This window comes from Mesoplodon densirostris, chromosome 13 (genome assembly GCF_025265405.1).
Source record: "Mesoplodon densirostris isolate mMesDen1 chromosome 13, mMesDen1 primary haplotype, whole genome shotgun sequence".
NCBI lineage: Eukaryota > Metazoa > Chordata > Mammalia > Artiodactyla > Ziphiidae > Mesoplodon > Mesoplodon densirostris.
In genome coordinates this window covers 11,656,952-11,801,130 of record NC_082673.1, presented here as the reverse complement: position 1 = coordinate 11,801,130, position 144,179 = coordinate 11,656,952, and the positions used below count along the sequence as shown (strand labels likewise).

The 144,179-nt window shown below is 40.2% G+C and overlaps 1 protein-coding gene, 1 non-coding gene and 1 pseudogene across 2 annotated transcripts; 2 read left to right on the top strand and 1 right to left on the bottom strand.

Moving 5' to 3' along the window:
* Nucleotides 1-33,157: 33,157 nt before the first annotated feature.
* PDE7A (phosphodiesterase 7A) lies at nt 33,158-141,178 on the top strand. The gene is made up of 13 exons (XM_060115660.1): nt 33,158-33,310; nt 94,010-94,070; nt 97,259-97,342; nt 116,744-116,895; nt 118,687-118,750; nt 123,944-124,039; nt 125,872-125,972; nt 131,019-131,150; nt 131,345-131,436; nt 133,920-134,064; nt 134,504-134,600; nt 135,272-135,352; nt 139,404-141,178. Exons 1-13 carry the CDS (start codon nt 33,173-33,175, stop codon nt 139,610-139,612), a joined length of 1,452 nt encoding a protein of 483 aa, XP_059971643.1. The 5' UTR covers nt 33,158-33,172; the 3' UTR covers nt 139,613-141,178.
* LOC132501007 (large ribosomal subunit protein eL39-like) lies at nt 81,908-82,065 on the bottom strand (annotated as a pseudogene).
* Nucleotides 113,644-113,716, top strand: TRNAV-CAC (transfer RNA valine (anticodon CAC)). The gene has a single exon. It is a non-coding gene; the product is annotated as a tRNA-Val (tRNA).
* Nucleotides 141,179-144,179: the final 3,001 nt, after the last annotated feature.

Below are 144,179 nucleotides of genomic sequence, written 5' to 3'. Positions count from 1 at the left end.
GCTTCACTTACCAGAATGTCAGTTGCTGACAACATTCAGAAATATGTGTTTCTATGAGGGTGGATAAATACCAGAGTCTGTGCATTCTCAGTACACACTAAGTGTGAACCTTGGAAAGTCCTATCCCAGCATATTTATATAGATGAACCATGTATGAAAGTAACGCATGACATTTATCATCCAGCATGTGAAGAAAGTATTGCCTTAGCATAATGCAACAAAAATTAGATTGTCAGTCACAGATTTTTTAAATGATAACATATTTAGCTGTTTTCAATAATCACCTCATTAACAACCCGTTGCATTTGAACATTAACATTGCATAAGCCATTACATCATTAAATAAACACTGAAAATAATTATAGCAAGATTATTATTTTCTATAGCCGCATGTTCCCTGAAGCTCCAAGAATTCATTTGAACATAATTATGGCATCTCAACTCTACAAATACCAGCATGAACTTAAAAGACTTTAATTAGAGAACACCTTTAGCTTTCATTGGGTAAACAGTTACCTTCCAACATCAATAACAGCAATTTACATAATTACATATTTGTGTACAGGGTTTAGTTGGTCTAAATTATTTAACAGTTTGAATCAATTTTACTGCCTTATAGAGGTTCAAACTCAGACTATCACAGTGCCACCAAAAAAGAAAATAACATCAGCTAAATGTAACATGACATATATGTGAAGGAAGTTGCAGATCTTTAAGAAGTGGTCACTAATGATCTAAGGCTCCATAAAAATCAGTCACCCTCTGCTTACCCTGAGTTGTACTGATTAGAAAATTAATCCATTTTCCAAGAAGCTCCAAGAAGCTAGTGATTTTCTCAAGGTCACCCAGCTCCCAAAATCAGATCTAAGACCAAGTCTCAGGTCTTCCAATTCCAAGCTACTTAAAATAACAGATCACATCTTCCTCATTCCTGTTCCACCCTGAGGGGCTTGCTTAGTGTCTGGAACAGAGTCAGGTATCTGCTGGATTGAATTCTCAGTCTAATACTCCATTTACTCACCACACAAATGTCTTGTTTTATGTTCAGAGCTGATATTCAGCTAAATTCCCAGGCTATTGATCCCACCTCTGGACTGGCCAGTAATCCAAGAACTAAATGGAATTTATTGACCTTCTGGACCCTGCAGGGTTACAGTCTGTATCCATTCTGATTGTCAGGTGTCCCTGCCATAACTACTGTTAAAAGCTGTGAACATCACCCTGGTTTATATCTAACAAACTTCAAACTTGACTTTAAGTAAGTTACCTAACCTCTCCTCTCATCTTAAAATGTGGATGAAAATAATAATGGCTCTATTCTTAGGCTCGTAAGGATTATATGAGATCATTTGCTTAAGGTACTTAACACAGTGCTTGGCATATAATAAATTCTTAATAAATGTTAGCTGTCATTAGCTTGCTAGCAAAAAATTAGTTTCTTAAAATGAAAGAAGCCAGTGCACAGCTATTTAAGATGCTCAAAATGCCCAGATTCAATATTCAAGGTTCAATACATTTAACATTTTAAGTGATTTTTTATGTAATAAGAGTAAGAATAATTATAACTGTAGAATTACACTTGGGTAGAACCTTTACTAAATAACGTTTACAAAGTGCTTTCTTACACATTATTGAATTTATACCATGAACTCAAAATAGTGGCTAGCCTTAGAGATCCTGTTAAAGATAACTTCATCTTAGTCAAAAGGGGAGTTATATATGATTTTAATTTGAGGAACACTAAAGAAAGCTTAATGCACCATATATTTCTCCAATCCAAATGCCACAGTGTCTGAATTCCATGACTGTAGTAAAGATACTAGCTTTCTTTTTGCCAGCTCCTCCTTTCAAATGCCATTACTTCTTGAACTGCTGATAGCCCAGTCCATATAAATATATATATATATTTCTTTAGGTTTTTATCATATATATAGATTTTTTTTTAAGGTTTGTATCATGCCTACTGCCCAAAATGACTCTGGACTTTTTTTTTTTTTTTTTTTTGCGGTACGCGGGCCTCTCACTGCCGTGGCCCCTCCCGTCGCGGAGCACAGGCTCCGGACGCGCAGGCTCAGCGGCCACGGCCCACGGGCCCAGCCACTCCGCGGCATATGGGATCCTCCCGGACCGGGGCACGAACCCGTATCCCCTGCATCGGCAGGCGGACTCTCAACCACTGCGCCACCAGGGAGGCCTGACTCTGGACTTTTTAATACAATGTAAGACAGGACAATTAGGAATAAGAACAGAAGTCATTTAAAAAGAGCAGAAAAGTATGGAATGACAAACTTTGAAGAGTTAAAGTTGGGCACTGAATTTATTTTAATATCTTGGAAACTGTGGCAGAAGTTGGAAGCATCTTGTGTAACATGATCTACATTTTCTGACCCAAAAAACAAACAAACAAACAAAACACCAAACACATTTGTCTGCAAACACGAGTAGTACCAGAAAGATGGCCACAACTCCTCTAGTGTGAGTGTGAATCTCTTAGAATTGACTCCTCATCTTAAGGGCAAGAGGTCAAGTGTGGAATTTAGACCCTTCTCGTCTAGTTAGGATTCTCCTGTCACAGCTGAATGAAAATCTGCCTGCCTTTGTCTGGTTAACTTTTGCCCTTCCTATGCATGTCATATAAAACCACAAGATTGACCAAAGTTAGTCTCAGCTATTAAAATAAAAGAAAATGTATTACAGTTAATTTAACATGTATAAATTTATTATTATCAATCACACTAAAATATAAGATAAATTCTAAGTAGAGTACAAATAATGATTATAGCAATACCACGTGTATAAAACTTTACAGTGTACAAAAATGTTTTCACAGACATTATTGATATGCATTGATTAACTCAACAAATATTTATTGAAAATTAATTATGTGTTAGGTATTTGTGCCCAGAGAGAATAGTATAAAAAATAAACATGGTTCTTGCCTTCTCAGAACTCACAGTTTAGTGGAGGAAGTTATACCTTGAAGAAATTACTAACCAAGTAATTAATAAATTACATTTGTGGTAAGTACCATGATGGAGAGTCTCCAACAGGGGAGCCAGACCTAGACTAGGGCATTGGGGAGAGTTTCCCTGAGGAAGTGAAAGGAAGGTTGAGACCTGAAGAATGCATGAATCATCGTTAGAAAAGAGGAGTGTGAGCGCGAGAAGCCAAGGAAATAGCTGTGCAACAGGCCTGAGTTTGGAAGGGGTGCAGCCTGTTCTAGGCAGTGAGGAGAGAACACCTGGGTGGCTGGGCATCCAGATCCCAGAGACAAGTCACATGAGAAGAGAGAGAATAGGCAGGGAGACTCGGGCTCACATCATGCTGAGTTTTGACGACTACCATCTTCTGAGAATCTGATCACAGGACCTCATAAATTAATACATACTGGTGGATAGTGCGGGGCAAAGCCAGGCAGTAATGCATGGGTGGGTTCCACGTGGCTTCATTTCGTCACATCAAGGAAGGTTGAATGCCCCGTATCAATCCAGCTGGCTACAAACTACAGTAGCTAACAGCTGTAGAAGAGTTACCTTGGCTCTCTAAGTATCTAAATGACTTCAGAGAGTCAGGGTATTGGCAGTTAACAGTCAAGCTTTCTCACCTTAATTCCAATTCTGACTCATGGCTTTATGACTGTGGGCAAACCTTTAGCTACTCTGAGCTTCAGCGTTTTTGTTTACAGAATGGAGATAATTTTTGCCTCACCTGGTTATTGTGAGGATTAACAAAGGAAAGGACTTTGCAATGATAAAAATAAATGCTCGATGTTTATAGTTTTATGATTCTGACTCATGCCATGTTTTCCTTAGTGAAAGTCTTGAGTAATATTTTATTCTAGAAGATTTTAGAATGCCCTCTTTCATATGCTTAAAAGATAGCTTGGTGTAATAGAAAAAGCTTTGGCGTTGGAAACACCTGCAGTCAAATGCCAGTCCTGGCACTTCCTAGCTGGATGACAATGGGAAGATTGAGCCTCAGTTTTTTCATCTGCTAATTGGGAGCAATAGATGATACCTCTGTTGTTACTGTAGGTATTAAATGATATAGCATTGGTGATTCTCATACTATAGTGCCTATTACATAGCAAATCTGCAGTAAATGTCTGTGCCCTACTTCTAGCTCTCTTTCTCCAAGGAGAAAAAAATTTCTGTGTTGCATTTAAGAAAGCAGGGTAGACTAGTGCTTCACAGACATCAAATATGCATAGGAAACACTTGGGGATTTGCTAAAATGCAGATTCTGATTTGGTAGGTCTAGGATGATGCCCAAGGTTAGGCATTTCTAACAAGCTCCCAGGCGATGCTGTCCCGGCTGGTCCACACATCACAGTTTAAGTATCAAGGGTCTGGATGATCTTCCTAGTTTACTAATATCATCAAACTGCTCTCCACATCAGAATAAGTTAGCTAATATTGGGATGTATCTTAGTAGCCTTCCATGCTTCCTGGAAAAAAATTTAGGACTTCTCATTGTTTGATTTCATTTACATTTCTTGATCCAGAAATAAGAAACATATGCCTAGAAAATCTAGGTGAGATAGAAAAATCTAATAAGAATCATTTTTAATATAGAGGTTTGATGATCAGTCATTTGAGGGTCTCTCAGGCATGCTAAGAAAAACTAAAGATGAGCAAAAGCATGCCCATTGCAAGGAAAAACAAAGTTTGTCTTGCTTTTCAACTAAAACAGTGATTATGGAAGCCAAGAAATTACATTACTAAATATGGCAGAGGAGGCAACAAAGGATAAAATTCTTCTTTTGTTTTTATTGTGGTAAAATATACGTAACCTAGGGCTTCCCTGGTGGCACAGTGGTTGAGAGTCCGCCTGCCGATGCAGGGGACGCGGGTTCGTGCCCCCGTCCGAGAAGATCCCACATGCCGCGGAGCAGCTGGGCCCGTGAGCCATGGCCGCTGAGCCTGCACGTCCGGAGCCTGTGCTCCGCAACGGGAGAGGCCACAGCGGTGAGAGGCCCGTGTACCGCCAAAAAAAAATATATATATATATGTAACCTAAAATTTACCATTTCGATCATTTTTAAGTATAAATTCACTGGCGTTAAGTACATTCACATTGTTGTGCAACCATTCACCACTATTTATCTCCAGAACTTTTTCATCATCCCAAACAGAAACTCAGTACTCATTAAAAAATAATTCCCCGTGCTCCCTCTCTTAGCCCCGATAACCACTATTTTACTTTCTGACTCCATAGTTTTGACTCTCTGGGGCTCCTCACACAAGTGGAGGCACACTCTATTTATCCTTTTGTGTCTGGCTTCTTTCACTCAGCATAAAGTCTGTAAGGTCCATCCATGTTGTAGCATATGTATCACAGTTTTATTTCTTTTTAAAGCTGAACAACATCCCATTTGCCTGTATGTATTTGCCACATTTTGTGTATTGCATTCACCTATTGATGTACTTTGGAGTTGTTTCTACCTTTTGGCTATTGTGTATAATGTTGCTATGAGTACTGATGTACAAATATATTTTTAAGTCCCAGCTTTCAATTCTTATGGGTATATGCTCAGAATGGGATTTCTGGGTCATACAGTAATTCTATTTCTAATTTTTTGAGGAACCACCATACTGTTTTCCACAGAGGCTGCGCCATTTTACATTTCCATCAGGAATGCCTGTCTCTTCTGAAAAGAAGAAAAATCATGTTTTTCAATAAGGGATCATTTTTTAAAAGATGCCATGGGGGGACTTTCCTGGTGGTGCAGTGGCTAAGAATCCACCTGCCAATGCAGGGGACACGGGTTCGAGCCCTGGTTCGGGAAGATCCCACATGCCACGGGGCAACTAAGCCCGTGCACCATAACTACTGAGCCTGTGCTCTAGAGCCCACAAGCCACAACTACTGAGCCCGCATGCCACAACTACTGAAGCCTGCGCACCTAGAGCCCATGTTCTGCAACAAGAGAAGCCACCACAATGAGAAGCCCATGCACCATGATGAAGAGTAGCTCCCTCTCGCCACAACTAGAGAAAGCCCGTGTGCAGGAACAAAAACCCAACGCAGCCAAAAATAAAGAAGATGCCATGTGACGGCAACTTCCTCCTAAAATGCACTACCTTTTAGGGCCTCTGATGAGACAAATGAGCCGACTTTGCTGACTTTATTTACTTATTATTTACCACATATTTTCCCCAGAACTTTATTTTCTTTTTGTTTCTCCTGGTTCTTCAAAGGATCTCCTTTAGACAGGGAAGATAGTGTGCTGTAGCAGAAAGAACAAGGCGTTTTTGAGTGATGTATCAGAAAGAACAGGGATTTAGGGCTGTAGTATCTGGGTTCTAATCCTGACTCTGCCCCATACTGGGTATGTGACTTTAAATAAGTCACTAAGCCACTCTAAATCATTTTTCTCAAGTGTAAACTAGGAACAATGGAAATGCCTTCCCCATTGATGTGGAGGCCAAATGAGGCATGTCATTGATTTTCATGGAAGAAAGTGAACCCCAAGGCAACACCTCCCAACCAAAACACACACACACATACACACACACACACACACACAGAGTAAATTTCATCAGAGCAACTCCACTTTTATTTTACATATTAGTTTTCCCTGTGAGACTGATTTGAAGAAACAGCTGTAACAGAAACCGAAAACCGTTGAAATATGTGGACCTTTCTCTCTCATTTTTTTCTTTTTAAGTAGTTTGAACTGTTTTTGCTCTCTCCTGGCCATCTTCATACATGCAGGTCTCTTCTCCAGTGGAGAGAAAGTGGAACAAGGCAACTCTTCTTTTAACCCCTTCCACTCCTCCCAGATAATTTACTATTTTTCTACTTTGTTCATTGCTAAATTCTTATAAGGAGTGACCCTACTTTCTGCTTCTATTTTCTCTCCACTACTCTCCCTTTACTCCCTTATTATATGAATTCCGGCCGGAGGATTCCATTGCAACTATGTACTTAAGCTCAACTTCTCACTAAATTCCATCCCCATTCTCTTAGCAGCTTTTGAAATAGTTTACTCCCGGCTCTCTTCCTCGAACCCCCTTTCTTCCTGGTGTGCAGAGATGCAGTGAAATTCTGGCATACCCCCTGTTTTCCCTGGCAGCTGCTTCCTAGACTCCTCCTGTCCAAGGACAGTGGTGGGTCCCCGAGGATCAGCCCTCCCTCAGAAATCTTGTCCAGCTTCACAGCGTCAGCTGTCACACTGTGAAGACCCGAGGTGTAACTAGGACCACTTCTCAGCTCCAGTTCCCTGGCTTCAGTGACCTGCTGGACTTTTCATTTCACATGTCTGGCCCTGACAACTGCTGATTAAACCATTTACCTAGACCCCAAATGCCTCCCCCTCCAGACTTCCTGTTTATGCTACGGCATCGGCAGTCTCACTGTTCTGAGATTTAACGTCACCCTCATGCTTGCTAATTCCTGTCCTCATCCCTCTACTCCCGTATCTGATCCGCCACAAACTTCCACTGACTCTTACCCCTCAGTGCTTCAGAAACCTCTTCCCCCTTCTTCGCCCCTTTTTCCTCTGGCGTTCTAGTCCAGACCCTTTAACAGGACCATGGCAGTCGTCTGCAAAGACTTATCTTCAGAGTCCGCCTTCCCTCAGCTTCTCCCGTGCACCATTTCTTTACTTTTGCCAATCTCCTATTCAAAACCTTTCATTTCTCCCTTTCACCTCTAAGACACAATTCAAACTCCTTAATCTGGCACGCTGTGCCTTCTACAACCCGACCTCAACTTACTTTTCTGAACCTATTTTCTGTCTCCCTTACTTTAAGTTGTATCTTACTTTAGTCAAATATATGACCTCACTGACTTCAGTTCCAAGAAGTGAGAGTTCTAAGAAGAGAGAGTGCTATAAGTTTATTTTATTAGTAGTAGTAGTATTTTTTTTTTTTTTTGCGGTACGCGGGCCTCTCACTGTTGTGGCCTCTCCCGTTGCGGAGCACAGGCTCCGGACGCGCAGGCTCAGCGGCCGTGGCTCACGGGCCCAGCCGCTCCACGGCACGTGGGATCCTCCCAGACCGGGGCACGAACCCGTGTCCCCTGCATCAGCAGGCGGACTCTCAACCACTGCGCCACCAGGGAAGCCCTATAAGTTTATTTTAAATAAAAGGCCCAACGCTGGTCTAGTTGGCTACCGTCTAGGAGTCAGGGTCATGCTCAGGTTTGCCTTCTCTGAGTATGGATAGAGGAGCTTTCTACCTTGGAAGTACAGGCAAGGAGAAAATTATTGCTAGTACTGAGAAAATGCTAAGCCAGTGCCAGCACCAAGAAAAGGGTGGGGGCAGGCTTTACCCGCTCCCCCTGACCCACCCTAATTGTCATACATCTTCCTGTAATGTGTGTGGACGTAAATGATCACTAGGAGCTTCCTCAATCTTTTGCAAATGTAGTCTCTGGTCCCCTCCCCCACTGCGACAGGCTGCAGCCCAGAAGCCCTTGCCTTCTGAGATACCTGAGACCAGTCACTGAAGGTCTGTCTGTAGAGGGGTGGTTCCTTTGTTGGACATTTGACTTGGCCAAAATGACAGCTAAATTAACTTTATTTGCATATTTTGTTTTGAGGCTACAAAATATGATAATTGTACTAAAAATATTAGAAACTAAAATTTGATATCCCATACATACAGGATTGGTCCAATATTTTGCTCTCTTGACTCTCTGATCAATTATTAGGACGAATAACAGACCCTACTGCGTATATGAAGCCAGAAGGACACTAGTTATGACAACTCACTTTTATTTACCTCTTTGCCAAGATATTTTAGATTCTATGTTGCCCTAAATAAAAGCTCATGTCAAGTTTATTCATGTCGTAGAATAAATATTAAACTTTAGCATAACTATGAAGAACTATTTTAAGAGAATGGAGGAAATGTAGTGACTCCAATGAACAGGTGAAGAATTTGATACTGAAATGAATTTGTCAACAAAGTAAGAAAGAACATGTTAGTGTCTTCACATTGTGTAAGAGATAGAAATTCTGTTATCTAAAGAGATGTTGTAGAGCAACTAAGTTAAACAGTCTTATTTTTCTTTTTTATAGCTTTATTGAGATATACTTCATATACCATAAAATTTACCCATTTAAAGTTTATAGTTCAGTGGTTTTTAGTATATTCACAGAGTTGTGCAACCATTACAAGAATCTAATTATAAAACATTTTTGTGGATTAAAAGACGCCTGACAACCTAGCCCCTGACAACCATTAATCTACTTTCTGTCTCTGATTTGCCTATTCCGGACATTTCACATGCATGGAATCATACAATATCTTTTCAAGGTTCATCCATGTTATAGCTCATGTCAGTATCTTGTTTCTTTTTATGGTTGAATAATACTCTGTTGTGTGGATGTGCCACATTCTGTTTGTCCAGTTGAGGGATATTTAGGTTGTTTCTACTTCTTGGCAATAATTAACAATGCTGCTAAGAACATTTATTTTGGTGTGGACATATGTTTTCATTTCTCTTGTATGTATACCTAGTTGTAGAATTGCTAGGTCATATTCTAACACATTATATGCTATATGATATACATACATATATATAAAGAATATATTAAACACTATATGTAAAATATATTAACTTTGTGTTTAATATTTTTAGGTACTGCTAAACTGTTTTTCATAGTGGCTGCACTGTATTACATTCCCATCAGCAGTGTACTAGGTTTCCAATTTCTCTTCATTCTTGCCAGCACTTGTTACTGCCTGTATTTTTTGTTTTAACTATCCGAATGAGTTTAAAGTAGTATCTTATTGTGGTTTTGAATCATTCTTATTTTTAGCAAGAGGAAGCAAGTCTTGAGTCTCGTGCTTTGTTTCCCAGCTAGTCATGGGCAAAATCTGATCTATAGAGCTGTGTTGTCTTAGAGAAAGGTATGAGAAAATACCTAACTAATTGTGAGTTTTAGTTACTAGAAGGTAGCGATTTAGGAAAGGAAGCGGGGAAAGACTATTAACTTTTTTCTTTATGTTCATCTATTGTTAAAATGAGCATTTTACGTATATTTTGTTTGTTTGTTTGTTTTGTTTTTTATTTATTTATTTATTTATTTATGGCTGTGTTGGGTCTTCGTTTCTGTGCGAGGGCTTTCTCTAGCTGTGGCAAGTGGGGGCCACTCTTCATCGCGGTGTGCGGGCCTCTCACTATCGTGGCCTCTCTCGTTGCGGAGCACAGGCTCCAGACGCGCAGGCTCAGTAATTGTGGCTCACGGGCCTAGTCGCTCTGCGGCATGCGGGATTTTCCCAGACCAGGGCTCGAACCCGTGTCCCTTGCATTGGCAGGCAGACTCTCAACCACTGCGCCACCAGGGAAGCCCTATGTTTTGTTTTAATAATTAAAACAAAACTATAAGAAAACAAAATGAGAAAATCCATGTCTTCTGATTTCCAGTTCTGTAGTTAATCCTTTGGGGGTTTGGGTTGAAATCTTTTTGTGTATAAGGATTACCTATAAATGTATATAAGTTATATAATATAGTTATTAGATAATACATTTAATAATAGACGTATATAAAAACTTACTTAAAATACTGGCAGGCTCAAACTTGGCCAAATAGAATCTGAGTATTCTGTGGCAAGTGTTACACAATGGCTAATGATTTGCTGGAATGTTTGAATAAAAGTGTTACACTATCAGTATTTTCAGATTATGGAGCATTTGCCTGGAAGAAATTTGTTTTTTTGTGAGTAAAATGCAGTAGAGGTATAATGGTTCATATTCTCCTCACAATCCTTGAACAGTTTAATAAACAGAAAAGGCTTTTGACTTGATAAGCACCAAGTTGTGCCATTTGGCAGATTTGCTGCCATGCTTCTGGGGACTGATTTTTCTGATCTGGTATAGCAGTCTACAGAAAGTCATTCATACTGGCTTAGCAGTTCACAAACCTCTATTGAGTCATTCTTCCAACCCAAAGAACACAATAGATTTAACTAATTGCAAATACTTAATGACAATAAAACCAACATGTAGATTAAATGTAGTTCCTCAAGTGGATAAAATTTATGAAATTTTTTTAAATGAAGCTTAATGCAACTTCTGTATATCTTCTCAAAACTTTTTTGATAAAATTTTTTTTTTCCTGAAGTCTTGGCCCAGAGGCCAGTGACCTTGGTAACTGTTTTGTTTTGTTTTTTTAATATGTATTTATTTATTTGGTTGCACCTGGTCTTAGTTGTGGCTTGCAAACTCTTAGTTGTGGCATGCATGTGGGATCTAGTTCCCTGACCCCGGATCAATCCTGGACTCCCTGCATTGGGAGCGCGGAGTCCCATCCACTGCACCACCAGGGAAGTCCCTGATATAATATTTTCTGTACATCCATGTTGCATTAGGATGTGTGGAAAACATGATAGATGCAATCTGTTTCCCATAATTGGATTTTCTAAATGCTTTGTTGTGCTCCATCGCAGTTTGAGCAAAACTGTCTAGTAGTTCTTTTAGCAGAGCTCAAGCACAAGAGAGAGAAAAGCAGACAGAGCAGGATCTTAACAGTCTCAATCCAGTTATTATCATTAATCAACTACATACTGCCTGTAAGATTTATACTGGAGAATGAAAACCTGATAATAAATACTCCAGAAAAAGGGATCTAACTCCAGAATGAAAAGATAAAAATTCAAGCAGCAGCAGAAGTAGAAGACAGTTTCTTTGTGCTTTTCCTGCAATACCATTACCCTTCATTATGAAGCTCGGTCAATTGGAAACCAAGAGTGAATAGCACTTTTGAGGGCTTTGGGAACATGTTTGGGGTAGATAAGATCAGAAACTCCCAGATCTCACAAAGATAACAAGGAATGCAAATTCCAGACACAAGAATCTACCACCAACAATGTGCCTTTGCTTGCCCCGGAAATTCAGACCTTTGGAATGAAGAGCAAGAATTAACTAATCATCCTAACAAGAATTTATAGAAGCAGCACCAAGAAAACTGGTTCTAAGACGCTGTAATAATCTATAGCCTGACATGTCACTGACACTTAGTTACCCTTTCTAAGGAGCTGAATTTGTACATACGCTTGAAAGGAAAAGTAGGCTCCCCTGGACAGAACCCTGCGTAAGTAGGTAGGAAAGACAATTCAATTCAGTAATCCACTGAGTACCTTACGTATATGTTTTGGGCTTATGTTGTTTAGAGAAAATTCCTCTAATATAAATGGAAGAATTCATAAAAAATTCTGGTGACAAAAACACCCTCAAAAGTAAGTTTTTTAAAAAATGTTTAACATTAATATTCCTCCAGTGCTAAGCAACTAATAGTATATTTTGGAATAGGAGAGAAGAAGTGGAGCTCAAAAAATACAGTAAAAATTTAAATATAGAAGCAAGTCACATACTTTCCCTTATGTAATCTCATCTAAACCTATGACCATCATACCCACCAAGAAAAAATATGTTTTTATTTTTAAAAACAGATACGTCTTGCTCCTTGCCTAGCTTATAGCACCTTGACTATTTTTATTTTTACTATTTTTCTTACTAACTTCATTTCTTATTTGATTAGCTCATTGTGTCAGATGCCAGGGATCAGCTTGACTTAGATCATCTCATTTCATTCAGAGGCAGATTCAGGTTTTGTACAGATTCAAGCTTACATAACTGGGGGCCCTTCTTTATATAAAAGAATACACAATTATGGGGCTTCCCTGGTGGTCCAGCAGTTAAGACTCCACACTCCCAATGCAGGGGGCCCAGGTTTGATACCTGGTCAGGGAACTAGATCCCGCGTGCCGCATCTAAAGATCACGTGTGCCACAACTAAGACCTGGCGCAGTCAAATAAATAAATAAATATTTTTTAAAAAATAAAGTTATCTGTTAAAAAAAAACAAAGAATACAAAAATGTGAATGCAAAATGAGGTTAAAAATTAGAAAGATAATATAAATTACAATAAGTTAAAAACATTCTAATGCTGACAAATAGCCATTACTGACAAATAACCATTAATAATAAAAACTCCAGGAAAATTACATGATATTTTTATTAATTAACTTCCTGACATACCATTATATTACTTTTCTTATACATTTTTTTTGGTTTAATGCACTTCGGTAGCTTCTTTATACAACAGCTATTTTGTAATATCATCTTCTATGAAGAGAATAGAAAAATAATTCAGTCTTTCTTGTGGTATAGTTGATCAAAATTTGTTTTACATATTGACACTTGGGATGCATAAATCATCACAACCTCATACACAGACATACTTGCTGTTTTTAGTACTGCTGCAAGTTTGTGCCCTAAAATCAAAAGAATTTTGATCAATTCTATTTCACACAATTCTCATCACAAAAGAAAGACATATATGGTGCGTTGATAATTGTACATTACATCATCATATATATTCCAACTGGAAAGTCATGGTTATGCCTAGGCTTCTATGCAAACTGAATCCTGTACTCACAGTTTTATACATCTGATGATTGGAAGAATTTTCCACACACTAGCTTAGGACATTTCAAACACGTTTCTCCACCACTTGCCTACACAATCCTGGTAAGAGGTGTGATGGGACCCATTCATGTTGTATAAACCCGGCTTGGCCCCTTTATGTCATGGCGCCAGGTAGCTCAGCATAATGGGAGTTACAAATTTTCCTGGAAGCTATTCCTTCACCAGGACACCTAGCTGTAGCTTAACTTACCACAGAAATGACTGCAAACCACATAAAGATACCCTATGAGACCTAAACTAACAGTATCACCAACTTAACTTCCACTTACCAGGATCCTATAATGTCCACAGCCACTCCAGCACACCTAACACAAGGACAAACACTACAGGGGGCAAGTCAAAGGGGCGAGAGAGTACTGTTAACTGAGAGTGGCTTAAATATCTTCATTTTACAAATTTTGCAAAAACATATGGCACGTGAACACATTGCTTAGGTCTTTCCCAAAGCCTTGGAAATACCTATGTAAAAAGAGGACCTGAAGCTTCAGCATCCCCTACTTTAATCCATCTGCTCCTGATCCCATCTTTTTTTTTTTTTAAATAGTTTTATTTATTTATTTATTTTTGGCTGTGTTGGGTCTTCGTTGCTGCACGCAGTCTTTCTCTAGTTGCAGTGAGTGGGGCCACTCTTCATTGTGGTGCGTGGGCTTCTCATTGCGGTGGCTTCTCTTGTTGCGGAGCACGGGCTCTAGGCGTGCGGGCTCAGTAGTTGTGGCTCGTGGGCTCAGTAGTTGTGACTCGCGGGCTCTAGAGCGCAGGCTCAGTAGTTGTGGTGCACGGGCTTAGTTGCTCCGCAGCATGTGGGACCTTCCCAGACCAGGGCTCGAACCCATGTCCCCTGCATTGGCAGGTGGATTCTTAACCACTGCACCACCAGGGAAGCCCTCCTGATCCCATCTTATCTCACTTCTGGAATGCTCACCCGGCGAGCCACACATGGAGAAGCCTGTACATCTCTACACAGAAATAAATCATGATTTAAAAGAAGTTAGTCTGCTTCTCCAGAAGAAAGAAGTTCACTTCCTATTATAGCGAATAAACTTGACAACTAACTGAAGCCATATTTCTCTGAGACTTCAGGAATTTTCAGTAGAATTTTCTAGGGACGATGAAGGGAAATTACCTAGTTGAGAGAATAAGGAACAAATACCGTGGAAATGAAGCCCAGGCTCAATCAGGGAGAATCCTCTGAGTGCCCACCCAGCCAGCCTGCCTAGACCGCTAGCCCATGGCTGTCCTCACGGGTGTGAGCCAGGCAGGGCACCAGGTAGGGCCTGGAAGAAAAGAGGCCCCACAGGGGAAATGGGAAACATCAAAGAGGAACTGGGCTATCTCCAGAGTTAATGCCTGGGGCAGATTTTACCAGGCGCCCTAAAAGAAATCTAGATGCAGAATCCGAGGCCATCCCAGCAGGTCGGCACAACCGGAAGGAAAACCAACAGTGTTGAGAAAAGCGTTTTAGCTCCCTACAGAAAACTTTCCTTCCAGATTAGATCAAGACTTATTTGTACCTGAAAGCAGGAGTGATTAGATGATTTCTTACAGCATTCGTCATCAATCTATGATATCATGTGAAAAAAGGATGAAAATTTATTCTCAGGGGAGGATGAATGACAAACGTGTGGATTTGAAAACTATTCTTTTAATGCTCTATAAATCTTATAGGCTCATTAAGCCTTTCAGTATTCAAGATGTTATAATTTTCCCACTTGAGAAAACAGAAAAGAAGCAGTGAGATGATTTTAAATGTGCCTTGAAAATACCATAGAAAAATCACCGAAATGTTATTCTCTAATGGATTTTCTTTAAGTTCTTCTCAATTAATTTTTCCATTTCTATTTGAATAGGAATATAACAGAATTTTCACAATTATGATTAAGTAATATGTAAAATCTGAATTCATAACAGACCATTAAGCTAGGAAAACCAACACTTCTTTTGCAGTAGTCTCTCTAGATAAATAGTACAGCTTTAATGATCCTTAGAACACTAAATTAGAAAAAATCACGGACCTTCAACTGTCCCTAATATTTTCATTTCCTAGGAGATTCGACCTCCTGACAAGTTAAAGCTTTCCTTTCCTTTTATTTCTCCTTTGTAATTGTGACACTCTCGGCAATTTTCTCACGTTCATTGTCCTGGTGATGTCACGTCTTCCATGGCAACGCTTTGTCAGTCTATTGTAAATAAGCTACAAAATTCTTGGTTGTATATAAAAAAAAATTATATAGTTCCTTAAAATGTCAGATATTATATCTGTTTATTTTCCCCCCAAACTGAATGAAATCTTGGGGGTGGGATACTTTAAAATATGAGCAGAAAATGAAATTTAGGCCAAACTGGGGAGGTCAGATAACATGCTAGAGATGTGAGTAATCAGTGCTAAGATTATGTAACGACAACGCTTTTCTCTCTGGCCCTTCACACTTGATGTTCATGAAGCCAGGCTTAGTTAAATGTCACCCAAGGAGGTAAACGGCAACAAAGACTTTTGAAAAATGAGCTTTTGAATAATGCCATTATTTTAAGAAAGAGGATCTGAAATTGCAACCACCCAAATATATATTTACCTATCAACAGGACTGGAAGGAAATATGCAAAAATGAAAAGAATTTGAGCGTCAGGGGTGAGAGAGTAATTTTTTCTTTTCAAAGTTTTTGATCTCATTGTTCTCTCAGCGTCTCCGTGACAATGATTTGAATCATGGGTGCATCGTTTGGTTTAAAAAAAGAGAATCATGTAGTCTGGCTTTGCTGCCTACGACCTCTCAACCCGGTGCATCTGGAAGCCAACAAGACAGTAGCTGTGCTCTCCAAGGAAAGACTAAATCTGGGAATTTATTTCCATACCTCACTGCGAGGGAAGCAATAACAGAAATCATTTTATAAGCTTAACACCTCTCAGGACAAAGGGCTAGACAATAAACAGCTGAATCCTCTCCCCCAACCTGCTCCAGAGGTTTCTTTTTATTTCTTAGCTCTGAAAGAGAAAGCTTGTCCCACTCCTAGCGACAGCTATCTATGACAGAAGCCATGTGGGCCTTAATTCCAAGTTTTAGAGAGTCATCTACAAATTCAAGGATTCTGTGAGACTTTGGTAAAATAATAAATGATCAATTTCATTCTTTAATGGTTAGAAAACAGAGGACAGCACTGAAGTAAAAATGGCATCATACCACCTTAATAAAGCAGTTGTCTAATTCTGAATTTAAAAACAGCATTCATCTAAGTGCTTAATTGTTACAATGAAGAGTAAGACTTGAGACAGGGGAATGATATCTGTGTTTAAAACATATTTAATGGGGCTTCCCTGGTGGCGCAGTGGTTGAGAGTCCGCCTGCCGATGCAGGGGACACGGGTTCGTGCCCCGGTCTGGGAGGATCCCACATGCCACGGAGAGGCTGGGCCCATGAGCCATGGCCGCTGAGCCTGTGCATCCGGAGCCTGTGCTCTGCAACGGGAGAGGCCACAACAGTGAGAGGCCCGCGTATCGCAAAAAACAAAAAAAACCAAAAAAAAGTATTTAATGAATTAATAGAACCTTGACATCACAAAAGATTCAGAGTCGGGTGTATAGTTTGCCTTTCAAGTCTTGTCTGTTTCTGGAACACTTCTGATGATTTTATCTCTTGTTAAGATGATGTACTTAGAGCAGCCGTGCTTTTGAGTTTCCTTTCTCTCATTCTTTCCGTCTTCTCTCCTTTTTCTGTCCCACTGTCTTCCTTCCTTCCTTCCTTTCTATCTTTGTATCTATCTATCTATCTACCTACCTATTTATCATGGTTTTCCCAAGTATCTCTTCTCTATCTGTTTTCCTAAGGGACCAGAAAATTGGATTCATGCTATGGCTTTGTTAGCAGTTAAAGTCTGTGACAGGGGGAAATTTTCATTAAAGCTGGGACTTGTCAGATCTGACTTTATCCTGTATAGATTCTTTTTTTGTAATTGAGATATAATTGACATGTAACATTGTATTAGTTTCAGGTGTACAACATAGTCGTTCAATATTTGTATACGTTGCAAAATGATCACAATGAGTCTGGTTAATACTGGTCACCGTAAATAGTTACATTTTTTTCTTGTGATAAGAACTTTCAAGGTCTACTCTCGGGAGTTCCCTGGCGGTCCAATGGTTAGGACTCTGCCCTTCCACTGCAGGGGGCATGAGTTCGATCCCTGGTTGGGGAACTAAGATCCTGCATGCGGCACAATGTGGCCACCCCCCCCAAAAAAATCTACTCTCTTAGCTACTGTCAAGTGTGCAGTACAGTATCATTAGCTGTAATACTGTAGCCCCCACGCTGTACGTTACATTCCCATGACTTATTTATTTTATAACTGGAAATGTGTACCTTTCAACCTGTTCACCTAGTTCATCTGCCTTCCACCCCCTGCCTCTGGCAACCACCAGTCTGTTCTCTTTATCTATGATCTATGACCCCCCCTTTTTTTTTTCAGATTTCACATATAAGTGAGATCATATGGTGTTTGTCTTTATCTGACATTTTCACTTAGCATAATGCCCTCTACGTCCATCCGTGTTGTCACAGATGGAAAGATTTCCTTCTTTTTATGGCTGAGTAATATTCCGTTGTGTGTATACACCCATGCACGTGCACACACACGCACACACCCCACATCTTCTTTATCCATTTATACATTGGTAGACACTTACGTTGTTTCCATGTCTTGGCTATTGTAAGTAATATTGCAGTGAACATGGGGGTGCAGATATCTTTTTGAATTAGTGTTTTTACTTTCTTTGGATAAGCACCCAGAAGTGGAATTGCTGGGTCATATGGTAGTTCTACTTTTAATTTTTTGAGGAACCTGCATACTGTTTTCCATAGTAATTACTCTTGTAGAGACTAGATCTCCCAAAGATCTTCTAAGGTAGGATGCCAGGCCAGAACTTCTTTGCAAAACCATATATAAGGACAATACACAAAAGAGTTTTGAGTTCCATGTAAGAAAAATATCACATAAATAATAGACTGAAATTTCTCTGAGCAGCCTTTGATACTCAGTATTCCAGTCTAAGCCATCTATTTCCTTTCTCTTTTACTTTAATAAGTAACAAAATGAAAGCTAAATAGTCCTAAGATCTCTATCATTATTCTACATGCTCTAATGTTTGAGTTGATATAAACCAGTAAGAAAACTGTAAGCTTTTTTAAATTGATAAACAGAAGATATGGAAGAAAACTTGGGGGAGGGTCTGTAGGAAAGTGCCTCAGGAAAAGAAAAAAATAGAGAAAATTAGATGAGGAAATAAATCATCTACAGAGTAAGGAAAAGGAAATTTTCTAAAAGGGAGAAATAATGAGCAGCTGATGAGAGAACAATTGAAGGCTGATGACCCCTTACAGGAAAGAAGCTGCTTCTGGCACGATGCTGAGAAAGCAGTAACTATGCTCGTAAGAGTCAACAGATACTCTTTCATAGAATTATAGCCGACCCTCAGTATCTGCAAGGGTTTAGTTCCAGGACCCGCCTGATACCAAAATCCTCAGGTGCTCAAGTCCCTTATATCAAATGGCTGTATTATAGTCAGCCCTCATATCTGCTGGCTTCTCATCCAGGGATTCCAGATATGGAGGGCCAACTGTATCTTGTTGTAACTCGAAATATCCTAACTTTTTTTTTTTTTTTTTTTTTTTTTTTTTTTTTGCGGTACGCGAGCTTCTCACTGTTGTGGTCTCTCCCGTTGTGGAGCACAGGCTCCGGACACGCAGTCTCAGTGGCCATGGCTCACGGGCCCAGCCGCTCCGCGGCATGTGGGATCTTCCCGAACCGGGGCACGAACCTGTGTCCCCTGCATCGGCAGGCGGACTCTCAACCACTGCGCCACCAGGGAAGCCCGAAATATCCTAACTTTTGATGAGTGAGAATTTGCTTTTCCTCGGGATAATAACTTCTTCAAAGCTGATTAATAGAGTGGACAGTTTCAATGGCTTTTCATTTTCTACTAAAATAATCAATTTTATGACACTGAATTCTATTTCAAAAGCAATAAGCCCAAATGATTGAAATACCATATTCAATGCGTAATAATTTTTTCATGGAATTTCTGCCAAAAATACTCAACTAGCTAAAATGTAAATGAAATCAGGAAAGTAAAACTCACAAAATCAAAACAAAGTGCATTCTGGAAGTAGAGACAGAAATAATAACCTTTCCCACCAAACCAAACCAAAACAAAACCCTCTTTGAAAGAAACTTTATGTTGAAGGCCACCAAAACATGGATCTGGCAAATCAGCAGTTGGAATGGAATCCCCAGGGTTGAAAGGAGATTATTCTTGAGAATTTTGCTGTGCCATTTCTAGAAGGTTTCATTTGGAAAGATAGTGTCTAAAGTACACCAATCTTCACTGCTTTGCTCGAATTTAGAGTTAAAGGCAGTCTGATGAAAACAGATGCCTTGATCTGCCACAATAATCTTAATGACTGTTATCAGCAATGCCACAACTCTCTCCTTGAGGCAAAAGGGAAACCAGTTTGGCTTGCAATGTAGGTCTTATGGATATCTTCGGGTCAGAACTGGACACTGCAAGGTCACAATGTGGTAGCCAGACATGTGTTTCTAAGCAGCATAGCTTAGAAAGACAACCAGTATTGTTAAGAGTGTTTTATGTCTAATTTTTAAAATGTTAGAGAATGCACTGTGTGGTCTTGGGCAGTTCACTAACCCTCTTTGAGGCTTGTTTTCTCATCTGTAAAATGTGAGTAAAAATATCTACTTCATTGGGTGGTTGTGAGAATAAATGAGATAGTATTTACGAAGCACTTAACAAAGTGCCGAGTACATAGAAGTGACTTCAGTAAATGGGTAACTTCATTATGTAATGATCAAACTTGACCTATCCAGCCTTGCAGAGACTGTCCTCTGATAATAGTTTTTGAGCAGATGACCGCTGTACGTCAGGAAGGGAATTCCAGAGAGCAGAACCAGGGTTTTGCTGGGAAAGCAAAAGATCTGATGGGAATAACATAGCAGAGGCAGCCATACCTGGGCAAGAGCAAGAAAAAGATGGAAGGAAAAACTCATCATGAGTTTTCAGAACTCATAATTCGTTTTTGCTAAGAGACGCTGGAGATACTCTGGATTTTGATTATAGATTTCGGGGAATTCTTAAAGCTGGAGGGGAACTTAAAGAGATCATTTCTCCAAACTTATTTTACAGATGAGGAAACTGAGGGCTAGAAAGATGAAAAACTCTTCTGAAACTACATGATCAGTTAATGACCACAGTGGGTTTCAGAACTGTCAACTTTGATTCTAGTGTTTTTTCCATGACTTAATACCCTTTGTCACATAAAAGTGAGCAAGGCTTCACGAGAGGTTTGGACAGGTGCATCTGGGTCGTTTGCACCCAAAGGCAGTGGTGTTATTAGCATAAGGAGAAACAGAGGAAGAAATTTGGGCAGGGAAGATGATCATTTCCACTGTAGATTTAGTGAGTTTAAGGTTTAAAGAGGCAGCTCGGTGCAGAAATCTCACAGGCAGTCAGAAATAAGGGGCTGAAACTTGAGAGAACCATAGGACTGAAGATGGGAATGGAGATTTTGGAGTCACATTTATAGAGATGAGAGAGAGTTGAGCAGTGGAGAGATGGCCGTGGTGGAGGGATATGCGTATCTGAGTGTGTGAATCTACACTCTTGTCAGCAGTGTAGACTGACAAGAGAATAGGGTCCAGGAGAGATCTTTGGAGAACACCTGTATTTAGGGGTCCGGAGAGATCATTTATGTACACAATAAAGAAAATCATACCATGCAGAAATGGGAGTGCCTTAAGAGAAGTACAGATGGTCTTACAGGACCTCCTAAGAGAGAGATTGCTTCCAGCTGAGAATTCAGGAAAGGCTTCATTGAAGATGGATATTTAAACTGCATCAGATGATGTATGGGATTCGAACTTGGGGAACCTGGGTGGGCTGGGTGGGAAGGAATGGGCCCTCAATTCAGAGAGAATAGCATGAGCAAAGACGTGTAGACAAAAGGGCAAGGCCCTCGTGGGAACAGAAGTTTAGAAATGCTAGAGTGAGGGCTGTGAGGATACCAGTAACTCCAAAGACTCCGAGTCATGTGAGCTGTGCAGAAGCCAGAGCATTCTCTCCCCTCACTGCCATTTCTGGCCACTTGTTTTCCAGAACAGTGGGCATGTTTTTTCACTGATAACTTTTATTCACGCCTGTGCAAACATTTTTATTTCTACTTCTCTGAGAATTTTTGTCATTGCTGCATTTGTTAATAAGTCTGAACAGCGTGATTTCACTTGAACGTGATAGAGTGTGGGAGGGGCGGCTGTGGGTTATTTGTCAGGTGAAACTCTACACAGATTAAGGAAAACATTTAGTCCAGTTATCTCTTTCATGAGACTGAACTTTGTCTAAAGTAAAAGCAACTTGTTTCTTGTGGTTCCAAAGGTATTTTTATTTAGTTATTTAATTTATTCATTTTTGGCTGCGTTGGGCCTGCGTGGCTGCGCGTGGGCTTTCTCTAGTTGCGGCGAGCGGGGGCTACTCTTCGTTGCAGTGTGCGGGCTTCTCATTGCAGTGGCTTCTCTTGTTGCGGAGCACGGGCTCTAGGCTCGCGGGCTTCAGTAGTTGTGGCACGTGGGCTCAGTAGCTGTGGCTCGCGGGCTATAGAGCGCAGGCTCAGTAGTTGTGGCCCACGGGCTTAGTTGCTCCGTGGCATGTGGGATCTTCCTGGACCAGGGCTCAAATCCTTGTCCCCTGAATTGGCAGGCGGATTCTTAACCACTGTGCCACCAGGGAGGTCCTGTTGCCCATTTTTAAACTGAGTTGTTTGTCCTGAGAAAATTTTTTTAAAGTTTTGACCTTGGATCATTTCATTTTCTAGAGTCATGACCACTATTACTAATTATATTCACTTATTTCCAAATGAACAAATTTCACTTTAAATTTAACTGAATTTTGAATACTGACTCCTTTCACTCTAAGAATTGTGAAGTTTTACTAATTCTTAGACAATGTGATATTTCTAAATACTGTAAGTAGAAGAATTATTTTGGTTGCATTTAAAAATTGATTCGATACTGCTAATATATACATAATAGTTTGCTATACCTTGTAAATTTTTAATTAAAAAAGTTGTTTACCTAAAAAAATTAATGCTGAGATTTTTCAATAGCAATTTCATTTTTATTCTTCAACTTTACAGTTATTTTGTTTTTGAGCTGTGAATAAGATGTTCTAAATGGATGTTAACTGGTTTATTCAGAAACTCTGGCTAGCATCTGCTCTAAAGAAGTTCACGGGAGGACTTTCCTGGTGGTCCAGTGGTTAGGACTCTGCACTTTCACTGCCGAGGGCCCAGGTTCAATCCCTGGTCAGCGAGCTAAGATCACACAAGCTGCATGGCGTGGCCAAAAGAAAGGAAGTTCAGTGGATGTGGAAGAACCCCATGATTCTGTGATTTTTAGCTTGAAAAGGGGATGATGTTTGTTGGCTTAGATGGTTATCTATAAATAACCACCATCTCTCTTTCAGGCTATTTAAAAGCTGTTCACCTGATCTCCTTGCTTCCACTTTTTATCTAGAAACCATTGTCTACAGAGCATCCAGAGAGATCTTTAAAACATATAAATCAGAGAATGTCACTTCTCTGATTAAACAAAACAAAACAATAAAACATTCCAGTGGCTTCCCGTCACACTTAGAATAATATCCAAGTCCTTAACCAGGCCTATCAGAGCCTGCGTTGATTTGGTCTCATCTCCCTTCCCTGCGTCTCAATCACTGGATTCCCTCGACATCGGCCTTACTCATGTGCCAGGTGTTTGTACTGTTTCCCTCTATCAAGAAAGTTCTTCTGTACCCACTGATCCTTGCCTAGCTTACTTCCTTACTTCATTCAGGACTCAGATGCCATCTTCTCAATGATACCTTCCATAAGCTTCTAAATACCACTTTCTCATGCACTTCCCTGTTTTATATTTCTTCACAGCACCTAAAACTAGCTTGTTGCGTGATGCTATGTGTTTATCTGTTTACCGCTCTTCTCCATTAGAGTTTTCACTTCATTCAGACAGGGACCTTTCTCTGTCTTACTTTATCTCTAGTGACTAGAGGAGGGCTTAACACATAGTAGTCACTCAACGACTATTGAATGAAAAAAATGGAATTGAAAAAATTTTAAAGGACTCTTTCCCTCACCCCAGGTATTATAATTTTGATAAAAGCCCTGAATATTTATTTTTTTGGACATCTTGCTTTATTTATTTATTTATTTACTTATTTATTTATTTGGCTGCATCAGGTCTTAGTTGCAGCGCACGGGCTCTTTGTTGCAGCGTGTGGGCTTCTCTCTAGTTGTGGCATGCAGGCTCAGTAGCTGCAGCACGCGGGCTGTAGAGCACACGGGCATAGTTGTCCCACGGCATGTGGAATCTTAGTTTCCCCCACCAGGGATTGAACCTGTGTCCCCTGCACTGGAAGGTGGATTCTTAACCACTGGACCACCAGGGAACTCCTAGCCCTGAATATTTGTTTCCCAGGACTGCTGTTCAAAGTTTCACAAACTGGGTGGCTAATGGTAAATTTTATGTTATGCTGTATAATCTGGGTGGCTTAAAACAAGAGAAATTTATTCTCTCACCGTTCTGGAGACCAGAAGTTCAAAATCAAGGTGTCTGCAGGGTTAGTTCCTTCTCAGTGCTCTGAGGGAGACTCTGTTCCATGTCTCCCTGCTAGTCTCTGGTGACAGCCAGTGATCCTTGGCTTGTAGATGCATCTGTCCAGTCTCTGCCTCCACCTTCACATGGCTGTCTTCTTATGAAAACACCCGTCATAATGGATTATGGGCCCATCCTAATTCACTATGACCTCATCTTAATTCAACTAACTATATCTCTAATGACCTTATTTCCAAATAAGGTCACATTCTGAGATACTGCGGGTTAGGATCTCAATGTATCTTTTTTTGAGGGGGTGAAGAGGGTGAAGAGGTGGGGAGGAGCTGAACATAATTTAACCCATAACACCCTGTAACCAACTGCTTTAAGACCTTCAATATCTCTTTTTTTTTTTTTTTGAGGAACGCGGGCCTCTCAGTGCTGTGGCCTCTCCCGTAGTGGAGCACAGGTTCCGGACGCGCAGGCTCAGCAGCCATGGCTCACGGGCCTGGCCGCTCCACGGCATGTAGGATCTTCCCAGACCAGGGCACGAACCCGTGTCCCCTGCATCGGCAGGCGGACTCTCAACCACTGCGCCACCAGGGAAGCCCAATATCTCATTATTTTTAAGAAGATATTGGACCCTAAGACAAGACACTGGAATTAAAAGTGTAGGAAACGTAAATAACACCAGTGGTTTCTTTAAATCTGTTACTATTTCATACAAAAATGGCAGTTAACAAGTTCAGAGATACTTATTAGTTGGATAAAATGTTTAGCAATCAATGTTCAGGTCCACTTTAAAAGAGTTTGCTGTTTTGGGGACTTCCCTGGTGGCACAGTGGTTAAGAATCTGCCTGCCAATGCAGGGGACACGGGTTCGGGCCCTGGTCCGGGATGATCCCACATGCTGCGGAGCAACTAAGCCCATGCACCACAACTACTGAGCTTGCACTTTAGAGCCACAGCTACTGAGCCTGCGTGCCACAACTACTGAAGCCTGCACACCTAGAGCCTATGCTCTGCAACAAGAGAAGCCACCACAATGAGAAGCCCGTGCACCGCAACGAACAGTAGCCCCCGCTCACCGCAACTAGAGAAAAGCCCATGCACAGCCATGAAGACCCAATGCAGCCAAAAATTAAAAAAAAAATTTTTTAATTAAAAAAAGAAAGAGTTTGCTGTTTTGAATAATGTTCGCTCTGTTCAACATTTTACCTTATTATTATTGTGCAGGGTGTGAAGGAAGAGGGCCCTATCCTTTATAACTATTCTTCTCCAGAGATAGCAGGAGAGAAGGGTATCTTAAAAAACAGAAAGTAAATCTCAGGCAGGCGTACACTTAAATATTTATAACTAGAGACCAAAATTCGTGCTTCACATTTGCCAGTTCTCCCACGTCCCTTAATTGAACAGATGGGTTTTATACTGTGCCCTAAAAAAACAAACAAAAAAAACCCCCAGCTAACTTGATTAGTTTTTTTTTAACCTCAAGTGTGGAAATGTACTTAGAAGAATTGACCCACTGTCAAACATCTCCTGCTCCAATTCGGATACACAGAAGTTGAGTAACACGATTGTATTAGTTTCCTTAGTTCCTGCGGTAACAAATTACCATAAACTGGGTGACTTAGAAAGACAGAAACGTATTCTCTCATAGTTCTGGAGGCTTGAAGTCCAAAATCAAGATGTTGGCAACGCCATGCTCCCTCTGAAGGCTCTAGGAGAGAATTTGTTTCATTCCTTTCTCTTAGCTTCTCGTGGTCGCTGGCAGTCCTTGACGTTCCTTGGCTTGTAGACTTAACACTCCAATCTCAGTCTCTGTCTTCACATGGCTTTCTTCCCTGTGTGGGCCTCCAAATCCCCCTCTTCTTACAAGGACACCAGTTGTCGGTGTCAGGCCCACCCTAATCCCATATGACCTTACCTTAACTTGATTACATCTGCAAAGACCCTATTTCCAAATAAGTTCATAAGTACCAGAAGTTAGGACTTAAACATATCTTTTGGGGAACACAGTTGAACTCACGATAATTATTTTAATTTTTTTAAAATAAATTTATTTATTTTTGGCTGCATTGGGTCTTTGTTGCTGCGCACGGGCTTTCTCTAGTTGAGGCGAGCAGGGGCTACTCTTCCTTGCGGAGCACAGGCTTCTCATTGCAGTGGCTTCTCTTGTTGCAGAGCATGGGCTCTAGGCATGTGGGCTTTAGAAGTTGTGGCATGTGGGCTCAGTAGTTGTGGCTCACGGGCCTAGTTGCTCAGTGGCACATGGGATCTTCCCGGACCAGGGCTCGAACCCGTGTCCCCTGCATCGGCAGGCAGATTCTTAACCACTGGGTACCAGGGAAGCCCTATTTTAATTTTTTAATGAGAAAAATAATACATAGCTTTTAGAGTTCAATAGTTCTACTATATTATAATAAACCTAGGAGGGTCTTGTTCCATCTCAGTATTCTACCAGTTCCTGCTCTGCTGAGGCAAGAATGTTCACTGTTTTAAATTGCTCCTAACAATATTTAGCTCCATATTATTAACTCACACCCCAATTTTAGATATTATCTATTAATAGATATTATTGGGTGTTTTTTTTTGGAGGGAGGATTCTGTCTATTGTTTCTGTTTCTTCTTGTTTGTTTTTCTGTTTTTTCTATTGTCTCATTTTATGATATCTGTTCAAATTCTGGTAATGCTTGATTGTTCTTTCACATTTAAGAATGAGACACTGATAAATGCTATTTGTAACTCCATGTATATGGGTAGGACTTACCTTAGATTTATGTGTGGACCCACTTATTTGGTTGGAAGACTCCAAACTGATAGAACCTGTAAAACTTTTGCCTTCGATAGGTTCACTTTCTAAAAGAGAAATCTTCCAACCCCTTGCCTCAAGGATATTAACTTGGCTGTCAACAAGTAGACAGATTCTCATTTATTCCACTGCTTTCCATATGGTACTCTCACCCCACTCTCAGTTCTGCCTGGTGAACCCATGTCCAGAGCTTGTTTAGTTCAATCTATCCAGTCTTCTGCTGAGGTGAAGGAAAGCACAAGGTTGTGGAGGAGATCTGGGGTTCTAACCACTTGTTTTAAAGAACTTCAATTGATCTGTCTCTTTTTCAGCCCACTTACATCCTTGGCTTCCAAAACAGCTAGGGCCTCTAATTTCTGCAATTATTCTGGTCGTTGCAGCAGGAATTGGGTGGATATAGACCTCCCCAGTTGTAAGCTTAGGTTTTAGCTTCCTGTTCTGCCAAGACATGTACAACTTGTCCATTCCCTTTCAGTTTCTAGAAGACAAACTTGTCAGTTTTCATTTCCCCTTCTTTTCTCTCTGTCTTTCTGGGTTTATGCCTTATTTTCTTCCTTCAGTGTCATTTACTTAGGGTTTGGGGAGGGAACAATGATGGATGCATGTATGTAATCTGCTGTGTTTAGCCAGATGTCCTCTGACTGATTATTCATCAGTGTACCACCAAGAAAGGTGCTTGTCAATTAGTGTTGAGCTACTAAATAGTCTAGAGCAACCAACCCTCAGGTGAAAATTTCCTTCAATTGTCTTTTATTTCATTAAACATTCATCATTGCATTTTAAACATTTTATTTTTATTCATAGTTTATATTTTTAACAAATTAATTTTTGTTACAAAATAACATTTATCTTAAAAAACTTGGCAAATAGACTTGATCAAGAAAACATTTTAAAAGAAAAGGAAAAACCATAATCCGACCACTTCTAACATTTGGGGGATGTACCTTGGGGACTATTTGGAGGGAAAGTACAGAGCTTACTTTATAAGCATTATTAAGTAGAGAAACTGAATTAATAATTTTAAATCCTCCATAAAGAAAAATCCAGGTCCAGATAGTTTCACTGGTGAATCCTATCAGATATTTATGTAAAAATACAGTCAGCCTTTTCCTCCATCAACCCCTGGCCTTGCCCAACAGACTCATGAACAACATGGCCATGGTGGCAGGATGAGGGTTAGATGTGACTTTAGCAGGATTGATTTTCACTCAACAAGGCCAATCTGGCTACAGCTATTGCTTAAGTGCTCAAGTTGCCTACAGCTGAGTGTCAGACTAAGCTTCCATTTCCTGGAGGTATCACTTAGCCATCAGGTACATTGCATTAAGCCTCTTCCATTATGCAGAAGCAGCCCTTTTTTTCTCCCTGAATAGATACTTATTCTGGAAATGAGTTTCCTTCCCCGATTGCCATGCTTCTATCAAAACCACCATGCATGGACTTAACACCATCACACTATTCCACCCAGTGTTACTTCTAACCAAGAAACTCATTCTACAGCAAATAAAGCAATGGGTTCCTGCTCATAGAATTTACTGGTCTTATTATGTTGCCTATTACCCTGAAGTAGCTGGCTTAATAGGATGATCAAATGGCCTTTCTCTTCATTGTGATAAAATTACAATTTTAACCATTTAAAAATGTACAATTCAGTGGCATTAAGGACATTCACAATGCTGTGCAACCATCACCTCTATCTAGCTCCAGAACTTTTTCATTACTCCAAAAGGAAACCCCATACCCATTAAGCAGTCTCCCCATTCCTCCCTCTCCCCAGCCCCTGGCAAGCACTAATTAGCTTTCTGTCTCTATGGCTTGCCTATTCTGGATATTTCATATAAATGGAGTCATACAATATTTAGCATTTTGTATCTGGCTTCTTTCATTTAGCATGTTTTAAGGTTCATTGGAATGGCCTTTTGAAGACTCAATAATCAATCATACCAACTGGGTGGCAATACCTCATGTAGCTAGGATAATATTCTCTGTGTTTTGGCATATGTTCTAAATCTAAATGTATATCCATGATCCAGGAATCAAGGAGTGGGACTGGGAGTAGATCCTCTTACTCTTACCCCTAGTGCAAAATTTTGCTTCCCATTCCTGCAACTTTGGGCTCTCCTGGTCCAGAGCCCAAAGAGGTCTTTGTTCTCAAAGAAGAATGTTTCCACCAGGGTACACAGCAAGAGTTCAATTAAACTGGAAGTTGAGACTGCCACTTGGCCATTTGTCGAGCCTTGTGCTAGTTAACCAACATGCAAAGAAAGGGGTTACTCTACTGCCTGGGATGATTGACCCTGGCTACTAAGCAGATTTTGAGCTGTTGCTACACAATGGGAAAAGGGAGGAATATGGCTGGAATGCAGGTGATTCTCTGGGGGTGCCTCTTAGTACTCCAATGCTCCGTGTTATGACAGTGGAGAACTACAACCAAGAATACGTCTACCGATAGCAGTAGAACCTCTGCTGGCCCAGATCCTTTAGGAATGAAGGTTTGGGTCACTCCACAAGGCAAGTGGAGTGACCCACATCATTTTCAGCGGAGATGCTTGCTGAAGGCAAATGGGATATGAGACAGGTAATGGGAGCAAGAAAATAGTTATAAATAGTAATTATGATCATGTTGTCAGTTGCAGATACAAGGACTATAACAGTTCTGAGCATTTTTCCTAATTTTGATATGAATTTATCTGTGTATTTATTAACCAATTATTTTCTTTTACTCCTCTCTCATTCCCCTATGATGTGTTAATAGTAGGTAAACTTATATCTTAGTATATAAGTTACAGGATAGCCAAGGTATATACTGTGACTCGTCAAGAAGAGGAATTAACATCACTCAAAGACTCTATCCTCTTGGGGAAGGAGGGAGCTGTTTTGGGTTATATGAAAGAGAGTTGCATCATATGGACAGAGGCATGATTTTGCTATCCTCTTTATTTGAAAATTAAATACGATTAGAAGAGTGTATGGATGGATGTCAAGTTGGCAAGTGTTGGACTGGGGTGGCTATGTTCTGACAGCTTAGCTAAGTTGGAACTACATTTCCCAGAATTCTCTTCCTTTTACAGTTTTGGTTATGGTTGGCCACGATAGAAATTTGCAGAAGAATTAAAAAGTGGAAGTGAAGCACCAGCCATTACACTTGAAAGGTCCCTGCAGGGTCGCAGGCACCACTGTGATTTTGCACATGATCCAATAGCTCTCCTCACTGGCAAGGGGGCAGCTCCTCCAGCTTCTCTACCCTCTGGAGGAGGAACATGGGTGGCAAATCAATCTTGCTCTCTCTCTCTCTCTCTCTCTCTCTCTCTCTCACTCTCACTCTCCCTAGCTCTCTTTCACTGGCTCTGTATTTACTCTATAGGTTCTGCTTTTCTGAAGAACCCTAATACACTCTCCAATACAGTAAAGAACACTGAAAACAGCTGAAGTTCTGGTCTTGAGCAACCACACGGTGTGGTGGAAATGCATGGCTCTGAAATCATACAGATCAGAGTTCAGTGGCACAAATGATTTATGGCCTCGAAACCTGATTCCCCATCTGTAGAGTTGGGATCAAGTTTTTACTTTTGCAGCTGTTGCATAGGGCTAAGTTAAACACTATATAGAATACCTATCACAGTTCACAGTGGGTGCATAGTAAATGTTAGCTCCCCTCTCTGCTGAGGGAGATCTGTCTTGTTAAATGATTTCATCAAGTCTCTTAGATGTTATTAAATATGACAGAGTTACTTGGCATATACTGTCTGATATCACACCAATACAGCTTTCTGGGTGTTTAGATGAACACAGAATTCAGACATTATTTGAGGTAAGTTCTGCCATTTATCTGTGGAAGATCTAAGGCAAGTCATGTTTCCCTGAGCCTCCTTTCAATTTAGAAACTATTACCTCATGGGGTTTTTGTCAGATGTAAATACGAGGGAGAACTCAGCTTAATCACAAGTATACAGAGGATGCTCAAATCTGCTAGACGTCGTGGGAGTAATTAGGGTTTCAAAGATGACTTGGGTCAGTTGTTGGGAGACAGGCTGGGACCTGAGACCCTCTGCTGCAGTGCTTACACCTGGACCAACAGCTCCTCAAGCAAGAGAATACAAAAACAATAAGGAACTAAAAATAAATGCATGCATACACAGCTGGGGCAAATTATGAACAAGATACAAAAAGACCAAAAACCCACCTGCCACTTCTGAAGTGTCCAGAGCAAAAGCAGGGTACTGTGCAGGATCCCTGCACACAACACCGTCAAAGGGGTGGGTAGACTACCTAAGCCACCCCCCCAGCACGACCCCAGGATCCTCCCCTCCCTCACCCCATCTAAGGGACCAGCTCAGGACCTCCCCCTCCCCCTGCCCGCCCAGTTAGCAAGGGAACCTGTTATTTGTTTTCACTCCCTCCTGCAGTAGCAAGAGGCCCAATAAAGCCTTGCTTGAGCTTCCCGTCTGGCCTCTTAGTAATGAGTACAAGAACCCCGGTTGGTAACAGTTGCGCTGAAGGGAAGCTTACCATCTAGTGAAGACAAAAACCACATTGGAAGTGATATCCTTTTAATAGTAGAAAGCAGACAAGTAGAAAAATGCCCACGAGAAGGTAGAAAGTTTTAAGTGATATAAAAGAAACAGATGTCATGGAAAGACGATAAAAGGTCTTGTAGACGTCTGCTGATTTATGGGATCAAGAGCACATGTTACCTGATCTTATCGGTACTGGCTATGCAGTACTTTCAGAGACCTGCCACCTTGCCAGTGGCTGGTCATAGCACAGAAGTGGAATCTTGGGTGACCTGAAAGCAGAGCCAAATCAACAATTTTGCCAGCAGGGGAAAGCTGGTTCAGGCTGACGTCCCAGAGGCTGGAATGCACTTGAAACAAAGGGTTGCAGCTGAAAAGCTTTGATGGTTTGGGAAGAAATGTGACAAAATGAACCTGCAGTTTACAAACCATGTCAAGAGTTATTTTCTCCTGCCTTCTACAAAATCAAAGCCAAGAAGCGAAAACACTTTTGGTAAAAGGGCATGCAGTCTCCTTTCCCCCTCTGGCTTCTCATTTTCATCCTTCCCTTATATTCTCCAGTGCATACTCTCACTTCTTTCTCAGTCTCGGTGTTCCCTCCCCACCCCTCGCCCCCTCCCTACGCCCGCGCTCTCGGCTCAGCTCTTGGCCCCTCCGCCTGGGACGGCCCCGGGGCCGCACCTGCCAGGGGAGCGCCCAGCCCGACCCCGCCGGGGGACTGGCAGTGACGTAGCGGGGAGGACGGTGCCCGCGCGGCCCGCTGACGTCACTGCCGCAGCGGTCCCGAGCGAAGCCCAAGAATGGGAATTCGAGGAGGGAAACCCGGCGGTGACCCCGCGATCGCGGCTGAGCGCAGCGAGTGGGCCGCGTGCTTTGGGTTTTTGGAGCCGAAAAGCCGGAACCGCGCCTCTAGTGTAGGCTGAGCCCACCCCACACTCTCAGCGCGCCCGAACGCCAGAGTTTAGCGATAAGGGGAATGTCCCCAAACGGTGGGGCCTCGTGCGCACGCGCCTTGGCTGGGGGGCCTGCAGGACGAGGATTGGTGGGGGAGGAGGGCAGCGTGAAGCGAGTGAGGACGGTGACTGAGCTCCAAGGTGCGGCACAGGAGGAGGGCGGCGCAACCCCTCCGCTGCTAGCCGGTCTCCCTGGACGCTGCGGCGGCGCGGGGCCTGCGGCGCAGCGTCGTGACGTCACGGTGGCGGCGGCGGTGGTTGGCCCAGGGTCCGCGGCTGCAAAGTGTGAATTACGCCGGGCTCGCGCTGGCGGCGGAGTGAAGTCAGGCTCCGGGGGAGGGGAGGGGAGGGGCAGGACCGCGGCGGCGGCGGCCGGAGCTGGTGGCTGCACCCGAGCCCCGCACGCTCTGGGGTCTCGCTGCTGGCTCCAGCAGTCTTTTCTTGCACCGCTTTGCTCTGTCCTTGCTCCGCTCCTGCGCCGCTGGCCCCGGACCCTCTCCTCTCGGCCGAAGAGCCTGGCGGCGCCGGGGTTCCCCCTCCCACTTGGCTCGTGCTGCCCCAGCTTGCACCCCGGAGCCGGGCGCGTGCTGCTCTTCGTAACCGTCGCCGCCGCAGCGCCTTGCCGCCGGCAACCCGGGTGGAGTGTTGGGGTGGGGGAGGCGTGAGCGCGGCTTCCCCGCCCGGGGTCGACGCCCGCCCGCCCTGCCCCCGCCTCGGCCCGGCGCCCCCGAGCCGCGGCCCCTTCCCAGTGCAGGGGCCGGCGGCCGCGGCAGGGCGGGCGCCGCGCGGGGGCAGGGCGGGCGTATTCAATGGAAGTATGTTACCAGCTGCCGGTGCTGCCCCTGGACAGGCCGGTCCCCCAGCACGTCCTCAGCCGCCGAGGGGCCATCAGCTTCAGCTCCAGCTCCGCGCTCTTCGGCTGCCCCAATCCCCGGCAGCTCTCACAGGTAAGCGCCGCCGCCGCCGCCGCCGGGGGCCCACGCCTGGGGGCTTCTCTGTTGTTTCCCCCCTCCCACCTGGCTTCACCTCCGCGACCCCTACTCCCCAGTCCTCGCCGTTCACCCCAGGTCCACTACTGCCCATTGTTCGGGGATTCCTAGTCTGGCCCCTCGATTCGAGAGCCTTTTCCTTGACCCTCGGGGCTTCAGCCCCCCGGCCTGCTCAAGCTTGGACCCGGGTGGGCTCTGGGAGCCCTGCAGACCCTTCCCAGGCCCGCCCCCCTCCGTGCTCAGCGGCTTAAGACTCAGGAATGACTTCGTCTTCTTCCCTTTCTCGACGTCTCGGTCTGGAAGTTGGGACTCTCTTCGTCGGCGGTGGTCCTGGGCACACCTGGCCACCCTCACGCCCACACACCTGTGCTGGGTGCGCGCCTCGCCTCCCGCAGCTCCCGCGCGCCCTGCGGTGCTCGGACGGTCCTGCGGTCCTCCGAACAATAGGCCGATTCCCAGTTGCTCTTTCCCCCGACTCCTTCGATGATGTGGATGGACCCTAAGTGGTATCGGTCTCTAGAGTGCTTCCTCGAAGCTTCGGTTTTCGTAAAGTTGATAGCCAGGAATCAGTTTTGTTTTTAATTTGATAAGGAGGTTTTAAGAGAAAAACTACTGATGGAGCACTCCCAGGAAGACTTTGTTTTGAATGGGCCAATGCCGGTTGCCCCTGAGAATTTCGTGTTTTGTTTTTTCTATGGTGATGTTGTTGGCCCAGCTTCTACTTCTGGCTGATTTTGATTGCCGGATTTAAAATAAGGAGGTTAGAAGAATTTTGTTCTGTTTACATTTGAACTGAGTGAGTGCCCTCCATTTCTGCTACCAGAACGTCACATGTTCACGATCACTTTTTAAATCACGTATATTTATTTTTCCTGTTGATTAATATTCGCTTCTTTTATGGGGGTATATGTTTTTCTCTCCTATTATATTGTAAATATCTTGAGCCAGGTCTGTATTTCTTTTGGTTTTTACTGGTAATGTGGATAGCACCCGATAGAGATTTACTTACAGTAGGAGTGTCCAGTAAATATTTGCCATTTGCTTCTTTGCCTAAATTGTTTGTAGAGAGAGAGCAGTAGCCTATATTTGGGTTTCTCTGTGAATTGGTTTTATTTAAAATCAGACTTCTTTCGCAGGACAAGGTGGTATGCTAATGAGGTCAGAGCCAACTTGTAAAGATTACTATAATATTAAGTGACATCTAAAAATAATGCTACATAGTTACTTTTAAAGTTAGGTCCGTGATCTGCCTTTACAGTACTGCTTAAAGCATTTTCAGGTTCCAAATTTAATACTGAAGAGATACTAATGCATTAAAAAGGTTTTTAATGGTAGTAACTTTTTCATTTCTTATATCAGCAGCACATGACTTAATACCCATTTCCGGTTCAGTCTAAATAATCAAGGCAATCAGCACTCATTTGTAAAATTATCAAATGTGAATAAAGTTACTTGTGCATCCCAAGGAGAAAATGAGATGGGAGATTCCAAGGTAGTTAAAACAAGTTACGGCTGATGCCAGGGAGTTTACCTGATGTCTTAATTAATCCACAGAGACCAGCTTTAAGCTCCATTCCTTCTTGACTCATTTCCTAGCCTTAGAGTTAAATGGGTAATGGAATTTAAAAAATATGATTGGCAGATAAAGCAAATATTGTATAGTCACACCATACTTACTATTAAAACTTAAAAGAAATTGTACCCCAAAGTGAAGTGTATAGAAACTTCTGAAAACTTGGACAGCAGTTTTCCTGAACTAACACTTTTTTCAAATTAGCGATGCACAATATTAAAATGACAGTAAACTTACCATGATGCTGAATGGGTATATTTATCATTATCAAGACTTTGATTATCATTTAATACTAAAACATATGTCACAGTGATTTCTTTAGGGCCAGATGGGAATTTGTAATAGACTGAAAAAGAGGTAGAAAATCTTGGAATCTTACTCAGAGCTGTATAAAGTAAATATTTGGTTAAATCAAAAGCTTTCTTTACCCTTGAATCTTCAGTTTCTAAGTCTTAAGTTACAGGAATTATAAAAAGTTTGGGTGGTTTTATAGTTTCATTTAAAAGACTTCAAGAAATCTGTTTTTCTTTTTCTTTTTTTTCCCTTAGGCACTAAGTAGAACAGTTATTTATATTAGAGTACTTGTATTTTAAAATATGTTCACAACTAGCAGTCTTTTCAATTTTCATTGTAATATGGGAGGCCAGTTCTTAGTAGGGACTTAGTAATGTTGGTTGAATGAGCAAATGGCTAATGAAGTTATCTCTGACTGAGCATCCGTTGAAAATAGGACATCAACGAAAGGACTTTGATCCAGGTATAGCAGTAACTCTTTTATCCAAAACTTGGCTCTCCAGACTTTAACAGATTCAGGAAGTAAGCGAAGACTCTGAGCAACCAAAGTAGATTTGGAGATCCTCTCAAAGCCCGTGTGTTTTAGGCAAAATTCTGACGAACTCGTTTTCCAAGTAGCAGCAGACTTGAAGGGGGGTGGGAGGCTGCTAGAGTCAGGTTCACACTGATAGCAGCAAAAGTTGACAGCTGACGCACCAAAAGCTCGGGGTCAAAAGAAACGCCCTTCAAAGCCAAAAACTTTCTAAAAGGACATAAAGTTTGGCATCTTGAGTGTTATACAACACAGTCATGTTTTTGACATTAGTCAAAATAGCATTTAATGGAGTCTGTTTTTAAAAGTTGAAAGATTTGTGCTGTTTAAAAAAAACCTCCATGCCGAACAGTTTAAGTGTTGATGTTTAAATGGACAAGCCCGAGTTATCTGGAAAATTCATTTATGTGGAGCACCAACTCTCCCAAGGATGCCAAGTAAATGAAGCATTAACTTTTTGTTTTAAATCAGGTCATGTACTACTTTCTCAAATGGTTAATACAAATTTTTTAATTATTTGAAAAATAAGGATAACAGAAGATGATTGATGATTGTTTTCACCATTTTGGGGATATCTGTTGTTGATAGTTGAGTATAAAAACATTTATCTGGCAAAATACGTTTCTTATTTGGAAAAACAATACTGTGAGAGCAGAAATTATCTTGTTCACTGCTGTGGTCACAGTGCTTTGCATAGGTAGGTGCTTATTAAGCATGGAAGTTGAGTTAGTGTATTGATAGCATGCCAAAACACCGCACCTGGGCTTATTTCAGTCAGATTTCCTATGCACTGGAAACAAATCTTATTTGGGTTAGAAATCTGAGGTTTAATTTTTAAAATTTAACATAAATCTATGATATGTATTATTACTGAACAAAATTTTGGGATCTAACATGTAAACATATGCTTTTAATACCATAATAAGCTAAATTTGATTTCTAATTTAGCACCTGTATCTTTTTTCTTAAATAGACTTGATTTTTTAGAGCAGTTTTAGATTCACAGCACTGTTGAGTGGAACCCGCAGAGATTTCCCTCACCTGGAACATGCGTAGCTTCCCCATCATCAGTGTCCCCAACGTGAGCAGTACATGAACCTCCCTAACACATCAGTATCACCCAGAGTCCATAGTTTACCACAGCGTTCATTCTTGGTGTCTTTTTTTTAAATCCAGAAACTATTCCACAAATATTTACTGAACACCTCTGTGAACGAGGCTCCTTGTGTTAGGTGCTGAGAAAATGAAAAGAATTAGTAGTTTTAAAAAAAAAATCACTTGGGAGCCTGCCAGCCTAACCAAGGTTTTCTTTGAAGCATTGCCTTCCTGATTCATAAACAGTTTTCACCTGTAGTCACAGTCCACACTTCTGTTGTCTTTGGTAATGTTCTAAGTATATGACAAATTATCAAGGTCCTGTATGTGCCAGAACAGTTCAGAGCCCCTTGGATAAAAGTTGGTTTCTCCTTGACAAAGCTCACAGGATTGTGGTGGGGGAAATGGTATGCTTATGTGTGATGTAATTTTTGTACTGGGGTTATCAAGCTGTAATGAGGCTACAAGAAGGTATACCTGAATTTCCTGGGTAAATCAGGGGAAGCCTCACGTGGTAGTTGAGCCTTAGGGTAAGGCCTGCAGGTTAAGAAGATGTTTCTGGGTAAATGGGTGCATGTAGGGGAGGAGGAGAGAGGAGGCGCAGGTAGCTATGTAGATCAGCACCATCAAAAGAAGTTTTTGTGATGATGGAAATGTTCTCTGCAGTACCTAAGATAATAGTCACTGGCCACATAGCTAGGTGAGCCCTTGAAATATGACTAGTTTTGACTGAGGGATTGAATTTTAAATACAGTTTTGTTTAACTAGCTCCATATGGCTAGCGGCTACTGTATTGGCAGAGCAGGTGTGTGGTGTGCTTAATGATGGGTAGTAGTGATGTCATGTTGATCTGTCCGTAGCACATTCTCCGGATGCGGAACATGAGAGCTACTTTCAGGTTGTTGCTGTTGGCTGCAAAACTTCATTTAATACCTTCATGCAAGTTTGATAAAGTCCTTAGAGTGGAAGCACTAGATTGGGTCGAGAGGTAGGAACACTTTTTGGCTTTCTAGAATTCTCTCTTCTTTTACAGTGCAAAGATGAATGAGCATATCGCTTTCATCTCCAGTCACATAGTATTAAATTGTAATACTTATATGTTAAATAACCATTTTATAAATATTTTATAAACATTTATACAAACGTTTTACTGCTTCAGTAGATGTGCTGTGGTACACCGAGTTTGTTTTCACTCGCAGTAAGCAAGGGTGTACAGTTTCTCAACTGTTTTTTGTACATTTGCGTTACCTCTTTTGTGACATTTCATTTGCATATCCTGTGCTTATTTATGGAGGCTGTTATATATCTAATATCAGTTTGTAAATTGCATCTTTTCAAATATTGTTAGCACAGTTGTTGCCTTTTCACAAGCCTGCGTTTAGAAGCCAGTACATGGGTCGTGTGAACAGTGGTGAACGGGGGAGTGATTCTGTTCCTGACACCTTCCTCCCTGCCCACTCGCAAGACACTCCTTTGGTTGGGACCTTGGTTTCATTTTTCTGTTTTCAGAAATACTTCGTATTTTGATTTAAATTCAGTACTACCATATTTTGGGTTATTCTTCAGAACAAATATGTATTTATACTATACTTCAAATAACATGCTCAAACATAATATTAATGTAAATTTATAGTGTATTTGGACTGCAGATTTGATTGTGGAGTAGGGTGTTCAAATGACTGGTTTATAAGTTGTCATCAGGAATACGTGTAGTCTGTGGGATGTGGATTGAGAGGTTTTAGACCTGTGTCCAGATTTTGGTGCTTTGTTGCAACGCCTAGAGTTCTGTCAGTTGTACATACTGTCTACTCAAAAAAATTTTTTTAAACACATGTCCTGCGAGAGGTAAAATATTAAGCTCTTTGCAGGAGTTAGGAAGATTAGGGCGCCCACTTTGGGTGGAAAGAGGGAGAGGGAGGTACCGTCCATTCTCTTGGAGGCAGTTTGATAAGCCTTCTGCGAACACTTCAGTGTAAATTTCAACTCTTCCTTTCCCCTTCCCTCCTTCCCTCCTTCCCTCCCCTCACTCCCCTCACTCCTTTTTTCCTTTTTCAGAAAGGATTACAGCAGTTTTAGAGAATTGACTTCTTTTCTGGGGATGGCTATAGAGACAGGCTTGGAAGAAGAGAGCTGAAGAAAGGGAAACGGACAGAGTTTAGCTTAACTCAGTTTTTGTCTGGGATCATTAATAGTCATAAAGACACCTAGGAAATTTAGATGATAAAGAACCCTCATTGCATGCAGATCCTCTTAATGAATTTAATTTTTTTCTTTTTCTGTACTAAAGACTGTGTGTCTCACGTTTGTTGTGTGGCTATAAAATCTTTCTAATTTTGTTAGAAGTCTCTTGACTCAATATCTTTAGTGGAAGTTTTCTGGACATTCTTACATTCCCTTTGGCCACTCCAGAAAACTTCAACAATTAATTTTTAATCTTCTAATTTAAAAACAATTCAAAATATTTTTTTCTGGCTACAAATTGCTCATATTTTATGATTATTTTGAATTGGGAGACTATTAAGTGTATATTCTCTTCCACATTTAAATGGCCTGTTCTTGCCTGAAAATAAGGTAGACCATTAATTTTTACATTGTTGCCAAATATGCCTTTCAAAAGGTTATTCACAAGTAAATGATACTTTGTGCATGGTTGCATTCAGGTGTAAGTGTTCACGCGATCAGTATGCGAGGAAAGGAATAAAAACTACATTTGTAGATGAGCCTTCTAATCTTGCGGGGCTTCATTTTGGCTGCTGGCAGGAAGCCTTCTGAAGGGATCTCTGCCACTGATCCTGTGGTTGACATCAGAGTCTCTCTTGCTTATAATTTTGGATTATTGCTCCATGCCTCCACCTGCTGGTAGGAATGGCTCTTCGTTTTCTGAAGATGATGGCTAGAGGGAGGAGAGGGCAAAGGCAGGGCATAATTTGGGGAAGAAAAATTATTAATCAGATAACTAAATTTCGGCAAAACCTACTCTGTTTCTCGAAGTTTTGAGTAGACCAAACTCTAGCTCAGGACCATGTAAAGTACTTGGTAAACAGTGCTTAATAAAGATGCCGTAGTCTTGCTTCAGTGTTAATTATAATTATTTGTTTCCATTTATTGAGGACCTCCTACATGCCAGATACTGTAATTGATGTTTTTAATCTTCACAAAAGATTGCTTTATGAGTTAATTGACAGTACTCTCATTTTCACCAAGGAGTGAGTAAACTGAGCTTAGAGACATTAAATCCCAGTTTTACCAAGAAGTAAGTAAACTGAGCTTACAGGCAAGTTAACTCGCTTGTCTGAGGCATCAGGCACGATCTTGGAGAAGAGCCTGTCGTGTTCCACACCCTTAGCTTCAAACTGGTCTCCCTCATTGGTGAAGGTGAGTGGAATATAGTTAGACTTTTAGGTTTACGGATTATAGATTTTGTTGGTTCATGGATCTTGATAAAGAAAACAAATTTGACGATTTGAGACGATTATTTGAAATGATAACCTTTGCTCTGGTCTTTTCAAACCATATCTGGACTATTTTGTTCTAGATGCCATGTTCTAGGAGGAGATGATTCAGCTAAATTAGACTCTGAAGATAGTGACCAGGGTGGTGAGGTGATTTGAAAACTGTATTGTTTGACAGGTGACTGAAGAAATTGGAGACATTTAGTCTGGAGAGAAAAGACTCAGGTTTTGGGCCAGGAGGGGTGGGAATGGAGGTGGGGAATGCTTGGTGAGAGATGGTGGAGCATTGCTGTCTTCCAGTGTTTGAGGGATTGCCATGTGAGTGAGAGGGAGGAGGAGAGGATTAACTTAGATTTTGATTGGTTGTGTGTTCTTGATTGCTGTAGCCTTTTCCTACTCTGTGAGGTCAGTTGCTCATATACAGGAAGAGATCCAAGCTTAAAGTTGTCACTTGTCCAAGGCCACACAACTAGGTACTGGAAATGGATTAAACTCTGGGTCATTCTGACCCTAAAGCCCATGCATTCTCTTCTACTTCCTCTTACTGCATGGAAAAAGGATGTTATCTCAGAGGGTAGATAAGTACCAATAGGTAGAAACAATAGAAATAGAAAGGGAGATCTTGTGTTTAAGCACACTAGTAATAAAAGAAATGCAGGTTAAAAGAATGATACTGATTTTTGCTTTCAGATTGACAAATTAAAAAAAAATAAGTGTATAGCTTGAAGATTATACTCATGTAATGCTAGTAGGAGTCTAATTGTTTTACGTTTTCTGAAAAGTAATTTAGCAATTGAATAAAAAAATTAATACTTAGAAAATTAATACTTTTGCCTGATAATTTACTTTTGGGTATCTGTCCTGAGCAAATAACTAGAAATGTAGATAAAGATTAATGATCTTCAAGGACATTCATCATGTATTTATCACTGAAAAATTGAAAACAAATAATTTATAAATGGTTAAATTAACTATAGTATTTCTTATTGTGAGTATATGGTATTTATTTTTATATTGTGTGACCAGTAAAATGCATTGAAGAATTTAAAGTATGTATAGCGTAAATAGTTTACAAATGGCTAAATAAATTTTAGTATTTTCTACTGTTTCTGTATTGTGTACCCACTAAAATACTTGGAAGAATTTGAAGAATATTTAATTGCATGAAGAATTGCTTACAACATTAAGCTAGCAAACAAACAAACAAAAAAACCTCAGGGTATTTACAGATTTATCCTGATTTTGTTTAAAAATAAATCATAAAATATATACATATTCACATACTGTGCATGATTGCAGAAGGAAAAAAAAACCAATATATATCCCAAAATGCTAACTGAAGCCATCTGTGGATGCTGAAATTATAAGTAATTTTTAACTTTTTGTTTAGAATTTTGTGTAATTTTACGTGTTCTTCTTTTAACATGAATCTCTGTTTTAACTACAATAATCCTAGAAATACAAGTTGTATTTGGGCCCAGATCTCTGATAGAGATGTCCAGAGAGGAAGTACACTGCCTCATGAGATTAAAAATTCCCAAAAGATACTTGGATGAGGTTCCTGTCAAGGGGTTTGACTTTTCTGGTTCTGTCTGACTTCATGATTCTATAATTCTTTGCGTAACTCAGCTGTATGCATGACAGGTATTTTTGTATAGCTCTGATAATGATAAAGTAGCTTCACTCTCCATGGGAGATGTTGGGAAGTAAATTTAAGTGCAGTTATTGTTTTAAAGAAGAGTTGTTTGATGACAGCACGTGAAGAGATCTTGAACAATGGCAGTGGTGGAAGGAATAGAGTTAGGAAGGCAGGAGTTAGGTCCTCGGAACTGATTTGATTTGAGAGGCTAAAAACAAACAAACAAAAAACTTCACCTTTTAAATTTGGGAGACCAGGTAGATCATGAAGCTAGTAATAAAAATACAAAAGGAAGAAAAGGCAGGTTTTATTTTTCTTCTTTTCCTCTTTTGTGTGTGTGTGTGGAGGATCGGGGGAGGGTGGTAGAGTACATTATAAGTTTACTTTTTAAATATGTTGAGTTCAGGTGTCTGGGAGCCCTCCAGGTTGGGGTGTCCAGTAGGCAGTATCTTAGGACGAAGGTTAAGACTAATGACATATTTTGATTTCTACTACAGGGTTTTCGAACATTTTTTGCTCACATATCTCTTTGAAAAACTAGGGGAAAAACCCACAAAAAACTGGATACCTTCTTACATATCTAGAATTTTTCTTCCAAGTGTATTTGTAAATGATGTAGATTTTGGTGTATTATTTAAATTACAGTTTTAAATACATCCAGGGGAATTTTTAAAATTTGATATCCCCATCATCTGTTTTAATAAAACATGAACAAGCTCTTAATTTTAACAGAATCTTTACATCCCTTATTTTTCTCTTTGAACTCATTTCTGTTTGACAGTCTCTGCATATTCTTATCCTAATGTATTCTTTTATACTTGAAAGCATTTTATCAATCACAGTGTCATACTTTTCTACAAAAGTAAATTCATTCATTAACTTAGTAGATGGAAATAGAAAGTACTTAAGCAGTGTCACCCAGTTCTTCTGAGTTCTGTGCAAAAACAGTTATAATTTAAAACATTTGAAATTTCCTGTGTCTGTAAGGCTGTATCAGGTTTATTTTGGATTGAGTTACCAATACAGTCATAACCAGTAGACAATCAAAACAACATGTGAGTTATTAAATTTAATAAGTATTAAATAGTAAAAATTTAATTGGAAATGCATTTTGTTTATTTTAAATCATTTAGAAATCTATTTTATCCATTTATAAGTATTATTAGAAAAGATGAGGTTCTGCACCGATTCTCTTCCTTTTTTACTTTAAAGTATTGAGAAATCTTGTCCACAAATTTAGTAGATGATAATAAAAAGTGCTTTATTTTAGCAGTATCACCCATTCTTTTGGGTTGACAGCAAAGTGATCCACAATCAAAAATACTTTTAAGGGCCTCCCTGGTGGCGCAGTGGTTAAGAGTCCGCCTGCCGATGCAGGGGATACGGGTTCGTGCCCCGGTCCGGGAAGATCCCATATGCCGCGGAGCAGCTGGGCCCGTGAGCCATGGCTGCTGAGCCTGTGCGTCCGGAGCCTGTGCTCCGCAACGGGAGAGGCCACAACAGTGAGAGGCCCGCATACCGCAAAAAGAAAAAAAAAAAAAAAAAAAAAACTTTTAAGGCTTTCTCAAGTAGCAAATGGATTTGGTTCTCCTTCCATTTTCGTGGAAATAGGAGCTGGTGACCACTTGATTTGAAAAAAATTTGATACCCAGTCTGGAGAGCAATTAACTTTTTCAGCATTAATATTTGAAACTCTCCTTTTGGCTCCTCAGCTGTTGTTAGGCCCCAGCTCCACAGTAAGTTTCAGGACTTGTAGAGATTTATGTAGGGCAGAAGAGGAGAGGTGAAAGGGGAGAGGAGGTAAATGAAAACTGACGTGTCAGTAGAATAGTTCTAGAAAATTGTACATATGGAAGTTGAAGACCTAGAAATCAATTCCCTTGAAACTCTCCATGCCCAAGTGCTCCTCAGGGTATGTATGCATGACCCAGTGTGTAGACCACTGTTTACTGTATTTCACCGTATTACCTTGTTGCTGTATTTTACTGTTCTCCATAGGCATACAGAAATAATACCTTACACATCAGGTTTTTTTTTCTTTTCCTGGTTTTGATTGCTCATAATCCTGGATCTCCATACTTAATCATTCTAGGCCTTCTTTAGGAATGGAATCAGAATATTAATGCTTGAAAGAGACCTTATAAGTAATTTAATTTATCTTCAACAGTTTGAAGATTTGGTTGTCGAGACTCAGAAAGGTCAGGATTTCTCCAAGATCACACAATTAGAAAGTGGAAAAATTAAAGCTGTAAACTTAGTTCTTCCAACTTTTAATCTGTTGCTTTTCTCACTATACCCCTACTTCCTTATAAAAGGATTGATATATAGGATTTCCGTAAGTAGCAGTCTTTCTTTACTGAACATTATTCCTTTGAGTAGCATTTGCTGATAGACCAGTGATTATTTGAAAAAGTTAAAGGACAAACACACTCAATTTTTAAAATGTCTGTGTTACTTCTACTTAAAGTATAGTCAGATAAAGCAAAACCACTACTGAAAGTGTATTGGGCCTGTTACGAAGATATTTGTTAAAATGTGATTTATGTGTAACTCAGCAGGAATAACCTTTTGAAAAGGAACACATATTTCACCTGTATTTTAAAAATTAACAAGAATAAAACTTTTTTTTTCCACTTTAGGGAATAAAAGAATTTTAGCAAGTAAAAGAATATTCTTGATATACAAAGAGCTCCCTCTCTAAACCATTTATGTGTGTACTGTGTATGAAAGGATGAGTGGTAGAATTTTTTTTTTACTTCATTTTACTTTTTGCTTGAATTCTTCATAGTGCATATATATTTTAAGAAAAACAATGAAGTTATTGTGAAAAGTGAACTTTTTTTAAGAGCAGTTTTAGTTTCACAGTAAAATTAAGAGGAATGTCAGAGATTTTCCATTATCTCCTGTCCCTACACATGCTTAGCCTCCCCCATGATCAACTTCCCCCCAACAATGTGGTACGCTTGTTACAATTGATGAACCTAAATTGATATATCATAATCATGCAAATTCCATACTATGTATATACATTAGGGTTCACTCTTGGTGTTGTACAGTCTGTGAGCTTGGACAAATGTATAATGAAATGTATCCATCAGTACAGTATCATACAGAGAATTTTCACTACCCTAAAAATCCTCTGTGCTCCACCTAATTATCCCTACCCCTCAATTCCCAACAACCACTGAATGTTTTTACTCTCTCTCTAGTTTTCCCTTTTCCAGAATGTCACATAATTGGATTCATATAGTCCTCTGCCTTCAGGATGGTGTCTTTCACTTTGTAATGTGCATTTAAGGTTCCTCCTTGTTTTTTCATGGCTTGGTAACTCATTTCTTTTTAGCACTGAATACTATTTCATTGTCTGGATGTATCACAGTTTATTTATCCATTCATCTACTGAAGGACATCTTAATTGGCTTCCAGGTTTTGGCACCATGAATAATGCTGCTACAAACATCTGCTGGTTTTTTGTGTGGACATAAGTTTTCAACTCCTTTGGGTAAATACCAAAGGAGTGTGATTGTAGGATCATATGGGTAAAAGTATATTTAGTTTTGTAAGAAAATGCCAAACTATCTTCAAAGTGGCTGTACCTCTTTGCATTCCCACCAGCAGTGAATGAGAATTCCTGTTGTTCCACATCATCACCAACATCTAGTATTGTCAGTGGTCTGGATTTTAGCCATTCTAATAGGTGTGTAGTGATAGCTCATTGTTTTAATTTGCATTTCCCTGATGACATCTTTTCACATGCTTTTTGCTATCTGTATACCTTCTTCAGTGAAATGTCTCTTAAAGGTCTTTGGCCCATTTTTAACTGAGTTGTTTTCTTATTGTTGAATTTTAAGAGTTCTTTATATATTTTGGATAATAGGCCTTTATCAGATGTCTTCTTTGCAAATATTTTCTCCCAGTGCATGGCTTGTCTTCTCATTCTCTTGACATTGTCTTTTGTAGAGCAGAAGTTTCAACTTATCAGTTTTGATTTTTTTTTTTTTTGGTGGACTGTGTCTTTGGTGCTTTATCTAAAAAGTCATCACCATACCCAAGGTCATCTAGATTTTTTCCTGTGTTTTCTTCTAAGAGTTCTATAGTTTTGTATTTTATATTTAGGTCTATGATTTGTTTTGGGTTAATTTTTTTTAATTTATTGGAGTATAGTTGCTTTCCAGTGTTGTGTTAGTTTCTACTGTAAACCAAAGTGAATCAGCTATACGAGTACATATATCTCCTCTTTTTTGGGTTTCCTTCCCATTTAGGTCACCACAGAGCAACAAGTAGAGTTCCCTGAGCTATACAGCAGGTTCTCATTAGTTAGCTACGTTTTGGGTTAATTTTTGTGAAGAGTGTAAAGTCTGTATCTAGGTTCATTTTTGCATGAGGATGTCCTGTTGTTCCAGCACCATTTGTTGAAGAGACTATCTTTGCTTCAGACTATCTTTGTTCTGTTGTCAAAGATCAATTAACTGTACTTCTGTGGCTCTATTTCTGGGCTCTCCATTCTGTTCCATTGATCTATTTGTCTATTCTTTCATCAGTACCACACTCTGTAGATTATTGTAGCTTCATAGTAAGTCTGGAAGTCGGGTAGTGTCAGTCCTCTGACTTTGGTCTTCTTCTTCAATATTGAGTTGGCTATTCTCAGATTTTTGCCTCTCCATATAAACTTTAGGATCTGTTTGTCAATATCCCCCAAGATAACTTGCTAGGGGAATTTCCTGGCAGTCCAGTGGTTAGGACTCTGTGTTCTCACTGCTGAGGGCCTGGGTTCGATTCCTGGTCGGGGAACTAAGATCCCACATGCCTCATGGTGCAGCACCCCCCCCCCCAAAAAAAAGATAACTTGCTGGGATTTTTGATTGGGATTCCATTGAATCTGTAGATCATGTTGTGAAGAACTGACATTTTGACAATATTGAGTCATCCTATCCATGAACGTGGAATGTCTCTCCATTTATTTAGTTGTTTGATTTGGTTCATCCAAGTTTTATAGTTTTCCTCCTATAGATCTTGTACACATTTATACCTAAATATTTCATTTTGCGGGGTGCTAATGTAAATGGAATTGTGTTTTTAATTTTAAATTGTAGTTGTTCAGTGCTGGTATATAGGAAAGCGATTGACTTTGTATATTACCCTTGCACCCAGCAACCTAGCTGTAATAACTCATTAGTTCCAGGAGTTTTTTTGTCTATTTTTTTCCAATTTTTCTACATAAATGATCATGTGATCTGTGAACAAAGAGAGTTTTACGTCTTCCTTTCTAATCAATATACCTTTTATTTCCTTTTATTGTCTTATTGCATTAGCAAGGATTTCCAGTATGATGTTGAAAAGGAGTGGTGAGTGGCCTTAGTCCTTGAAGGATTCTTTACTTTTAACAGGGCAATATAATAAGATCTATAGGAAAAAAATTAAGACTACTCAGCAGAAGGTTAGCAGAAGACTCACTCAGTTCCAGGAAGAAATACAAATGTAGGAAAACAGGTTCAGCCTTGCTAGTAATAAAGGAAATGCAAAATAAAATAAATTTTTAAAATTTGGGAGGTGGGGGAAACATTTTCTTACTGGCAAAGACTGGCAAAACCCAATCTTAGGGCTTCCCTGGTGGCGCAGTGGTTGAGAGTCCACCTGCTGATGCAGGGGACATGGGTTTGTGCCCCGGTCTGGGAAGATCCCACATGCCGCGGAGCGGCTAGGCCCATGAGCCATGGACGCTGAGCCTGCGCATCCGGAGCCTGTTGCTCCGCAACGGGAGAGGCCACAACAGTGAGAGGCGCGCGTACCGCAAAAACAAACAAACAAACAAACAAACAAAACACCAATCTTAGCAGGGTGTGAGGAAACAGGGTCTTTTTTTGTTTGTTTTTTAAAATTTATTTATTTATTTATTTAATTTTGGCTGTGTTGGGTCTTCCTTGCTGCACGCTGGCTTTCTCTAATTGCAGTGAGCGGGGGCTACTCTTTGTTGTGGTGCACGGGCTTCTTGCAGTGGCTTCTCTTGTTGTGGAGCACAGGCTCTAGGCACGTGGGCTTCAGTAGTTGTGGCACGCAGGCTCTAGAGCGCAGGCTCAGTAGTTGTGGCGCATGGGCTTATTAGCTCCACAGCATGTGGGATCTTCCCGGACCAGGGCTAGAACTCGTGTCTTCTGCATTGGCAGGCAGATTCCCAACCACTGTGCCACCAGGGAAGTCCCGAAAATAGGTATTTTTATAAATGGAGCTGAGAGCATCATTTGATTCAGTCTTTTGGGAATACAGTAGGTCTTTACAAATCAAAATTTTAAATGTGAATACTATCCTTTCTGCAGTCCTATAATTTATCCAAAGGGACAGTTAGAACAATTTGCTAAGATACATGTGCATAGATTTTTGGCAACAATTTGCAATATTGATAACGATGGATGTTTAGGTTATTTCAGTGCTCATCATTGGATATTGTTAAAATACGGTGTTTTAATTCAGCGTAAAACTCTATATCCAGTAAAATGATGCCAGAGATCCATATTTGTCTTGGAAAGGTATACATAACAGTTTGAATGGGGAAAATTTTAGCTGAAAAGTGGCATGTATGTATTAGCCTGTTGATTTAACTTTCTATGTAATATCTGTATTTGTCAATTTGCCAAATTTTTTTCCAGAAAGGTGACCCCAATTTACATTTCCATGAGCAGCACATGAGTGCCTTTTCATGGCTTTTCAATATTTTTGGTTTCCACTTCTTGGATTTTTCTTGATATTAAACTTGGAATATATGTTTATTAGTTACCTAGTAACTGTCTTGGAATTGTCTATATCCATTGTTTATTTTTCTATTGGCAGCTTAGTATATTTTAAATCAGTTTTTAAATTTTATATTGATAATGAAAATTTTGTCATATTTGTGGCAAAGTTCCACCTTTTTGACTTATTTTTATTTTTTTAATTAATTTATTTATTTTTGGCTGCATTGGGTCTTCATTGCTGTGCGTGGGCTTTCTCTAGTTGCGGTGAGCAGGGGCTACTCTTTGTTGTGGTGTGCGGACTTCTCATTGCAGTGGCTTCTCCTGTTGCGGAGCACGGGCTCTAGGCGCGCGGGCTTCAGTAGTTGTGGCACGTAGGCTCAGTAGTTTTGGCTTAGCTGCTCTGCGGCATGTGGGATTCTCCTGGACCAGGGCTCGAACCCATGTCCTCTGCATTGGCAGGTGGATTCCTAACCTCTGTGCCATCAGGAAAGTCCCTTGACCTATTTTTAATAAAATGATGTTCTACCTGTACTGCTAAGCCTTTATCTAGTAAGTCTTATCTCTTTAATGATGTAGTCATCAGAGGGAATTTTTGTTAATAAAAGTTTTCAGCATTTTAGATTCTTCCACACAAACTTTTTGTCTTCAGCGTACTAATTTGATAAAGATCTTTTTCATTTTAATAAGTTGTATGGATTGTCAATAACAAATTATAGCGAATTATCTCTTTGTATTTTAAATATATTGTAAAAGGAAGGTGACATAAGTACTTTTCCAGAATAGAACCAAGAATGTGAAATTGAAGGAAAACTTTTATGCTTGGAAAATATATTGAAAATGAATGACTTGAGAACTTCTGAATGTACTTTCTAAGCATTCTTACCACTAAAGCAATTGGCATGTAACCTCTCACCCTCCTGCAGACATTTTTAATTTTGTGATAGTAACTCAAATTTTGTAGTAAGAAAAATGGAAAGTAGGACCCATTTTACATGGCTTTTCTAAAATCTCTAAAATTTTAGAGAGAATTTATGTCTTACAAACATTTAAGAGGATTTTTAATGGCTTATAATATTAACATAAAAGAGGACAATTTGAAGATAAAAGCAAAAACATAGATTACCTGCAGTGTGTAGAGCGAACATTTTCATTTTTCTTTCATCCCAGTGAAAATCTCCAAATTCATTTTCAGAGAAAAACTTTCCAGAAGTAACTTCAAGAATTTTTTGTGGTTGGCCTCAGTTCATTTCCATTTGAGGTGTAGTTTTAGTAACTTTTTCAAGGCTTTCCACATTTATTTCCCCATCAGTGGTGGTTTTTAATTTCCTTTTTGTCATGTTTTTGTTTGGTTAAGTCCCTTAGAGCAGTATTCAAGAGGGCTGTGCAAGAGAAGCCATTGAAGATGTAAAAATAAAATTTTAGAATGTTTATTTATGTTTATTTTTAACCTTATTGTTTCAGATCCTAATTTTATTTATGTTACATGGAGTACATAAAATTATATGTATCTAATTCATAAATAAATGCATTGCAAGTTTGGAGACTACTATCAGAGAATCTATTGATTGTAATGTATTTCTCACATGCACGTGTGTGCATGCACACACACACGCATACACACACACAGGTCATGCAGGAACATACACATTTCAAAGGGTTCTTGGAGTCCGTCCATCATACCTCTAGAATACTCGCGTTCCTGTTTAACCATAACCTGCCTTGCCTCCTGAGTGCACTTAGCCGCAGCTCTTTGTCTACTGAGTTATTTAATTTTATTAACCAACTCTGATTTCCATCCTTAAGGTTCCAGCCGAGGGTTAACTCTTAGAAGAGCCACCTTGTGTACCTATCTGTCCTGATTTCAGTTTGGTTAAACTATGAGCTCCTTAAGAGTGGTCACTGTTTATTTAGCTCTCTTCAGCCCAGTGCTTCATACAAAGTAGATATTTAGCAAATGAAGAGCGTGCGTCAAACCTTTATGAAGTCCTGTCAGTGACCCATCCTACAGAGTCCAGCTTCCTGCTCTCCCCACACTCCCTCCTATTTCCCCCTTCCCGCGATGCCACCTCATACGCTGCTGCGGCAACAGTCATTTCTGTCTTAAGGGATCTTATGCCATCTCAAGGTGGCCACTCTTAATTCTTTGACAACTGAAGGATTTCTGGAGGGCCTCAAAGTGGTAGTAGTGTTCAGATCCCCTCATGTAAAGCTGGTAAATGACATGGTCAGGATCAGGGCTGGGCTTTCAACCTTGAGGACTTTATAAAAGGTCTCTAGGGCTTCCCTGGTGGTGCAGTGGTTAAGAATCCGCCTACCAATGCAGGGGACACGGGTTCGAGCCCTGGTCCGGGAAGATCCCACATGCCACGGAGCAACTAAGCCCGTGTGCCACAACTACTGAGTCTGTGCTCTAGAGCCCGTGAGCCACAACTACTGAGCCCCCGTGCTACAACTACTGAAGCCCACGTACCTAGAGCCCGTGCTCCACAACAAGAGAAGCCATGGAAATGAGAAGCCCGCGCACCACAACAAAGAGTAGCCCCCGCTCGCTGCAATTAGAGAAAGCCAGCGCGTAGCAACAAAGACCCAACACAGCCAATAAATAAATAAAATAAATTACAAAAAAAAAAAGTCCCTGGATTTCCCCTGGGGCTTTGGTTGTCTTAATGGATTATGGACCCTTGTTGTTGAGTAACCAGGTGATGACTATAGGTAGCCCTTTTCTTCAGTACACTGTGGGATGTAGCCCCAGGTCAACACACCCTCTTTATTCTTTTTTTTAAAAAAATAAATTTATTTATGTATTTGTCTTTGGCTGCGTTGGGTCTTCATGGCTGCGCGCGGGCTTCCTCTATTTGCGGCGAGTGGGGGCTCCTCTTTGTTCTGGTGCGCAGGCTTCTCATTGCGGTGGCTTCTCTTGTTGCGGAGCATGGGCTCCAGGTGCACGGGCTTCAGTAGTTGTGGCGCATGGGCCCAGTTGCTCCGCGGCATGTGGGATCTTCCCGGACCAGGGCCCGAACCCGTGTACCCTGCACTGGCAGGCAGATTCCCAACCACTGCGCCACCAGGGAAGCCCACCCTATTTATTCTTTAGCATGTAAGTGTGGAACTAGAGAACACTAAGCCAAAAGAAAATGGTTATAAAATTTTTCTTGTTAGAAACTAGACTGGTTGGTTCAGGTATAACATCAGTGATGCCCAATAGAAATACAGCGTGAGCCATGTATGTCATTTAAAACTTTCCTGTAGCCACATTTAAAACAGTAAAATGAAACAGGTGAAATTAGTTTTAATGTATGTTATTTAACCAACTCTATCCTAAATATTATTAATTTAACATGTAATCAGTACAAAAAAGATGTTAGTGGTAAATTTTATGTATTTTTGGAGCACACATCTCGGTTCTGACCAGCACCATTTAAAGCACTCTGTAGCCACAGTGGCTACTGATTCACTGGACAGCGTGGCTCTAGAAATAATGATATTTTATAGTACATCTTGTTAGAGGGCATCAAGGCCACCTCTTTTTTCTATAATTAGACACATTTGTTGTTACATTTTATGGGGTTCTGTACATTTCCCCTATTCAAACCTTGTTTACTTATTAGGCTTGGAAATACCAAGATACCAGTATAAGTTAGCTGCATTTTTAGAGAGATTGTATATAGTAGTCCCCCACCTTGTCTGCAGGGAATATGTCCCAAGACCCCCAGGAGATGCCTGAAACTGTGGATGGATGGTACCAAGCCCTGTACATACTCTGTTTTTTCCTGTACACACGTGTGATAAAGTTTAACTTAAAAATCAGGCACAGTAAGAGATTAACAACAATAATAAAATAGAACAATTATAATAATACACTGTAGTAAAAGTTAAGTGGATGTAGCTCTCTCAAAATCTTAGTGTACAAATCTAATGCCTTTTCCATCTTAACTAAGTACTTAAAATGTACTGTGGCCATAACTTTTTTTTTTTTTGCGGTATGCGGGCCTCCCACTGTTGTGGCCTCCCCCGTCGCGGGCTCCGGACGCGCAGGCTCAGCGGCCATGGCTCACGGGCCCAGCCGCTCCGCGGCATATGGGATCCTCCCAGACCGGGGCACGAACCCGTATCCCCTGCATCGGCAGGCGGACTCTCAACCACTTGCGCCACCAGGGAGGCCCGGCCATAACTTTTGCAGTTTGAGGTGTGACAGCAAAACTAGCACAAATTTCTTTTTCCTTCACAATTTTGCAGGTAGAAGAGTTGTTCTTACCACAGATCTTAGCAACCTCAGCATACAATTTTTTCTTAAGTCAAGAACTTTCACCTCTTCACTTAAAGGAAGCACTTTACGGCCTCTCTTTGGCATATCTGAGTCACCAACATCACTACTTCTGCACTTGGAAGCCGTTATTAAGTGAATAATTGTGAAGTAAGATAAGGGTTTCTTGAATACAAGCATTGAGATACGGTGTTGTTCTGATAACTGAGATGGCTACTAAGTAACTAATGGGCAGGATACGCTGGACAAAGGGATGGTTCATGTCCCAGGTGGGACAGTTCGAGACTTCATCACGCTGTTCAGAGGGATGCACATTTTAAAACTTGTGTATTGTTTATTTCTGGAATTTTCCATTTAATATTTTCGAACTGCGGTTAACCGGGGGTATATGAAACCGTGGAGTGTGGAACGTGAAATAAGAGGGGACTACTGACTACTGTAGTTTGAAAAATGAGAGGACAACAGAGTTTTTAGCAGCTCTGTTTTGCTTTCTTTGGGCTTGGCTGTTTCAGTTTCTTAGTTCTGGTGTGTAGGGACTTCAGTCTTAAAAGCTATGCTTTTCATAGTGGGGCCAGCTCTTGTCCTTCTCCAGAAAGATTTTTTTAGGTTGAAGGAAGTTGCTGGTGAGAAAAGGCATAAAGCTTCTTGTTGGTTCAGGTTCTGTATATCCCCTTGCACGCATGGAGACTTTGTTTCCTCTAAGAAATACAAATGTGAAAGATGAAGCAAAAGTTTTTTTGTTGTTGTTGTTGTTTTGTGTTTTGTTTGTTTTTTTACAAAGTAGAAATAATTTAGTTATGTGAAGCCAGTCTTGTTTGGGTAAGGCTGTTAGCTAGTACCCTAGAGGAACATGGGTAAATAATTCTAAATTGTTAAAGAAAGAACACAATGGCAGGATTGCAGACCAGGTACCTTGGATGTGAACATTGGCCAGAGGATCCATGCTTTATACCACTATGAAAGTGGATAGGATAAAAATCCTTTAAATCTGGGGCTTCCCTGGCAGTCCAGTGGTTAATACTCCGCGCTTTCAGTGCACGGGGCACAGGTTCAATCCCTGATCAGGGAACTAAGATCCCACATGTGTCACGGCTGAAAAACTAAAAATAAATAAAAAATAGGGAAAAAAAATTTTTTTTAATCCTTTAAATCTGTTTTGAAACCAGTTTTTGAGACAGTCTTAAAACAGAATGGTAAATGTTTCAGAGCAGATTTAATTCAACAATTTCAACTTTTTAAATTATCAGACTAAATATTATTGAAAGTTTGAAAGGAATAATCATCCATAATCCTACCATTATAGCATTATTATTTTTATGCGGTTGCCATGTTTTTATATGTATTTCAAGGTAGTTGTGATGAATGGGTACATTTAATTTTGTAGCTTTTTAGAATATGTTACTTTTTAAAATGTGGATTTGTAATGTTACTCAGTAAGAAGATACCTTTTTATTGAGTTGTCATACAGTAGCCTGAAAATAGATACAGGCTGGTGAAGTGATTCCATTCCTTGAAGTAATACAGGGATTTCATTTGTCATGGTTGTCTGTGAGTTGCTGCCAGTCTGTGGGAACGGGAAAGAGAGGAATGCCAGGGCAGTTTACATCGAGGAGGTGAGCAGGAAGCTGTGGTATCTCTTCCACTCTTGTCGCATTGGTGAGAACTTACGTGGCTCCACATAGCCGTACAGGAGGCTGTAAGGGAGAAATAACACAGCAGGAACGTGCTATGCACAGCTTTCTCCACATTGTGGGTTTCCCTAATGTGGTTTTTATAGAACTGGGATTACTGGTCCAAAGAGTATGAACATTTGAATAGAATATTTATTTCTACATTACTTTTGTAAAGCAACCATTTCATTACTCTGGAGACTGACCAAAGTCCAATTGCATAAAGCTTTGAAAAGTGTAATGCTGTCGAACTTGGAGTAAGAAAAATGGGAATCTCTGGCATTCTTGGCTGGGGCTACGCACATTCCACCCCACTCTCTCCCAGCTCGGTTGGCATGAGGTTCTGCCAGCAAGAAGCAGGCCGTGAAGACCTCACCTTGAAGAGGGCTCAGCTCTTTGGAGTGGCGGGTGATGCTCAGTGACATTTTCTGAGGATGTGGATTTCAGAGGTGGCATGGGAGGGCCGGTAGCTCCACTCATACAGCAGACTGCAGTACTGTTTGGGGCAAACGTACTCCTGGATGAGGCTGAGCATACGCACAGAAAAGGTCTGAGCAGGCCCAAGGTATTGACATACTTTTGACTGACCCTGAAGTTCCATGCATGCACCTAGGAGCTGTGAAAGGGCCTGAGGAAAGATAAACCTGGGGCAAACTGGAAAACAGACTGAATTTCACAGGAGCTCCCCTACCCACGCACATACCCATCAGCAGAGGTGGGAGCCTCACTGGCTCCAGGTGTTTGAGCGTAACCTCTGTCCAGTCACAAGTTGACCGTGAACGTATGCAAAGCTGCAACCCCTTAGGAAGTCAGGCTTAAAAATAAAAAGATATATTTAAAACAAGACTGAGCAGAGACATCAGTGGTGGCATATCACAGGGAGACAGAGGTCACATATTTAGCCCAGACATGACACCAGACAGAAACAGAAGTAAGACAGCAGCAATACCTATTAGGGGGGAAAGAATCAAGAGTTCAAAGTTGCTATATTATATTATATAAAATCCATAGGTTTAACAACAAAATTATAAGCCACGGAAGGAAACAGGAAAAAAAAGCGGTCAAAAAAAGTGTCTCTGAATGTCCCCAAATGTTAGATTTAGCAATGATTTCAAATCAACTATTATAACTATGTTAAAAGAACCAAAGGCAACCATATTTAAATAATTAAAGGAAAATATAACAACAGTAAATCAACAAATGGAGATTCTCAATAAGGGTATAGAAATTACTTTAAAAAACAATAAAAACCAAACAGAAACAAAAAACAAACCAGTCGCCTCTGTACTGTTCTTTCCCAGGACCTAGAACTTGAGTCCAATCATGAGAAAACAGCAGACAGAGTGAAACTTGGGATCATGCTACGTGAGCACCTGACCAGTACTCTTGAAAACTGTCAAGGTCATGAAAAACTGAGAAATTATTACAGATTAGAGGAGACTAAGGAGACATAATGGCTGAATGCAATGTGGTATCCTGTACTGGATCCTGGAACAGAAAAAAAGACATTGATGGGAAAGCTGGTGAAATCTGAATAAAGTCTATAGTTTTGTACTAATATTAATTTCTTTATTTTGACAGATGTGTCATGATTATGTAAGATATTAACATTAAGAGAAGCTAGGTGAAGCATATACAGGCAGTCTCTGTACTGTCTTTGCAACTTCTTTGCAAATCTAAATGTATTCTGAAGTAAAAAGTTAAAATGGAAATTCTAGACTTGAAGACTACAATACTTGAAATGAAAAATTCACTAGAGGGTCTCAACAACAGTTTTGAGATGCTAATAAAAAGAATCAGTGAATTTAAAGACAGACCAGTAGATACGATTCAGTCTGAAAAACAGAGAAAAATGATGGGAGGAAAATGAACAGAGCCTCAGAGTCAAGCATACAACATAGGTGTAATGGGAGTCTCAGAAGGAGGGAGAAAGGTACAGAAAATAGCCTTTTGGGAAGCTTTCCAAATTTGATGAAAAACTTTAAACTACACATCCAGAAGCTCAGTGAATCTTAGTAGGATAAGTATGAGACCTGTGCCTAGACACAACATAGTCAACCTTGTTGAAAGACAAGAGAAACCCTTGAGACCAGCAAGAGAAAAAGCACCCGTTGCATACAGAGGATCATGGGGATCATCAGTGGCTGCCTTCTCGTCAGAAACACTTGAGGCGGCGGGGTGGTACACCTGAAGTGCTGAATGAGGAAAAGCTGTCTATGAATAATTCTATATTTAGCAGAGCTATCATTCAGAAACGAGGGTGAAATACATTCCTCTGCGGAGACTGAGAGACTTTGTGGCAAGCAGACCTGCCTTACGAGAAATATGAGAAGTTCTTAAGGTTGTCAGGAAATGACACCAGATGGTAACTCAGATCCACAGGATGAAATGAAGACACTGGAAATTTAAATATGTAGGTTAATATGGAAACTTTAAATACAGTTTTCCCCATTTCTTAACTTTTTAAAAAGGCATTGAATTATATCTAAAAACAAATTAAGTATCTGTAACATTTCATTTCCCCCCCACCTCCACCATGTTATAATTCATTCACCCCAGTCGTACACACATTGTTCCCAGCTGTTTGCCTTTTGGTCTGTACGATCTCAAATTTTTTGGTTTCAGGACCCCTTTCCACTCTAAAAAATTGTTGAAGACTCCAACAGAGCTTTTGTTTATATGGGTTTCATCTACTGATATGTTTTTGTAGTAGAAAATAAAATAGAAGAATTCAAATACCGTTCACTTAAAAATAACTGTAGGGCTTCCCTGGTGGCGCAGTGGTTGAGAACCTGCCTACCAATGCAGGGGACATGGGTTCGAGCCCTGGTCTGGGAAGATCCCACGTGCCGCGGAGCAACTGGGCCCGTGAGCCACAACTACCGAGCCTGCGCATCTGGAGCCTGTGCCCCGTGACAAGAGAGGCCATGATAGTGAGAGGCCCGCGCACCGCGATGAAGAGTGGCCCCTGCTCGCCACAACTAGAGAAAGCCCTCGCACAGAAACGAAGACGCAACACAGCCATAAATAAATAAATAAAATTTAAAAAAATAAATAAATAACTGTAGTACCAATTGCATGTTAACATAATGTTTTTTAATGGAAGAAAATCTATATTTTCCAAAGCAAAAAAGTTAATGAGGAGAGTGGCATTGATTTACACTTTGCAAATCTCATTAGTTTTGGCTTACTAGCAGACAGTCTGCTCGGAACTTGTTGCTTTGGCTGAAGTACATGAAGAAAATCTGGCCCCGCTAGTTGGAAAAGAGAGGGGTACTGTAGTAGCCTGTCCTTATAATTGCGGATATTTTTCTTTGATATGAACCAGAACTCAAGAAATGGTAGTTTCTGAGAAGTTAGTTGCAATGTGGGCTCTAAAACATATCAGTGAATTTTTTGATTCATTGTTACATTAAACTTTGTTCCATTAAAACTCATTCCTGTTTAAAGGATAATGGAATGAAAAGTTTGCTCTCTGAAGTAATACATTTGGAAAAAAACTATTAGGGTAATCAAGTATTAGTAAGAATGTCTTTTGAAAGGCTTTTCATTAACCAGCATTTGAGATTTCTAGGTTAGGACTTAGTTTAAACTCCTGGGAGCTGGAATCACAGATTTTCTATATCATTACTAGGTACTTAATTTAAAGCTTAGTTATAGCATCATCATCACCACCATCGTTATTGTAAAAATAATACCTCCTTGTGGTAAAATTAAAAAATTCAGAAGGGTATAGAATGCAGTTAAGGAAACCTTTCCTTCCCAATTCCCCAGAGGTAAGTAGTGTTTATAGTTTCTTGAAGGTTTTTTTTTGCAAATTTGGTCACATATAAACACCTTGATATGTATTACAAGTATACATAGGAAAATATTTTTTAAACACATGGGATCATAATAAACGTTGTTCCGTAAATACACAAATCTTGAGCATCTTTGTATCAGCGTAGTAGGTACGTGATTCTCTTAGAGACTGCTTAGTATGTATGTTACTAGATTGGTTATTGGAAGAAAAAAATTTAGTAATAAAGCACCACTTTTAAAATTTGTTCCCACTTAAGTATTGTTCCTGATGCATTATTAACATTTTTATTGGTCAAGTACAATAAAATCAGCTGCAAAATGAAATTGCTTATCTTGCAAAAAGTATGCACGTTTTCATAAAATTCATGGGTGTGACACTAAAAAATTCAAAGCTATTGACAGACTGCCAACTGAAGATCAAAGATGATAACATACTAGATGTTTTTATTTTTTTTAATATCTTTATTGGAGTATGATTGCTTTACAATGGTGTGTTAGTTTCTGCTTTATAACAAAGTGAATCAGCTATACATATACATATATCCCCATATCTCCTCCCTCTTGCCTCTCCCTCCCACCCTCCCTATCCCATCCCTCTAGGTGGTCACAGAGCACTGAGCTGATCTCCCTGTGCTGTGTGGCTACTTCCCACTAGCTATTTTACATTTGGTAGTGTATATATGTCCATGCCACTCTCTCACTTTGTCCCAACTTACCCTTCCCCCTCCCCCTCCCCCTCCCCGTGTCCTCAAGTCCATTCTCTACGTCTGCGTCTTTATTCCTGTTCTGCCCCTAGGTTCTTCAGAACCTTTTTTCTTTCTTTTTTTTTAGATTCCATATATATGTGTTAGCATACGGTATTTGTTTTTCTCTTTCTGACTTACTTCACTCTGTATGACAGACTCTAGATCCATCCACCTCACTACAAATAACTCAATTTCGTTTCTTTTTATGGCTGATTAATATTCCATTGTATATATGTGCCACATCTTCTTTATCCATTCATCTGTCGAGGGACACTTAGGTTGCTTCCATGTCCTGGCTATTGTAAACAGAGCTGCAATGAACATTGTGGTACATGACTCTTTTTGAACTATGGTTTTCTCAGGGTATATGCCCAGTAGTGGGATTACTGGGTGGTAATAACATGCTAGCTGTTTTTTAAGGGAGCCTGATTCGATTGCAGTGACTTTTGATACAAATGATTAGAGAGAGACCCATAGGAAAAATGGATGAAGCCATTCAGTATTTTTGAAAAGATGATCATTGTGATTGAGAAAAAAACATGAAGGATGTATTATATTATGTTATCATACAATTTTGTTGAAATGCTTACACTAAAAAATAAAGTCAACACGATTCTTTTTTTATTCTTAGAATTTGTGCATAGTTAAAATTATAACTTAAATCTTGTTAACTATAACTTAAACTTGTTTTTATATTTATTTTTCAAGTCAAAATCTTGAAAATCAGTTATCATTTCCAATTTTATAATCACATTTTGGTGCTTAGCTTGAGAGAGTTCACTAAGTGGCCTTTTCCCAGTATCAGTCATCTCCAGAAGACTAGGAACTCATGAATTCCAGTGCATGGATGTACTTTAACTTAGGTCCCTGTCAATTAAGATATTTAGGCTAGCGAATTCCCTGACAGTCCAGTGGTTAGGACTCAGCGCTTTCACTGCAGGGGCCTGGGTTCAGTCCCTGGTGGGGGAACTAAGATCCCGCAGGCCACGTTGGTGTGGCCACAAAAAAAAAAAAAAAAAAGATATTTAGGCTAACAGTATTTTTTTGTGCCTCTTATAAACAGTGCTGCAGTGAATGTCCTGTGCACATATCTTTACATTCCCACGTATGTCCATGGTATACGTTTCTGGAAGGGGAAGAACTTGGGTCCAAAGCTACGTGCATTTACAATTTTGCTCCAAAAGGGTTGCATGAATTCACATTCTCCCTACAAAACAATGTATACTTCACAGTGTGTTCCTTGTTGTCCAGGTCTTTTCTTAAATTAGCATAGTGACAGTTTGTACAATGAGTTCAAATAGTGAAAGGTGAGGTGTTATTGAAATCTGTTTAGCTCCTGAGATTTGGATGGCCAAAGTAGGGACAGCCTGGACAATGAGGGGTCCATTTGAAAGCTGATCATACTCTGGTTGCTGAGTTAGATGGTGCGAGTTTGAACAGTGCAGAATACCAGCTGTTTCTTCTGTCATCTCCACACCCTCACTGGCAGTGAGGTATTATCAATGTTTTTAGTCCTTGATAGCGTGATGGGTTAAAAAAGGTGTCTCATTAGGTCTGTTTCGCTTCCCTTTAGTTATAAGTGATACTATGCATATTTTTATTTTAGTGGCATTTATATTTTAAAATAATATGTAAAATATCTTCTTGTATCAGAATAATTTTCCACCATTAGGGAAATAAATTCATTTTATAATATTACTAATATTTTATCTAATTTCTTTTTACTTTTTATGGTAATTTTTTGTGTGTGGTAGTTTTATTTAGTGAAATGTATAATTTTTCCCCTCTTAAGACTTCTGGTTCTATGTCATACTTATAGAGTATTATCTGCTGTGCCCCAAGATAATAGATCTTTCATGTATTCTCCTACAGTCTTTTACATTATTCTTTCGATAATTCTATTTCCACAGTTTGTTTTTCATGTTTTGATCTTTGCTCCATCTCTGGAATTTATTGTGGTGTAAGGAGTAAGGCAGAAATCCAGCTTTTTTCCTCTGCTTACTATCCAGTTTCCCCTAAATCATTTATCACCTAACACACCTTTTCTCCCATGTATTTGAAATGCCGCCTTTATCGTGTGTGAAGTTGTTGTGTCTGTTTGGTCTATTGCTGGGCTCTGTTGTGTTTCAGTGAGCATATTCATGTGCCAGGATTAAACTGTTTTAATTACAGCTTAATAATATTTTTAAATACGTAATAGGACTATTTTCCTCTCTTTTCTCTCCTACCTGATTGTGCATGCATGGTTATTATTCTAGAAGAATTTATCATTAGTCAAAAGCTCCCCTCTCACTGCCCGTAAAATATCCTATGGGTGTTTTTACTGGGATTGTTGGAATTTGTTGTTTGGGCAAACTGGCATTATTAGAATTAATCCAAATAAAGTGGTTAGAGCAGTGCCTGGCATAGAGTAAACAGTCAAAAGAGACTGGCTGCCGTGCTGGATATTCTTTTCGCGCGTTCAGTGTATTCACTCCCTCCCTCTTGCCCTGTGCTTCAGGAGGCTGACCTTTATGGACTGCCTCACCCGGGCCGTCTTGCCACCGGCTTCTTGTTGGACTTGGCAGGACTGGTGGGAGATGGGAGGGTGGGAGGGAAGAGAGGTCAGGGTGTATTTCGCAGCCTGTCACCCTCTTAGCACCGTGTGTCTCCCGAAGGTTCCCCTTCTGCCTGATGTTTCCTTGCCCATCGTGAGAGTCCTCCCTAGGGTCTGGAAGTAACAGTGGTAACAGCTTCCTGCTGCCGTTGCTACCCGCTGGGAGCTTCACCCTGCCCCGTGCTTAGTAAATAGTTCTTTGATGAATTTCTCCTCAGTTACTCCTTGAAGCGTGTCATCCGTTTTCCTGCCAGGAGCCTGACTGATACAGCTGCTCTCATCCTAATACTGAATCTTTCTATTCTAGTCTTTTTTGAGATCCCTCAATAGAGATGAAAACTAGAGTCCATTATCATTTTTGTTGTTTATACTCAGGTTTACTTCTCTTTGGTTGCAATTGTAAACGGAATCTTTTCTCTCATTATGGTTTCTGTTTGTAAATAGACAGACTATTGATTTTTGTATGTTAATTTTGTCGTCAGCTGCATACTGAATTTTCTAATAGTTTTTCAGTACCTTTTCTTGTTTATTTCCTAATCACTTGCAAATAATGATAACTTTGCCCTTTTTATCTTTACTTCATTGGGAGTATTTATTTGGGAATGGTTGTTTATTTTATTCAGATGCATTTTGGGGCATTTGAGATGCTTAAAGTTTTTCACCTTTGATCTACTAATTTGGTAAATTATCCTAAATTATCTAAAATTAACTTACTGTTATATTCCTAGAATGATTCTTTCTTGGTTAAGGTATATTATTCTTTTAATGGTTCTACTTGCTAGTATTTTGTTATAGGACTTTTGCAGCAATATCTCTTACAGAAAATTATCTATAACTTTCACTCCCCATCCAGTATCATGTTGCGGTAATAGTACTCTATTGGTATCATTCTTGCATTTTTTGAGGCAAGTCAAAAACAGTAAGGCAGCAAAGAAAAGAAAAGTTTTTTTAAATACAAAGCTTTTTAAAGCAGTGGGGAAGTTAACTGGTTACCAGGGAAACTAGCATCATACATTGCTAGTTATAAGGATGTCTTTTGTATCAGAGTGGAACAAAATACAATTGTTACAAGACTTAAGATGTGTCTGTAATGAAGTGGTGACACATAATAGCATCTTTCACTTAATAGTTCTTTCATCTACTTTGTCTCATACTGTGAAGAGAAATGGGTAGGTATTAGCCCCATTTAACAAATGCGAAGGTTTAGAGGTCCAGAGAGGTTGCTGCTTGCCAGAGGCATAGGGCCAATAAGCTTGACCTCTAGACCTAGAAACCAAATCTCTTGACTCATGGCCAATGCTCCTTTACTTCATTATCTTTAAGAATAGAGTTAATGCAGTTTCACGGATCATATCACGTACGTATTTCAAAATGGGAGAGATTTTGGCTTAGATTTTATTTTCAAAATGATTATGTGAATTCAGCACCCTTCTTATAATGCATTTTATAATTCATTTTCTGCCAGCAACATCTTCTTGGGGGTAGTGTCAGAGAACAGGGTTATAACTTTGTACTATAGATAGTAGCACAGAATCATCCGATTTAAAAACTGGAACTATCTTCCTACCTGCAGAGAATTATATAGGCTCTACCTGGATACGAATGAAATAAAAATAGTGTCTTCTTGTGTTCATGAACAAAAACCACTAAATTTCTTCCTTTTAAAAGCATAAATTGTGTTTTTCTTCATTACTAAGGTAATACATGTTCATGATGGAAAATTTAGGGAAAAAAATAGTCATGCAAAAAATGTAAGAATCATCTGTAATTCTACCGCCCAGAGATGACAGTGTGAACATATTGGTGTCGAGCTCAACAACCCTAGTATCTGTCTATCTAAATATATTCTCTCTTTCTGTCTCTTACTGTGCATAATGTTTTATAATCTTTTTTTAATTTACATTATCAGTAATTTTTCATATGGAGTATTTTATAGCAGTATTTCAGATACTTGAGGTTTTTTTTTTTCTAAATAAAGCCTTATTAGAAACCCAAATATATGCAGTATTCTCTTGGTAAATGCTAATTTATAGCTTCATTATGGGAATAAAAAGGTTGGTTTAATGAACAAAAAATTTGAAATTGGGTTGTATCCAGTGGCGTGCTGGGAAGTGTTTATAATGACTGGATCCCTGAGTTGTGGTGTTTGCCAGTTTCTGTAGTGTCCTTACTCTTAGCATGGTTGATATGAAGCTCTCGATGTAAAATCAGTGAACGAGATGATGGGACAAGTGCAGAACTGGCTGTCTTGAGCCAGTGTGCGCAGGCTCCAGCTCACCACTCGTTATACAGATAGAGTGTTGTTAGTTGCAGGTAGCAAAAAAACTAATTCCAGTTTCTGCAAACAAAAGACTTACCAAGAAGACTCAAGAGTGGCTCCAGATTTGGTTAATTCAGCAGCTCAGTATCATCATTACTGACCCAGGTTCTGTCTTTCTGTTTTTCTAGCTTCAGTATGTTGGAGTTGTGCTCATGCCATGGCTGCACAGTGGCTTTAGTAGTTCCATGTATTCAGACATGACAGCTTCCAGAGGAAGAAATGGGCTGTCTTCCCTTTTGTCTCATTTTAAGTTTAAAGAAACCCATCCCATGAGGCGCCCCACTGCAGGCTTTGCATCACACCTGTTTTACGTGGCCATTTCTAACTCAGTCTCTGGCAAGAAAGATGGACCTATTATGACTGGTTTGGACCAGTCAGGGCCCACTCTTCAGGGCTAAGGCTGCCCGCACTCCCCTGAAGCACATGGCTGCCCAGACACCTGAACAAAATGTTGCTTTAGGAAGGAGGGAAGGAGGGGTGGATGTTGAACATAAAACCAACAGTGTTGTCTGCACAGGGTTGTGGATGGCTCTTCCAATCATATTATCAGCTTCAGTATTTATTCTTCTATTTTATTTTGACTGTGTGATAAAATTTTTCATTCATCGAGAAAAATTGCAAATATTAACAGTATTCTTCTCAACTCATTCTGTGAGGCCAGCATTACCCTGATACCAAAACCCAACAAAGACATCACAGGAAAAGGAGACCACAGACCAATATATCGTATGAATATGGACACAGAAATCCTAAGCAATATACTAACAAACTGAATCCAGCAACATATATAAAGAATTATACACCCTGACCGAGTGGGATTATCTCAGGAATGCAGGGTGGCTTAATGTTCAAAAATCAATTAATGTAATAACTGTGTCAATAATAATACACCCAGAGAACTCGGAATAGAAGTGAACTTCCTCAGCCTGATAAAGGGTATTTATGAAAACCCATAGCTAACATCATACTTGATGGTGAAACTTTCCCCATAAGATCTGGAACAAGGCAGGATGTCCAGTCATGCTACTTCTATTCAACATTGTGCTAGAGGTTCTAGCCGGGTCAATTAGGCAAGAAGAAGAAAAGGCATCCAGATCAGAAAGGAAGAAGAAAAACTCTATTCACAGATGACATGATCTTCTTTTTAGAAAATACTAAGGAATTATTAGAACTAATAAATTAGTTCAGCAAGTTTGCAAGATACAAGGTTAATATACAGAAATCAGTTGTTTCTATACTCTAGAACAACTGAAAATGAAATTGAAACAATTCCATTTACAGTAGCATTAAAAATAATAAAACCCTGAGGTGGTTTTTTTAATATTGAGTTGTATGAGTTCTTTATATATTTTGGATATTACCCTTATCGGACATATCATTTGCAAATACCTTCTCCCATTCAGTAGGTTGCCTTTCTGTTTTGTTGATGGCTTCCTTTCCTGTGCAAAAGCTTTTTAGGTTGATGTGGTCCCATTTGTTTATTTTTGCCTTTGTTGCCTTTGCCTGGGGAGACAGATCCAAAACATATTGCTAAGACCAATGTCACATCACATACTTGTCTGTTTTCTTCTAGAAGGTTTATGGTTTCCGGTCTTACATTTAAGTCTTTAATCCATTTTGAGTTTATTTTTGTATATGGTGTAAAAAATAAATGGTCCAGTTTTAATCCTTTTGCATGCAGATGTTCAGTTTTCCCACTATCATTTGTTGAAGATGCTATCTTTCCCCATTGTATATTCTTGCCTCCTTTATTGTGGATTAATTGAACACATGTGCATGGGTTTATTTGGGGGATCTCTGTTCTGTTGCATTGATCTGTGTGTCTGTGTTTGTGCTAATGCCATACTGTTTTGATTACTGTAGCTTTGTAGTATAGTTTGAAGTCAGGGAGCATGGTACCTCCAGCTTTGTTCTTTTATCTCAAGATTGCTTTGGCTATTTGGGATCTTTTGTGGTTCCACACCAATTTTAGGGTTATTTGTTCTAGTTCTGTGAAAGAGGCCATTAGTATTTTATAGGGGTTGCATTGACTCTGTAGATTGCTTTGGGTAGTATGGGTATTTTAACAACGTTAGTTCTTCCAGTCCACAAGCACGGTATATCTTTCCATTTATTTGTGTTGTCTTCAGTTTCTTTCATCAATGTCTTATAGTTTCAGAGCTCAGGTCTTTTACCCCATTGGATAAATTTATTCTTAGGTTTTTTTTTTTGATACAAACAATCTGGCTGACAAATAGGAAGAGGACGCAAATAGGCATTTTTCCGAAGGAGACGTACAGATGGCCAAGAGGCACATGAAAAGATGCTCAACATCACTAATCATCAGGGAAGTGCAAATCAAAACCACAGTGAGATATCACCTCACGCCTGTCAGAATGGCTTTCATCAGAAAGACAAGAAATAGCAAGGGTTGGTGAGGATGTGGAGAAAAGGAAACTCTTAAGCACTGTTGGTGGGCATGTAAATTGGTGCAGCCACTATGCGAGGGTTCCTCAGAAAGTTAAAAATAGAACTACCAGGGGCTTCCCAGTGATCAAGACTCCACACTCCCAATGCCGGGGGCCCGGGTTCGATCCCTGGTCAGGGAACTAGATCCCGCATGCAGCAACTAAGAGCTTGCATGCCACAACTAAGAGCCTGCATGTTGCAACTGAAGATCCCATGTGTGCAAAGACCCAGTGCAGCCACATAAATAAATAAATACTTAAAAAAAAAATAGAACTACCGTATGATCCAGCAATTCTACTTCCAGGTATTTATCCAAAGAAAACAAAAACAATAATTTGAAAAGATATACACACAGAAATATTCATTGCAGCATTATTTACAATAGCCAAGATATGGAAACAACCTAAGTGTCCATCAACAGATGAATGGATAAAGAAAACATGGTGTTTATTTTTATACATAGATACATACATATATATATATATATGTTGTGTGTATGTGCCACACAGTGGAATATTACTCAGTGCTGAAAAGGAATGAAGTCTCGCCATTTCTGACAGCATGGATGAACCTAGAGGGTATTATGCTAAGTGAAATAAGCCATACAAAGGAAGATAGATACTGTATGTTTTCACTTATATGTGGGAATCTAAAAAACAAAACAAATTAACAAATATGAAACAGACTCACAGATAAAGAAAACCAATGAATTGGGGGGTGGGGCAATAAGCTAAATAGGTAAAGGGGATTAAGAGGTACAAAGTACCAGGTATAAAATAAGTCACAGGATATAATGTATAGCACAGAGAATATAGTTAATATTTTAATAACTTTGTGTGATGTGTAATGTATAAAAATATCAAATTACTCTGTTGTACACCTGAAACTAATACAATATTGTAAGCCAACGATACTTCAATTTTAAAAAAAAAGAATGAAATACTTAAGAATTTAACAAAAAAGTGCAAGACATTCTCTGAAAACTACAAAACATTGAAAGAAATCAAAAATCCAAATAAATGGGAAAATACCCTATGTTCATGGATCAAAAGATGAAATACTGATAAGGTGGCAGTACTCCTCAAGTTGATCTATAGTTTCAGCACAGAATCTCAGCTTATTTCTCTACAGAAATTGATAAGCTGACTTGAAAATTTATATGGAATTGCAAGGGACCCAGAATAGCAATAAATAGTCATTCAAAAAGAGAGAACAAAATAGGAGGACTCACACTTCCTGATTTCAAAACTTACTACTACAAAGCAACAGCAGTCAGGACAGTGTGGTACTGGCACTTAAGCTTGCAGTACTTACCTTTTGTACTTGTAGACATATAGATCAATGGAATGAATTGAGAGTTGAGATAGAAACCCATGTGTCTTTGATCAACTGAGTTTTGAGAAAAGTGCCAAAACCATTCAATGCGGAAAGAGTACCTTTTCAGTAAACTGTGGTAGAACAACTGGATAGCTAGCCACATGCAAAAGGATGAAGCTGATCCTTATAAGTTAAAATGGATCAAAGATCTCATTTTAGGAACTGAAACTATAAAACTTAAAAGGAAACATAGGGTGAATCTTTATGACTTTGGATTTGGAAAGGATTCTTTGATCTGAAAAACACATGAGCAACAAAAGAAAAAAATAGATACATTAGATTGCATCAAAGTTAAAAACTTTTGTACTTCATAGTACACTATCAAGAAAGTGAAAAGACAACCCACATAGTGGGAGAAAATCATATACCTAATAAGGGAGTCATTTCTAGGATAGAAAAGGAACTCGAGGGACTTCCCTGGTGGCATAGTGGTTGGGAATCTACCTGCCAGTGCAGGGGACACGCGTTCGAGCCCTGATCGGGGAGGATCCCACATGCCACAGAGCAACTGGGCCTGTGCGCCACAACTGCTGAGCCTGTGCTCTAGGGCCTGCAAGCCACAGCTACTGAGCCCACGTGCCACAACTACTGGAGCCCGTGCTCCGTAGCAGGGGAGGCCACCGCAATGAGAGGCCCATGCGCTGCGGCGAGGGGTGGCCCCTGCTTGCTGCAACTAGAGAAGGCCCGCGTGCAGCAATGAAGACCCAACACAGCCATAAATAAATTTTTTTTAAAAAGATAATGCAATTAAAAAATGGACCAAGGGTCTGAATAGTCATTTCTCCAAAGAAGATATACAAATGGCCCAAAAACACATGAAACATGCTCCAACATCTTTTCCATCAGGGAAATGCAAATCAGAACCACAATGAGAGATGTCTAGAATAAAAAAATCAAGATAATAAGTCTTAGCAAGGGTGTGGAGAAATCAGAACCCTCGTGCACTGCTGGTGGGAATGTGAAATGGCCCAGCCTCTTTGGATAGCAGTTTGGCAGTTCCTCAAGATGCTAAATGTAGAGTTACCACATGACCCAGCAGTCTCACTTCTAGGTATATACCTAAGAGAAAGGAAAACCAGGCCCCACAAAAATTTGTACATGAATGTTTATATCAGTAACTGCATTATTAAATAACCAAATGGTAGAAATACCCTGAATGTTCATCAACTGATAAACAGATAGACAAAAAGTGTTATGTCCATAATGGAATATTATTAAACAATAAAAAGGAATAAATTTCTGATACATGCTGCAACTTGGGTGAACCTCGAAAACATGCCGAGTCACAGAATAAGCCAGACACAAAAGGTCACATTGGGTGTGATTCCATTTATATAAAATATCCAAAAATTTGATTGCTGTAAGGATAGAAACAAGATACGTCGTTGCTGTGGGCTGGGGGAGGGAGAATGGGGACTGACTGCTCACAAGTATGGGGCTGCCTTTGGGGTGAGAAAAGTATTATTAACAGCGGTGATAGTTTCACATACGTGCGACTACACTGAAAACCATCGTACTGTGTATTTAAATGGGGGAATTGTATTATTTGAACTATCTCAAGAAAGCTGTTTAAAAAACCTTAACAGCATTTTATTTAGAGATTTCCTTGCAGTTTCAGAATATTTTTAAATTAATGATCCAGAAGTTTGAAGGAAAAATAGTCGGAAATGTTAGTTTCAATGTATTGTCAGCAGTAATATCTAAAATTTTGTCCATCTTGTTTGTCATAAATATAAAGTCAGAAAAGTAAGCCAAAGTTGTACTAAGCATTCAAATTATAATATACAACCCCAGTGTGTTCTTACATGTTCATCTGTTAGTATAAAGCTGCTTCGTTTTAATGAAAATATATGCTGAACAGATGCATCTGAGCTTTGCCTTGCATTTGTTTATGGAGCTTTAGTTCCTTTGGTGGAGCACAGTTTTCCACGAGGACCCATGCACAGGCACAAATGAAAAAAGAGAACGTTAATTCAGAGCCCAAACTTTGCTAATCAGTAACACGTGTATGAAACAGTCGTATCCATATACAGAGATGCCAGAGGATGGCCTAATTTAAGATACATGCGAAAAGATGTTACTCTGGGAGCATAAATTAATATTTTGGTAGGAGTCCCCAAAGAGTTAAAATTTAAATGTTTGAATATGTGCATTTTTTGAGAAATGACTCACATACCATAAAATTCACCCTTTTAAGATGTACAGTGTGCTTTTTAGTGTATTCACAAAGTTTTGCAATATTGTACACCTTCACTACGATGTAATTTCAGAACATTTTTATCACCTAAAAAAGAAACTCTACCCACAGTCATTCCTCCCTCCCCAGCCCCTGCAACTAGTCATCTACTTTCTCTCTGTATTTACATATGGAATATGTGCACTGTTTTTACTACAAATTTGAAATAGTTAAAAGTATCCCAAGAATTAAATTAAATCTTGTTGAAGACACAACATTTATGTTTTATAGCATTCACTTTAAATGATTGTAGGTAGTCCATATTTCACTTCAGTAATCAACCAGTCAGTCCATTACGGTAATTTCCTTAAGATTATTTCCTAGAAGTGTTATGAGTAGTTAAAATGTTAGGTGTAGATTAAAGCCTTTTGATAAACATTGCCAAACTACCTTCCAGAAAGCTTATATCAGTTTATACACAAACAGTAATGTAAGAAAGACTCATGTAAGTTGTAAAGTAGAATAATACAAGTAACTAAATTTGTATATAGGGAGAGAGGTTCATAACTGCCTTTCAATTAAATGTTTACTTGTCTAATTTTGAAAATTGTTTTCTCCGCAACACTTCAGAAACTTTTAAGTGAACAGGAGTCATAATTTTTAAATCAATTATACTTGGAACATTACCTCAAATTAAGAATGCAGCTGCATAGTACCAGTTAGTATTCCAGGTTCAAAACAAGAAACTCTTTAAATATATCTTATTCATCAGTTGTAAATTGCCTGTACTTTATGTAACTGGCTCTTAGTTGTTCATATAATAAATCTTTCAGCTGTATCAAATTACATATTTCAGTTAGTTTTTCTTTTTTTTTTTAACGCTTCCTCAGTAAATCTTGAAATAAGCCATTTGGATGGCCCAAATGACTGATTATTTTTCTCTTTATACAACTGCATGTTGGAGATGTTAAAACTGATGTGACTTTCCCAAGTGGAAGGGAATTTATTCAAGATAGAGGAAATGAGTTGGGTACAGGTATGGCAGTGGTCATGTCCAGGCTCTGATCAGGAAATTGTGGGCAAATTATTTGGTTGGAATTGGGGTACATAAAGGGTGAAAATGAGATAATAAGGTTAAATTTGTGCCATAAAAGGCAAATATTAACTGGTTTTCTGTATCTTCTTGTTAATAAAAAAATTGCTGCTAATAGGGTATAGGGGAGGATGTATGATAAGGTGCTGTGTATGCAATTTGATGAGAGGGTTAAAGATTTTGTGCTCTTTGGAGTGTCACCCCTTTTAACCTTGATCATACAGGTTTTTCTTATCATATCAGTTTTTCTCATATCAGCTTTTCCCCCTCAGTTTTATCAGGGTTTTTTTTTTTTTTTTTTTTTTTAAGTGATGTGATGGTGTACTGAAGGGGGCATATCTCTTTCAGAAGTGTGTATTTGGGTGGGGATGAGGGGGAAGGGGGAAGGGCATGCATACACACACACCTGGCCTTATCATCCTCTGACCTGTAGTTCCTAATTGATAATGGCAAATCCCAGAAGAATCTGGGATTTTGGCAAGGGATTCATGAATCCACATGTATTTGCAATAGTAAACTTAAAAAAACAAACTCATACATATTATTGTTTTTCAAATATAAGTAGATATACCTGTGATTAATTAAATAAAATTCATTTAAACATAACTACTGAACTCTCAGTGTTATATCATTTTGTATTTTCTCGATCAGTGGATATGTTTTGTATTCTTTTATGAGATGGTCAGTCACATTAGTCAGCCACAGAGGAGACATGGGAAAAGCTCACGAAGAAACAAGGTGTATTATGCTCATGGGTCCTAGAGACAGGAGCCCTGGTACGCCACACAGGGGCACGTGGGAAAACACCAGGGTGGTCAGAAGGCAGAAGACAGGAGTGAACGGAAAGTTAGGCCATGGCCTCTATTCAGGTTTCCTAGGGAAAGGCAATGCAGGGCAGAGTGAATGGTTCAGAATTGGTTAATTTGCATCATTTTGCAGGCTTTGGGCTACAGGAGTGGTCCCTAGTTGCCTGGTGCCTGACCCTGGGATGATTAGTTGTTTTGAGATGCAAGGGTCTGATGGAGATCTGGCTCTGGATTGGCTGGTTTGCATAATCAAAGACATGCTTCTGGCTATCTTTAAGAGTTGGCTATCCCATGGAGGGGCAAGTCTCCCCAGTCAGAAAGGTTTTTAAGATGTCAAAACAGCATTATATGCGGATAATAATGGTATAAAATTACACACAGTGCAGGATGTCAGAAGAGTAACCCGTATCGTGTGGGGTGCATGGACTATTGGACACTTAGGAAGGTTAACCACCGCCTATGCCCGCCATGTCTGATCTCCAAAAGGGGTAGAATTGTGACTTAGACCCTGAATAACTTGGGCAAATTTCTGATTGTTACGTGCCTGCCTGTTTTTGATGCCACTGACTGAAAATTTGATAAGGGGAGCATTATGGTCAAGCTTTTACCGTGAGCAAAAACAATGAGTATGTTAATGAGTTGTTTTTTTTTTTTTTTTTTTAATTCCATGGCTGTCTTACATTGTAACTTAGAGAACCTGGTAATTTAAGTAGGAGCTAGGTTGATTAATGTCTGCTCTGTAGAGAGGGGAAAGCCATTTAATAGAATTTGATTTGAGTCTTTGATATGCCTGAATATATTAAAGCACTGGTTAGAGGGTGTTAAATGATTTTTAAAGGCTTATAAATTTTAGTTAATGACCCTTTCCTGGGACTGTGTTGGAGAATTGGGTAAGAACACCTCGGTGACGTTCCTGGATTATCTTTAAGCATACCTTAGCTGTCTACTTTCCCATTATCCAGCTGGAGGAAGCCAAGGCTTTTAGAATGTAACTTTTGTATCAAGACTCCATGATAGGAAGGGTAGACCTCAGATCTGAACCCATGATCCCGTACCTGATCCAAAGTCTCTGCTCTCCTGGTTCAATTTTAAGAAGATAGTTGTTGGCATGAATTTCAAACTTAAGAGAATGCCAGACTTTGAGGAAAATTAGATGAAAATATTTTTCCTCTGTACTTTTTAAATTGTACTAAAATACGCCTAACATGAAATTTATTATTTTAACCATTTTTAGATGTACAAACCATCATTTCTCTCCATTTGCCCAGCTTTCTCATTGGCCGCACAGAAACCGTGTACCCATTAAACAGTAACTGCTAGTCCCTTCTTTCCCAGCCCCTGGAAACCTCCATTGTGCTTTTTGTGTCTATGAAGAAAATTTCTTTGTAATGAGAGAATTTGTTGATGTTAGATGATATAAATTAAGTTTTAAATTTCTTTGTGAAGTGTTGATTATAAAGGCATTTCTTTTGAACAAAGAAGTACCATGTACTTCAGTGTAAATTAAAAGTTAGTTTTGCCCTTTTAATTCTTTGCCTATTCTGTTTTAAACAAAATATTATAATTACGTATGCAAAGTACAGAAGCCTTCGCATTCTCATTTTGTTAAATGTAAACAAATGGTGTTAATTTAAGAGAACATAGTTCTTTTTTCTGAACCTTGTACCACATTGCTTTTTATACATTGTTCCAGTTCGAGCTCCTTAAGGTAGCATTAGTCTTAATTGTCTTTGCAATTAAGTTCATCAAAATCGTAGCAAATTCAAAAGAGGACAATCTTTTTGCTAGCCTGCCTAAATTTGTATCATGTTCTCCAAGCTGATGGTTGTCAAACTGCACATGATTTGATTCAAGCTGTTTTTTTAAATGAGCCCAGAATGTTACTATTATTGCTCATTGTATTCCATTAGCAATAGTTACTGGGAGGTGCTCTAGACTTGGTCCAGACCCTGGGCTTTGGGCTTTTTTTGTTCGATATACTCAGGAGGTTGTGAAAAACGCAGAGTTCAGGTTCACCCACTTTACTTTGACCTTGCAGTGAGAGCCAGCTTCAGTACTCTGCCTGCCTTTATGCATACCTGCCTTTACTTAGTTTTTGCCTGAGTGTTCCTTATTTTATTACCAGCTCATGGATTCATTTCAGTAGGTATTTTCTGTATTTTCCAGCATTTTCAGTTGTTTTCAATGGTAGGGTCCACTCTCTAAACTAGTCTGCTGTTGGAAATGATTCTGTGATCAAATGATTCCTGTGATCTCAGAGACTTAAACCGAATCATTACAGCCACCAGGTAAATAATGATAGGAATAGGAACACAGGTTTTGTCTTGATTATTAGCTATAATTTATTCTTGGCTGCTTCTTCCAAATCAGTGTCTGTTACAGAACTGGATGGCAGAATTTTTAATATTATCTGCTCTGTCTTGCTTTCATTTTGTAAAGGAACTAAGGGAGCCTAGATTGGAGGAAGGAGCTGAACCAAAAGTTCCTTCTCTAGCCTAGGTCTGGAAGAAACTATTACAAGCCCTACAGGGGATGCAGTTTGAAATTTGTTGAGCATTGGCCTTCTTGTCACTTGCTTTTTGTATTACAGTTAAAGCTGTTTCTTACTGGCTTTAATGTTACAGAGATATAAGAAGGAATGTTATTTATATTTATGTGTGAGAGAAAATAAACGTGGGGATGTGCTGTTTAGTTTGAATAGTTACCGTTTGCGAGTTTTGGTCTTTTGCCCTCCCAGTCCTTTCCTGTTTGTAAGCCTGAAGATTTTGGTTTTAACCGTCTTATCTTCTCTCCTTGAGTAATCTTACCACGTGGTCTTGAGTGCTTGGGAGGGGATTACTCCCAAATCCCTTCTTCAGCTCACCACAAGCCAGACTCCTGGATGGACATTTCCACTTAGCTGTCCCTGGGGCCCTGAGCCCTCTCCTGAAACAGAGCACATTAGTCTCCTGAATCCTGTCACCTTTCTCTGCTCCTGTGACCGCTACCCTAATCTCAGCCATCGTCTTATTCTGGATTAAGGCAGCAGCCTTCTTACAGAGCTCCTGAAGACTGAAGTCTTCCACTTTATTAATCCATTCCATCCACTGGCACCCAAAGTATTTTTTCCAAAATATAATTTATGCATCACTCTCCTAAATAAAACCTTTCAATAGGTTCCTTTTGTCCTTTGTACACAATTCAGACCTGTCAATATTGTTGACAGTCCTTATTCTCTAGTCTCAATCCCTTATCACTCCCACCTTCACTTTACACTGTAATCTGTACTAAACTTCCTTTGTGGGTGGGAGGAAATAGATTTTGCTCCTCTTTTTGAAATTAAACTTTATGGAGGTATAATTTATACAATGTGATGAGTTTTAACAAATGTGTACACCTGTGCAGCTACTATCCTAGTCAAGATACTGTGCTCTTCTATCACCCCAGAAGCTCCCTTGGGCTCCTGCCCCAGACCACCACTACTGATTTGTTTTGCTTGTTCTCAAACTTCATATAAATGGAATCAAACAAAATGTAGTCTTTTTTTCCTGATTTTTTTTTCACTTAGCACAGTGTTTTTTGAGGTTTATCCATGTCATTGCACATATCAGTAGTTTCATTTTATTGCTGAGCAGTATTCCATTGTATGGATATACCACAGTTTATTTATCCGTTAATTAGTTGTTGGATGCATGTGTTGTTACCAGCTTTGACTATGGGCATACCTCATTTTATTGCACTTTGCAGGTATTGTGTTTTTTACAAACTGAAGGTTTGTGGCAACCCTGCATTGTCAAATGATGGTTATAATTTTTTTGGCAATAAAGTATTTTTAAATTAAGGTATGTACATTGTTTTCTTGGACATAATGCTATTACACACTGAATAGACGACAGTATAGTGTAAACATAACTTTTATATGCACTGGGAAACCAAAAAATTCATGGGACTTGCTGTATTGTGACATTTGCTTTATTGCAGTGGTCTGGAACTGAACATTTAATATCTCTGAGGGATGCCTGTATGAATGAAGCTATGAACATTCATGTTCAGGTCATTTTGGGGACATGTTTCATTTGCAGAGTTCTAATTGCTCCACAGCCCAACACTAGATATTGCCAGTCTTTTAAATTTTAGCTGTTCTTGTTGGGTGTGTAGTGGTATCTTGTGGTTTTAATTTTCATTAAATTTAATTTTCATTTAATTTTCATTTCTCCAGTGATTAAACATGTTGAGCATCTTTTCGTGTGTGTATTAGCTATTCGTATATCTTCGTATATCTTCTTTCGTGACTTGTCTGTTCAAGTTTTTAGCCTATATCTTAAATTGAATTAGTTGTGATTAAGATATGAGTTGTCATTAATATATGTATAATATATTCTGGATCAAATCCTTGGTCAGATATTTATATTGCAAATATCTGAGTCTGTGGTTTGCATTTTCATATATTAACACTGTCTTTGAAGAGAAGTTTTTAATTATAATTAAGCATAATTAACATTTTTATGACTAGTGTTTTTGAATCTAGAAATCTTTACTTAACCCCAAATCATGAATATATTCTCGTACTTTTTCTTAGAAATTTTATTGTTTTAGCCTTTATGTTCAGATATAACGATCTGTTAATTTTTTGTATAGCATGAGATGGCACGTTGAGATTTTTTTTTCATAAGTTTATATAGTTTTTCCAGTGCCATTTGTTGAAAAGATCACATTTTCCCTTGAATTACTTGGGCACCTTTGTCACCTATCGATCGACCCCATAAGTGTGGGTCTGTTTTTTTTTTTTTTTTTTTTTTTCCTTTTTGCGTTATGTGGGCCTCTCACTGTTGTGGCCTCTCCCGTTGCGGAGCACAGGCTCCGGATGCGCAGGCCCAGCGGCCATGGCTCACGGGCCCAACCGCTCCGCGGCATATGGGATCCTCCCAGACCGGGGCACGAACCCGTGTCCCCTGCATCGGCAGGCGGACTCTCAACCACTGCACCACCAGGGAGGCCCGTGGGTCTGTTTTTGAACTCTGTTGCGTTCTGATGCTCTACGTCTGCCTTTATGCAAAAACCACACTGTCTGGAGCTTTAAGTTAAGTCTTGAAATCAGGTAGTGCAAGTCCTCCAATCTTCTCTTTTCTTTCCAAAACATTTTTGGCTGTTCTAGATCTTTAGTGTTTCCATATAGATTTTAGAATTTGCTTGTCAGTTTCTTTTTAAAAAATGCTGGAATTTTAATTGGGATTGTGTTGGATTTGTAGATGAGCTTGAGAAAAATTGGAAACAATATTGAGCCTTCCAATCCGTACACATGTGTATTCGTTTCCTAGGGCTGCCCAAACAAAGCATTACAGACGGGATGGCTTATAGTACAGAAATTTATTTTCATGGTTCTAGAAGCTGGAAGTCAGGAGTTAAGGGGTCAGCAGGGCCGTGTTCTGTCTGAAGGCTCCTGGGGAGGAATCCTTCCTTGTCTCTTCTAGCTTCTTGTGGTTGCCGGCCGTCCTTGTTATTCCTTGGCTTGCAGATGCATTACTCCAGTCCCTGCCTTTGTGCGGTCGTGTGTCTGCGTCCAGATTTCTCTCTTCTTATAAGGACATGAGTTATACTGGATTTCAAGCCCACTCTAACCCAGTATACTGTTATCTTAAACTTGATTACATCTGCAAGGAACCAAGTAAAGTCACGTTCATAGGTACTGGGCGTTATGACCTTGACAAATCTTTTGGGGAAAACACAATTCAGTCTTGTAACGACATGATATATTTCTCCATTTATTTAGGTCTTTAATTTCTCTCAAAAATGTTTTATAATTTTCATTGTACAGATCTTGCTCATATTCTATTAAATTTGTCTCTAAGTATTCAAAAGTCTTCAATAGCATTGTGGATGCTATTGGAAATAGTATTTTTTAAATTTCATGTTTCAATCATTTTTTTGTTTTTTGTTTTTTGGGGGTTTTTTTTTGTGTGTGTGTGTGGGGTACGCGGGCCTCTCACTGTTGTGGCCTCTCCCGTTGCGGAGCACAGGCTCCGGACGCGCAGGCCCAGCGGCCATGGCTCACGGGCCCAGCCGCTCCACGGCATGTGGGATCTTCCCAGACCGGGGCACGAACCCGTGTCCCCTGCATCGGCAGGCGGACTCTCAACCACTGCGCCACCAGGGAAGCCCTTCAGTCATTTTTCACGAGTATATAGTAATGCAATTGATTTTTATATATCAAGTTTGTGTCCTGTGACATTGCTAAATTTTTATTAGCTCCAGAAATTCTTTTGTAGGGTTTTTATGATTTTCTATATAGATGATAATATTGTCTGCAAATAAAAGACAGTTTTTCTACTTTCTTTCCAATTTGTATGCTGTATGTTTCTTTTTCTTGCCTTAATGCAGTGGCTCTGACTTTAAATACCATATTAAAGATGTAAAGCAGACATCCTTGTCTTTTTTGTGATCTTAGGGCAAAAGCATTTAATTTTTAAGTATGATGATGGCTGTAGGTTTTTTAATAGATGTCCTTTATCAGATGAGGGAGTTTCCTTTTATTCTTAGTTGAGTAAGAGTGTTTAGCATAAATGAGTTGAATTTTGTTCAGTGCCTTTTCTTTATCAGTTGAAATGATTATATGATTTTTTTTTAATTCTAATATGTTGAATTACATTTATTGTTTTTTTGAACAGAAAGCCAATTTTGGATTCTTGGGATAATCTCTAGTTAGTCATATGCATTTCCTTTTTATATATTGTTGGATTTGATTTACTAATATTTTCTTATAGATCTTTGTGTCTATGTTTATGAGTGATTGGGTTTATGATTCCCTTTTGTAATGTCTTTGGTTTTGGTATCAGTTGTTTTTTTTAGTAATTTTATTGTGATGTATCTTGGTGTGGCTTTCTTTGTGTTTCTCCTATTTGGGGTTCATTGAGCTTCTTTGACATCTGTATTAATAGTTGTCATCAAATTTGGAAAATGTTTAGGTAATTTCTGTTGATCTCTTCTATAGCATTTAGTCTGCTGTTAAGCCCAACTGCGAATTTTTAGTTTAGATGTTGTATTTTTTAGCTATAAATGATCCTTTTTTTTTAAAGTTTCAATTTCTTTTTTTCATGGTGTACATGTTTTCTTTAAAATCTTTGGATATATTTACAATAACATTGTAAAAGTCCTTAATCTGCCAATTCCATCATCTTGTTCATTTCTGGGTTTTTATTGACTCCCCACCATCACCCCGTTTGGGGTCACATTTTCTTTTTTATTCTCCTAATTTGTTATTTTTCACTTGTCATCTTTAAAAGTGTTGAGTTTTGATCTGGTAAGCAATTTAGTTACTTGTGGATCAGCCTGATCCTTTTAGGCATATTTTAAGCATCGTGAATGTGGGTCCAGAACAGTGCTGTCCAGTAGAACGTTCTGCATTGATGGGCTACATTTGCCCTTCTCCTGTGCTATGGCATTTCTTGGGTCTCTGTGGAATGTCCCAGGTATTCTGTGAGAGCTCTTCACTGTGGTTGGTGGGGACCAGATGTTTCCCAGCTCCCCTGTAGCTGTTCTTTTCCCAGCCTCATGGTATCTCGTTCTACACATGGCTAGCTTAGCATTTCGCCAAAGACTCAAGGAGACCCATTTTCAGACTTCTGGAGCCCGTTATCTTCACGGCCTTTCCTGTCTGGTACTCAGCCCTGCAAAATCCACGTATTGTACCCTCCCTGAACTCCGGTCTCTGTGTCCTCAACTTTGTGAGACTTCTTGCTCTGCAGGGTTACTCTGCTCTGCTTTGGGGTTTGGTAACTGCTTTCAAAAAACCTAGGCAATTATAGGTCTCACCTTGTTTGTTTTCTTCCCCCTTCTCTCAGGGATCAAAGTCCTACACTACTTATCTAACATCTGAAAGCAGTGTTTCACATAGATAGCCTAGTTCTCTAGTTGTTCATGATGGGAGTGCTGGTCGACTACCAGTTGTCCTATCATTTATTGAACCTTGTTTATATTTTTATGAACAAGCCGTGATTTTGCTTACCTCAGATTTTTGCACATACTGCTTTTTCTGTGCTTGGAACTCTTTCCCCCACCTCTTGTGTGACAAACTCTTACGAAATCATTTAAGAGTCAGATTATGTGTCACTTTTTCCCAGTGGTCTTCCTAGCTACTACTGAATCCTGGGTTAAGTGTCATATTTGGCACTCATAGCATCTCACATTTGCTTGTAATCGTGGTTATTTGTTATGATTGTTTGTAGTCCCCACAAAAGTCTGAGCTGTGTGAAGGCAAGGACTGTGTCCACTTATGTTCTATCCTTCATGCCCAGCACAGTGGAGATCTCAAAGTCTCTTTCTGCGTCTCCCTCTGTCCCTTGCAGTACTATATGTGGAGATGAAATGGTACTATTCGGTGTGCCTCAAGTATACTTCAGAAATTTTTTGTGCTTCCACTCTGATTGGTTTGGAGAGGGGAACAATTGTTGACAGTTGGCGTTTCCTTTTTAAATTTGACCAGTCTCGGAGAGATTAGTATTTTTCTTCTTAAGTCATTTATGTTATAAATATTTTGATATATATTTACCCACAAGTAGTGGTCAGTTCGTAGTATTATTTTTAGCGTGAAGTCGTTTTCCTTACCTACAAATAGTTCTCATTTAAAAATTATCTTTTGAGCTAAATACCAGTAACCACTTAGATGTTAATAACTTTGAGGAAATCAGTATGGCTAGGTCTGTGGGGTGTGGTGGGGGGTGAATTTCCCATTGAAGAACCTTTAATAACAGCTTTCTTAGAAGGGCTTCTTTGATTATGAAATCAAGTCAGGTATAGTATTGTGGGATCTGAGAACTGGCAGAGACCTTGAAGGTCATTTTTTCTAGCCTGCTCCACAACCGCCTTGACAGAGGCTAGTTTGAGGCAGCTCCTTTCGATTTCCATGGTTCTAACTGTAGAAAGTTCTTAGAAAGTAATATTGAATCAAATTCTGTTTTCCACAAACTTGTGCCCATTGGTCTACTTCCACCTTTCATAATTTCACAGAATAAAGCTGAACTCCTTGGCTTATTTTATCTTATAGCAGTTTATATATTATCCTTATCTGCATTTTAAAATGTTATGTATGAATGCATCTTCCAATGTAATATTGAGAACTGAATTCAGTCTTATAAATGTGGCCTGTATTGAGAACAGTGGAGTTTCCTTGATTTGGATACTTATCTGACCCTCAGTGCTTCCCTAAGATTGCCTTTACTTACTGTCTCTTATTAATTTAGAGTTTAAACATTCTGGCTTTTTTTTTTTTTTAAGGAAACTTGTAAACTCCATTTCCACTGTTCCATAAGCATGCAGTTTATTTTATTTTAAAATTCATACTTCATTCTCTTTTTAAGTTATTTTGTAATTAAGCACGGTGGTTTATACTTTGTGTTTTATATGCAGATAGGATATGCATTAGTCCGATCTGCATCCCAATAAATAAACTGTGGAACAAGACAAAGTCAAATATAGAGTTCTGTTAGCTACCTCTAGAATTCTTCCACTAGCTTGATATCCGGTACTTAAACTCTGGTTATGTTTGTTCAGTCAGCTAGGAGTCAGCCTAACGTTGCTCTGTTTTGTTCTCAATGATGCCTCCAGAGACTATGTGTGCAGCCTTGCTGAAATTAAAGTGTCCGGTGTCTGTGACATTCTCCTGGTCTTATATACTAGCAGCCTAAGTCCAAACTCTACAGTTGTCAGATCTACACCACTGATTTTTTTTTTTTTCCCTTCTGGAAATTGTGACCATTTCTACTTTTCCATAATTTTTTTTTTTTCCGACAAAAGGTCTCACATATTTATTACTGAGCCAAAGCACTAGTGCAGAAGCACAAAGAGAAAAATCATTTTCCCAATAAAAAACGTCCAGCTGTTCAGATAGTAGTGATGTTCTCAGAGTGATATGGTAAGATGCAAGTGGCCTTGACACAGCATAAATATGTGTGCCACTTCATACGCGAGGCTCCTTATAGACCCAGCTTGGGTCTTCTCCAATGTCTTCTCTTGGAGTTGTACCTGATTTTATTACCAGTTTTCATTCGAATCCACTGGGGAATGGGACGATTCCGCTTTCGTTTCTTGGCCGGGAATCACTTGATCCTGAAAGTGTTGTGAGAAGACATGGCGAGGAGCAAATTCCCATAATTTTTAAAATACTGTGAACAGTCGTTCAATAAGCAAATCTCTGAGTTCTTTTAATATCATAAAATGTAGTTTTCTGGACCAGAAGACTTGAATGTTTGTAAAAGGTCAGGGTGTTTTTATTATTGAATACTTACTTCATACCAAGACTAATCACATGTTCATTGCCATTAATTACTATCCAACAGAAAACTTAATTCAGAACTCTAAATCAGTATGACACAAAGGTCTTCATTAAGTGGTAAAACTCCCATGTTACCATAGTTTTTAAATAATTTTTGTTACTTATAAAGGATTAATTTTTTGGTCAGTTTCGTATCTCTTGAAATTCATAACATTTGAAAAATAATAAGCTCCGATATGTGGTTTTTAGTAAAAGAAAGAAAAAAACCCCACCCTGATTTACTATTTGGTATTAAAATTGGTTGGAATTCAAAATGATAAAAGCACAGTTGGAAGGTTTAGACTATAGTATTCACATTTTTCTATTATAAATTTGGTTATAATTTCCAACAGACACTACATTTGTATAAAGAACTCTGGGATAGGCTCTTCTTGTCAACAGGATTCCAAAATTATAGACACTGATGTCAATGCAGATGAGGTTAGCCTAATTTGGTCAAGAGAAGGACATGCTGAGTCTCTATATGGATAGCTAAAGGCTATTGCCAAGATTGACAGGTGTCCTGTGAGTGGCAAAGAGCCCCAGGGATAAAATTTGCGCTTGGATTACTTCTCTTAAGACACAGTGATCAAAGCTGTACCTTTTCCTTCTATTGATCATGCTCGTAAAATAGTGAGATTTGCTTTTAATACCCTGACTGTTCAGATATTACTTTTATAAGCCCCAGAAAGGTAAAGAGTTTTAGACTTTTTTCTTACAGTATTAAATTCTGTTTTCAAAAGCTTAGCTATCTCCTGTGCATTAATTTTTCTAGTATAGTCAAGTGATGTTTTTTGTTGCTCTGTCATGGTTCACTAAGGCTTTGAGACAGGTGAGAAAAGTTAATGTAAAAGAATACATTTGTTATTATTGTAAAAGAGGCAACTATTTCTTCATGGGATAATAAATTATTTTATATTTAGAAAGATTTTAAGATAATTTTCTAAGAAATAGACATAATATTGTAAAGGAGTGTTAATACAATTTGATAACAGCTTTTGTTTCTATTTTGTCTTATTGAAAATTTTTTATTAAGAGAAGCCTTATACTTTATCAAGATAAGTTAGTGATAAATATTTCATAGCTCAGAATAGGAAAAAGTTTTAAGGCCATTAGGTCCGTGCCATTAAGAAAGGTAAGTGTACTGTGTTAAGAAAAACTTGTATTGCCTGAGTTTTTTGTAAGATTTGAGTGATGTAAATGTGTCATCAGCAACGAAGGAGCTATGATTTTAGGCATAAACTTAGTAGCTGTTTCTATTCAAATAGGAAATTTTCTGATCTGGAAGGACTGTGTCTTGATTATCTCTGTATTTCAGTGTCAGACATACAGTAGATATTTAAGGAAGAGGATGCTGGGGAACCATTCACTGGTGTGAAAAATGACCTTAGCCCTACCAGGCCTCAGAAGAGGTTCCCAGGGCACTGGGCAAGCACAGCACACGTTGCCCCCATGAACCATGTGATTTCAGTTAAGCCCAGAGTTGGGGTGGAGCTGGAGTGGTTAGGTCATGATCATTGTTAGGTCTTAATTATTTAATTTGGACTTGGCTGAATGTTATTGAGAGCCTGCTGTGAGTGAGGTATTCTTTTACAGATGTTATTTAACTCCTGTGAAGGGAGGAAAGCAAGGCCCTTACAGGTGGTGATTCCCCCAGGTTCACTCAGCTCTTGGCAGTACAGCTGGGAAATAAACCCAGGCCCTTGACTCCAAACCCAGTAGAGTTTTGAGATGGTGGGATAATCTCGACAGAAGTTCATTTAAATGAGAGAATTTTTAGGCCTGCCTTTCTTTTTTTCCTGTGTGTCTCAGTTCTGATTCTTTCCCTCTTCCCTTGTTCAATCCTTCACTTGTATTTATCTACTTCTTTTTGGCTCCGCCCTGCCGCATGTGGGATCTAGTTCCCCGATCAGGGGTCAAACCCGCGCCTCCTGCCGTGGAAGCGCAAAGTCTTAACCCCTGGACCACCAGGGAAGTCCCAATCCTCCACTTTTAGATGAAAAGCAAGTTGAGATTCTTGACCTTACCGTTAACCAAAAAGGCATTTATCAAAATGTACCAAAAATGACAGTATCATATTTGCTTCTTAGAACTCAACTTTTCGAGCAGCTGACTGGCTGGGAACTGTGAGGATAAGAAGTATTTCTGGGCTGAGCATCGAGGTAGGAGGCTAATTTGGAGTGTGCAGCCCAGGCTAGTGCGGCAGATGATGAAGGATGACCACCAGCAATTCTCCTGAGAGTGAGCTGATTACCTCTGGCTGCTCTGTCCTATTCCTGGGCATCCTTTGAGTTTGCTGGCTGGAAACTTACTGCCCAGAGAGTAATCCAGGCCCCTGACAATCTCATGTCACACCTAGTTTCGTGACAGACTAAAAAAGTTATCTCCGTTTGTGCAAGGATTAGCATTACAGCTTGTTAGTTCAGTAGAAAGAAGAGGTATGTATATATATATATATGTATGTATATATATATATAATGTATAAGGTGTAGTGGGAAATGTATGACCATATGTTATGTATAGCTTCAACTTAGAAAAAATGTGATGTGCATCTGTAATTTGAATTTATGCCTCATTTTGACAGGTGGAGAATTAACTTTAAAAAAAAAATAAACTTCCTACTGAGGATTGGATAATGAAAACAGCATTGGTATTTGAACTATTTGGGCTGTTTTCAAATATTTTAGAACCGTCATGTGGGTACCGCCACTAGGCAGATGCCTTTGTCTCACCATGAACTGCAGCCCATGACGTAGTCCTGTCGCAGCCGGAGTGTTTCCCAGCCCGTCCACGTCTCCCCCCAGCACAGTCCGTGAGCGCCTCTCCGGGGCCTCCGCTGTGGCCTCCTGACCGCCCCCCCAGCCCCTACCCCAGTGAGCTGCCCTTGACCAAAACCTGCTAAAGTCTCCAGCAGGGTGGGATTAGCTTTTAGGATGCAGACGAAGCCCCTTCTCGGGGCGTCCACCGTGGCGGTCCCACAGCCTGCACTCCAGCCTTCTCTGCTGTTCTTCTCGAATCTTCTGCTTGTCTTTGTTGTGCGTTGTCATGTCTGGGAGGATCTTTCTTCCCATCCTCTTCGTGTTCTTGCCCTTGCAGTTCAGCTCAGGGGCATTTCAGGGCCTCTGGGAAGAAGCCCTTGACCTCCTAACCGGGTCAGACCCGGGGCTTTGTTGGCGGTTCCCGTCGCAGCTCCATCGTACTTGTTTCCGTTGCAGTTTTGTATTTATTTGCAGACTTTGATGAATGTAGACTGACTAAACTGTAAGTTTCGGGAGGGCAGGAGCCCTTTCCGTTTTCACTCAAAAATTATACCCCTGGCGTCCAGCAAAGGGCCTGGTACCTAGTTGGAGCTTAATGAATACTTGCATGAAAGTTTCATGAAAGGCTTTTTCTCTGCTGGCTGCTGTGAGAGATCATGAAGAGGAATAGAGACCCACTTTGCTTCCGCCGAGCTCACTCACAGCCGAGAGAAGAACGTGACGTGTAACACAAATAGTATCGTGTAAGCTAGATTGCAAGTCGGGCTTAGAAATAGTGTACTTTTAATTGCTTGAAAAATGCAGATAGGCTGGCCTTTGTCAGTAAATCCATAATGAGTGAATTATAATAATGTTAAGTAGCACAACATTATCTATGAAAGCCCCTAGCATTCATAAAGTAATCCTAGCTCTAAAGGAAATAGAGTTGACCAATTCAGTATTTAAAGTTGAAAAAATAGAGTAAAATGCATTAATATTTTTAAATGCCAGGACATTATACCTGTGACACTGGTCTACGTGGAGGAAATGAGGAGATTTTTAGTCCTGCCAGACATTTTTTGGAAGTTACTTGAAAGCATTCCTGGTGTTAAGGTTGAGGATGTGCTTGGGCCCAGCTGGAGACCTCGTTTGCCTATATTTTGAGAGACTGTCAGGTCAGCGCTCACGAAGGTGTTTCCTCCCCTCTTCCAGCTTTACTGACTCTCCTTCCCCAGCCCTGGGCTGTGGCATTAACCACGCTCTGGTAGGAAGGCCGGCTGGCAGCATTTTCTCAGAGAGTCAGGTGACCCTTGTTTGAAGGCAGCTGCGTGAGGTTCAAGGCAGGCAGTGTCCCCTCTCTTCTGCCTCGGGACAGCTGGTTATTGTCAGATCCTAACAAATCTTCCTTGCTCATTGCTCTCTGGGAGAGGAGGGAGGCTATGCAGGGGGCTTTTCATTGATCCAATGGGAATTACATTGATCTGGTGTCTGGCCTTGGTTCTTATCAAGTGGATCGCCTCTAAGGTGGGCCATCTTTATTTTTAGGATTGTGACATTAATCGTTAGTTTATATATGGGTAGGAATGAACTTGCTAGTCAAGTTTCTTCTCCTTTTGCTTCAGTTTTATTTCTCTGATTAAAAGAGCTACACGTTTTACCTGTCAGCTGAGAAGCTTGAGATGACTGCATGTAATTTTAATTCTTCTCCCACCTATTCCTCCTGAAGGGCTTTTTATGGTATCATTCCTTGGTATCGAGGTAGCTTTCCTCAGGATCATTCCTTTAAAGAAGTTTTTACACTTAAAGAAGGTCAACTTTTAAGATTATGGAATTAAACAGTTTAGACATTTGGTGTACGTATTTTAAACATTCTCTTCTGGAGATAGCAAATTTACTGTTGCTTATAAATTTAAAGTATAATTATTGAGAGTTTCTTAACAATTTAAAACTTTTAAAAAACTAAATACCACTGTCTCTCATGTTCTCACTTAAGGTCTTCCTGCTGCTGAAATATATGCCTTACTTATAATATGTTGAAAAGAGTAAGATTATTATATATCTGTTGTTTTTAAATTTGGATTCCAAATATCGGGCTTAAGAAATGCTTGCTATAGTATTTCATCAACTGAATCTAGCATTCCATATTAAGTTGTCTTCATTATTCCTTATTAAAATTATGCTATGATTAAAAAAAAAAGAAATGCTTGCTAGAATGCTAGCCATTTGCCATCCGAATGAGAGTTCAAAGTAGGAAATACTTAAGATTATACTATTTGAAATTATTTTTCTATACTTGTATAAAAATGATGGTCTTTCATCCACCAGGCAGCTTTTTGTCTTCCTTTATTAAGAAATTGAAAAGTGTGAATAGTAACTTAAAATGTATAAGGCCATCACTGTTTGCTAATAAGCAACACAAAAGCTTCTTTTATATTTCTTCTTCAAGCGAGGTTTGAATCCCTGATAATGTAATGTTTTTCACATTTAAGCATAATTGTCTTTTTCTTGAAGCAGTTCTGTTTTCTTAGTGAATACGATTGAAGAAATCTCTTAAAAACAGTGCACTCAGATTTTTAAAATCTTGTGTTTTGTAAGTTAAGAATTAATTTTGTTGCACTCACACCAATTTACTAATTGTTTTTAAAGGATTAGCTTGCCAAGTTACTGAATGAAGATCAAGTTAATATTAATAATGCATTAGTGGAATTGTGGATGTTTTCAGAGATTTTTTAACTTTTGTTATAACCACCAAAAATTTTAAATTAAGTTTTCAAACAAAAAGAAGGCTAGTATTTTAAGAGTGTGATTTTTTTTTTTTAAATATATTGTTTGCATAGGGAAGAGGATTGGGAAGGACAGTGTTCAGTGGATGGATTCGTCCTTGGATAGGCACTCAGGTGGGAACGCTTTCCTAGCGTATGTAAGATGAATACAGTCTGAAAAAGCTCACTTTACTGCATCAGAGAAAACTGCTTTCAGAACTTTGGGCTTCATCTTTTGTAGTGTGTTACCATTTTTGTAACGTTACCCAAAAATGTATTTAGTGCTGTTGTGTTTAAGCCCCGTGACCTGTTTACTAATCTCCAAAACCCGGCGTATAAGACCTGCCGCACAGAGGTCTTGTGCGGGTAAGTGAGGTTTTGTATGAAAGCGCCTGGAGCAGTTTCTGGCACAGAGTAGGAGCTCAGCAAGGAGTTAATATATCATTACTTCACCATCTAAGGGAAAGACTCACGCCTTTGCACAATAGATTATTTTACTGGAAAACCCAAACAAGATAAAAGCCATAGCACTTAAGATACCTTTGCTCAGTTTTAAGACATGTCTGTCTTGGGAATTCCCTGGCGGTCCAGTGGTTAGGACTCGGTGCTTCCACTGCCGAGGGCGCGGGTTTAATCCCTGGTTGGGGAACTAAGATCTCATAAGCTGCGCCAAACAAACAAAAAAAACATGTCTGTCTTTAAAAGTTATGTATTAACTAATATCAGGAACAACTTTTACACCTTTGGTCATTTACCTTGTAAGTCAGATCTTTTGCGGAAGAGCCGCGATTCATCCTGATGCAAGGTTGAGTGTCTTACCAGGGCACTCAGAACGCCTGTCTGTGTGGTGGTGGATCCTTTGGAACCTTAGAGTTTAACTTGTTTATGCTGCGGCTGTCAGTTTCTGATGAGCTGGGCCTCACCCGTGGTTTGATTTACACTAGTTTGCTTTACCGAGCTGTTCCCAGGATGGCTAAATTAGAAAAGTCACGAGTAGAAGCTTCTCAGTTGTTTCCATTCACTGGTGAGGTGAGGTGGGAATGTGGATGATAGCCCCGAGTGTTTTATGACTGACAGTGTGACACGGGAATTTGATTAAATTTGTTTTACTGTCTTTATTAAAAACAATTTTACTAGTATATGGCTTTAAAAATGATAGTCTTTTACAAAGATATATGTTAAGTCTGTGCTGCAGTCTTGGTGTATAAAGCACATATAATTATTTTTTAAAGTAACATTCTAACATGGAAATCAAATTTCTAATTTTATAATTTATAGTATATTTATCCAAAAAGAGTTACTTTAGATTATTTTACCTAGACTGTTTACAGTTTAATAATATTCATTTAAATCTTGGTCTGTGAGGCAATAAATGAGTAAATTATCGCTCAGAATGTATTCATTGATGGGTCCACCTTTTTTTTTTTTTTTTTTTTTCTTTTTGCGGTATGCGGGCCTCTCACTGTTGTGGCCTCTCCCGTTGCGGAGCACAGGCTCCGGATGCACAGGCCCAGCGGCCATGGCTCACGGGCCCAGCCGCTCCGCGGCATATGGGATCCTCCCAGACCGGGGCACGAACCCGTATCCCCTGCATCGGCAGGCGGACTCTCAACCACTGCGCCACCAGGGAGGCCCTGGGTCCACCTTTTTTTTAAGTCCGTTCTTAAAAATTTTTTCTGTTATCTCATTTGGATTTGTTTCATGAGAGTTGTGTCTTGCAGGCTAGGATAGCATTTAAGCTAAGTATTTGTGGACTAGGCTTACTTAAATTAGTAATGAATAAAATAACTTGAATATTTTGCACATCCCAAAGTAATTTGTTAAAATATATTAAAATTAAATTCTACCGTTTTTGCCAAGTTTTTGTAATGGTTAACTAATACAGACCCTAAGTTAGTGCCTCTATAAATAAGTCTAAAGTGATTACCTTAAAATAAATTTAGTGTCATAGTTATAATCTAGATTATGTTCATTACCAAGTTTTTTACTTATACTATTTTAATAGCTGATGTTAGTCTTTCTCAATCCTTAAAGTGATAAATGAGACTTTACCTTTCTAATTAATGGCTCTTTTAGTAAATACCCTTCCCCTCATTAAAAAAAAAAAAAAGGCAACCCTTCTCTTGAAGAGAACTGTTAGAGTAACAGATTAAAATTTGTTTTAACAAGCTATTTACCCAATTTGATTGGATACTAGTGAGTTGATAGGTCCTGACCATGACAAACTATTACATAATTATATCCGTGGTTTCATGAATATGATTTGGCCGATAGAAATATTTATCTCCACATATGTGCTCTCCAGACTACTAGGTTTTCCTCTAATATGGTGGTATTAAGGGGAGTCTTGAAATCTAATAAGATAAATATCTTGGGGTAGCGATGGGAACAGCAGGTGTGAGTCGTGCCTTTTAATACCAAGTGATTACAGTGGCTGTTTGCTCCAGAGTAAGTAGTTTACCGTGAAACACTGCAGGAGGCTCAGGGTCTTCTGTTGGTGGAAGACACTAACTTTATTAAAAGCATTATGCTGCCAGCAGTGTGTTCTGTATGATTTAGTCCCTTGGGTTTTGAGATCATCCATTTCTTTGAAGATTTCTTTGTAGTACATTCTTACTGTAGCTTTAAATTTTAGTTCAATGTATTTTGTGAATATATAATAACTACACATGCTACAAAATTCAAAAGATATTCATTGAAAAGTCCTCTTCCTACCCTTGTATCTGTCCTTCAGCTTCCCTGGAGGCAGCCAATGTTGAAAATTAGAATTTTATTTTTGCTTGTGACTTGTGTTCCTTTTCTATTTCCTGAACTGTTGGGGTTTTTTGTTTGTTTGTTTAAGGATACATTAAGTCATAGCAGTTTAATTGATGTTTTTCTCTTAAATGATAAGCACCGAGGAGATAATAACAATGTTTTGGGGAGCTGTTTTGCATACTAAATCCAAATGAGGGCTTTAAATACAGTAACTTTTCTTTATAATAACAGTAAAAAAAATGATTATTTTTCCTTGAGATTTCTAGGTATATGTTGAAGAGTTGTAAATTTCATGCCAGGGGTTTGTGAGGAAAGAAGATCATTAATATGTAAAAATACCATCTCACTTCCTTAATATGTATTTTGTTAATGAAGTCAGGCATTTTTTCTTGTGTTTATTAGTTTATTATTTCTCTTTCTGTGAGTAGTGTTTTTATGTCCTACCTGTTTTTCTCTTTCTGTGAGTAGTGTATTTATGTCCTACCTGTTTTTCTACACTATTATTCATTTTGTAATTGATTTGTAAGACACTTCTTTTTTCTCCCTTCATTTTTAGGAGTAACAGGGAAAAATTAGCCCTTTGTCGTATCTGTTGAACTCATTTTTCTTCATTTGGAGTTTGTCTTTTGCCTATGTTTATGATATATTTTGCCATACATAATTTAACTTTTATGTGGCCAAATTGACTTCTGGATTTTATAGAACAGTTAGGAAGGCCTTTCCTAGTTAAGATTTCTTTTTGAGTCGTTATTTAAATTAAAAAAAATTTATTGAAGTATAGTTGATTTACAGTGTTGTGTTAGTTTCAGGTGTACAGCAAAGTGATTCAGTTATACATATATATATTCTTTTTCAGATCCTTTTCCATTATAGGTTATTACAAGATATTGAATATAGTTCCCTGTGCTATACAGTAGGTCCTTGTTGTTATTTGAGATTTTTTTTTAATACAGTCATGTTTTCTTCTAATATTTTCATGCTTTTTTTTTACATTAAAATTTCTGTTCCATGTGTAATTTATTTTGGAGTAGGAAGGTAATAATACAGCCTTATGTTTTTCCAGATAACCACCACTTAATCTAATATTTTTAATCAAATAATTAATATTTTTCCCACAGACTTGATTTTTTTTTTTTTTGGGGGGGGGCTGTGTCACACAGCTTGTGGGATCTTAGTTCCCTGACCAGGGATTGAACCCCAGCCCTCGGCAGTGAAAGTGCTGAGTCCTAACCACTGGACCGCCAGGGAATTTCCTCTCCACAGATTTCAGATCCTTTATTTAGCATATACAAAATTTCTGTACATTCTTGGATTTGATTCTAGATTCTCTACACTACTTTATAATAGCTCATGACACTAGTTCTATTTATTACTGTTTTTTAAGAATTTGCTTGCCTGTTTATTCAGCTAATATTATTGATTACATTAGAATGTGCTGGGCACTATTCTAAATGTTGGGATTTATTCTATATCTGGGGATACAGCGTTGAACAAAGTCTCTGCCTCCAAAGAGGTTAGATTCTGGTATGAGGTTTGGTTAATTTTATCTTCTAGATGTTTAGTTTGTCTTTATATCAATTCTGTTGTTCATTAATTTATTCATCAACTTAATTTGTAAATGATTATTCACTAATTTATTTACAATAAGTGCATTCAATCATTTATTTACCAAATATTTATTTAGCATCTACTAAATAATAGTAGTTTTAAGGGCCAAGGACACAGTGGTGAATAAGTCAGACATGGTTCATGCTCTTGTGAAACTTGTTTTAGAACAAGCTAACAAGAATAGGTCAGCTAGGTGTGCTGTACAGAGCAGGAACGTAGGGACTCTGGGGAGGGTGACTGCCTGGTGACTTTGGGTTTGGTAGTCTGAGACTGCCTCTCTGAAGAGATGACATTTCGTCTGGAACCCGAGAGGTAAGAAGGGAACGATGATGCAGTGATCCTGCACAGAGCAGCAGGTGTCAAGCCTGTGCGTGTGGCGTGGTTGAGGAAGGGCAAGGCGGCCAGGTTGGCTGACTCTTAGTGGTAGAAAGAGGGAGATAGGACAAGAGGACTGAGGGGTAGGCAGATCATGGAGAGTTAGGTGTTTGTGGAGTTTATTCCAAGTGTAGTGGGGGCCATTGGAGGACTTCTGAGCAGTAGCTGGAATGTTCACTCTTGCTTCTGCGTGAATGGACTGGGGGGCCAAGAGATGCAGCAGGAAAACCAGTCAGCAGGGCAGAACATTGCAGGAATCCAGGTGAGAGATGCTATTGCCTGAGACAGAACGAAGAAGTGGAGATCGAGGAAGGGAGACGAGTGTGAAGGTGGAGTTAGCAGAACTTGCTGAGGGTGTTTCAGGTCTTCCAAAGGTTTTTTTTGTTTCGGGGGTTTTTGGGTAATTATATTTAAAATATTTGCAATACCCGTTATTTCTTATAATGGCTTTACTGAGGTATAGTTCATGTACCATACAATTCACCCATTTAAAGTGGGTGATTTTTTTAAAATTCAGTGCTTTTTGGTATATTCACAGAGCTGTGCAGTCATTTCCACAGTTAATTTGAGAACACTTTCATCATTGCAGGTAGAAACCCTGTGCCCAGTAGCATTCACTCTGCAGTTCCCACCAACTCTTCCGACTCTAGGCAACCACCAGTCTACTTTCTGATTCTGTGGATTTGCCTGTTTGGCAAATATTGGAAACATATGCTTCGTGGTCCTTTGTGACTGGCTCCTTTCACTCAATATGCTGTTCTCAGGGTTCAACCATGTTGTAACATGTATCAGTACTTCAGTGCTTTTTATGTCTGAATAACAGCACTAGATATTGAATACTGAATAATATTGTACGGCTGTACCACATTAGTTGGTAGACATTTGGATTGTTTCCAGTTGGGGGTCATTATGAGTAATGTTGCAAGATACTTTTTATACCTGTTTATTTTTAAGCTCAAAATGTATTTTTAAATCTGTTCTCTTTCAGTGCACCCCATTTTCTGTTTTACTCAAATTCCTTTGAGTACACTAATTACATTTTTTAAATTCTCTTATTTCTTGTAGCTTCTGGGCCATTTGGTTTTTCATTTTGTTCCATTTATTTCTAGCTAAAGAGTTTCTTCAAATGTCTGATGATTCTTGTTTGCTTATTCATTCATGTTTAAATGAAGGGAATAGTGAAGTAGTTGAACTGTGTCTCTCCATCAGTTCCGTCTACCTCTGCAGAAGCTCTCTCTTCAAGTGGGCTTGTATGATGTACCCTGACATTAAATTTCCACCTACTGTGTTCCTCACTCTGTATCCACTTCTCCAACAATGCTTAATCATATTGTGTTATAATTATTTGTCTTCCTCACAACTAGAGATTTCAAGAGCAAATGCTGTATTTAATTTCATTTTGTTTATCCCACCTTCTCTTGCACAGTGCGTCACAAAAAAGAATAAATACATGTTTGTTGAATTGAATTTTATATCACATTTTAAATTGTCATGCATTAAAATGCGTGTTTTTTTTTTCTAGAGGCGTGGAGCTATCTCCTATGACAGCTCTGATCAGACTGCGTTGTACATTCGTATGCTAGGTAAGAATTATTTATTTTGCACCAATATCAGTTAATTTTGTTATCTGCTGTTATTCAAGATCGAGATATCTTTCATTAGGTAGCTTTTCATCACCGTTTGCAGCAGAAATGACCTATTACTTTGAAGTTGAGTCTAGAAGCCAAAATTAATATGATGTGAATAAAGAGGGACATCTTAGAGTTTGGGTAATTGAGAAATCTCTGGCTTAATAACTGGGACTCTGTGATTAGTATACAATTTTAAGTTGCATCCTGATTAATTTTCATAAAAAGAGTCTTAGATTTGTACAGTTGCTGAATACTAAACGGTAACATGAACAAAGACGAGGCTGTGAAATTACCTGATCTCATGGTCCTGTCACCAGATGTGTTTGTTCTCAGTTGGCTGGTGAGAAGGCCATTTGTCTTCTCCTAGTCTCAGTTCTTAAATCTTTAATGTATTACTCAAGTCCAGAGGGTAAAATGAATTTGATGTGTGTATATATACATATATAATTGATATATATATATATACACACACATACATATATGTGTGTAGTTTCTCTCTTTCCCTCTCTTTACCAGATTTTTCTCTTCATCCACGCACTCCTTGATCCCTGGTACTTTTAATTCACACTATTAAAAACATACTATAAAGGTTGCAGTAGGCACCTTAACTCACCTTTTCTTACTGTCTTTTCTTCATGACTGCTCTCCTTATACTCAGAATTCCTCGCTCAATTTCTATGATATTTAGTCATCCTTATTCTTCACCTGCTTCTGGGGTGGTGATTTGGTTTTGGGTTGTTTGCTTGTTTGTTTGTTTGTGCCTCTTTCATTAACTCCCTTTCATAGTCTTAAGCCTGTGTGTTCTCCAGTGTCCTGTTTTTGCTCTTCTTCCCTTTTTTCCCCTCTTTAATTTACCTTGTGTATCTTATCTGCCTAGTTCCATTCTACTCTAGCACATATCTTCCCCCAGGAATGTTGAGCCTTTTCTTCTTTACTGTCTCCATCTCTCTCTGTAGACATGTCAGGATTCTACTCTCCTCAAAACAGAGTTTTAGACTCCTGTTTTCTTCACTCTGTAGAACATCTCCACATGGTTATGGGCACCTCACATTTAACATATGTGTTAAAAGATTTGTGTTCCCCAGGTCTGTGATTTTGCATTCTTTCACCGTCTCAGAAAATGGAACTCCATTCTTCCGGTTGTCAGGTCAGGAACCTTGGCGTCATTCTTGAGACTCTTATTTCCTCTGCGTTTACTTCATCACCAAATCCCCTTGGCTGATACCTTCAAAGTGTATCCAGAACTTCACCACCCCAGTGCTGTTTACCATCCCTAACTGAACCATAGTTACTCGGTGTTTTATCGGTAGCTGTCATCACACAGTTGTACATTAGATCTCCAGAACTTCCCTTGCGTAACTGAAACTTCGTACCCCCTTGACCAGCATCTCCCCATATCCCCCTCCCCGCAGGCCATAGCTGTTGCCTCGTTGAATGCACTCACTCCTTAAGTGTCTCCCTGCATCTTCCTGTGCGTCTCTACTTGAGTCTAGTCTATGCAGCCAGAGTGAACCTTTTCAGACCTAAGTCCATCTCACCCCTCTGTTCTGAATCTTCCGATAGTTTTCTATCTTGGAGTAACAGCCAAAGCTATTATAATGGCCCATTGAAGGTCCCGTGTGATGTGGCCCTACTATTTCTCTGACCACACCTCCTACCAGTTCCCCTCATTCACCTCACTCCAGCCGTGTGGGCCTCTTTGCTTGACCTTGAACATGACAAGCATGCTCCCGTCTCAGGGTCTTCATACTTGCTCTCCCTACGTCTGGACCCGTCTTCATCCAGGTAGCCATGTGGCTCACTGCTTCACTGCCTTCAGGTCTCTGCTCAGATGCCTCCTGTTCACTGAGGTCTCTGACCACAGTCATGAATCACTTCTCCCTACTCCCCCCTCCCTGTTCTTCTTTCCTTGCTTTACTCTTCTGCATGGTGCTTATTACCATCTTCCATAGAATGAAATTATTTATTTGTTTTATTATTTGTGTCACTCCATGAAAGGGTGAGCTTCATGAAGACAGGGACTTTATATATTTTGCTCACTGCTGTGTTACCTGACGTGTAGTGAGTGCTCAGTAAACATCTGATAGAGAGTGAAGGCATCTCCACGTGAGAGAAGTGATTAATCGTTGTGGGATGGACTCATGGTGGATGACAGGTACCTTGAAACAAAGAATAAGCAGGAAAGCCTTCCAGGCAAGCGGAACTGCAAGGGCACAGGAATAGGGACTGGAGACTTAAAGGTTATAAACTCGGAGGCTATGGAAGTGTAGTGGGAAAGGTGCTGCCTTTGGAGCCCACAGAGCTAGGTTTAAACCCTGGCACACCTTTACACTAGCGTTGTGGCATGTGCGTGCCCTTAAACATCTAAAAATCTCAGTTTCTGCATCTGAAAATGGGGGTTAAGATTCCTATCTCTCAGAGTTGGTTAGAGAATTAAATGAAATAATGTCTACAAGGCACAAAAAGAGTACCCGGCAGAAGATGGCAGTGGTTATGTTGCTGTATGGAGAAGTGGATCCAAAAGTCATATGAATACAGGAAGAAACGGTACTGAGCTTGTCAACAACAAAGTTTAAGGCCCAACTACAGACCTTGACTATACCCACTGTCAATGAGAAAAAAGAAGATTGATCAGATTAAACATTTCAGGCAAAATCTTTAACATTTTATTTTTCTGTACATTTAAAAAATTATAAGCTGCTTGAGAATAGGTAATATATTTTCTGTTTCTTCATATCCCTTATAGTATAGTGTTAGGTACAGAGTAGACACTTAATAAATATTTGCTTCTCATTGTGGCTTTTTAAAGTTTTGTGCTGAGGATTTTTTTTAACTCCATGTGAGTCATAAGAGATGAGGTTGGATTATCATCTACATGAATCATCTTTCAGAAGGTGACTCTAAAATAGAGATTATAATTATTATAGGGGTAGGCTAAAAAAAACCTCATCTAGACTTATAACTCAGTGCCCCAAATTTGTAAACCCTTTCAAATAAATCAGCTCTTAACTACTTATTCCATTTATATCATTAGTAGCCTGAGTTATGGGCATGATCCCACAGAGACCTTTATTGCATGTGGGAGCTTCTTCCTGCACGGCAGCCTTCTAAACTTATGTGTTATTCCTGATTCTGCCCAGGAGATGTACGCGTAAGGAGTCGAGCGGGATTTGAATCAGAAAGAAGAGGTTCTCATCCATATATTGATTTTCGTATTTTTCACGGTAAGTGTTAGCAGATACAGTATTTCTCTCAGACTTCCAGTAACAGATCTTCATAAAATTATGTAATTTTCCAAGGGAAAACGAATGCAAGGAAAAACATATTACGCTTAAAATGTTTTTAAAATACTGGGTCATGATAAATGACACTTTATTTCTAAATAATGCTTGTAAATGTTTAGAGGCAAGTAGAATTGGAAAGCGTCAAAATATGAAAGCTGGTTTGGTTTTTCTTCTTTCTAATTGAAATGTGAAATTATTTTGGTACATTTTTTTCTTTCTAAAAACTACGTTTTCAAAAAGTTGTTTTATTCTAAATGTTTTGTCTTCACTACTCTAGATAAAATGTTTTTGTGCAGGTGACATTATATAAAGGTATCTCGTAGTTAACAAGGTATATATCCCTTGGATTTATTTAAAAACACCCATACCCCTGAAAGATGTTTGGTAGAATGCATATTTTGAAAACAAACATTGTTTGGTTCTGGCGCATAATGGGAGAAAAAGGGAAAAAACAGGATTTCTAAAACACTTAAGTATTAACCATATTAAATCTGTCTTTGGAGGAGTTCCTCTTTTGGTAATGTTGGATAAATTATTTGGATTAACGCTACATTTTAAAAAATTAGAAAAACCAGACACAGTAGAAAAGACGTGTATTTTGAGTGTATCAGAGTGCTGTTGAGGCAAGGACGAGAGGCAGGCATTTCAGGCTACTTTTCCCCTTAGTGGCATCTGCTAATGCTGGGAAAAGTGGGTGAGAAGCTGAGCAGAGCTTTTGTTGGACACTTGAGGCTAGAAAACCAAAAACGGGTGTTCGTAGTTCACCAAGGTTGGGGAATTGTCCTGGTAAACTCTCTATGTTTCAGTTAGAGACCCAAAGTGCTTTATATCAGAAATAAATCCCAGCTTTAAACTCTCTCAAATAATGGTTAGATTAAGGTGATCTGTGATTTTAGTGCCTCTAAGCCACCTGCTTAGAAGTCAGTGTTAATCTTCTTTGGAGGAAGGAGACTCTTGGATTTGGTTTGCTAATATTTTATTGAGAAGTTCTGCATTTATATGCATGAGAGAGAATGGTCTGTAGTTTTCTTTTTTTTTTATAATGTCTGATTAGAGTGAGTTAGGAAGTGTTACCTGTGCTTCTAGCCTCTGAAAGAGATTTTAGAGGATTGGTATAATTTCTTCCTTGAAGAATTCACCAGTGAACCCCTCTAGGCCTGATGTTTTCTGTTTTGGAAGGTTGCTGATGATTGATTCAATTTCTTTAATAGATATAGGCCTTTTCAGATTGGTACCTTCTTCTTGTGTGAGTTCTGGCAGACATTTACTGTGGGATTAACCTGGTCAAGCTCCTGGGGGTAAATCTCACAAAATTCTGCTCCCCCCTCCCACCCCATGACTGGATTTCCCTGGAGTTTTAACTCTCAGAGAAGCCTCCGGAAGTTCATCAATTATAGTTAAGGTTTCTCTGTCCCGGCACCAGTTCCCAAGGCGGTTTCCATTGGTGAGTCTCTGTGCCAGTAAGTTGTCTCTCTTCGCCTGTCTCTCCAGTCTTGGGGCAGTGAGTTGCCCTGTGTCCTCACCTCTGCAGTGGATCCTAGAACAGTTGTTGATTTTTCAGTCTGTTCAGCTTTTTATGTGTTGTTAGGACAGAATGGCAGCTTCTAAGCTCCTTATACACAGATCCAGAAACCAGAAGTCCTATTATGTTATTTCTAAATGAAATGATAAATAAGTATTTTGAATTTTTGTTTTAATTTCTATTATGGAAAATATCCGTAGATATAATGCACATAAACTAAAGCCCTTTGGGGCAGTAAATAATTCTAAGAGTGTAGAAGAGTTCTGGGGTCAACATGTTGGAGAAAGCTGCACAAGAGTTACCTCTGTAAAAGCATGAGGTCCAGAGATTTTTCAGGCAAATTGTTCAGTATCTTTAAGAGACTGATAATTAGTTTCACAGCACTTTAAATTCTTTCAGATTACAAAAAAAGGAGTCATTCAGAGTTATTTTTATAGAGCAAATATAACTTTCAAGAGGCAAATGTAATTCTCTAAGTGTAAATGTCTATAAAAAAATCTTTGCAAAAAATATTAGCAAAAAGAATACCAACAGCATAAAAGGATAATACTCCAGGCTTAGTGGGTTCGTCTGGGGAAGGAAGCGAGAGTGATTCAATATGTAGTTATTTTCTGTAACGACACATTAGACCTTAGTAACATGGGTTGCCTCCAGGAGGGAAACTGGGTGGCTTGAGGACTTGAGAGAGAAAGAAGCTGTTTGTTTTATACCCTTTTGAATTTTGATTCATGTGAACATATTACTCGCTGAAAAGTTTAAATAAAATTGTTTGTAAATATTGTAATATACAAAGATTGGCTCTGAGTAAGGATATCAGTAAAATGGTTAAGTCTCAATATTGACCTAAAGAAAAGCACAGTTGCATTGGGAGGCTCTAGGCTACCCCTTGTCTTCTACTGCATTTAGTGAAACAGAGGATTTGAAATTTTTAATTGTTATAAGATGCTGGAAGTCTTAAATAGGAGACATTTCTGTGGGGGAGGGAAGTTGGAAATGACCAAACTGTTGGAGGTACTCTCTCATGGAATTCAAATAGGATGTTTATCTTCTAAATCATTATGAAACCAGGAGCAAATGATCTAAAATCTTAAGGACAAAATGAGAAAAGTATGAGCAAAGGTATCAATGATGGCAGTAAAGGTAAACGGATAAAATATTCCTTGTAAGAGATAAAGATGCTCAGATTGGGTGAAAAATGAAACCTAGTGGCAAGAAATGGTTGAAAGCAGTGTGCAGGAATCCCAGGCTTGAGGATGTTCCTCGGGCTTGGGGATCTCCACTTGCATCCTGACCTCCTGATGTGGAGCCTCTGTGGTCTGGTGTCTTAGGACAGCGGAGGCCACTCGGATTCTAGGTACGCAGATTCTCTTCACGACCCCATCGTGACAAATGTTCTAAGACTCTAGGCTGTAGCTGCGAATTGTCACTGTGGAACTGGCCCTGTAGTTATTATAAAACGAGTATCTCTCTAAGCCAAAATGATAACGTAACTTGGAGGGTTTTTTAAATAGAGAAAAATGAGTCATTCTTCCCTACTCATGTCGTAGGTTCTGTTTATCACACAGCTCAGAATTCTGAAAAGAAAAAATTTTCATCGAGTGTATTTTGTGAAATGTGATCTAATCAGGGGGTGAGCGTATGCCCGAGCTGTGGCTGAAGCCTCCCGAGCCGTGTCCCGCGGACCTGGCCAGCGCTGTGGGGTGGGCGTAATCCCTCGAGGGCCTGAGCAATGTGCCCTCTCCTTTGTATATAATTAAAAATACGATTTTATTTTTCAGAATGACATAAATGTTTGCATGCTGAATTAAAATAATTTCTAGAATGTTCTGAATACAAAATTCTGGGTAGGTGTATTAAATTCATTGAAGCTAGAATTTTCTCTGTGTACAGCTCCTCACCCCACGCCTTCTCTGCATCTCTTTGGTTTTACCTTCAACTCACTGTTAACGTTCCCAGTTGTAAAATTCTTGTCTCAGTTCTTTCATTGCTTACATCCAGTCTGCATTCAGTCCCATGTATTTAGTAACCGAAAACAGCTGTCATTCTCCTCTCCTTTGTGTCCTCCTTATCTCCTATCCTGCTTGATTCAGACCTCTGTTACCACTGTCTGGGGTTATTGTGGTGGTCTCTTAACTGTTGTCTTTACTTTTAGGATTCTGTCTTGTAACCTGTCCTCCCAGGGCAGGGTCTTTTTAAAGAGAGAGAGAGTTTAAAATACAGGAGAAAATGCATATCAACTGGTTAGAAACATACATTATACTATTAGTACATTATAACTACTACTTGTCTGTAATTTTGTATTTCTTCTATGTGTTCTGTTTGTGAGGTGCTGCTGATGTGTGTTTAGGTGCTGGAATAGTTTTAACTTGTTTCTGGATTACGATTTTCTTTACGTTGAACATAATTGTCTTTATTAAATTTGCCTAGAGATTAGACATCTACACTGCAATATTGAGCTTTTTTTGAAAGATTCTTTTATATATATGGTTTATTATAAACAGTGTTTGGGTTTACCATCTCAAGGTGCATTCTCCTCTAGCTGTTTATCCAGTTAGAGAACAATTACAGTCTCCAAAGTTAGCAAGTGAGAGACCTCAATAATAATTTTATTATGTAAATATTGCAGTTTTTTCTGCCTTCAGTTTTTGTGGTTTGGATTATCTTTTGTCATAAATCCTCATTCTCATTCTCGTGAGGCCTACAAATGGATCTTCACAATAGGATTTGCCATGGGCATTATCATGCAGCAAGTTCTGACTTAGAGTCTTTCTAAAAGGGTATAAAGAGGCAAAAGAAGAAAATTAGCTGAACACATGAGTACATTAAATACAGAAACAGTGTTCAACTTCACTACTAAACAAATTCCTGTCAAATTTAGAAAGTTAAGCAAACGGTCAGCTAAGGTGCTAGTGAGACAAATTTGCGTTATTACAAACTTTTTAGAAGGCAGTTCGTCACGATGCATCAAGTCGTAAACATTTTTTTTCTCTTTGGTTTCAGCACTAGACATGTATGCAAAGGGAATAATCTTACACAAATGTCAGTGTATGTGTGAAGACATTCACATCGGTCTTATTTATAATAGGAACATGTATTAGGTTGTGGTGTTATTCACTGAAGTATTTGAGGGTAAAAGACCAGAATGTTTATAACCTTCCCTCAGATGTTCAGAAAAAGAATCAAGTACACACCACACACACACACACACACACACACACACACAACAAATGGTAAAGCAGGTGGATAAAATGATAACAATGGCAAATCTGAGTAAAGGGTAGTGATAAAGGGTATTCCCTGTACTATTTAGTTTTGCAACTTTTTGCATTTTTTATTTGTATTTCAAAATGATCTCTAAACAAAAAGTTTTTAAAGTATGGTAATTAAATTATGCATTTATTAAAAATCATGGGTTTATAGTCGGAGTGCAGATTTGTTAACTGGTATTAGACCAGGTCTGTGGTTGTTTATAAAGAAATGGGAGAATTCAGACTTTGGGAAGACGTTTTGAAACTAACGTGTATTCATGGTTACAGAGGGTGGAGGGATTTTGAAGATTATGAATCCTCTTTGCCAGGAAGTGTTTGCAAAAGACCTGGTGTAAATCTGCAGTCAGGGTTAGTCTGGCAATTTGTCACAGATTCTGCTTTAATCAATAAATTCTACTATAATTGTTTAGTTATCATACAGAAGCTTTCATTCTTAACTAGGTTTTGTTGTTTGGGGGTTTTTGTTTGTTCGTTTGTTTTTTGGTCTCTGCTGCTTTAAGTAGACTGTTCATGCTAACTTCTTTGTGAATTTATCAGGTGTTATTTTGGTTCTATGGGGCAAGAAAACAAATTTTCCCAGATATCATCTCTCACTGAAGAGATGTTATGAAGCATTCTTTTTTTTTTTTTTTGCTATTCTCTTAGCAAATTTCAATTATACAATACAGTGTTGTCAACCATAGTCATCATAATTTACATTAGACCCTCAGGCTTTATCTTATAAATGAAAGTTTGTACTTTTTTTTTTTTTTTTTTTGCGGTACGCGGGCCTCTCACTGTTGCGGCCTCTCCCGTTGCGGAGCACAGGCTCCGGACGCGCAGGCTCAGCGGCCATGGCTCACGGGCCCAGCCGCTCCGCGGCACGTGGGATCCTCCCAGACCGGGGCACGAACCCGTATCCCCTGCATCGGCAGGCGGACTCTCAACCACTGCGCCACCAGGGAAGCCCTATGAAGCATTCTTTTACCTTTGTTTGTGTTCTTATTACCTATGTTATAGTGCAAAAGATAATATATATCATACATATTTACATAGTTTGAATTTGAGAAAGGGATTTTTCATGTAAGGAAGTCTTTGTTGACATTATTTTAGGCTGATCAGAAACATTTTTTGGAATATTGTTTTTTCAAACTAATATTTTCTTCTCTGGGGAGTGTTCCATTTTGCAGTTTAGATAGAACAGGCATATCAGTGGGAATTATATGATGGGTTGTGTTTATTAAGAAATTTGGAAGATCTTAGCTCATTAAAGATACTGCTGAAATTTTCAGATGCTCATGTTAGTCAGAAATTTTTATTCAGCCCAAAAGGAGATGTGAAATTGCTTATTGAAGAGAAAGCAGTTTCTGGTTATACTACTTAAAAAGTGTCATGACAGTCCATGAGTATTCACAGTATGCTAATCACTAATTATTTGTTTAGATAACAAAAAACTAAGATTGGTGCTTCTTTCTTAACCTCTTTTTCCCTTGTCTGTCCCCCAGAGCTGTACGTGGAATCCTGTGATGGTGTTTAGGGCCATCGGATTACTAGCAGATAATGCAGCTAACTCTTCTAAGCATGTGATCATTTTATATAACTTTTTCTTTTTTAAGGATTGGTCCACTTTCTCAATAGGCAGATGATTCGTTTCTGACAAATATTTAAACGTCAGTGTTAACATTAATACTTCTTTGACACCTACTGAAAAACTTCAGCTTTCATCCCATTTTTAGAAGATCCCTAACGTTTCAGACCTGCCCTATCTAGGAATTACTCCCACTAAGGTCCAGACTTCTGGTCCTCCAGCATTTAATAAACTGATTCTTGATGTCCCGCATTCAACTAATTTTAACCTATTTAGTCTCCTGACCTTATGTTGTGAAAATTCGAGGTTTGAGGCACCTGATAAGGATGAGCGATATATACACTACCAAACTGGGAGAAGGAGGTAATGGGGGGTAGAGAAGAAGACTGGGGAGAGAGAAGCTGATTGATTAGAGAGTGGCAGAGATGTTAGGCTGCTGGCTGGGTGGTGTGAACTGAAAAGCGCCCCAGAGCTGGGTCTCCCTGACACGGCTCCGTGGCTCCTGAGCGTCTCTCCTTAGCGTGACAGCTCCTCCTCCGCGGGCTTTCTCAAGTTCTGCTTTCACTCCGCTCTCTATGGAGAGAGAACCAGGAGCCTCCCTCCTGTCAGTTGCCTCCTTTCGAGTATGTTGGCTTTAGTAACCAACTTTCCGTAGGGTGGATTAAGAGCCCCAAATTTTCCTACAGATATTTTTCTATGTCCAATTGGCCGTACACCTGGTCTCTTGAAATATAATACTTTGACTTTTAAATTAGTTGGACTTAATGAAATGGATTCCATATTGACTTTTTGTCAGAATTCATCTCTTGTTTGCTCTAAATTTGATGCCCCTAAATTTAGTAAATTATTCTTTTAGTTACACATTCTTTTTAGCATATATAGTAATCAATTCTAATACCTTTAAACATAAAAGCATTATTATAATTCTGCTCCACATGTGCCCTGATATCTTCCTTTGAAAGGTTCTGGCATGGTTATTAAGTAGTAAGGGGAGCTGCCAGCTTGAAATTTTCATGGAATTCACCAAAGCTCATTGACGTCATCCAGACTGGAAGCCACGGTCTCTCTGCCAACGTTGGACAAGATGTAATACGAGGAGAATGTTTTTTCATGTCCACACAAACGCAGTTTTCCATTTTCTCTTACTTGACACATGGTAATGTTCCATTCTATGTAAATGTGTTTTGCCCATTATCTTGAGCCTTTTTATTCATTTTAGCGCTTATTCCACCCCATACTAGGGAACCTTTCAGGATATTTACATTGGAGCCTAAAAGGCTTTTAGCCTTACTCATCTTTTTGTTCCTGGTTTCTGGCAGCCTCTGGCTCATTGTAGAGATTGAATATATTCCTGTTGCATCAAATTGACTAAAACTGTATATCTTCTACCAGTTAGACTTCATAGGGTCCCACTTGTATTTCTCTAAGTACGATCTGTGTTAGCTGTAAACTGAATTCAGGCTGGCTATTGCCCTTCTGTTGAATCAAATGTCTCATGTTGTCTTCATTATAATGACCCACTCTGAAAGCAGACAAAATTATTAAGTTTTGCCTTAGACCCTCAGGTGTGTTTGATTTTGTGCTGTTTCTTATCTTCCTAACAGGGCTGTGTTAGACTTGGATACTTGTTTCATACGCAGTGATAGGATCAGAAAGAACATCTGTTTCTGCGTTTATTTTGAGCTTAAAAGCTTATGTCATACTGACTTTATTGCCTTAGTTTATCTTAGTCTTTAATGTATAGTAAACTTCCACACAAACTCAGGTCCTCTTATATTCCGAAGCTTTTACTGCTTCTTCCCTTTAAGAAAAGAAGTTGTTGCGTGGCGTTTCCCTCAGCCATGACTTTTTCTATGTTACATTGTTTTTCTTATTATCTTTCATACTGTAGTGCCTGTTCATCACTTTCCTATTTACAAGCGTATTTTTTTTTAGCCATTATTTGTTTGATTTGCTAAAGTGGCTGTCCATGATTTGTAATTTAGTCTCTCATTCAGATGTGAATGTGCCAGCCTCTACTTATAGTTCTGGTATTATAGACTAAGGTCATATCTGTCTGGAGTTTCTATTAAATTTTAGTTTGTTCCCAGTCATTCGTTTATCTTGAAATCATATCTGGTTGTTTCAGAAACATTTCTGTAATAGTTCATAGTCACAGGAAACAATCTCATGTCCTTTTCCCCTGTCTGTTCATCATGCGTGTTCCTGCCTCCTTCCTATAACAATCCCCTTGCCAAGCAGTGCCTGTAGAGATGAGTACTGCTGTGCTGAATCGAATTAGGAAACAGAGCATTCTGCCCCACCTGTATGTATTTTTTTAAATGTATCTAGTTTTCCAGGAGATTGTGAAGTGCCTGCATTTGAAAAACTACTGATTTTTGTTTCTTTTTTTGTCTCAAGTTGAAAGAATATCTTATCTCCTAGATATCTTCTCTAACTTCATAGCATAAATTAAGGAATATGGTTTGGACCTTAACCTTAATAAAATTTAATGATAGTTTAATTCTGCCTGTCCTTTGGAGAATTGGAGAAATTGGAGATTTAACTTTAAGCTTTATTTTGTATATTATACAGTAAGGCTTGTGTGCTTTCTTTTCCTTCTTTTTTCTCAGCTCACTAATAAGGGAATTAGGAATGTAACAAATAAGGAGCTGTGTTTAAGTCCTAAGTTTCAGCATAAGAGGGACCCAACATGTCACATATCCCATCTCTGTAGGAGAGTTGAGAGTGACACTGCTCAAGACGTGTTGATTTTCCAGCCCTTTTGTTTCTTTAACCTATTACTTATATTTCTTTTTTCCGTCCACTTTCTAATATGAAGGAGAAAAGAAATGCCTAATCCATAACAATAAGAGTAATCTTTTTAAAAGGGTTTTATATTGACTGTTTTATCAAATCCTGTCAAAGTGAATATTGAATTCTGCAAACTAAAGTTATAAGAATTGCTTAAGGGAAAGAATATTAGTTTATTCTCATGTTAACATTGATCTAATTTTAGATTATGAGTAGCTCATTTATTTCTTTGATTTGTAGTGAAGCTTGGAATGTCTATATATTTATTTTAAAGTAATGACATATGCATATTTTGAAATCTTTAAATACGTGCATTTAATTCTACAGTATGTAAAAGTATACAGTGGTCTTCAGGATGAAGTTATGCTATCATGAAGAATAGATCTGGCTTTGTTAAAATAAATAGTATGAAGTCATATGCTTAAAAATATTTAAACATGAAACCAATGTTATATGTCAATTATACATATTGTTTTAAAAAAATTGATATCTGTAACAACTATAGCCATTAATGTTAGTGTTTATTCTTTGCCCAAAAAGACATATTGCTGTATTATCTCATTTGATTTTTACAACAGTTCTGTAAGCCCTGTTTTACAATGAGGAAACTGACAGTCAGTTCAATAACTTAAATAACTTTCCTAACGTCACAAAACTAGTAAAAGGAGGCAGGGCTGGGATTCAAAATCAGATATGTAACTCCGGAGCTGATGTCTTTATTTGCCCTGCTGTACTGCTTCTCCGTATCAGAACAAGCTACTCTACTAAAGACCATTGCTCTGAACACCTAGCTGTTTTTTCTCCATTTATCCATGCATGCTAAATGTGAAAATTCTTCCAAGAAAACTTGAATTTAGATGTAGCTAAATGTGTTTATTCAGTATTAACAGTAGGCTTTCTGATATGGCTTCCGTTCTTTTTAAGGAAAATTAAAGAGGAGATTAGAACGAAGAATGTCTTAATATTTTCTATTCAGTTATCATTCAATATGACCTTGCCCTAGACTAGAGTTAAAACCTTACAGCACTGAATTAAAAAAAAAAATTTTATGAGTCTCCAAGGGTAATTCATGCTAATGCATCTAAATGATTGTTATGGTTTTAAGGTAACAGGTATAGTGACTGCAGGACTCCCTCTTGTGGACAATTAAAGCAAGTAGTGGTCAAGTCTCAAGATCCAAAGGCTTTTCTGTTAAAAACCTCTTTTGTCTAATAACTAAATATCGGTGACATCTTTGCCATGCTGTTTGGATGACAGAGGAGAGGGTCTGTAGGAGAGTTGGGAGTGACACTGCTCAAGACGTGTTGATTTTCCAGCCCTTTTGCTTCCTTAACCTATTACCTATATTTCTTTTTTCTGTCCACTTTCTGATATGAAGGAGAAAAGCAAGAGAAAAACATGGCTTCTAAATATGCTGCTATCCCACATTTCATTACTGGCTCAGAGAAGCCAGGAGTGGGTGACTGGAAGTAATTCCCATGATCATTATGTGACGATGCTCATTTAGTTTTGGTGGGTTGATTAGTTCGTTCATGATCACAGAGTGAGGTAATGTGATATTTTAGACGAGAACCAGCAGCGCCAACAGTTCTTAATAGTAACTTGATTAAGTCACTGAGCCCTGTCGGCTTTCTAAGCTGGATTGGAATGTAGGTAACCATGTAAACTAGAACAAGCCCGAGACTTAAAATAAATAGTCCTAGCCTGGTGGAAGCTGGGCTTTAATAAAGACAACTTTAATCTGTTGTCTGTTATGCTGTGAAATAAATACTGGTGTTTCTCATGTCACAAAATGAGTTCGTGAGAATATTGGTTAATAGGGTCAGATTTTATGTAATATGGTCAGGGGGTGAGCCTTTTAGCCATTAAACTGTCTGAATGAAAGTACTAGTTAAGTTCTCAGGGATCACTCTTTCTTGTTCCCAGTTCCCCATGTGTCCTCTTTTTATCTGTTCCTAAATGATACTGCTTACTCAACTTGATACCTTCTCAATAGTGGCCTCTACTTGCTTGTGTCAGTATAGGAATTTTATTTTTAATCATTATAGGGAATCAGTGTGTATTTGTTGTGGAGGAAGGCTGGGGGTGGGGTGAAGCAAACCTGAAACTAAAATTTTCCATCTTAACATGATCTCATCATGCTTCATCCTTGATTCATAGTTACTGATTCCCTTTTCTTAGATCATATTTTGGAAGCTATTCTAGGACAGTTCTGGAAACCTCTCTAATTTTCTCTTAGAAAACCTATTCTCCAGTTTGATAGTGTGTTTTAGAAGCCATTGAAATGTGCTCCTATGTGCTTGTTCTACTTCTGAGGGTTTGTTCTAAGGGAATCAGGACGTGTGCAAAGATTCAGTTATAAGAATGTTTATTACAGAATTGTTGGTAAGAAAAATGAAAGTTAGGAGCAGCCTAACAGCAGAAAGATTTAGTAAATTATGTTAGTTTCATACTTTAGAATAATATGTGGCTAGTAAAAATGATGGCACATGTAAGTGCCATTTATTGACTTGAAAAGATGTTCGTGATTTCTTAAGTTAAAAAAATGCCGTGAACTGTCTGGGATAAAAAAGAAACTGTATGGGGCTTCCCTGGTGGCGCAGTGGTTGAGAGTCCGCCTGCTGATGCAGCGGACACGGGTTCGTGCCCCGGTCCGGGAAGATCCCACATGCCGCGGAGCGGCTGGGCCCGTGAGCCATGGCTGCTGAGCCTGTGCGTCCGGAGCCTGTGCTCCGCAACGGGAGAGGCCACAACAGTGAGAGGCCCGCGTACCGCAAAAAAAAAAAAAAAAAAGAGAGAGAGAGAAACTGTATGTTTACACGTATATAGGAAATAATTCATAGAAAAATACCGAGAGCACCAGGCTGTTGGTAGTTGTTGTTTCTGGACTGCTAAGCCTTTCCACGCACCTTGTCCCCATTCTCAAACCCAGGTTGAGCGAAAGAGAGAGCTTAGGGCAGCCACTCCCAGAAGGGAGCGGGAGAAACACCCTTTAAAGGGAAGGGGCAGTGTGGCCCAAAAATAACAGGGTCGGGGGCTTCCCTGGTGGTGCAGTGGTTGAGAGTCCGCCTGCTGATGCAGGGGACACGGGGTCGTGCCCCGGTCCGGGAAGATCCCACATGCCGCGGAGCAGTTGGGCCCGTGAGCCATGACCGCTGAGCCTGCATGTCCGGAGCCTGTGCTCCACAACGGGAGAGGCCACAACAGGGAGAGGCCCGCGTACCGCAAAATAAATAAATGAATAAATAAAAATAATGACAGGGTAGGAAGCTCTAGGGGTTGGTTCCTGCATCAAAACAACCACTAAACTGGAAAAAAATGATGGCAGAATTAACTATTTCAGGACTCTGGACCCTGATTGGACACTTATAACAGCCAGGGGAGTGCTTGTTGAGGGGAGGGGCTGCTGTTCTTTGGCAGTTGAGCAGTGTGCACAAACCAGTGATCATCCCCCGCTCCTCAGCCCCTCGACCTGTGGGGAGAGTGGCCCGTGTTTCTTTAGTGACTTGCTGAAGCCAGGTGGGCAGTGGGGACCTAGTCCTCCAGAAATTTGGGGTTGCTTCTTGATGTCAGTCTGGCCGATCCTGAGGGTTATGCACAGATGTTTGCCTTGGTTTCAGTCCTTTCAGCTGCAGAGCCTTTGCCCTGAAGCATCTACCAGAAAGTTTAAAGAATCAGTCCTTCTCTCCCCACCCCCCAGCCTTTGGAGCCAGACATTTAAGGGAAGTCTGTGTTGGGTCTTTGGCAGACTGCAGAGATACTGTAGCAGGAATTTCAGTGACCACACACAACAAGGAATAAACAAAATCAGATAGATATGCAAAGGCAAAAATAGTTTGGTCACAAAATAGTCACGAAACAGATGGCTTCCGCCCACAACAAGCAGAAATAAATAGCCCTGGAAGAGTGAGAGATTAGATTTCCAGTTGCCCCAGCATAATACTCACAATGTCCAGTTCTCAATTAAAAAATATAAAACATACAAAGAAAATGGAAAATATGGTCCATAGATACGAAAAAAAGAACTTCACAAAAACCATCCTAAGGAAGCCCACACATTGGAATTGCTCATCAAAGATGTTAAATCAACTGTCTTAAATGCTCAATGAGGTAAGGCAAACCATGGGCAAAGAACTAAAGGAAATCAGGAAAACGTTGTATGAACAAAATCAGAATCTCAATAAATAGAAATTATAAAAAAGAACCCAACAAGTTCCGGAGCTGACGAGTATGATAACTGAAATGAGAAATTCACTAGAGGGATTCAGCAGCAGATTCGAGCAGGCAGAAGAAAGGATCGGCAAACTTGAAGATAAGAACATTGAAATAATCCAGACTGAGAAGCAGAAAGAAAAAAGAATGAAGAAAATGATGAGAGCCCAAGAAACCAGTGGAGGGATCATCATATGTACCAACATATGACTCATAGGAGACCCAGCAGGAGAAAGAAGAGAGAAAGGGGCAGAAAAAATGATTTGAATGGTGGAAAACTTCCCATATCTGATGAAGACAGGGATATACACACCCAAGAAGCTCGGTGAACTCCAAGCAGGATAAACTCCAAGAGACCCACACAGAGATACATTATAGTCAAACAGTTGAAACCCAAAGGCAAAGAAAGATAACTGGGGCGGCCATGGTAAAAGCACCTGAATATTGAATATGTTTAATGCTAGAGCTGAACTTAAACTGCAAGTGGGGATTGGAGTGAGAGGGGGGAAAGAGCACCCTAACAACTAACCGACACTGGAAGAGGAAGAGGACAAGGCAAAGAAGGTGGGATGCAGAGTGATTTCCTGTACAGTGGTATTTCCTGTTTGTAATAATGAAACATTGAAGAATGATATCTAAAGCTGACAAGTGGTGGAAATATAAGCATATTTAATGAAATGAAGGGATTTTTGCAAATTGTGAAGTTGTAGCAGTGCCCTTCAGTAGAGGATTGGTTAAATAGACGATGGTCCATCCATATGATGGGATACTTTGTAGCCTCAGAATGAGGAAGGTCTCTGTGTACTGATAGGGAAAGAGCTCTAAGATAAATTAAAAAACAAAGTGCAGAACAGGTTATATGGTATGCTGCCATTTACGTAAAAGAAGTAGAAACATAGTATATAATGATGTTTCCATATATTTGATCCAAAAACTGAGAAAGGATACCCGCAAAACTTTTAAAAGGTGATCATTTTAGGGGAGAGTTTGGCATTTGGTTGGATCAGAAACTGGGTAGGGGTAAGGCCTTTCACTGTGTTCTTTTCTCCCTCCCTCCTTCTTTCCCTCCTTGATATTCATTTTTGAAACGTGAGTGCAGTACATATTAAAAATTAGATTGGGCTTCCCTGGTGGCGCAGTGGTTCAGAGTCCACCTGCTGATGCAGGGGACACGGGTTCGTGACCCGGTCCAGGAAGATCCCACATGCTGCGGAGCGGCTGGACCCGTGAGCCATGGCCGCTGAGCCTGCGTGTCCGGAGCCTGTGCTCCGCAACGGGAGAGACCACAACAGTGAGAGGCCCGCGTACTGCAAAAAAAAAAAAAAAAAAAAAAAATTAGATTAATGGAAAAAAAAATCAGACACCACCCCTCCCCCCATTTTGGTCCTATACTAAGTCTCAGGCAAAGCTTTGAGGTAGTTTTAATTACCATCTCTGCAAAGTCTCATGGGATTTTCAGTTCTTTCTGGAATGTAATCTTCTTAGGTATAGGCTCCTGAGGCCCCCTAGGTGAAGAAAATTCTTTTCACTGGATGATTTGCCATTTCATTTGGACAGGTTCTCTGTCCTTTCTTAGACTGTATGTGAAATAATCAGTAATTGTTAAGGCTGGTTCTATCACCAAGTGAAGGTCTGTTTCTTATCCTGTTGTATATATAGGTTATTTGTGGGATTAGTCTTGCTGGAAGGCATTGGGTTCCTGTGATGAGTGAGCTTTTCCCCTTCGGTTAATATCTAATATTCGTGCTCAACTTAATGTGGTCAAAACAGAACTCTTGATAATGAGTCCCAACTTCAGGGCTCTGTGAAACAGGAAAAAAGACACGAATTATGGTTAGTTTTTTTTTCAGTTAAGGAAAATGAGACATTGAGAAGTTGTGACTTGTGAGAAGTCACCTAGAAGATAGGAATAAGGCAGGGGGAGGTACAGCCGTGATCTCGTGGGTAGAGCCCTGACTCCCAGAGAGTGCCACCTGTCTTAACCACTGACAGTGTGAATCCTGCCATGTTGATGTAGGGACTTAGCACAGTGGATTGAGCCCCTTCAAATGAGGCTTATTAATTTTTTGGACCTTATGTAATTATCCTCCCAAAGAGATTCTCAAGTTTACTCAAGGGTGGATTAGTTTGGACATACAATTTGGGAGCAGTGATCCTACTACCAGTGTCCACACACAGGATGCAAAGGAATTGCCAGTGATAAAATTGTTACCTTTTGTGTGTGATTTAAGATAGTAAATTGAAGGGAACGCTCATGAAGTCATGCTTATGACCTTGAACTCTTTTAGGTTGCTTTTCCATAATGAATAGAATACGTGTCTTCTGCAACATTTTTTTTTTTTTTTTTTGCTGTACGCGGGCCTCTCACTGCTGTGGCCTCTCCCGTTGCGGAGCACAGGCTCCGGACACACAGGCTCCGCGGCCATGGCTCGCGGGCCCAGCCGCTCCGCGGCATGTGGGATCTTCCGGGATCGGGGCACGAACCCGTGTCCCCTGCATCGGCAGGCGGACTCTCAACCACTGCGCCACCAGGGAAGCCCTGCAACATTTTTTAGAAGCTTTCTAAATGCCTTGGCTCTAATGCGTTAATTGTATTGCATTTCTACTTTGGTTTCTAAGGTTATATTTGTAAAATGGGGATGATAATCTTCGCCATCTTCACAGGACTGTTGTGATCATTAAATGGGACGGCAGATGTGAACGTGCTTTTTGTAAAACAGTAAAGTGCCTTGTAAATGCAGAGATGGCAGCACTCATATTAATTAGCTCTCATCCGCTCCCCATGTGTTCGTGTCATTCCACTCTGGCCCTTCCAGGTCCAGTCTTTTCTAGGAATAAGACTAGAAGGGTCGTATTAAATTCTTGTATTTCTGGGACTTCCCTGGTGGTGCAGTGGTTAAGACTCTGCACTCACAATGCAGGGGGCCTGGGTTCGATCCCTGGTCAGGGAACTAGATCCCACATGCATGCCGCAACTAAGAGTTTGCATGCCACAACTTAGAGCCCACAACTAAGACCCAGCACAACCAAATAAATAAATAAATTATATATATATATATTTATATGTATTTAATTGAATACTTTTATTTCTGTACGTTAGCTTTTTTCCCTCTGTGTTTCTTTCTGTACATACTTTCATCTAAATAAGGACAATTTTGAATAATGGTATACACAGAATTTTATCATAAACAGTCAATAAACCATACTGTAGAGATGTAATAAGAAACTTGTGCGTAATACTGTGGACACACAGGCTTTGTCAGCAGATCTGTGTTTTAAAATCTAGTTGTCAGGGACTTCCCTGGTGGTGCAGTGGTTGAGAATCCGCCTGCCAGTGCAGGAGACACGGGTTTGATCCCTGGTCTGGGAAGATCCCACATGCCACGGAGCAGCTAAGCCTGTGTGGCACAACCACTGAGCCTGCGCTCTACAGCCCTCGAGCCACAGCTACTGAGCCCAAGTGCCACAACTACTGAAGCCTGCATGCCTAGAGCCCGTGCTCCGCAGCAAGAGAAGCCACTGCAAAGAGAAGCCCGTGCACCACAGCAAAGAGTAGCCCCTGCTCACTGCAACTAGAGAAAGCCCGCATGCAGCAATGAAGACCCAACACTGCCAAAATAAATAAATAAATTTATTTTTTTTAAAAATCTAGTTGTCACCCTATATTGGCTGTATGATCTTATATATAATCTCTTGTAGATTCAGTGTGCTCATGTATAAAGTGGAAGATAATGATACTCGTTTTTTTTACATTGTTGAGGGCTAGATGAGATACCTTTTTTTAAAAATTCATTTTATTTATTTATTTTTGGCTGCACTGGATCTGCGCCGCTGCGTGCGGGCTTTCTCCAGCTGCAGCAAGCGGGGGCTGCTGTTCGTTGCGGTGCATGGACCTCTCATTGCGGTGGCCTCTCCCACTGTAGAGCACGGGCGCCAGGCAGACGGGCTTAGTAGTTGCGGCTCGCGGGCTCCAGAGCACAGGCTCAGTAGTTGTGGCGCATGGGCTCAGTTGCTCTGTGGCATGTGATATCCTCCCGGACCAGGGCTCGAACCCGTGTCCCCTGCATTGGCAGGCAGACTCCCAACCACTGCGCCACCAGGGAAGCCCTAGATACCTTTTTTTAAAGCACGTGGAACATTACTTTCACTGAATTTATTAAAGCACGTGGAACATTACTTTCACTGAATTTATTAAACTAACCTCATTTCCTCAAACATACTATTTCTAGTTCAAGCATAATCGCTTGATATTAATAACATTACCATTTTGGTTCTAGTCCTTTTAATGTAAGTTACATTGATAAAGACAAAAATTTAACTCCACAGTTGTTCTAGATACTCTATTTTAGATCCACTGGGATGAAAAATGAGAAAAAACCCATGTAACTGTGCGTTATCTTATTTCTGGCTTACATGAGTGTATGGGAACCTCAAAACTCACCAGGTATTTAAAAAACAGTATGCATTTATTCATTTACTCAATATGTTTTATACATACCTACATGGCACTATTATTAGGCTTTGGAATACAAAGATGAAAAAAAAAAATCCGTGCCTGTATTGGAGGTCATCATTTGTTGAAGAAGACAGATAAATAAGCAATTGTAATAACAGCATCAAAAGTAGTGTGAGAGGTGTCTGCACGGGTAGCCTTGAGAACCCAGAGGAGGTGCCTCCCATCTCTCCTAGATGGGGAATGTGTATATAGGTGTCCAGGTGTGCTTCCCAGGGAAGGTGTCATCTGAGTTGAGTCTGGAGAGAGCCAGAACCTGGAGCATGAAGCCTTTTCTTCCAGGCCAAGAAGATGGAGTTCATTTTAAAATGATGAGGGATCAGTGACTATTTTTATTTAGAGCAACATAAACAGATTTGGAACTTAGGATAATTACCTAGATGCATACCTCCAAGCAGTGGCATCAACATCAGTTTTATTATCCTCTACATTGCCATCATTTATTTAATACCTATTATATATCTGACTCATGTGTATATTATCTCATTTAATCCAGCACCCTTTGAACTAGATATTATTGCCATTATTTTATAGATGAGAAAACACTGGGTGATAGAGGTTAATAGAACAGTTAGTGACTGGACACACAAGAGAGAATGTGTTTGATTACCTGTCATTCCACTAGTGGGATGTTAATGGAAGGTAAGATGAGAGATGATGATCTGTTGATCCTTAGTCTTCACTTTGATGTTTTGTATTATGAACATTTCACTTAACTTAGTTAGATTCTACAATTTAAAGATAACATTCACGCCCTACAAGACAGCTTGTAACCAATGTCTTTTATTTTGTCTGGTGCCCCCAGAAACTTTGGTTCATTCTAACACTGCAGGGACACATGACTGTTAGACTCATGGAAAGAAAACGTATCCATATCCAATGTGGAACCACATTTTTTTCCCTAGAGTTTTTCATCTTGCAGGATTTTTATCCCTGTCCTTCAGAACTCTTACAGGGTATAAGCTACTTTATTCTCCACTCCATCTCCTTTTCCTCTGAATAAAATTCTATTAAGGAAAGCTTTGAAATGATACCTCATTAGGATTTGAGATGTTTGAGTTGAATAATTAATTCTTAAAGTCTCATATATAACTTGGGACCTGGCTTCTCAATATGAAGGATTGTTTGAAACTAGATTTTGTCTTTCTGCTTCATAGTGTTTGTATAGTGTATTGAAGCGATGGAGTGAAAGGTAATAATTCTTAGGAAGTTAAAAAAACCTGATTATTAATCTAACCACACTCCTCATTAGCTTTCTAAATGCTGATAAAACTGGCGATTTGCCCCTTCATTCTTAGCTCTTTAATTGAAAGTACAAATAAAATACCTCTTCTCTCCTAGAAATATGGCATGGCAGCTGATTAATTTTAAGAACTATTTGTATGTAACTAGAAGGGGTCCAACAAAGATAGGGGTATGCACAGTTTTGAGTCACTCTACTCACCTTTTACTCCTTTTATTTCAGCTCAATCTGAAATCGAAGTTTCTGTGTCTGCAAGGAATATCAGAAGGTTACTAAGTTTCCAGCGGTATCTTAGATCGTCACGCTTTTTCCGTGGTACCAGCGTTTCGAATTCTCTAAACATTTTAGATGATGATTATAATGGACAAGCCAAGGTGTGTATAGCTTTTTCAAGAAAACATTAATTTTTAGATAAGTTTAACGAAGCCTTGTTTTTCCCATATGGTACTGATTTATAGAGCCTTTTTTTGTATGTGAAATCAGTTGAACCCATTTTTCAGGTTTTCCCTTTAGAGCAGCTAGCTGTTCATCCTATAATTAGGTATTACAGAGCAAGGAACATTTCTGAAGTAACTAAAATAATGAAAATGTTTTCAATTTATTATAACAGCAAGTAGATCAATAGAAAGTTAAGCTATAAGATCACACTTAACGCTGGGAAGAATATTATGTATTGTCTGATCTAATTTCTGTATTCTGTAGTTAAGAACAGTATGGCCTTAGGGAAAAAAAAAAAAAGAACACTATGGCCTAAATAGTATAAGGAACTTGGTTGAACTCCCCCAGCACGGGAAGACTCATGACTTTCAGTCAAATGATTTTTCATAGTCTCTTGTATCAGTGAGATATTTGGAAGATTTAGATTTTAAAAAAATTAAACTCGGTGATTGTGTGCATTGTTTTCTTTATATAGTTTAAAAGAAGTATGTTAATGAAGGTGGAAGTTAGTTGAGGTTGTTTTTGACCAAATGAGGATTTTTTAATAATCTTATGTTTCTAATATTTGTAAAAGTATTCTTTGACTTAATACTTACAGGCCAGATGTTGTCAGTTTGTGTAGATAGGGTCGGGGTACCCACTCTACGGTTATACTAAAGTGAAACAATTTGCCTCCCAGTTTGATAAAACAAATCAGTGGAAAAGTACTGATGCTTTCCTTAAATTTTAAAAAGTTCACAAGTTTTGTTTTTTAGAATGAGAATATTATGTGTATCATTGGTTGTTAGTATTATAATCTCAACCAGTAGTACCTTAATGTTGCTTATGTCGATTAGGTCATAAATGTATATGACAGTGAAGTTTTGGATACAAAACAAAAATTTTTTCTTGAAAATAAAGTTCACAAAATTTTCAGGTTACAAATATATGGTGTATAAATATCTATTTGAGTTTTAGGGTTGTGGGATTTATTTACTTGGCCGAAATAACCATCAACCTAAAAATTAATGTAGTAAATGCTATTGACTATTTTATAAGGATATTTAAAGAATATAAATAAATACCCATAAGTTGGGAGTGTATTTTCAGAAAACGAATAACAAATAATTTAAGTGTAGTATAGTGTAGGTGTCTGGTGCCTAGGCTCCAGAATCAGACCACCTGACTTCAGATCCTAAGCTCTCTTACTTTCTTGCTGAGCAAGTTAGAACTTTTTGCCTCTTTCCCCATCTATAAATGAGGATTGAAAACAATGCCTGCTTGATAGTGTCGGTATGAAGAGTAAGAGTGAGTAAAGAGTAAAGCACTTTTAACAGTACCTGGGATATAGCAAGTGTTCGGCTATTATAATTTACTTTTATTCGATTTTAAAAATCTGGTTTCTAGACCATGCAGTGTATGAACCACACTTCTGTGATGCTAAGTTATATTAGAACTCTTGACCATTCATGGGAGTATAGGAATAAGTCGAAGGGAACACTAACCTTACCTATACATTTCTTAACTGGAAAACAAAATAATAATTGTTTTTTCAAATGGAGTTTATCCCTCTGGACATATTTTGGAGCCGTTTGGAAAGGTCATGATTAAAGGGAGAATGATACTTAACATTTCTTAAAGTAAATCAGCCACTTCCCATTTTCATTAACTTCCTGTGGACTGTCTACAAAAGATAGAGAATGTTACTGAAATTAAATTACAGTAGGAATGTTTGGTTTTCATTTCAGTGTATGCTGGAAAAAGTTGGAAATTGGAATTTTGATATCTTTCTATTTGATAGACTAACAAATGGTAAGTGAAGAATTTGACTTCCTCAAGTTAATGTACTCTTGAGATTGCTGCACTGATGGTACAGCCGCTGGTGGGCTGCTGCTTTCATTACTTAGGTTAGGAGCCCTCCGCTGGCAGAGGGAGCATTGTTGTGTTGCTTCTTTAGTGACTGATTTGTAAGCCTAGAGAATCAATCTAAAATTTTAAATTTTGATTATTACTTTTAGTAGTCATCAAAAGTAACCACTGTCCTCATCACTTGGGCATCCCTTATTAATGCTACTGTTGTTAATAACCCAAGGCGAACATCACTGTCTCCTCGTTCTTGATTTTTCTTTTTTGGTTTCTTTTGTACTGTGTAGTCACAGTGACATCCTCTGATCTTGTATTCCAGTTTTGATAGCCCCAGATATGTGGTAGATTAATGACCTTTTGAGAGATGGCTTTTCTTCTGGCTCTGGCTCCTAGGCTTTCCTTTCTCTGCTCACCTGAGAGATGGCATGTTAATGATCAGCAACAGTGGTTCCTTCTGGCACTGCTTCTCCATGGCGGGGCCGGGTGGGGTGGGAAGAGCTCGTGGCTTCTTGAGGGGGTGTATCATAATCTACAGAAAGTATGAGTACTTTGAAAAAGACAGGTGGTTTTTTTTTTTTTTTAGATGTTGGGGGTAGGAGTTTATTTATTTATTTTTGCTGTGTTGCATCTTCGTTTCTGTGCGAGGGCTTTCTCTAGTTGTGGCAAGCGGGGGCCACTCTTTATTGCGGTGCGCGGGCCTCTCACTATCGCGGCCTCTCTTATTGCGGAGCACAGGCTCCAGACACGCAGGCTTAGTAGTTGTGGCTCACGGGCCCAGTTGCTCTGTGGCGTATGGGATCCTCCCAGACCAGGGCTCAAACCCATGTCCCCTGCATTGGCAGGCAGACTCTCAGCCACTGCGCCACCAGGGAAGCACCAAGACAGGTGATTCTGATCTGTTTACCTCTTTCTGAGTTTTGTTTTGCTTTGCGGGAAGGGTTCATTTTTCTTTATTCTGTTTGGGAATGGGAACAGAATTCCCTTTGAGAATCATTATTTAGTGTAAAATTTTTGGCATTAAAAAAAAAAGGTGGGCTTCCCTGGTGGCGCAGTGGTTGAGAGTCCACCTGCTGATGCAGGGGACATGGGTTCGTGCCCCGGTCCGGGAAGATCCCACATGCCGCGGAGCGGCTGGGCTCGTGAGCCATGGCCGCTGAGCCTGCGCGTCTGGAGCCTGTGCTCCGCAACGGGAGAGGCCACAACAGTGAGAGGCCCGCGTACCGCAAAAAAAAAAAAAAAAAGGTGGTACCTGTTGTCCAGCTAGACTTGGCCCCTTTTGCCTTAATATGTTTTAAATGAAGCAGAGTGGGAAGTTCACTGAGAGGAAGTCAGTTCTGATGGTTGAGAATGAAACAAATGGGATTCACTGCTGTACTTTGAAATCACTTTTTTTTTCTTATTTTACTTTGGAATAAAGCTCCTTTCCTAAGAAAGCCAAATATTGGAAATGGACAAGCAAACAGAACTGTCTTCATCTTGAGAATAGCATGGGTCTAGCTTTTTAGTATCACTACGTCATTCACTCTGAGCTGTATGGCCAGGCGTAGTGAGGATACCTTTGTGATCACCTTCTGGTTGTCTGTGGACTGCTGACCGAAAGTAAACTGGAGCGACCCAGGCACAAGTGTAAAGACAGTAAAGTTCTCCTCAGTGGTGGAGCCTCCCTCCCGCTTCCCTGCCTTTTGTTTTTCCCCCTTTTCTGTTCCTGCTCACCTCTCTTTTGCCCTCTGGTGACTAGTGTCTGTTCCTCTCCCTGCCCCCACTTGGGCCTGTCCACACAGAAAAGGCTCTAATATCATTTAGGGCCTATCAGAGGCTCTTGATATCAGCTGTCCTTCCTTGCAGCCATCCCCTTTTTGAAAATATAGGTGCCTCAGCTTCTCCTAGATCTGGGAAACTCCCCTTTCTTAATGCAACACAAATATTACTTTAGTCATTATCTCAAGATAAACATAGATAAGACAGTGCCGCCCTTAACACCTTCAAGGTCTAGCCTCACATAAACACCCGAGAGCTCATAGCCTATTCTTAGCCTCCTGGGACACTTGTCACCCACTGAAATAGTTGATTGTTTTCCTCTAGATTTTATTTTTAAAAAGAACATACCTGCTAGTCAGGGGGCGTGGCGATAAAAGTGGAATGAGGGTGACAGTGCAGGATGGGCGGGAGTAACAGCCACTAGTCCACGTCAGTTAACTTAGCACTTGGCTTTCCTTTACTCATCTCACTCCTTGTTTGTGGAGAAGGTGGCCGAATGGTTTCTTCTTGGAGTTGTTAGGGGTTAGTAGAAACGACCCATGATTAGCCACCCACCTGTGCTTTTACAGATGGTGATATGTATGTTCTGTTCATTCCAGTCACCCAGACGTTACAGGAATTCTATACATGAAGAGGTATTATTGGGAAACAAGTGGGCAGGAGAAAATTTCTTTCACTTGTGTTATTTAATTGGGTCTGCTTTCCTTTCAAAGGTGCTTAGCCTGAAGTGAATTCTGGATGATATACGTACATAGTCTCCAAGTATATAGTTTTCCCTTCTTGCTATTGATCCGGTGTGTTCTGTGTTTCTTCCTCTGGTGATTTCCCAAATGATGCTGTGAGGAGGGCCGGGAAGAAACAAAGCTCTGATTCCCAGCTTGTCCACTGCAAAGCGGGAAGTAGTTACTCTCTGGTAGGATATATTTGATGTTGCTTTTGCAGGAATGAGTTAGGTTACATCAGATAGCAAGATAGGGCTTGTCTCCCCCAAAAGTCACCTGGTGCATGAGGACCCTCATTGCCAGGCCTGTGTTATAGCCGTAGCCCAGTCCTGCCAGCTCCCAAGTATTGAAGAGAATCACGTCCTAAAACCTGTCAAGAGCCGTAACACCTTAGACAGGTCCGTCCTTTGATATGTCTTTATATAAAGGGTAACTCTTCTCTAAGTACAATTTTCTTTTCCGAGAAGGTGTTTCCATTCTCATATAAAATAACTTCTTCTATCTATTCCTGTTTCTTGTTTAATGTATCGACTAAGCATCATCACTTGCTTTGAAATGTTTCGTTGACTTGTGTTCTTATTTACTGGTATTAAGTCAGCTGGTGTCTTATAAACTGAAAATGAGAAAACGTGTTGCATACAGTTTTTCATTTTGGTATGGGCGGTACACTTTGTTAGATCGGTTCTTGTCAGATTCCCCTCGGGTTCTTGGTGGAGGACATTTGCCTGAATTCCAGGTGAGGGTATTTTACCATTTGATTGCAGCTTTCTTAAAACTTATTCTAGATCCTAGAAACTGGTCATTTATTTCATTAGGTTTGGGAAACAATTTGGGGAGAATCCTGTGGCTACCTAAATATACAGAATGAGTGTACATTCTTTTTTTTAAATTGAGGCATAATTGACATATAACATTATGTTAGCTTCAAACATACAATGTCATCATCTGCTGTTTGTACGTCCTGCAAAATAATTGCCACGGGGCGTCTAGTTAACATCCGTCAGCATACATAGTCACGGTTTTATTCATTATGATGAGAATTTTTCAGACCTTCTCTCAGCAGCATTCAAATACACAATGCACCCATTTTGTCCCCTTGCCCCACCTCTGACAACCAACCGCCGGTCTGTTCTCTGTATCTGTGAGCTCGAGATTTTGTTGTTTTTGTATTAGATTCCACATATAAGTGAGATTATACAGCATTTATCTTTCTCCGTCTGACTTACTTCACTTAGCACAGTTCCCTCAAACTCCATCTGTGTTGTCGCATATGGCAAGATGTCCGTCTTTCTTACGGCTGGGTAATATTCCACTGCATATACACCACGTTTTCTTATTTCTTGAGGAAGCTCCATGGTTCTCCATAGTGGCTGCACCAGTTCACAGTCCCACCAACAGTGCAGCAAAGGGTCCCCTTCCCTCACATCCTCGCTAACACTTATCATCTCTTGTCTTTTTGATAACAGCCTTTCTGACAGGTGTGAGGTGATAGCTCATTGTGGTTTTAGTTTGCATTTCCCTGAGGATTAGTGATGCCGACCAGCTTTTCATGTACCTGTAGGCCATTTGTGTGTCTTCTTTGGAAAAATATCTATTCAGATTCTCTGCCCATTTTTTAAAACCAGATTGTTTTTTGAATATACATTCTGAAATACCTCTGTATATGCCCTAAGAAAAGTTGGTTGTTCCAGTGGTTATAACAGAAACAGAGCTCACTTCTGCACAAATGATTCTAGACCACATGGGCTCATGTTTGTACCAGTGGCGTGTTACTAGGGTTTGAATGCATTTTTACATTTAACTCCTTAAAGGTAAAAGATTTGAAATGGTTTTTTCTTTCTGCTTGAAGGTGATGTGTCGGATGGTTTTTAGGAAGACTCTCTCTTGGTTGCCACAGCCTTGCCAGTGTTGCTTATGCAAACCTTGTTCCAGTTAGTGTACTTTTTTCCTCATCTGTGGGCTTCTAAACAGTTGTTCAGGCAGTTTTGGATACTTAGTTTAGCCTGATAGTTCTTTGTAATTCTTCATAAATATTATTACTACAGATTTTCATTGTGGGACTACTTGGGTCTTTTATACATGTTTGTAAGAATCATAGATTTTTTTCGAGAATACCGAATCATGTTTATGTTATTGTTATTGTCTGAACGCGGGCAGTAATTTATGAGCTCACACACATTTAAAACCTACAGTCTGTTTAATTGTTAAATAACATAGCATATGCAGCCAAGGCGCTTTGCTCTGGGACACCCCCATTCAGAGCAGCATGGTGGAGGGATGTTTATGAGGAGGTTAAGTGCAGCCATGTTTTAGGTGCTTTGGGAAATTGAATTAAATTTACTCAGTGTGGACAATTTTCAAAGTTTTCTATCAATTCTAATTATTTTGGTGTCTTTAAAAAAAAACTCATCTATTCAAAAATGTTTATCTTCCAGTTGTTTGGTTTTGGAAAAATAAAACCAAAAAATATTTTTTTCTTAGAATAGAAAGAACATGTGATATTTAAAATTCAAAACCAGTAAAGTAAGTTGTAAATTTTAGATAGACAGAAAGTAGGACTTAGTTCTCTTTATGTTTTATATTCAAACCTGTATTTCGAAGTACAGTGCACTTACATTAGCTTGTATTCCTGCTAATATCTCCTCTTCTTCCTTTTTAGGAAATAGTCTAGTAAGTTTAACCTTTCATTTATTTAGTCTTCATGGATTAATTGAGTACTTCCATTTAGATATGATGAAACTTCGCAGATTTTTAGGTAAGTGATTCTAACCCATTTAACAGTAATAAGATTTATACTGGTACTTGTTTAACTTTTCTCTCAATTATATCAGCTGTTGCTCTAAAACTAATCACCCCAAAGTTAGTGGCTTAAAAAAAAACACACCCATTTGTTTAGCCCCGAGTCTGCAGGGCTGCGGAGCGCTGCTTCTGGTCTGGCTGAGCTTGTTTGTGCCCCCGCCCTTGACACCCAGTGAGCTGCGCGTCGTGGGCCTCAGCTGGGACACCGGGCCTGACCCGGCTCAGCTCTACATGATCTCCTGTTAAATTAAAAGGAGGCAGAGGAGTTTGGCACCATAATGGAGCCACTTTAAAAACAAAAAAGGGAAAAAAATATTTTACAACAAGCCGAGCTTCGTCAGAGAGCAGTGGCCAGTTGGCAGGAGAGCGCTGGCACATCCAGACCCCCCCAGCCCAGCCTGGACACTGGCCTGCCTTGCTGTCCGCCACATCCCAGTGGCCAGAGCCCGCCAGATGGAGGGGGGGCCACACCTCCGGGTGGGGAAGCTGCGAAGGCCCAGTGCCGCTGGGGGCTGGGGGTGTGAGGTGAAGAGTGGGTCAGCTTTGCTGTCAGTCTCCCACGTCAGCCACGGCTTCCTCACAAAGATGACACAGTTTCTGCCCTTTCCTAACTTCTTGAAGGCTAAAACCTTAACAGATCCAGGTACACTGCACTTGGGTCTCCTCTTTTTCTGATCCCAGAAATCTCTTGACAGTAAACTTCAAAGATTATTTTGCATATGTTTTAATGTGCAGTGATATTTAAGAGCACTGTGCTAGGAAAAAAACTGGAGTCTTTCACCAAATAAAGAAAAATGTTAGAAGAAAATTAGCAGGAGGATTCTTATTTTTGTAACGAAGGTGATAATATTTTCTTTCCTCTTAATTAGCAAACTAAGATAAATTTATTACCTAAGACGTTGAGAAACTTCTAATGCATATTTATTTACAAGTGGTATGCCTGCAATACTGTACTAATATCTGTTATAAAACACATAAATAGATATTAACACGAGTATCTAGAAAGCTATTTTAAAGGATGGGATCAAAGTAAATACAGAATTCGAATGCTCTTCGCCTCTCACCAGTGAGTCCTAGCTCACCGCCTTGGGGTTGGCTCACCACACCTGGACATCACTGGGTTGAGTGTTAGGCTCTGAGGGCCACAGTGCAGGTTTGGTGGCAGTGGGGACGGCTTAACCCCCTCATCCTAGTCTACTTTTTCATGGTAGCGTAATACAGACCCTGAGCAGAGAAGGCAGGATTAACAGATCATCCTTCCCTACTACTGAAAAACTAACTGCAGATCTGAACCTCACCTCACCGATGGAGCGTCCCCAGGGATCGCGTTCACATTCCCCAATATCTGTATTGTTTTAGCCTCATAAAGATTTTTGTCCTCTGGTGAATTCCTAGTTCCTAGAACAGTATCTACTACAATGAGTATTTGTTGAATAAATTGTACAGTTTTTATTAAACGGAAAAACTCTTTTTAAATTAAAAAAAAGAGGTGTGTGGCACAATGAGAGACATTTTAAAAGAGAAAAAAAGGAAAAAATAATTTTATAATTTGGACATGAATACCTTCATGCCATTTAAAGAGTTTCAAACAAGAGTCAAAGTGGTGTTGATGCCTTGGGCATACATGTGAGTTACGATAAGTGATTATCATCTCCCCAAATCAGAACAGTTAGCTGACAGCCACATAAGAAGGGTAAGTGGAGAATGCATAATTGTTGCAATTTTTGTATTTGTACATGCCTCCTGTTCGCAGTTAAATTTGGGGTCTTTTTTTTTTCTTTGACGCAGTTATGATCCAAGAAGATTACCACAGTCAAAACCCTTACCACAATGCAGTCCACGCTGCAGATGTTACTCAGGCCATGCACTGTTACCTAAAAGAACCTAAGGTAAGGTGTTGGCATTTACAGTCAGTGAAAATCCTGAGAAAATGCCCTTGATTTAATTTCAAGTACTTTTCCTTAAGTTAATGATTTAATCAGACTTAAAATCAGAAGCTTCCTTCACAAGAATGAGATGTAGCTGGATCAAGTTTCCAGGTGTGGTTGTATTTGTAAGTTGACAGCTAGAGAACTGGGGTGATTGTCGAGAATGAGGCTGGAGAAGCCCAAGCGAGGGTCAGGCCGTACGGCCCGGCCACACATGTCAAGTCCCCCGGCGTTTACGCTGAGCTCCACGAGGGCAGGGATGGCACTCGTCAGGTCCCGTGATGAACAGGGAGCTACGGAAGGGAAGCAGGAGACTTTACAGAGCTCTCCTGGCCGTGGGGGGAGAGGAACTCAGACGAGACCAGAAACATGCACGCTGCCCGTCAGGAGCTGTTTCGACAGCCTTGGGGCAGGAGAGAGGCAGACGCTTGGTGAGATCTCTTGGGAATCAGAACATGGAGGATGTGGTGTCTGGATGCATCTGGGGGAGTGAAATAGGGAGAGAAGTCGGTGGAGACTGTCCCCGGCAGCTGAGTGGCAGGTGGGAGTCGCTGTGAGGGAGAGAAAGTAGAAAGGGAGGGAGGGCTGGCAGAGATGATGAGCTCCGTCGTGGGCACGTGCGGTTAAATGTATTCGAGCCATATCCGAATGCAGGTGTCTAGGAGAGAGTTGGAAAGGAGTCTGAAGAAGCATAGCAGAGAAATCAGGGTTGGGGACCGTCAGCTGTAGATGTGAATGGAAGCCGTGTTTGCCCCTGGGCGTTTCCTGATCCTGGAGGTTATAAAGTTACACCTGCCACCCTTAGCCCTACTTCTAAACTCGCCTCCCCAGGGATCTTAGTTCGGCCCGATGTTGGGCGGGAAGGAGGCTGACTGAGCCAGTTGGCGCTAGTTGATGCCAACTCTGAGAATATAGCCTTGTGGTTGCCAGTCTCCTGATTTTTCAAGAGATGTGGAGTATGTGAAAGTACCCCAATTTTTAAAGTATATTATGACTTAAAAAAATTAACTTTATCGTGGCATCATTTATATGCAGTAGTAAAATGCATACATTTTATGTGTGTAGTTTTGATAAATGAATACTCCCATGCACCCCAATTTTTTAATTAAAGTTTAAAACAAACTTTGGGCCAAGCCTAAAGTGTCTCTGTTGAACAGTCTTGCGGGAGAAATTGGTAAGTAATCACCGTACAGCCAGGGAAGTGGAATGATGGAGCTAAGTGCCCCATGGGACACAGAGGAGATAAACCTAGTCCACGGGGCTGTGAAGGCCTCACCCTCTGACTGGCCACGTCCAGCCCGAAGCCAGGGCTGAGGAGCACCAGCACCCAGCAGGGCCAGAGGGGCAGAGAGAGTGCAGCGCGAACGTGGGTGCAGACACTGTCTGCACTAGTTGTAAACACTTTTTGCCTATGTAGCTCTGATCATTCTTATTGTAAACACTTTTCATCATTAACATACTCAGTGAACTCTTCAGTCAAGGCTTCAGTTAAGGATACAGATAAAAGCACTAAGATTTAAAATACAGCAGTTCCCTTCTCCCTTATCATAGAGATAAGAAAATAGAAATAGAGTCACTCAGAGTTGACTGTACCTCTTTTACTTCCCGGTCCTTGACATGGCATCGCATTGTCCAGTGTTTTCATTCATTTGTCCTGTCCGTGTTCCTGGCGCTAAGAATCCAGTAGTAAACAAGACAGGAAGGGTCCCTGGCCTTCAAAAAGTTGCCCTCCCAGTGGGGGGCGGGGGGGGCAGTCTTTAAACAGATAAACAGAACTTTGACCTCTACTGTGGTAACGGCTGCTGTGAAGCCACGTAAATAGGGTGATGTGCTGGGGAGTGACTGGGTGGCTGGCGAGAGCTCACAGCTTCAGACAGACGGTCGGGAACCATACAAACCGAGAGGCAGTGTTTGAGGAGGAGGCAGTCACGGAGAAGAATCCAGGTGCAGAGGGGACCGTGAAGAGAAAGCCGTATAGACAGTGTGTAGTGGGAAACCTGCTTCCATTTGTTTGTTTAAACACCAACTTTTATTTTATGGATTGGTGCTGTCATTGGTTTTCTTTAATTGTCGTTTATTTTTGGCTGCGTTGGGTCTTCGTTGCTGCGCGCAGGCTTTCTCTAGTTGAGGCGAGCAGGGGCTGCTCTTCCTTGCGGTGCACGGGCCTCTCGTTAAAGTGGCTTCTCTTGTTGCGGAGCACGGGCTCTAGGCACGTGGGCTTTAGTAGTTGTGGCATGTGGGCTCAGTAGTTGTGGCACACGGGCTCTAGAGCACAGGCTCAGTAGTTGTGACGCACAGGCTTAGTTGCTCCGCGGCATGTGGGGTCTTCCCGGACCAGGGCTCGAACCCGTGTCCCCTGCACGGGGGACTCCGCATTGGCAGGCGGATTCTTAACCACTGTGCCACCAGGGAAGTCCTGCTTTCGGTTTTTATATCTTATGATTTATACATAAGAGCTAATTCCTGGCTCTTCTAAGTAAAAAAAAAAAGAAAGAAAGAAAAAAATATTTGAAAACCAAGAAATTACTGAAAGTTCCTTCTGTGTGTACTTGTATCAGCTCTAACTTTAGTATTTATTTTTTATGTCCTCAAAGCTGAACCTCAGAATATAGATTATAATTTTGTTCCAGTTGAGCCTAATGGCACCTAATAGCAACAGTCAGAAATGGGAATAACGTGTGTCTTTTTTTTTAAATCTAGTTTTAAAAATTGCATTAATGTCATTGACTTCCTTGTCTTTGTTAGGAAACTCATAAAGTTTTTTTTTCTGATGAAAGATTTTTGTAACAGCAGAAATGTTGCATTTTTATTCAAAAAATTTTTTGCATGTGTGATTTGTTTTCAAACTTAGAACTTACTTTTCCTTCACAGAACTTTAACAACCCAACTGCTGCTTCTCATGTTTCTGTTTTTAATAGTTAACTCTTTAATCTGCCTGAGACTGTTTGATGTCATGTGTAAGTCATACATTAATTTTTAACAATTCTGGATTATTGCATTCTCCCAGGCTGGTACACGTCTGTTCTTCTGCCAAAGTTATCATAAGAATATAACACTTCTGAATATTGCTTAACAAATCACATGTTCATAAGATATCCACAGCCATGCCTACATTTTTATGTCAGGAGGGGATGTGGCTTTATATGCAGTATGCTCCATGGAGCGTGCCTTCTGTTCATCTTGATTAGTAAGCAGCACCCTTTTTACTTATTTATTTATTTTGGGCCGCGTTGGGTCTTCGCTGCTGCGCACAGGCTTTCTCTAGTTGCGGCGAGCAGGGGCTACTCTTCCTTGCGGTGTGCGGGCTTCTCATTGCAGTGGCTTCTCTTGTTGCGGAGCACGGGCTCTAGGCACGCAGGCTTCAGTAGTTGTGGCTCGTGGGCTCAGTAGTTGTGGCGCATGGGCTTAGTTGCTCCATGACACGTGGGATCTTCCCAGACCAGGGCTTGAACCCGTGTCCCCTGCATTGGCAGGTGGACTTGTAACCACTGTGCCACCAGGGAAGTCCAAGCAGCACTTTTAAAACCTTTTATTTTTTTTTATTTATTTTTTAATGCTTTTGCGTATCCTACAGAGGAAATAACTGTCTTCACCTTCTACCCTTTCATGGAGTTTCTCTCTCTATATATACCATTTACAGGTAATACAGAAATAAATAATTTACGTTCTCTGCCCTCAAACAGCTTACACTATTTTAGCGGATTCAGGCCCTCCGACAGTGGTTTTTTTCAGACCAAGATGAACTTGGCTCAGGGGATGGAAAAAAAAATCCATTCTGGCATAGAAAGAATATACTAGAATTTGAATCAAAAATTTTTTATCTCATATTTTAAAACTTTTCAGTTTTCATCCGTGTTTTATCATGTGCAATATGGGTTGGCCCCGTTTTGTAATCTGTAAGTAAGTACACCTATATGGGTGGCCTGTGCTCAGAATACTTTTCTACTGTTAGGGCACAGGACCCTACACGTTTAGAGAGCCCTGCCCCAATGTAAAGCTAAACAGGCGCACGCTGCGCTCTGGCAGTGTTAGCGTGGCAGGCTGTGAAATGTGCTGCAAGAACGCAGTCAGTCATTTGTGCGCTGGGGCTGGGCGAGGGCTGGGCTGCAGGCAGAGAACGGAGGTGGGCTGGGGGGGGCGCTGGTGGAGCTGGGCCTTAAAGGGTGAGTAGAAGCTTGCCGGGAAGCGAGAGGCGGTTCATGAAAAGCAGGTGCGACACACTCCAGCTGAGCATTTTTTGTCGTTGAAAACTTCAGTCAGGTAAATAAGCTTATTTAGTGTGATTATTTTATCAAGAATAGTAAATGACCGTTGAGAGTAAACTTATAATAGCTAGTGTACAGGATGGCTTTTTCTGAGATGAATACACTGTGTGTGCTGTTCTGAACTGTCCATCCATTGGGAGAGGATTTCATTACCAGTTTGACATAAACTTCCGCTCTGTGATTACTCAGTAGCTTCCTTCAACACTTGGGACCTCAGAAGTAACCTTGCATTTGGGTTCTTGATTGAAGCCCAGTAACCAATTTATTGATAAACACACACGCTCAGTCATAGGTTCACAGTATTGTACACTTAAACATCTGTTAAAAGGGTAGACCTCACCTTAAGTGTTCTCACCAGGATAAAAATGTTTTTAAAGCCTCATAGGCCTTCTCTGACTACAGTAACAGAAATACTCAAATCTGTTTGTTGCCTGAAATCTTTTATTTCTCAAAAAGGTGGTTTATACTTTAGCTGTCATCTTAATTATGCTAGTGTCAAATGAAGGATGAGCTGCATCCATGAACTCCACGTGGCCAGGAACACCCTTATACCACGCCTGTCGCCAGGGTCATGAGGAGACCAGCCCCTGGCAGGCACTGCGTGGCCTGGATGAGCAGTCTGAGAAACATGGCGGGAGGAGACCGCCGACACTCCGTCGGGGCTGATTTAGAATAGCTACTGTAATGGTGCAGAGTGTGTTTCAAATATGTCTGTAATCAGTTATTCCTTGCCGCACTGCAGCTTGCCAATTCTGTAACTCCTTGGGACGTCTTGCTGAGCTTAATTGCAGCTGCCACTCATGATCTGGATCATCCAGGTGTTAATCAACCTTTCCTTATTAAAACTAACCATTACTTGGCAACTTTATACAAGGTTAGTGCAATTTTATCCTCAAAATTTAATATTCTTGCATTCTAGAAAATGTGTCATGTTTAAAGAAGTGAAAGGAGTAAATAAATTCTCAATGAATGTTCGAATTTTAATCAGATTAACATTACTTACAAATAATTCTTTATGTGCAGAAAAAGACTTACCATTTACTCAGATATGCCCTTTTCTTTTTGTAGAATACCTCAGTACTGGAAAATCACCACTGGAGATCTGCAGTGGGTTTATTGAGAGAATCCGGTTTATTCTCACATATGCCATTAGAAAGCAGGTAGGTTGGATTAAGACAAAATTAATTAGTTATGAACTGTGGAAATTAAGTTGCAAAAACAACCATATAAAGTTTTTAAAATTATGTTGTTAGATTCAGGTGTTCCACAATTTTTGGGTAAATTATCTTATTTTACAAATTTACATCAAAATTTTAATAATTTAAACCTGTTCTGAAATACAGTCAGTAGTAATTTTTTTTCAGTGAATTTTTATGAAGGATCACTCATAGATACTATAAAATCCACTCCAAATACACAATGGCTCAGTCATGGTTTACTGCTTATTTATGTAAATGGTATTACATACTTCCATTTTATGCTCTTTTGAATAAAACCATAAGTTCTAGCTGTGAAGGTAAATTGGATAGAAAGTAAACAATCTGTATAAGAAATAGATTCATTAAAATCTATTCCAGGAAGTTTTCAAAACTGATAAGATGTGAAAAGAATGCTTTTGTATCCTCAACAACATAGTCCTAGAGTCACTGCTAGAGTTATAGGATAAAATAATGAATTGAAAGAACAGAAAATACTACATTTTTTTTAGATAATATCATTTGATGTTGAGCAGGCCATTTGAAAGGCTAATAAAAAGCATTAATGTAAATGAGCCCAATATGATAATGATGGTGGTGGTCAACAAAATCTCATGTCATTGGTCCACAAACTGAAGCTTTTAATGATGCCTTACCAAGAGAAGGTGCACTTAGGAAAACCATGTCAGTGGATATAAACCAGCTACTTCTAGAAAAAAGGTGAGACATAGAAATCCATTTGGGTATCAAGATTTAAGTTACTGTCATTTTTCTTTCCTTTCTCCCTTTCACAATTTAAAACAACTTCATAAAAAAACAAAAATGTTTTTGGTAATGTCCGTGAGAAAAAAGCTGGACTTTTTATTTTTTTAAATCTGTATTCACGGATACCATTTGGAGTTATGACAGTACTTCTGGTAAGTAAAATTGTTTCTTGTCATAGTACAAATATAAAAACTGCTTTTAAACCACACAGTGTTTGTATATATTAAGTTCTCTTTTTCTTGACTAAGGCAGATTAAATTGTTTGCTTCATTATTCCCTTTGTATCATGTTTTGCATTTCATGATTAACCCTGTTGAATTCTCATATTTTAATACAAATAAAAACTGAAAATAAGGAATACTGCATAATAGCATTCTTTTATGTTTGCTTAGGTTTTTTTTACTGTTCAATACTGTGAGCCTTTTACATTTTTATTTTTATTTTTATTTATTTATTTATTTTTACATCTTTATTGGAGTATAATTGCTTTACAATGGTGTGTTAGTTTCTGCTTTATAACAAAGTGAATCAGTTATACATATACATATATCCCCATATCTCCTCCCTCTTGTGTCTCCCTCCCTCCCACCCTCCCTATCCCACCCCTCTAGGTGGTCACAGAGCACCGAGCTGATCTCCCTGTGCTATGCTATGCAGCTGCTTCCCACTAGCTATCTGTTTTACATTTGGTAGTGTATAGATGTCCATGCCACTCTCTCACTTCGTCCCAGCTTCCCTTTCCCCAGCTGTGTCCTGAAGTCCGTTCTCTACATCTGCGTCTTTATTCCTGCCCTGCCACTAGGTTCATCAGTACAGTTTTTTTAGATTCCATATGCATGCATTAGCATACGGTATTTGTTTTTGAGGCGGTTTTTTAAATTTGATAGAATGTATTTGTTATTTGTATTAACATGTTACCTTTTCCCTTCCAGAAAATTTGGATAATTAATTCTTGAATTTGGCCCTGAAAGCATAGTTGAGTCTAAACTTTATTAAATTGGTGGAACTTGGTCAGGTTTTAGTCAGACATGTTCACAAGTCTGCAGAAGTCAGTGGTGGAACGGGCTCTTCTTCCTCCCTCTGACCCTCCTTCTGCCTCTCAGATCTCAGGCACCAAACAAGAGTCCAAGGTTGTTCACTGCATCCCAGCGAAGAATTTTCTCAAGCAGCATGCCAATCTTACATAGACTTTCTTAGGCATATAATTCCACCTTTAGGCATTCTTTTTGGAGTGTTTGAATATTGGTATTTTCCTACCAACTCTCTTGGTTTTAGTTTTGATTATTTTAGTAGGTTTTTAAAATGCGTTCTTTAAATCCATCTTTTTGGTAGGTTAAAAGTTGAATGGGGGGCTTCCCTGGTGGCGCAGTGGTTGAGAGTCCACCTGCCGATGCAGGGGACACGGGTTCGTGCCCCGGTCCGGGAGGATCCCACTTGCCGTGGAGCAGCTGGGCCCATGAGCCATGGCCGCTGAGCCTGCGCGTCCGGAGCCTGTGCTCCGCAACGGGAGGGGCCACAACAGTGAGAGGCCCGCGTACCGCAAAAAAAAAAGTTGAATGGCAGTTAGACTATCTTAGGGCCCTGTAAAGCTTTCTGAGTATTAAGACTTAAGGAAAAAATAATCAAGAAGTAGCTATTCAGTTGAAAGACTTGTACTTCTCTTTATGTTTCTCTAATTCCAGACAACAGATGGAGGCTCAGATAGGCGCTCTGATACTGGCCACGGACATCAGCCAGCAGAATGAATACCTGTCCTTGTTTAGGGCCCATCTGGACAAAGGCGACTTACGTCTGGAAGACATCAGGCATAGGCATTTGGTTCTACAGGTAAAATGAGCTTGGAAAGATTCTATTTCTAGAGCAAATCATGCGACTGTTAGAATAAAAATGGAATATTCTCGTGTAGTCTTCTGAGTGGTTAAATCTTGAGGGAAGGCATTTCATTTTAATAAGTTCTCATATCTAAAAAATGAGAGAGAAGTGGCTGATTTCTTTGTAGCTTTCTGGTTAGTGCAGTCCTATGCTTGCCTCTCCAGAATTATCAGACGTGTATAATTTGCTTAGTAGCCTTTCAGTGTTTCTACAAAAATGATTGTTACAACTAATAGTATCATAAAATCAGTATAAAGGATAATGAATTTCCTGTTGCAACGTTTTCTTTTTCTTTTCTAAGGTGCTCTTTTCCCCACTATTAACGTATATTAAGCTTAGTAAAATTGACATTTTACCTTTTTTCTTAAGACAATTTTAATATTTTGCTTGCTAGATGGCTTTGAAATGTGCTGATATTTGTAACCCATGTCGGACCTGGGAATTAAGCAAGCAGTGGAGTGAAAAAGTAACAGAGGAGTTCTTCCATCAAGGCAAGTTACAGTATTGATTGATAATCTATTCAGTTCATTTTTTAGCATCATATGAATATAATAACTCAGACAATTGCAGAGTCTAGCAGAAGGTGCCAGATAGTTTTAGTGACAATTCACAGTAGATGTACCTATAACCAATAATGCACAAATTGAGCATCTGTTTTGAAAACTAGCAGTTCTCTTTTGAAATGATCTGATGTGTGTGTAGGCATTTATGAATTAGACGTGGAGCCGGCTAGAAGGTTTTCTGTACAGAAAGATTTTCCGGCCCTTGCTCCATCCTTGTCTTGCGTGGAGGGCGTGGCCGTATGACCACCTAAGACAGGTTTTGTGATTTAAAGCCAGGAACCAAGGATCTTCGTTCCATGGACCTTCCTTTCAGAAATCTGAGTTTTAAATTAAAATGCTGACAGAATTAGTCTTGGGATAACACCTAGTAAACATTTTCCACCCTCTGCATGTAAAGTGGGATGTCGGCTTGGCAGCCTTTTCTTATGAATAACTTAAAGTTTAAAAAAGAGCTAATTTAGAAGGCATCCTCTCATGAGGATTAAGTGTGTTACATTATTCCTAAGGAATTTACAGGTAAGATGAAGACTTTCATTATATAGTTAACCAATAGGTATATTCCGCATTAAGAATTATTTTTTTCTTTTTTTAATTTCTAGGAGATATAGAAAAAAAGTATCATCTGGGTGTGAGTCCACTTTGTGATCGTCAGACCGAATCTATTGCCAACATCCAGATTGGTAACTATGCACACTTAGATATAACTGGTTTTTAAAAGGCCACTGATTTTAAGTTTGTCAAGAAGAGAGGTACATCTGAAATAGCAGTATTAAAATCATGCTTATTTCTAATTTTTAAATAATTTAAGAAATTTTATTCTGGTTTTTCCTTTTTTTTGGCTCTTATAATTTACTCTCATTTGATTTTAGTTCCTAAAAAGCAGAGCAGGTAGCAATAACTTTCTGTTCTAAAATGGAAAGAATGCCTCATTTTCCCAAGTGGGAGCCTCACTGGTGTCATTCTGGGACCGCTGGGCCTGACGGTCATGGGAAGACCAGCTTCCACGGCTGCCGGCTTTTCTCGCACCGCTGCCTGCTGGTTGAAGCTAACTCTTCAGCACCTCACACAGGCCCCTTGTAACCTGGCCTCCAGTTGTCTCTTCCGTCTTCTCCCCAACACCTTCCCCCTCGTTTACCTACAGAAACTTGGGACTCCCCGGGGCTCCCCAAATCCCTGGGGCTCCTTCACTCTGTGCCTCGCCAGGCCCCCCATCTGCCTATAGCCTCCTTTTCCTTGAGGGTCCACCTCAGATGTCACCCCCAGGAGCCACCTTTCACTCTCTCCGGGCAGCCGTCACCCCTCTTGAGGCGCTGGATGCCTGTCGTCACAGCTCCAGGTGCCGACCTGGCCTTTGGAGGGGGGTGTGTCCCCAAGGCGAGCGCTGCCCCTCGGGGGGGGTCACTTGAGAACTGCTTGCTGAGTGACCGTAAGAGAAAGCACGATGAAGGGGCCGCGATTCAAGAACGTGCAGCTTGTCGTAGACGAGCCAAGGGAAGACGGGCCAGGTTTGGGGTGTGGTGGGTGGATTGCCAAGTGGGGGTCACTCAGAAGGATATGGAGGAACAGGCGTAATTTTGGTGGCTGATACTGAGCAGGACCTCTCAGGACTCGGGTGACAATAGTGAAGTGTGTCCAGAAACTTCGGAGAGAGAAAGTTTCTAGAAATCCGGAAGGTAGCACAGTACCGTGGCGTTGCTAATACCCGGAAAAGCGGACTGTGCTGCAGGGTGAGAAATTCAGAAACAGAACTCTAACACTGTACAGCGGCTGCAGAGGATCCTCCGGGGGAGGCAGTGGGCAGTAACGATCTGGCTGCAGGGGGAGCAGTAGAGATGCGGGGGAGGGCGGCCCAGGCCTGCGGGGACAGCACGGGGACGCCGGGTCCCCCGGGAGCTGGGACTGGCCAGGAGCGCAGGGGAGGGAGGCGGCAGGGGAGGGGATGAGGGGGCAAGAAGCCCGTCTGCTCTGGCCGGGTCCTCAAGGGAATAACCGTCGGATGCGGAAGAGCAGATGAAGTACGGGCAGAGGGACTTGAAGAGCAGGGAGGGCTTGTGCACACGCCCCAGCTTACTTCGTGCCTCAGTAAGTTACTCCCTTGATTCATGAGAGACGTTGCAAGTGAGGTCTAAAAAACTGCAGTTTTTAAAAGGGACAAGAAGCTAGATCCCTCAAACCGTTCTTGTCATTTCTGACCTTGTCACCGTTGGGCAGTTGTGGACCCGGTCCCCCGGGGGGCAGGGATAAGGTAGAAGGCGGTGACAGTTGACGTGGCTGACCCCTCACGGCACCCTAGGACACAGGCGCTGCTGGTGTTCTTTTCCGCATAGTTGGCCCAGTTTATACAGATAAACGGTGTTGGTCTTTCTGACATCAAATCCTAGGTGAAACGGGGCTTGCAGAGGTTCTCTGCTAGGGTAAGTCAGGGGACGATTAGAGTGAACTCCGTGCAGCGGGTCCTCGGAACCAGCACACGGTCAGCAGGTAGAAGTCGTGTTTAATTCGTACGGCTTTCTTCTTTGGTAGGAACACTAGGGCCTGTCACGTACCGGGTAAGGGTGAGGCGTTTGACACAGCGCCCTGTGGCATCTGAGGAGAAAAGGGAGAGGCGTGTGGGCTGGGACAGCTAAGGGGGTTCACAGGTGGATGAGCAGCTCACGAGCAGCGTCCTGCCGCCTGGCTGTGTCCGCGGCCCCGGCCCGTGCACTGTTATCAGGTACTTGAGACCTAAAAGAATCCTAGGCACCATAGAGCCAGAAGTGAGAGCTGATTCGCTGGATGTGAGAAGCAGGATGCAGCTCTCAACCAGCTGGAACAGTGGGAGAATCGAAGAAGATGGACCGTGTGAAACCTGCGGTAATAAGGTTCTGTATTTGGGTGCAACGCTCTGGCTGCTCACGACTTGACTGTGGCACCTGGAAAAGACAGGGCTCTGGCGGCTGGCTCAGCCTGACCCAGCGCTGAGGGGGTGGCTTGGCTGCCAGAAGCCGCTCTGCTCTGTGACTGCAGTGATGCCGTTTTCCCCTGTCCTCTCTCTCCTCACCAGACGTAACTTGTGGAGAGCACATCTTGTCTGTCTGTCTGTCCGCTGCTTATCCGTGGCCACCCCAGAGCACTGCCTGGCATCTAGAAGGTTCTCAGTTAACGTGTGTAGGGGATGGAAGAGATGAAGGAAAGAAATGGAGGACTTCCCTGGTGGCGCAGTGGTTGAGAATCCGCCCGCCAGTGCAGGGGACACAGGTTCGAGCCCTGGTCCGGGAAGATCCCACATGTCGCAGAACAACTAAGCCTGTGCGCCGCAACTACTGAAGGCCATGTACCATAACTACTGAAGCCTGTGCACCTAGAGCCCGTGCTCCACGAGAGAAGCCACTGCAATGAGAAGGCCACACACCGCAACGAAGAGTAGCCCCCGCTCGCCACAACTAGAGAAAGCCCGCGCACAGCAGCAAAGACCCAACGCAGCCAAAAATAAATAAATTAATTAAAAAAAAAAAGAAATGGAAGAAAGCCTTATTTCCAATATCGTAACTACTACTTCAGATACCATAATCTGTACACTTAAAAAATTCAATCATCTGACTGTATATGACTTTTCTAATTAAAAGTAGTGGGCGCTGGGCTTCCCTGGTGTCACAGTGGTTGAGAGTCTGCCTGCCGATGCAGGGGACACGGGTTCATGCCCCGGTCCGGGAAGATCCCACATGCCGCGGAGCCTGCGCATCCGGAGCCTGTGCTCCGCAACGGGAGAGGCCACAACAGTGAGAGGCCTGCGTACCGCCAAAAAAAAAAAAAGAAACGAAATTGAGTTATTTCCAGTGAGATTTTTTTTTGTTGGCTAAACGGAGCCTGTGTTGTCTGTGGTCCATGTGGTCTTTTGCTGAAAAGAAAAGGTTTTGGAGATGAAGAAAATTTTAAAACTGTTAAACAAGCAGTGATAGAATTTGAATGTACATTTTCCTGTCCTTGATCAGAAGTTTAGGAAGATAATGTTATTTGCTTCTCCTAATAGATGTGATCCAATTGTGAAGGTGAGGCTTCTTTCACCCTGTGTAAGACACTATGTAATATATAGTCAGCTGTAATGTGGGCTCGAGTGCCATGTAACCCAGAGATGCAGACGGGCCCGAGACCACTCCTTCTCCTTTTTTGACTGTGAATTAAGGGAGATCGATTGTAGGAAGTGTCTGTAAAGTAGGCCCCTGGTACACTTTTGATGTTCACTTTCCTAATTGTCTAAACTAGTCTCCTCTTCGTTTTAGACTCACACTTTGTGGCATGCGTTCGGGCTTTATAAATCCTGGGGTTCATAGCGGGCCCACTGTGCTCATGACCAGGTGTGACGATTACCAGCCCGGATGGTAGGGCAGCCGTGCCCCAGTCTGGCCTCGTCACCCGCAGCCCCGGGGGGACCCCCTTAGCCTTGGGCACGCTGTGCCCTGCTCCTCAGGGTTGAGAGGGCCGCCGCGGGTTTGCTGAAATAGAAGGATATGGTTGGTGCAGCTGAGAGGAGTCGTCAGAAGAGATGGGCTGTGCTTGTCAGTTCACCTTTACTTCAGGTTTCAGTAAGTGACCTAAATAGATTCTTCAGAGAAGACGTGTAAATCTACACACACATCTTTTGAAAAATAAGAGGTAATACTGGAAAAATAAGAGGTAAGACTTAAGAGAGTAAACACTATCTCGACGTTGTAAAGTTTCAGAACAGCCACTAATACCTTTTCTCTGTCTCAGGTTTTATGACGTATCTCGTGGAGCCTCTGTTCACAGAATGGGCCCGGTTCTCCAACACCAGGCTGTCCCAGACAATGCTCGGGCACGTGGGGCTGAACAAAGCCAGCTGGAAGGGACTGCAGCGAGAACAGTCCAGTAGCGAGGACGCTGATGCTGCATTTGAGGAGCTGAACTCACAGTTATTACCTCAGGAGAACCGGTTATCCTAACCCCCCCGGTCAGTGGGCAGCTGCCTCTGGAGCTCGTAAGAAATGTGAATGGGGTCTTGAGGTGAGAGAACTTCACTCTAGACTGCCAAGGGAAGTGAATGACGCCAGCATTATTTATTTCCAAGATTTCCTCTGTTGGATCATTTGAACCCACTTTTTAATTATAAGACCCAAACATACAGCAATATGCATTTGGCTTTCGTGTGAAACCTTGAATATGCAAAGCCCAGCGGGAGCGAACCGAAGGGAATAACAAAGTTTTGCAGGAAGTTTTGCGGTGGCCCTCGTGCTTCTCGAAGCATCATGAAAACTTGAACCGAAGCCTTCAGCAGAAATCTTTGGAATTTAACCCGTCTGACGCGACAGTGTGTATCTGTTACCTTCCACTAAGTTCTCTCGGAGAAAATGGAAATGTGAAGTGCCCAGCCTCTGCGCCTCAGGCCAGACTCGATGTTTACAGACCAACTCTGAAATACTGGTTCTCAATCCGCCTCGGAGCATGACTGTGAAGGAACCACTAAGAATTTTAAAGATCAAACCTAAACTGCGGCTCTTTCCCCCGGTTTGCCTTTCTTCTTCTTTGGATGCCACCAAAGCCTCCCATTTGCTGTCGTTTTATTTTGTGCACTGGAAACTGAGCATTTATCCTAGAGTGCCGCCGGGCTTTCACTCCAGTGCTGTTTGGCAATGCAATTTTTTTTAACTCCTAGTTTTTAATTCGGGGCGGGTGGGGCAGAACCCGTGTCCTAGCTGTATTATGATTCCGCAGTGAAGACGTCGCATGTTGTTTTCACTAATGTACACTTGACCTGCACACGCAAGAAAAGGGTGGAATGTTTTAAAACACCATAATCAGCTCAGGGTATTGCCAATATGAAATAAAGTGGGGTGGGCCGGTGTGTCCTTCAGAGCAAGGGCACTAAAGTCCCTCTCGCTGCAGGGAGTGAGAGGTATGTTGTGTGTGTGCGGATGTGTGTGTGGCGCACGCTCGTGCATGTGTGACTGTGCATGTGTTCTATTTATCCACGTGGGAAGGATTGGGAACGTCAGCTTTTATTTATTATTTTAGAATGTGACATAATGAGCAGCCACACGTGGGGAGGGGAAGGGAGGTCAGCTGTAACAGATCGCTCCAGATGCCTTAAACTATGCACAAAGCTAAGTGACCAAACTTCTTGTTTTGATTTGAAAAAAGTGCATTGTTTTCTTGTCCCTCCCCCTTTGATGAAACGTTACCCTTTGATGGGCCTTTTGATGTGAACAGATGTTTTCTAGGACAAAATCTAAGGACTAATTTTAAACTTACAACATTCCACTTTTGTAATTTGTTTTAAAATGTTTTATGTGTAGTAAGCACAACTGTAATCTAGTTTTAAGAGAAACCGGTGCTTTCTTTTAGTTCAATTGTATTTCCCTTGTTACTGTAAAGGACTGTTTATTAATTATGTTTACAAGTTTGTTGCAACAGTCATTTTCTTGGGAGAAAGCTTGAGTGTAAAGCCATTTGTAAAAGGCTTTGCCATACTCATTTTAATACGTGCCTGTTGCTGTTAACTTTTGACGAATAAAAACCTATCTTTTCACATTTTCATCTTTGATATTTACCTATAAGTCAGTCCGTTGGAAACCACAACGCTAAATTACTAGGGAAGCAAAGAATTCGCTTCTCGGCTCCGGCGTTCGCTCGCCACACATTTGTTCAGGCAGAGTCCTGCGGGCTCGCGTGCTGCCTGCACCTCACAGGTGAGCAAGCTGAGGCCGGGATGTAGGGGACGGAGTCCTAACAGCCGGGAGAAGTCGGCTCTGAGCCCAGCCTCCTGACTCCACAGCCCTTTGTTCCCACGGCGGGAACCTCAGGCCTTCGTGCAGGTACTAAATTACTACTCGTGTTGGCCTTTTAAAAGTCAAGTAATAAGAAATGGCCACTTACTACTACTTTGGGTATCAGCGTAAGAAAGGTACCACTGGGCCTCTCCTGGATCCTCCCAAGTCCATTTTATTAGAAGGGATACGTGTAAACTTTGAACTCAAACGTAGTCATTACTTGCATAGAAGAGTGATGTCGGATAGAAATACAGTGTGAGCCGAGTCAGTGACTGTCAATTTCCAAGGAGTCACATTTAAAAGAAAAAACAGCTGGAATTAATTTTAATGGTATTTATTCCAACATATCCAAACTATTTTATCATTTCAATATGTAGTCATTACAAAAAACTATTGAGATGTTTTACATTCTTTTTTCTGTTACAGAGTCTTTGAAATCTGGTGTGTATTTTATGCTTACAGCACGTCTCAGTTCGGACCAGCCATGTTTCAGGTGCCCGGTCTCCACGTGTGGCTCGTGGCCACCACACTGGACAGCTGGGTGCAGAAGTCTGATGGTGGTGGAGCCGAGGGCTATCTGGGGAAGGTCAGTTGACCCCTTATATGAGGAGTATCATCTTGGCAAATTTGACGCATCCAGCGTCTGATAAGGAAACTTGCAAGCTCACACACCTAGTATGTCAGCACATGGAAAGTAGAACTATATCTCACAGCAAACTCACATTAACCAATTTCACAGAAACTGATGGTTTTTGTAAGTGTTAATAGTTTAATTTACAATGAGAAATATAACTATCAATCATTCTCTCCCCTTCAGGCAGACGTTCTCGGGAAGCCAAATGACGATCAGCCGGTTGCTTGAGCATGGATTCTGAGCAAGGGAAGCAAGTCGCCTCACGCACCCTGCAGGGACGTACCTGCTGACACTCGTTTGTGGACCACCGTTCCCCTGAACGAGGCTACAGATTCTCTGCCAGGAGCTGCTTCTCCACGCCTGCTTGATTGGCACATCCAGCAGACATGTCAGACCTTCAGCCTTGCATCAGTTGCGCCTGCCTGGGCTCCATCTGCCAGTGTAAGATTGCTTTCTTCTTCTCTGACCTGTTACATGTTTCTCACTGTTGGATATTCAGAGGATTGTTTTCTTACTGCCATTCTCAAGGGGGGGACACCTGAGTGTTGCTCCCATCTCCCACCTACACATAAAATAAACCCACTGCAAAGATAGGTTTTGTTACATATATGTGGTAGTACCGTCTATAACCCTGCTTCTTCAACAGGACCTATGTTCTTTGAACATCGGTTTTCTAGAAAAAGTTGAGGAAACAGTACAGTAATTTAGAAGGTCACATTTCAAATAAGTAATTAAATATTACGGAAGAGAATGCAAAGTTCACATAAATTTTTAAGATAAAACAGGAGACTTCAAAGAATTGTTGAGCATTGCAGCAGCCCTTTGGGGCTCTGGGCCGGCCCTTAGTCATGGGGGCAGTTCCTATGCTCTAGGCTAAAGGTCCTCAGAGAGAAAATTGTGGTAAGCTTTAGCTTAACAAAAACAATCTGGTTCCTCGGTCAGTATTTGCACTCCGTAAGTGTGGTGGTTTATTATGATCCTCTTTACATAAAAGAAGTAAATATTTTATGTCCTTTGTCCAACCTGGGAAATATGTTTGTACCTTAGGTACAGGTTAGAGGTGCAAATAATACTTTGAAGATTCCTATAACAGCCTCTCTTTCCAAAAATCTTTCTTGACTCTTAAAGCTTTCGATTTTCTTAAAAGTTTTTTTCACATTGGAGGTTTACAGTGTTTTCATGTGTTTGTTTTTTTTTGCGGTACTCGGGTCTCTCACTGCTGTGGCCTCTCCCGTTGCGGAGCACAGGCCCCGGACTCACAGGCTCAGCGGCCATGGCTCACGGGCCCAGCCGCTCCGCGGCATGTGGGATCTTCCCTGACCGGGGCACGAACCCGTGTCCCCTGCATCGGCAGGCGGACTCTCAACCACTGCGCCACCAGGGAAGCCCCATGTGTACTTTTTTTAACGTATACATATTTTGTTTAAATCTCCTCCCAATCAGTATCTCCCGCTTGGGACAATGACCGACAGCTAATCTGCATTCAGGAATGTTTTTAAATAAATGTGACATTAATCACCATACTAGCAGCATAGATCTGAAACACAGAGTTATCCAGATATGTGCAAGACTTAGCCTGAGCCATTCCTTGTTTGCTGAGGATTTGCAGACAACCTGTGTCCTCTGGAAGGCCCCCAGTTGTCCACTGTCTCCAGGGGAAGTGACCGCTACTTGGGGGGGCACTGCCAGGGGCACACAGCTGTCTCCTCCACCTTTTTGTCTCTTGTGCTTAGCATAGGGCCAGCGTGAACTGTGCCATCAGTAAACGTTGAGCAAATTAACTTGGAGTTGTGTTTCCTTTTTAGCTATCAGTCTATCATCATGAGCAATTATGTGGAAACTAGTCTGTCAATGCCGAAGTCATGTGGTCACAGTATCCGAGTTCCTGTGGTGTGCAGAACTGCACTGGATGTCATAAAGGTATTAAAACTAAATACCGAGACGGGGTCTCTGTTCTCAAAATGTTTGGGTGACAAAATGATGTGTGGAAAGCATCTGTTATGTAATATGGGAGGTTTCTATATTACACAAAATGAGTGTAAAGTGTTGGGGTATTGTTGAGAATGAATGATTTTGTTGGGTTAATGATGAAAATGACACCATTTCCAG

Coding starts and splice junctions, on each gene's coding strand:
- PDE7A (XM_060115660.1), top strand. CDS start 33,173: ATGGAAGTATGTTACCAGCTGCCGGTGCTGCCCCTGGACAGGCCGGTC. Junction 33,311..94,009: donor ATCCCCGGCAGCTCTCACAG/GTAAGCGCCGCC, acceptor TTTTTTTTCTAG/AGGCGTGGAGCTATCTCCTA. Junction 94,071..97,258: donor GTTGTACATTCGTATGCTAG/GTAAGAATTATT, acceptor GATTCTGCCCAG/GAGATGTACGCGTAAGGAGT.